The sequence below is a fragment of the Lutjanus erythropterus genome, chromosome 5, assembly GCF_056507025.1.
Source record: "Lutjanus erythropterus isolate fLutEry1 chromosome 5, fLutEry1.hap2, whole genome shotgun sequence".
Taxonomy (NCBI): Eukaryota; Metazoa; Chordata; class Actinopteri; order Lutjaniformes; family Lutjanidae; genus Lutjanus; species Lutjanus erythropterus.
The window spans coordinates 42,058,206-42,202,384 of NC_139321.1; the positions used below are offsets into that span (position 1 = coordinate 42,058,206).

Sequence of the window (144,179 nt, forward strand, 5' to 3'; positions counted from 1 at the left end):
GATATTTAAAATCGATCTGCCCACCACTAATGCACATGCCAGTCAACCGTTGCCTCTAAGATGTGATGCAGCTGCCCACCACTAGTCGGGGCTGCAGCCCCATCAGACAGCAGCCCATCTCGCTGTGCGCTGTAAGCACGTGTGCCCCGATCGCTCAGGCACGTGTTTATATCAGCAAAGTCAGACAGATGACAGCTCGTAAAAACCTGCATGGTTTGTGAATTTTTTAATCTAGAAAATGGAAATAATGTTGAATGTAGACTGATATAAAAACACTCAACTGGGGCATCATATGACCACGTTCAGCACAGACATGGACATTGACCTGCAGGCAGAGCAGCTGCTGCTGCTAGCATTGCTGGCGCTAGTCACAGTGTGAAGCAGGCTACTGTTTACCCGCAGACTCTGTTATCCTCTTTGGTCTGAAAAGTTGAAGCATTTAGTGAGTTGTCCTGTTTTGTAGGTTAATGTGTGATGTTTGTATTACACACAAGTGACACACATTTCAGCTGCATTTTAAGTATGATATGGTGTTTGTAGACTGTGATTAACAGCTTCAAATGGCTCTTAATACACAGTGTTTTTTGCTTTCTGAGTGTTTTCTTAGTGTTAGAGTAGTCTAAATTAAATTTTCATTTAATCAACAGGGAAATTAATTGCCAGGAACATCCCTAGTAATAAAAATAGTGACCAATAAAGATAACAAAACAAATATGTTAAGACTGAGAGAGAGAAAAAAATAAATAAATAAGTAATTTTTTTAAAAAGTCACTGAATAATATGCATATGTATATCAGGCCTTCATTTCTCCCTCCCACCTCGCTGTGTGAATGTACACGTGTATGTATGGGGTGTTGGAAGCGGAAGTGTTTCAGTTCTGATTGGTAGACAGGCAAGAAAAAAAAAACAACAGGATGGATGAGATCAAGTTTGTAAGAAATGAATGAGGGATGAGCAGATGGTTTGGGGTTCTGTTGAATTGTTTCTGACAGAGATGTCTGTTTGTAATCTGTGAGTAAGGTCTTCCTTTGTGCACTGTGTGTGGTGTTCCTTGATTTCCAGTTCATGGGGATGGTTTTCTTGGTGATTGTTAGGGCTATGAGGAGTAATCTACTGTTTGTTTTGTTCAGATGGATTGTTGAGATGTCACTTAGAAAGCAGACTGAGGGGATAGATGGGATGTGACAGCCCAGGGAGGGGGATAGTGATTTAGGGATTTCTTTCTTCCCAAAAGTGTTTAATGGGTATCCAGTGCCTGGTGGTGTGAATGTAGCTATACAGGCTATTTATAAGACATATTTCTGTCTGTATGTGTTGCCATCCTTTGGTGTATGGATGAGTTGACTGGCTGTCCCATTTCTGTGGTTTGTCTGCAGGTATTACGCTATCTGCTGCCAGCCTCTGGTGTACCGGAACAAAATGACACCCATGCGAGTGGCTCTGATGATTGGTGGCTGCTGGGTTATTCCCACATTCATCTCTTTCCTGCCCATCATGCAGGGTTGGAACAGCATCGGCATTGACCACCTGGTGAGTACTGTAGTGTGTGTGCATGTTTGTGTTTGTGAACAACAGGGGGAATTCATTGAGGAGCCTGGGTTAGTGTTTCATGCAGATGAAGCCAAATATATTTTACATCTCTACAGGATATGTATGTTCATGATGTTAATGCACTGCTGTTATGTGAGAAAGAAGTCGTCTGCAGCAGAGTAAAAGGAAGCGCACAAAAACAAGAAAAAATGTAGAACAAAACATCTTTTACATAAACATAAAAAAACAATTAGTGTCCACGTGCTGAGAAACAAATTGTAGTCCTGAGGAGCATTGTTTACAAGAACGAGGGATAGTTAATGTGTTGCTATGGTAACAACATCAACATGTCAGACACAGAGACAGGAGGACAAGGCCACTGACACCACAGACATGGAGTCAAGCTGTTCCTTTATTTCAGCCTGAAAATGTAAAGTATCTCATGGGCGAGTCGGGGGTTACAAGTGTCTTGTTTGTGCAGTGAGGTTTGTTTAAATAAGATGCAAATACACAAAGAGGGACGAGGAGAAAATATACTGCTGCTGAAACTGAGAAACAAAACACAAAATGATAGAATCTAAAGATGAGGGGACACCCAACTTGGGGTCAGGATAAATGTGAGGGGGAAACAAGTTGTTGAAGGTATAAGAAAGAAATAGTTAAAGGTTCATTCTTCACACAAGATCCTTGAATAGGTGTTTCTGAAGCTTTCAGCCACATCTGAAACGTCATATTTGCTGCTAGTCTTTGCCAACCCCAGTACTTGAGTCAAAGTATCGATACTCCTGGTCAAATGTTACTCAACTACAAGTGAAAGTTGATCAGTCAAAATTTTACTTGAGTTAAAGTACTAGAGTTCTTGCTTTTAAAAATACTTAAGTATTCAAAAGTACGTTTTTAAAAATACTTAAGTATACAAGTATTCATTCTAATATCAATACATGTTGTATTGTTTTCATGATGCATTTACAGAAGCTTGTAACTCTCTGAAACCATCTAATGATGCACTGACCTGCTTGTAGAACCACTCTGCTACACAAAGCCTATAGAAACACCTATAAAAACTTTAACATAGAAATACAATCAAAAACAAAAAGGACAGCTGTTGTCATTTTCTGATGTAACTGTATTAACATCACATCATAAAATTAGATTGAAGCTAACTGTAAGGAGTTCTCAAAGTCTGTTAAATAACTGAGATTTCTTTCTGTCTTCAGGGGCAGTATATACGTGAATTATGTGGTATTTTTCACCCTGATAAAAACAATCCAACTTTAAAAGCTACCTGGAAAAATTAATAATTATAATAACATCTTGAGATTTAATTTAGTCTTTCTCCTGCCATCACCATTACCGCTTTTTGTTTGAATGAAAGAGGGAGAGCTTGCTTGTGCTTGTTAGTGCGTCTGGACGTATTTCTGCTTTTACATCAGTCCCATTTGGGAGGAGCTACTGTGATTGGTTTCCTTCTGTGAGGAATACAGCATGTGACCAACTGCATTTTAGAAAAGAAAAAACAGTAACAGCTGACTTCAACAATGTGCTTAGTCAAAAAGTAACAACAACTAGAAATGTAGTGGAGTCAAAAGTACAATATGTCTTTGAAATGTAGTGGAGTGAAAGTAATAAGTTTCCAAAACAACAAATACTCATGTACATTTTTTGAGTATCTGTACTTTACTTAAGTACAGTACTCAATTAAATGTACTTCACTACTGTCCACCACTGTCAGTTACTGAAGACGAGATGAGCGTTATGAATAAAAATACAAAAATAATGAAGTGTAAAGAGGAGGAGAGAGACGGGCAGACAGACCAGTGTTCAGGCAAAGACAAAGAGGAGAGAGAGACTCCCCAGCTGCTCTTAACCTCGCTCACCCCTGTCTGCCTTTATATGAACGCCAGAGAAAGTTAATTCCAATCTGACTGTCAACAGGAGGACTGGCTGACTCATTTTTGGCAGCGTTTGCAGTGAAGTTTACAGCACATCAGCAGTCTAGAGTTAGTGCTGAGCACGGGCAGTGGCAGCGTCTCTCTTTAGGGTCTAATTAGAGCTGTTGAATATTCTGAGTAGCCAGTCAGTTCTGGCACAACATGCAGTCCCAAAACTCGACTGACCAACCAGAACTCAGGTGCTCCTGGAGACAAACAAGTCACTGTCTATTTTTATTGGCTCCTATTGTATTCATTTACACAAAATTGAGGTGATGACGATATACCATCAGAAGGTAAAAATTTGTCAACTGTCAGATTTTCACTGTTGCAAAGTAACTATCTTGATTTACTTAAGAACTGTATTTCCTACCAGTTTTGAGGGACCTCTGCTTCTTACTTCCACAAATATTAGGCAAATATTAAACTTTTCACTCCACTTCATTTATTTACTCGTCAAATGCATGAAATGAAAAATAAAAAATAGAACCAACAAACAAACTATGATCTAATATTATAGGTTAAGGTTAACTTTATTGATCCCTCAAGGAAAATTCACCACCTAATATAAATCAATTAAAATAAGCCTTAAACAGCCTCCCAGTCTTATCATCTTTACCTGCTGCTGCGTTAGCGTGATGAACATATTAATGCATCAGTAATTATAACACAATAATATAGTGTCATTCTGATATATTCTGATATGTATATTTTGATGCCAATTCTGTTGGACTCTTACTTACTACTTAAAGATCCAGCGTGTGAGATCTACAGAGATCTATTGGCAGAATATGGCAGGAATGCAGTATTATATTCATGAGTGTGTTTTCATTAGTGTATAATCATCAAAAGGCCTGAATGAACTGTCTGTTTAAATGAAATAACTGAGGACTTCTTCCACCAATGAAGATTATGCCAAACCCTCTCACTCTGCTTATAAGCAGATCTGACAGTGTCACAAATCACTAAGCATGAGATTTTTGCACCAGTGTGATGAAGAACTTTGATTTTTCAGGTATTTTGTCAGCTGGTTTAGTCAAAAGTCAGGATGTCCAGCCATTTATTCAATCTATTAATAGTCTCTATATTTAAATTAGAAATCACAATGTAAAATTACACATTTTAAGAAGATCATCAGATCAACAGATTATCACCCACTGCCCTTCTTTGTTCATTTGCATCATACTGTACCTATGGTTACATTTTTGAGATTATTTACCCTCACTTTGTCTGCTGCAAACATTTCTACCATTTCCTATTTCATTTCATTTATTTATTTGGCAGAAGATAAATTAAAAAGATTTTTTTTAATGTTAGTCAATGTCAGTATTTTCAGATGAAATATTTGTATTCAGCAGATGAATGTGCAGAGAATGACTTGACCTCTACCTTCTTTTGCAAAATGATGTTTTTTTTCTGACACACAATTAAATATCTGATGGACAAAGCAGACAAATTTGTTCTCACAGGCCTTGTGGATGTGTTCATGTAAAAGTTAGACTACCCTCCATAATTTGTTGAAAAAAATAAAATAACTAATCCTAAACATCTGTTGGCATAAAAAGTTACAAAAAGCATTCTCATTATAGGCAGGGAAGGTTTTTACATTTTTCATCACGTTAAAGTTTATACCCATAAATAGATCAGAGAATAACATCTTCAGTCATCAGTGCTTGCATGAAAAAGCCTTATTCCAGTTTTTATGTGTTTTAGCGTGCACAGTTAATTAGCTATCACTTGACATTAATAAGGTGTAAAGATGGTTGAATTTTCCACATGGATCATCTACAGATTGTGGAGCTTCAAAGAGGTTTGGAAAAACATCCATATTATAATTTTCCAGAGATAATTTGTAAAAAAAAAATATGGTATGGTGTATTCAGTGAAGGCATTTTATTCTGCAGCTCAAAAGATTAAAGGAGAATCAGTGGCAAGAACTGCCTCCAGTGTGCCCTTTGGCAAGACTTAAGTGGAATAAACCCTAATCTCACAGTAAAGAACTGTGATCACTCAGAAAGAGCTCTGCCAATTGTGGCACAGATACAAAATATTTATTTATTCTGTACTATTATTGTATACTTTTACTTTAATCTCATCATTGTGTACATTCAGGCAGCAGGGCAAGAAACCTATCACTCACACTGAACATATTACATGTTACAACATGTCAGCCCATTCATAAAAACAACCCTAGCGCTCCTCTCGAGGGAGCCTGGCCTTGCAGCGATGTGGATTGATCTCTGTATTATTCATCGCACAGCCCTGAGCCATAGTTTCCCACAGAGATGAGACGATAGCAGATAAAAAAAATAGAATGGGACTTCACTGTGATTAATGGTGACGTGTAAAGACTCCCTCTCCCCCCAGGGGCTGTGTTCCCCTTTTTCTGTGGAGTCTCTGCTGAGGAGAGTGTGGGATTTTAAGTGGGTTGTTGTGAAGTCTGGAGGCATTTCATGGCGGAGCACAGCAGAGCTGTCCAGCAGCTCCAAAGCATGTGCTTACTTGGGGACTTGTTTCCACAAACTGTGTGTTCTCCACCTTTTACTTAAATTGATGTGTGTGCCAGTATGTGTATGTGTGTTTGTGATTGAATTTGACTGTAATACTAATCTGTTTCAGGGCATTGCATTTTAATTTTAATTTTATCAAAGCATGACACATTTTCCCATCCATTCCTGTCAGCCAAGAAGAGGATAATGATGCTACAGACGGCAGTTTTTGAATACATTACAGTACTCTGATTACTTTCAGAGGCAGCTGATGCTTCGATGTACTGTGTGTTCACTTTTTAGAAGAGTTAGACTCTTCTCTGAAGCCAAGAAAGCAGTGTAGCTTAGCGATGGAAATAATGATCCATGTGCCTGTCTATCAGTCAAACAAGTCCTCATTCAAAATCTCATTCACAAAATTAAATTACATGAGAAAAAAAATCACCTTTGTGAGCTAGGGTTGGGCAATATATTCAATTTTTCCAACCAACCATCATCAGCCCATCCAACCTACCTGACTATATGCACACGCTTAATTTTGTTCAATAAAAGAATGTTGTACTACTTACTCACAGTACTTACACAGTAATCATAAGCTGTTTGAGTAGTTTCACATGTTGTTTAAACAACACTTTGGTACATAATAAAACTACAGCAACATACAAAAGGTGTTGGACTCTTTGCCATAAAAAAGAAAATACCAACACTTTGTCATTCCCAACTCATCAAACGTGCATAATTTTGCACACGGGTTATCAAATTTCAGAAACACTTTCTGATTGTGCTCCCCTCCCCCACAGTAGTGTTAGCAGGACAGAGAAGCAATGATGGGAGGCGGAGATGAGGTTGAGGAGAAGAAGGAAAAGATGAAGCATGGGTTTCTTTGAATCGGCACCTCAATCCAGCTTAGTTGGGTGTCCAGCCAGATTGAGGTCCAGCCTCGTTTGGGTTGGCCCGCCTCTCTCGACTGCATTATCTCTCTTTGCTGGCATTAACGTAAAATAAACTATTTACACATGAAACAGCTCTAAAGACCCTCTGCTGTCTGCATATATCATGTGCTCTTGTGCTTTCACTCCTTGGACCAGGAGATCTGTCTCCTCACTTGAAAATCTTTTCTCTTTGTTCCCTTCTGGTAAATCCGCCACCATGCTGCCACCATTGACTGTCTGATTGGTTTATTGCATGTTTGGCCTAAACTCAACAAACTCAACAACTTTGTGTACCATTTCTACAGAGCTCACAGACTTTCTCATGGTTTGGGCTGCCTTGTTAGTCTAGAAAAGGCAATAATTAAGACATTTGTTGAATAAGGACAGGGGGATGGAAGAGCAGCTTTTTTTAAATATTCTATTCATTGTCACTTCTTCAACAATTCATGTTTTGCATAACTAATTTGCTGTTAGAATTGTTTGAATAAAACTTAAACTGAGAAAAAGACATACGGTTTTAAAAATCTTATTAAAAAAGCACAAAATTTGCAACCCTACTTGATACAATAAAATGTCAGCAGCAAACTGTATTTGTCAGAATGTTCTCTTGTCTAACTGTCCTCTCTGATGTGACTTCTTTTATCAGATTGAGCAGAGGCGCCACAGTGAAGGCAGCAACTCTACATCCTGTGTCTTCATGGTCAATAAGCCATACGCCCTCACTTGCTCTGTGGTGGCCTTCTACATCCCTCTAGTCCTCATGGTGCTGGCCTACCAGAGGATCTACGTCACAGCCCGAGCGCACGCCCTGCAGATCAGCATGCTGCAGCGGGCAGGAGGAGCCGGCACCAGCGCACCTGGTACTTCTGGCACCAACGTCAGTGCCGGCACAACATCGGACTCTGCTGACCATCAACGCAACCATCGTATGCGAACAGAAACTAAAGCAGCAAAGACTCTGTGCATTATTATGGGGTGTTTCTGCCTCTGCTGGGCGCCGTTCTTTGTCACCAATGTGGTGGACCCCTTTATAGACTACACAGTGCCAGACAAGTTGTGGGCTGCCTGCCTGTGGCTGGGCTACATTAACTCCATGCTGAACCCCATCCTCTACGCCTTCCTTAACAAGTCCTTCCGCCGTGCCTTCCTCATCATCCTGTGTTGTGGGAGGAAGAGGTACCGCAGGCCGTCCATCCTCGGGTCCGGCGCTCCGTGCACAGCCACGCAGATCAACGGCTCCACACATGTACTCAAGTAAGTGCCTGAAATTATTTTAGTGTTTGGGTCTGGATCCACATGTCTTTGAAAGATTAAAGAGGAAACTATAATTAAATAGTGTAAGTATCCATATACCGTAGGTTGCGTGATGGTCTATAGCAGTTTCTCTTCATACCCAAGATAAATTTGCTCTTGCTGTTGTGTTAAAATTAAGAGTTTTTTCAGCACACACAATGTCATGTAAATTTGAAAATATTGTGGGAAAGCAGTCATTGATCAGAGTATAATAAGTGGGGTATTTTATTAGATAATGTTCTAATATTTTGAGAATAAAGTAAAAGTATTTATAAAGCAAGAACAAATGACATAATAAAATCAATAAATGTGTTTATAATGCTATTATAAGAAACTCATAAGGTTTTATTAACCTTCAGTTTATAAATTCTTACCAAGGTTTATTGTTCTATTATTAACATTTATATAATCTTATTAACACATATTAATATTAATACTCACTGTATCAGAGCTTTATTACCTATTAACTAATTCTTAATAATGGTACCTTAATATAAAGTGCTACCAATGACCCTACTTCTCACTTAATTTATTACCCCAGTAAGCATTTTCCTACAGAGTTTCTAGTCACTTGTTTCAAGTGTTCTTCAATACAGCAGATGTTCATTTAGTCAATTATGGATTATAACTCCTGTAATGCTTTGCTATCTTGTGTCATATTATGACAAATACAGGTTTGTCTAAAAATGTCACTCCTTTATTCTTGAAATTTGATTTTTTTAAACCTGAGCAGTGGCCAGAATCTTCCTAACACTTCTTTTAGTTAATAAATCCTCACAGTCACCCTTGTGGTTTTTGTTGTTTATCTAACTAAGCCATGACGTCCTCTTCAGTTTCTCTCGGTATCTTTACACATGGACATTGCAATAGTAATCTCACAGAATACAGAGAGAGCCATTCATCCATCATCTGCCCTGCACACAGTAATTACTGCAGACATTTACTGAATTAATGATCAGTGGGGTCAAATGGCAAGTAGCGACAGCTCATTGTGATAAAAAATGATTTGTTTTCAGGTGGGTTAGACATGACTTTATCTCTGTAAATACTGTCCCCAGGCCCTTCACTTTCGAATGCACACTCTCCAACCTATTACTGTTTCTAAACATAGAACACATGTTTCATGGTGATAAGAGTATGACATTTAGCATGTACGTCGTAGTGGCCTACTGTACATTTGATCTTCACTTTCCTCTCTGTGTATATCTGGATACAATGATCTTATCTGTATTCAATAATGATGAATGTAGCACAGCAGCTTATTTTTCATAAAATCCTCAGAGGGTTAAATAATTATACATGTATATGGCCACATATGCACTTATGTATGTGACATGTGTGAATGGATGAGTTTGTCGTCTCTTCTACATACCTCAGTCTCTCTTTCTTTGTTCTCTTTGCACTGCAATGGCCTGTAAAGGACACAATTTGTCACATTTTCAAATGAAAGACAAATGAATCAAGTAATTATTTAACAGACATGCTACATGACTAATGTAATAGATCTGCTTTAGCATTTACCTTTAGCATCACATTACAGTGACTAATGATGATGGTCACACCTATGTCCATTAACTGAGAGTTGAAACTGTGGTCTAAAACAGACTATGAACCAACTTTCTAACTGGATAAAACACATTAACATGAATCAGTCAGATTTTACGCCACTGAGGTTTTCACATACAAGCAATTTGTCATGGTGTTGTGGTGCATAACAATAACAATTGCAAGAAAAATAAATACTTGTTTGCGGCTGTATGTGGCCTGATCAAAACCAATGAGCCTGGACACAGAATGAAACTACCCAGCATTTGAGAGGCTTTATTTTGTTTGTTTGTTTTTTAAATTACAAACCGTAGTAATAACAAAACAGAAAAACACTTTTTTCCCTTTTGCTGTGCTTCTCCTGCATATTTCTTCACTTAATATCAACTTCAATCCAAGTACAACAATACTGCTAAGCAGTGGTGTAGGTGTAGGAACCACAGACAGACTCAACTCAATACCTCCTGTTAACAACGCTAATGAACTTCAGTTTTACAGTGTATACTAGACTCTACTAGACAACTCCAGACAGTAATAGACTGTACTAGACAGGACTAGACAACAGTAATGGCTTCTCAAAATAAAGAATACACAAAAAAAAAAAACAAATAAATATGTTTGTTAAACCACACAACTTATAAAATATCTTGCTTAGCTCACTGGAAATTTTACAGTACATTCTTGAGCAGAATATATATTTTAGAAACCTTTTTACATGAACTGCAAAATGATTTTTCTCATTTTAAAATAGTGAACTCACTAGCATACAGAATACACACAGTTTATTAAAACAGTGAGCTTTGACCAGTAAGATATGATTCTGTTCATAAGGGAATTTTATGACCACTTATGCAACTCGCTGTTCAGTCTTTCCTTCAACAAGAATCCAAAGTCATCAGTAATCATCTTCAGTCTGACATCTTCATTCTGCTCTCTTCTACTGGTGCTGTTGATTATTTCTGTGTTTTATCAACGTTTACGGGATATTTTCCTCAACATGCACCACAAAAAAAAAAAAAAAAAAAAAAAACACACCTCAGCAGTCACTCAGCACTCTGGAGCAATATGATCCTGTGCTGCTCTTTAAGTGACAGTGTCCTTCAGTAAAAGGTTAAGGAACACCTTTTACTGCAATAATTTCACAGTTGGGTCACAGAAACACACTCTTCTTCAAGAAATTAAAACCACTGGTATAATCCACAGAGAACAGATCTGTACTAATACTGTCTCTTGCAGCTGGCTGCTGTATGGCAGATATAGACTTTTAAAATCACATGAAGATTTCTCTGATTTAATCACCACTTAGAATAGCATATTCTTCTCCTGTAGTGTCATATACCCTGTAGTTAAACTGTGTCTTAGAATATTTGTTTCTGATATTGTCCTCATCTTGCCATTTCCAGCAGTTCTTCTCTTTGACTCTGAGAAAGACAAGATTATCTTCAACAGTTACGTCATTTCTGTAAATACAGACTGGAGACAGCCTTCCATCCCTGGAGACTGTTGAAGTGTAAAGACACCCATCAGATAATTTCATCGTTGTTCAAGAATTGCACTTGTGAGTGATTATTTGTAGAGAGTGTGGAACAGCTCTGAGATAGCTTTTATGAAGAGGATTATTTCAGTCCAGTTGTCAAGCTGTTGTACTTTGGCTTCCTCTGACCTTAAGGCTTCATGTTTGTGAAATTAGAGCTAGAGTTTCTTAACATAGCTAAAAAAAAGCAGCACAATTTATGTTAATATTTATAACAAAACCTAATAAATTTTACAAAGACACACATATTCATTATGGCCAGTAGCCTTTTCAGTGTGAATCAGTCACTTTCAGTTATTTCGCTGCAGTAGCACTTTTTTTTTATAAAGGTCCTTTTTCTTCATTTGTCATCCAGTGCTCCTGATAAAGGTCACAAATACTTCATCTCACTTCACTTCAGTTTGCAAAGAGTTCCTCCAAGAAGAATCTGTGCCTTAGAGACTTCAGGCAATAATGAGACTTTACACTAATGTGGGCCAGAAATGAGATTTGGTTCTTGTATTGCAAATTATGAAATGTTTTAGTTTGCTTAATTTTTTTTTAAATTTCTAAACATTCTCTGTGCCAGAAAACAGCCATGTTCCAGACAAAGATTCAAAACCTTAAATGATGTCAAAATAAAAAAAAGTTGTGTCCCAAATTTTCATCAACTCCGTCTGGATTTTTACATAAACATGATTTAATCAGGTATAAAAAGGGTTAGCTATACCCTAAGAACCCCTGTCTCACTTCCTTGTTTTAAAAAAGGCAGGAATACTATTCAAGCACTGGTAAACTTTCTATTTTTGGACAAATTGATGAAATAATATTTCTATCAGATGTGTCTCAACCATAACATGTCAACTGTGTAGCCCTTCTAAATCAAAGAAATAAGAAATTATCATTAAAAAATGTGTCTTTTGATTAGTCTTAACAGAACAGCATTTAATATAAAAAAAATCAATTACAAGGAGGTTAGCCCATTACAAAGTTAAACAGCGAAGTGTTTGATCTTTTATAACGTATTTTCCAGCATAATTGAAGAGGAAAAATCTAAACACCTCCAAAATATGGTTTTGTCCCAATTCTCAAGGACGAGTGATCTGTATTTCTGCTGAATGTGTCAGAAATGTCCAGAAACAGAGAGGCATATATAAAATGCTTGACGGGAGACTTTATCCATGTTCATGTTTTAGTTATTGTAACATGTAGTACATGCAGCATCTTCCTATTGCACACTGATGTTGCAAATCCTTTGAACTTTGAGCTCCAGAAATAATTTGCTTGAGTGATTTAAATCACCCATATGGGGTGATGTCTGCCTGCTGTTGTCATGTCGAAGCAGCAAATGTACCATTTTATTCAAAACGGTGTTGACATCCAGAGACATTATGGAGCTGGAGCTCAATGTAAGCAATCAATAAGTGTGTTTATACCTGCAGAGAGGCTGTGATCAATTAATGTCCACTCTGTCAACAGAACACAAAACATTTTCATTCCCTCTCTGACATTTCTGGAGCACATCCAGAGAGTTGTTACTGCGGAAAGAAAGTAAGCTACAAATGTAAGCCTGCCCATATGGAAGTCATCTATAAGCTCATTAGTCAGGAGTGAGTACTACTGAAATAAATTTAAAACAATTCACACAGTAGTAGTACTGGCAGGGCACCAGTGACTTGCAATATTCTCAGAGTGCCTGCGTTCTTAATCCCTAATTTCACTGCAGATTGTGCGACCACTTTACAATTAGACTACCCTTATAAATGAACAACAACAAATACAATATAAATCATTTATAAGGGTACATTTATATTGTAAAATGGCAGATGTGATCTAATAATGGTCACTAGTTATTCTGAATTTCAGGAATTTGGCTGCATTTTGTTGAACTAAATGCTGCATGTGTACAAATAAAAACAAAGAAGAAAGGATAAATCATGCATTTCCTTTCATCTGAAAAAAAAAACAATATAAAAAGTTATTTCAGATGAAAATTGCCACTCAGTTGTGAGCCAAAAGCTTGACTTGACAATGTTTTCCAGTTCTTGAATCCGTTTTCAAATGTGTTCCTCTTTAGTACAGCAGCCTTCAGAGCTAACAGGTTGTTACTGGTGTGGAATGACCAATCAGACACTGAGTAAGACAACAGAGTGGTGAATTCAGACAAAGACAGGTTACCGCATAAGAGCCAAAGTAGTGCATTGTTAGATTAATTTATTTTATCAGCAGTCAGATTAAAATCATTTTTAAAAATTCTGAATATTATCGCTGATAATTGGACAGGCAAAAAAATCAGTCAGTACTCTCCAGTTCTGATGTAACTGATGCTATCACAGTATCTATGCTAACATCTTCAGGTCTCCAGTGTTTTTTCATCTCCATGGCCGCTTCTCGATGTCTGGGAAAAAAATGTTTCCTTTGAAAGTAAAGGTTGCTGACCCCTGATACAACCTATAATAAAATGTTGTATTCAGAGATAAAAAACAAACTGCATGAAGACAGATACAGGTCTGGCATGTTTTGTTGTTGACTCATTATTTTAACTGCTGTGTCTGTCAGTGTTGTTGGCATCATAAATCCTGTCTATATAAATGTTTCAGAGTTGGAGTAGTTTGGAACAAAATAAAAAGAAATGTGTGCAGTGGTTCAGAGTTTAGCCTGCAGGACTGTGATGTCAGTGAATCTCTCTGCAGGACAATATGTTAATAAAAATAATTGTGGGAAAGCAGTCATTGATCAGAGTATAATAAGTGGGGTATTTTATTAGATAATGTTCTAATATTTTGAGAATAAAGTAAAAGTATTTATAAAGCAAGAACAAATGACATAATAAAATCAATAAATGTGTTTATAATGCTATTATAAGAAACTCATAAGGTTTTATTAACCTTCAGTTTATAAATTCTTACCAAGGTTTATTGTTCTATTATTAACATTTATATAATCTTATTAACACATATTAATATTAATACTCACTGTATCAGAGCTTTATTACCTATTAACTAATTCTTAATAATGGTACCTTAATATAAAGTGCTACCAATGACCCTACTTCTCACTTAATTTATTACCCCAGTAAGCATTTTCCTACAGAGTTTCTAGTCACTTGTTTCAAGTGTTCTTCAATACAGCAGATGTTCATTTAGTCAATTATGGATTATAACTCCTGTAATGCTTTGCTATCTTGTGTCATATTATGACAAATACAGGTTTGTCTAAAAATGTCACTCCTTTATTCTTGAAATTTGATTTTTTTAAACCTGAGCAGTGGCCAGAATCTTCCTAACACTTCTTTTAGTTAATAAATCCTCACAGTCACCCTTGTGGTTTTTGTTGTTTATCTAACTAAGCCATGACGTCCTCTTCAGTTTCTCTCGGTATCTTTACACATGGACATTGCAATAGTAATCTCACAGAATACAGAGAGAGCCATTCATCCATCATCTGCCCTGCACACAGTAATTACTGCAGACATTTACTGAATTAATGATCAGTGGGGTCAAATGGCAAGTAGCGACAGCTCATTGTGATAAAAAATGATTTGTTTTCAGGTGGGTTAGACATGACTTTATCTCTGTAAATACTGTCCCCAGGCCCTTCACTTTCGAATGCACACTCTCCAACCTATTACTGTTTCTAAACATAGAACACATGTTTCATGGTGATAAGAGTATGACATTTAGCATGTACGTCGTAGTGGCCTACTGTACATTTGATCTTCACTTTCCTCTCTGTGTATATCTGGATACAATGATCTTATCTGTATTCAATAATGATGAATGTAGCACAGCAGCTTATTTTTCATAAAATCCTCAGAGGGTTAAATAATTATACATGTATATGGCCACATATGCACTTATGTATGTGACATGTGTGAATGGATGAGTTTGTCGTCTCTTCTACATACCTCAGTCTCTCTTTCTTTGTTCTCTTTGCACTGCAATGGCCTGTAAAGGACACAATTTGTCACATTTTCAAATGAAAGACAAATGAATCAAGTAATTATTTAACAGACATGCTACATGACTAATGTAATAGATCTGCTTTAGCATTTACCTTTAGCATCACATTACAGTGACTAATGATGATGGTCACACCTATGTCCATTAACTGAGAGTTGAAACTGTGGTCTAAAACAGACTATGAACCAACTTTCTAACTGGATAAAACACATTAACATGAATCAGTCAGATTTTACGCCACTGAGGTTTTCACATACAAGCAATTTGTCATGGTGTTGTGGTGCATAACAATAACAATTGCAAGAAAAATAAATACTTGTTTGCGGCTGTATGTGGCCTGATCAAAACCAATGAGCCTGGACACAGAATGAAACTACCCAGCATTTGAGAGGCTTTATTTTGTTTGTTTGTTTTTTAAATTACAAACCGTAGTAATAACAAAACAGAAAAACACTTTTTTCCCTTTTGCTGTGCTTCTCCTGCATATTTCTTCACTTAATATCAACTTCAATCCAAGTACAACAATACTGCTAAGCAGTGGTGTAGGTGTAGGAACCACAGACAGACTCAACTCAATACCTCCTGTTAACAACGCTAATGAACTTCAGTTTTACAGTGTATACTAGACTCTACTAGACAACTCCAGACAGTAATAGACTGTACTAGACAGGACTAGACAACAGTAATGGCTTCTCAAAATAAAGAATACACAAAAAAAAAAAACAAATAAATATGTTTGTTAAACCACACAACTTATAAAATATCTTGCTTAGCTCACTGGAAATTTTACAGTACATTCTTGAGCAGAATATATATTTTAGAAACCTTTTTACATGAACTGCAAAATGATTTTTCTCATTTTAAAATAGTGAACTCACTAGCATACAGAATACACACAGTTTATTAAAACAGTGAGCTTTGACCAGTAAGATATGATTCTGTTCATAAGGGAATTTTATGACCACTTATGCAACTCGCTGTTCAGTCTTTCCTTCAACAAGAATCCAAAGTCATCAGTAATCATCTTCAGTCTGACATCTTCATTCTGCTCTCTTCTACTGGTGCTGTTGATTATTTCTGTGTTTTATCAACGTTTACGGGATATTTTCCTCAACATGCACCACAAAAAAAAAAAAAAAAAAAAAAAACACACCTCAGCAGTCACTCAGCACTCTGGAGCAATATGATCCTGTGCTGCTCTTTAAGTGACAGTGTCCTTCAGTAAAAGGTTAAGGAACACCTTTTACTGCAATAATTTCACAGTTGGGTCACAGAAACACACTCTTCTTCAAGAAATTAAAACCACTGGTATAATCCACAGAGAACAGATCTGTACTAATACTGTCTCTTGCAGCTGGCTGCTGTATGGCAGATATAGACTTTTAAAATCACATGAAGATTTCTCTGATTTAATCACCACTTAGAATAGCATATTCTTCTCCTGTAGTGTCATATACCCTGTAGTTAAACTGTGTCTTAGAATATTTGTTTCTGATATTGTCCTCATCTTGCCATTTCCAGCAGTTCTTCTCTTTGACTCTGAGAAAGACAAGATTATCTTCAACAGTTACGTCATTTCTGTAAATACAGACTGGAGACAGCCTTCCATCCCTGGAGACTGTTGAAGTGTAAAGACACCCATCAGATAATTTCATCGTTGTTCAAGAATTGCACTTGTGAGTGATTATTTGTAGAGAGTGTGGAACAGCTCTGAGATAGCTTTTATGAAGAGGATTATTTCAGTCCAGTTGTCAAGCTGTTGTACTTTGGCTTCCTCTGACCTTAAGGCTTCATGTTTGTGAAATTAGAGCCAGAGTTTCTTAACATAGCTAAAAAAAAAAAGCAGCACAATTTATGTTAATATTTATAACAAAACCTAATAAATTTTACAAAGACACACATATTCATTATGGCCAGTAGCCTTTTCAGTGTGAATCAGTCACTTTCAGTTATTTCGCTGCAGTAGCACTTTTTTTTTTATAAAGGTCCTTTTTCTTCATTTGTCATCCAGTGCTCCTGATAAAGGTCACAAATACTTCATCTCACTTCACTTCAGTTTGCAAAGAGTTCCTCCAAGAAGAATATGTGCCTTAGAGACTTCAGGCAATAATGAGACTTTACACTAATGTGGGCCAGAAATGAGATTTGGTTCTTGTATTGCAAATTATGAAATGTTTTAGTTTGCTTAATTTTTTTTTAAATTTCTAAACATTCTCTGTGCCAGAAAACAGCCATGTTCCAGACAAAGATTCAAAACCTTAAATGATGTCAAAATAAAAGCCTGCAAAATCTAAAACTAAAAGTTGTGTCCCAAATTTTCATCAACTCCGTCTGGATTTTTACATAAACATGATTTAATCAGGTATTAAAAGGGTTAGCTATACCCTAAGGGACCCCTGTCTCACTTCCTTGTTTTAAAAAGGCAGGAATACTATTCAAGCACTGGTAAACTTTCTATTTTTGGACAAATTGATGAAATAATATTTCTATCAGATGTGTCTCAACCATAACATGTCAACTGTGTAGCCCTTCTAAATCAAAGAAATAAGAAATTATCATTAAAAAATGTGTCTTTTGATTAGTCTTAACAGAACAGCATTTAATATAAAAAAAAATCAATTACAAGGAGGTTAGCCCATTACAAAGTTAAACAGCGAAGTGTTTGATCTTTTATAACGTATTTTCCAGCATAATTGAAGAGGAAAAATCTAAACACCTCCAAAATATGGTTTTGTCCCAATTCTCAAGGACGAGTGATCTGTATTTCTGCTGAATGTGTCAGAAATGTCCAGAAACAGAGAGGCATATATAAAATGCTTGACGGGAGACTTTATCCATGTTCATGTTTTAGTTATTGTAACATGTAGTACATGCAGCATCTTCCTATTGCACACTGATGTTGCAAATCCTTTGAACTTTGAGCTCCAGAAATAATTTGCTTGAGTGATTTAAATCACCCATATGGGGTGATGTCTGCCTGCTGTTGTCATGTCGAAGCAGCAAATGTACCATTTTATTCAAAACGGTGTTGACATCCAGAGACATTATGGAGCTGGAGCTCAATGTAAGCAATCAATAAGTGTGTTTATACCTGCAGAGAGGCTGTGATCAATTAATGTCCACTCTGTCAACAGAACACAAAACATTTTCATTCCCTCTCTGACATTTCTGGAGCACATCCAGAGAGTTGTTACTGCGGAAAGAAAGTAAGCTACAAATGTAAGCCTGCCCATATGGAAGTCATCTATAAGCTCATTAGTCAGGAGTGAGTACTACTGAAATAAATTTAAAACAATTCACACAGTAGTAGTACTGGCAGGGCACCAGTGACTTGCAATATTCTCAGAGTGCCTGCGTTCTTAATCCCTAATTTCACTGCAGATTGTGCGACCACTTTACAATTAGACTACCCTTATAAATGAACAACAACAAATACAATATAAATCATTTATAAGGGTACATTTATATTGTAAAATGGCAGATGTGATCTAATAATGGTCACTAGTTATTCTGAATTTCAGGAATTTGGCTGCATTTTGTTGAACTAAATGCTGCATGTGTACAAATAAAAACAAAGAAGAAAGGATAAATCATGCATTTCCTTTCATCTGAAAAAAAAAAACAATATAAAAAGTTATTTCAGATGAAAATTGCCACTCAGTTGTGAGCCAAAAGCTTGACTTGACAATGTTTTCCAGTTCTTGAATCCGTTTTCAAATGTGTTCCTCTTTAGTACAGCAGCCTTCAGAGCTAACAGGTTGTTACTGGTGTGGAATGACCAATCAGACATTGAGTAAGACAACAGAGTGGTGAATTCAGACAAAGACAGGTTACCGCATAAGAGCCAAAGTAGTGCATTGTTAGATTAATTTATTTTATCAGCAGTCAGATTAAAATCATTTTTAAAAATTCTGAATATTATCGCTGATAATTGGACAGGCAAAAAAATCAGTCAGTACTCTCCAGTTCTGATGTAACTGATGCTATCACAGTATCTATGCTAACATCTTCAGGTCTCCAGTGTTTTTTCATCTCCATGGCCGCTTCTCGATGTCTGGGAAAAAAATGTTTCCTTTGAAAGTAAAGGTTGCTGACCCCTGATACAACCTATAATAAAATGTTGTATTCAGAGATAAAAAACAAACTGCATGAAGACAGATACAGGTCTGGCATGTTTTGTTGTTGACTCATTATTTTAACTGCTGTGTCTGTCAGTGTTGTTGGCATCATAAATCCTGTCTATATAAATGTTTCAGAGTTGGAGTAGTTTGGAACAAAATAAAAAGAAATGTGTGCAGTGGTTCAGAGTTTAGCCTGCAGGACTGTGATGTCAGTGAATCTCTCTGCAGGACAATATGTTAGACAGTAATGGTGTCCCCCACTGACAGACATCGATTTCATGATCATTAACTACAGTGAATATTATGAGTTTTCAACAAAAGTACAATATAAAACCACACTTTACATGATGAATGTCATTGGAACTTCGATTTCTCACCAGGTGACATTTCTGAATGTTAATACCTAATATGTTAATAACGCAGGACGTTATTGTGTCATTGAGTCATACACTCCATGTTTCACTGCACAGTCTGTTATTATACCTCCTAGTGTGCTACTGATAGGAGCTCCACTGTGTGCAGAGACACCTCTGGAGTGTCTCTACACCAGAAGATATTCATTAGTCTGCTTTGGTCCCCCAGGACACCTTTAAACTGAGCATGCTGGCTGTTCACATCATCACATCTGTCGTGTTTATTCCCTATCATGGACATACACTTTACACTCATACATTCACACATGTGGTAGATTGGTGCCCCGCTGGGGCCGGAGGTTCAGGGTTCTGTACCTTTTGCAGCCTACCAGACTAAAAATAGTCAAGGCTTTTGACAAATGAACATGACACACACAGTTGTACACACATAACCAAAGATTCTACAGTACAAGGACATGAAGGCAGCCAAGCTGTGCACACACACACACACACACACACACACACACACACACACACACACACACACACACACACACACACACACATACACACACACAGCAACTGACAGTCAAAGTGATAAATGTGTCTGTCTAAATGTGATATATGATTTATGACTCATCTGTGCTTCTGTTCAGCCCTCATGTCTCAGTGATGTTAACAGCAAGACTTTTAGTTCAAAGAGAAAGATTTTTAGTGACTGCTGGGACAAAATAATCATCAGTGAGAGGCTGATAGGAAAGTCTAATGATCACCTGGACAGGTTATTATTTTCCAGCCTGGGCTCAGCAGGTCTTCTCAGTGCTCATTGGTGTGTCAAGCACTATGTGTAGGAGGAGAGGCAATCCACTTATTTTATTGTTGTTCCCACTGGCTACCAATTGACATTAATATTCAGTTGATCAGTGGTGGACAGAGTACTGAAAATCTGTTCTCAAATACAAGTACTGTTGCATCACTAAAATATTACTCAGTTACAAGTAAAAGTACTGATGTTAGAGAACTATTACAAAATATTTGTCTCAAAACCTACTTGGAGTATTAGTTATTTTTTAATAAATTAATAGTAGCAGCTATTCAATCAAAGGGGTTTCTGTTTTCCGGAAAATCTTCAGTCTAAATTACTCCTGAATGCTAACAATTAATTTATCATTAATAATTTAAATGATGCAAAACAAATTTTGTCTCATTTTCAATTTTTTTCTGTTTTCCTCATTTTACATTTCCTTATTTAACAAATGGCTCCACCAGTAAATGCAATATGAAATGAGATGCTGTTACTCCCATTTTTAGACTATTGATGATAAACATATATGAATTTTAATTGGTTTAATTCATAGTGGGATTAATGATTAATCATTAATCATTAGCATCCTTACTCCAGACCTGTGCTGCTGCATGGCTCCTCAAGCCTCCACAATACAATATTAAATATGCTTGATATCTCTGTGGTTGTCTGCAAGGCTCCAGTGTACTTGCACTGAGCTCTGGGTCGCATCTTTGAACAGTTCACACACAGTGATCCTCGCTCACAGGGATGACCATCGATTTACTGATATCTGGGCTTTTGCCTGCGATCTACAAAAGCTGTCAGTGAGTGGAAAATCTGTGCTAGGTTGTATGAAACAGCAGTGCTTTTAGTTAAATGCTAAGTTAAGTGCTAACATGTTTAGGCAAAGAAAAGTAGTTAATTTGTGAATGAATAAATAACTTAAAAAAAAACTTTGGCACCTGTTTTTCTTAAACTATAAATGTTAAGATTTTAAATAAAATGATGTTGGCTTTCAAAGACAGTAACATTTGTGTGACATAATTTTCTTAACTTTTTTTTGATCTCTGAAACCAGAGTAAACACATTAATTTATGCTTGATCACATATAAAAAAGTCCACATTTGTTTTTCTACACAGACAGAAGTGATGTGAGCTCAAAAAGACACTTGAGTGAACTGTCTCTAACACACAGCTAAATGAAGCTTGACAGTTAATCTGCCACAGAGCAGGTTAGTTCAGTGGTGTCAGTTACCATGGTTACTTAAACTATCCAGATTTATGAAAATAAGCCAGCATTTTCCTGTATTCACATTGATGGAACACCGTCTGGAAGTGTCAAATTAGTTTTGAAGATATTTAGCTATAAATCAAATTATAAAGTGAACATTTGACCTTATGATGATACTATGTGAAAAGTTGAGGTGACAAAAGTCATTACACTTCATCATGTGGGGAACATGAATATGTATACAAGATTTCATGGCAATCCATCTAATAGTTTTTCTTGAAACCACAAACATGAACCTCGTGGCAGCATTACAGGTAAAGGCATGGGATCACTGAAGTTGGCAGGATTGATAGAAAGCCCTGCTGTATTCAGTTTCATCAGAATGAAACAAAGCTGCACAAGACTTCTCCACTATACCTGTCTTTACGCACCAAAACTTTTAGATTATCTTCATCATGTTGATCTCTGAGGTCATGTCTCAGTTAATTGATCAATGAAAAATGTGACTTTACAAAATTAGATATAAAATACAAAAAATAGAATATTTTAAATAAATACTTTTAAGAGTTTTGCTGATGGGTAAAAATGTGTTGAATCTCCTTTTTTTTTTTTTTAGTTTTTTTTTTTGTTTGTTTTTAAATAACTTCATCTCATAACATTGAACTCTGTGGTGTGGTTGAATGTGGTCTTATCAAGTCAGCTGTGCTCCAAATAAAACTACACACTGATGAGTGATAATTAATGTTAGATGTTCCCTTAATGAAAAGGCATGCGTCACCAGGCATGTACACACTGATACAGCTCTAAAAATACAACAGGAATCCAGTCACCATAGCTGCCAGATTTCTCCTCTGAATTATTCACAGAGGCAGGCTGCCACATTTCTTTTAATAACTTCAAGTCTTACATGTGACTTCTTTGTGACTTTTATTTGCTGCTGGACTGACAGGAAACAGCAGATGCATAAAGTATTGTAATCAGGAAATTTGAATACTCATACACACCTACCCATTAAAGCAGAAGACGTGAAGACATTGTGATCTAGTTTAGCTGGAAATGAATGTGTCCACCAGCCCTATTCTCTGCCACTCTGAGTTCATTTAAACCCATTTTTTCTGTTTCCTCCTTTCAACTGATAGACTTTGACAGCTGAAAGAGGATTTAATGAGCTAATCAGATTGGGGTAATCAGCTGTCAGTTTGTTGTGTTTTTTGTCTCCATTAATGGGTGCAGAGATTCTTTGCTGCAGAGATGATTTGTCAGTCAAACAGTGTGGGAGGGACGATGGCATCCTCAGTTCATTTCTTTTGTTTTATAGTCTATTTTCCTCAGAGCAGTCGCTTGCAATTTTGAACAATCTTAACAGCTTTCATAACATGATAAAGGTCAAATCACTTTGGTCAACTTAACTTGGCACTTTAAAAACAACACAGTTCATCTTAAGTTCTTTACAAGTTAGGTTACAACCTTTTGGGCTACCTGCCAATGATAACAAGTTGCACATGTCTGTGAGTCCTGCAGATTGTTTCATTGTTTCCTTTAAATAGTTTGAAGTGGTATGGTGATAGCTAAGAGAGTTACAGTGGTGTGAAAGTGTTTGCCCCCTTCCTGATTTCTTATTTTTTTGCATGTCTGTCACACTTAAATGTTTCACATCATCAAACAAATTTAAATCTTAGTCAAAGACAACACAAGTAAACACAAAATGCAGTTTTTAAATGAAGGTTTTTATTATTAAGGGAGAAAAAAAAAACCTACATACCTTCATAAATGAGACAGAATAAGTGCATTTAGATGGAATTAACAGGCTCTTCTCTCTTCCTCTCAGTAAAATATACACATTTTGAATGCTTTATAAAAGTTGTACTGCAAGTATGAATTTTAAATCTGCAGAATTTCCTCCATAGTATTCTATGTATTTAAGTACCCAAATAAAATCTCCTGTGGGTCCCGAGGGTCTTTGGGAATGACTGGTGTAGTGCAGAATGATGCTCTGCCACTTATAGAAAGACAGAGAGCACTCATGTGAACTGACTGTTGCGTAATATTCTCAACATGATCAAACTATTCATAAAGTCTGCGGAATATTTGATTGTGTGGTTAGTTATAGTTGACTGACTTATTTATGTATTTATTTACATTGCCACTGTGCATCCCTTGTGTACTTGTCATTTATATTTTGTGCATTTTGTCTTTGTATTTATTGCATGCATTTTTGTTTCTATAACAATTGAATTTCCCTCCAGGGATTTTAAGTAATCTATCTATCTGTCTTTCTTAAATGGCATGAAACAAGCCACAGTTTAATCATGGATAATAGATGCACTCTAGTCACTGTAGAATCTATCATAGCAGAGACAAAAAAAACTCATATGTGGGGCCAGATAATCTGGACACTTCAAGCATCACCAAACTAATATCAGTCTGCTTTCTTTTACACAGTGCCACTTATCTGAAATTTACTTACTTGTAAATTTTCTGTCAGACAAAAGATGCTTTATGAACACAAGCGCAGCCGTGTTCCCTCTGAGCAAATACACGTCCGAAAGACATCTTTTAAACATCTTGTCTTATGTTGAAAAGACTTCTTTAAAGGAGATCAGAAAATGTGGAATTTTGTAGTAATGGAAATGGCAGTGGCCGTGGTAATGAAATCCATGTACAGTCATAGGTAGAAAGGTATTTTGACAAGAGAAATTTAGGAAGTAGAAAGGTCAGTAATTCTCAACTCTAGTTGATTTGCGTGTGTTACTAACTCAAAATCCCGAACTGAACTCCAAGGACGCTAATTAAGATCAGACAGACAGCTGCAATCTGAGATTAACACATCTGAGATACGTGGAGAAGTTGAAGCAGTCAGTGCAGACACAGAGCAGCTGGATTAATGTGTCTCTGGAATGACAGATGCTTTAATCCTAACACTGAATTTATCCTTGGCACTTATAGCACGACCCCCCCACCCCCACCCCATAATCAGTCTTTAACCCATCTGACCTTTATTTATGCAGGAGCTGGCCTTCCAGGATACAGGGGCTTATACAGACAGACAATATTTCACTGGGTTGTGTCTTTTATATTTGTGTATGGCAACTATGGTATGGTATGGTGAAATAACTTCTTTGTTTGTTTGTAACCCTAGGTCTGATGGGGGCTGATTGTGTTGGGATAAATGGGGTTGGTTAGGGTTCATGATTTGGATGGAGGGGTCAGCAACTTGATGGTCGAGACTCAGGGCGAGAGTACATCTGGATGAGCATCAGTGCATCATCATCCCCTGATAGAAGAAGAAAAGAATAATCACTTAGATTGAAGCATTAACCCTAACATGGATGTCTTTAATGGTGTGAGGAAACTGGAACACCTGGTGGAGACCCACACAAACAAGGGGAGAACGTACCAGTTCCCTGCAAAAGGCACCAGGCATGGCAGAGGTTGAAACCTGAGACCTTCTTGCTGAGCTGATGTGCTGCCTGCTGAGAAGGGAAGAATGAGAAAAACAGGTTTAGTTGATTTATGAAAGGACAGTGCACACTGATCATTTACAAGAAATGAAAACATGGTTGCACCAGATTAGCGAGACGCTAATTTCCATCTGTAGTCCTGCACATAACAAGTAGACACAATAAATAAAAAGTGCAATAGAGTCTACAGTAAATGCACAGTAAAAATGAAAATAAAATGAAAATACAAAATGAAATACAGAGTAGCTACCCTAGAAGTGAGAGCGTTATCAGTGCAGGTGTCTTACATAAGAAAAACAGTAGGTGCACAGTCCACAAAATACCATATAAAATGTACAATTACTACAGCAGTTGGTGGAGAGTTAGAAGGGTTAGACACACTTAGGTATGCACAGGTGGATGAATTAGCCAAGCAAAGGTGATTGGGTTTGTGAGTGAGAGCAGCGTGGTCTTGTTCCTGAACCTTTGAGTGTTTTCACACTTTCACTTCACTTTCATACCTTGTTTGTTCCAGACTCAGTTAGTGCAGTTTGTTTAATCTTGTGTACAAGCTGGGAATCAAACCCGTATGCAGACTAAACAACCAGACTGAGACTTCTTGAAAAGATGGGACTTTGTCACATTCAAAGTGGACTAGCAAATATGTGATTTTAGCGTGGTTCATCATTCATGTAAAACATCAGTATTAACACAAACCATACCAGATCTAAAATATATGAAAGTACCATTAGGGATAAAATCTTTATTTATTTAAACATGACCGTAGTGTTGAACCTGGTGTTTTTTTAAGGTTTTGCCATCATTTCTATTAGTTACAACTACATGTTTTTCACAAGCTGCACAGGTGGTAAGATTCTGCATTTTAAGCACTTTACATTTAAGCATTTGCCTGTGCACGTGTTCATCTGCATCATTTCTCAAGAGCACGGATTCCATGTAATTTATTCAAATTACTTATTTTTGGTGCACACAAGCCTTCAAAAAGAGCACCGGCCAATAGCCTCAATCATCAAAAATTGCAGACAGATTGCTTCTGCTTTTAAGAACACATTCACACAGCCTGGTGCTTTTAAAGTAGCCGTAATAACAGGATCGTTCTATTGTCTGATTTCATATTTCAGGACTGGCACTCTGTCTTTGTCCAGCTCACAGGCAGTGATGTACACAGCAGTAATGATAGCTGTCTTCTCGAATGCACAAAATGTGTCTGCATCAAGCATTTTCTGGAGTAATTTGTTCAGTAAATGCATGATCATAATGATGGATAATTACTTTATACTATGAAAGAACATGAAAAGTGCTTTTAGTTTGTTGTTCACTAGCAATACACCGTCAGTGGAAAGTTGCCTTCATGATTTTGTCACACAAAACTCCTGTCTATATCAAAAACTCACCACATTTCTCTTCATTTCAGTGCACAAAAAACTTCCCTGACAGAAAGAAATTGCATGTCTTACAATAGACTTATATTCATGGTAAATTAAATTAATTAAAACCATAACACTCAAAATGAAAGTGCTTCAGATGAACACATTGAGCAGCAAGCTCAAACACATTAAAAACCCATTAGTGTAGTCATTGTATTACAGAATAATCATGTGGGTGTAGTCTGATGCTGGTTAATAACACATTATCACACCTCTTTTTCAAAATGTACAGCACCTTATGTTTTTGATGATGTGTTCTTCATGTACATGTGCTGGTTGTGGATGCATATGGAAAAAAACTTTTTTTCTCCAGAGAAAAGTTTTTTTTTTCTGCTCTGCTTTTTACTTCAGTCTTTGTTTCAGTCCAGGACTTTACACAGTGGACCTTTAGAGGTCTACCTGTCTTTCTCCCATAGGAGAAAGATAAAATCAGTGCTTGAACCTCCTTTAAAACTGCTTTTCACTGAAAAACAGTGCATCTTTAATGGTGACCTTGTGCTACACAATAAAAAGCAAAACACTTTTTAGAACACACCACTGTACTGTTGTCTCTATACACAGAGACAATAGGTGTTGACTCTTTAGTATTTTATCACAGATTCTCCCCAGGTTGGCACATCACAGCTACTGTTCTTGTTTGTGTCTCACAGTTGTCCATGCTCTACTTGGCAGATGTGTGTCTCTGTTTGTGGTTTGAGTTGTATTGACCAATCACAATTGAGCGTGTTTGGATGCCTGAAGGTAAACAGTCTTCATGGAGAGTGGAACACATTTTCTGAAATGTAATTCTGAAATCCATCAGTTTTCACTTGAAGATAATTAAGCTTTTGTTAGTTTTTTTTATTTATTTATCCACATTCATATGAAACTGTATATGTAGTTGTGAAACAATCTGGTCATAGATGTCATCTTTCGAGTCCAACTCTATTCTCATGTCTCAAGTTGCTAATTGAACAGTAAACAAAGAGCTATGGCCGGATATCCATTATTGTTATCTGGATGCCCGCTGGCTACACTGGAAGCTCAGAAACATTGGATGTTACCCACAGAGGCTAAATCGTATGTGTCTGTGTTTCAAATGATAGATGATAGATTCCAAGATTGGGTGTGTGCTGTCTGTAGCTAAAAAGGCTGACCAACAAAGCCATCTGATCCTCTAATCATATTGTCAAATCAAATTGCCTTTGTCTTCAAACTATGAAGCTCATAGTTTTGGTTTACACTTGAAGAGATTCACATTTTTTCAAGAAAGTCTTAAAAACATCAATCAGGTGCCCACATGAACAGTGAAATAGTTTGTCCTTGTTTTTCTCTTGTGCATACTGGAAATTAAAATTCTGTCTAAATGTGCTTTCAAAGAAAACCATGGGGGACAAAATCCACTGTCCTCATGTGTAAACATGCGCTCTACAGTTTATCTGAACCTAATGATAGACTGTACTAACCCGTCCTAGACAAATTAAGTGAATAATTTGAATATAAAATTTAATACTTAAGTTTGCTTGTTGAGCTGCAGTGGAAGAATCTTAAAAACAGAGAGTTTTATACTGAGAACAATAATCAACAAGACCTGCAAGCAGGTTTTAATGTACTCCAGGCAGAAAATCACACAAGTTCACATTTTTAGAGCTGAAAGCCAGATGCAGATGACTCTGATGATTAAAATTATGAAAGAATTTCCATCCCAGGCCAAGTTGTTTATTTAAGATAATTGTGAAAGCTTGATGTCAGGGATACAATTCTGAAAAAAAAATAACATATCAACTGGCTTTTTGCAAAAGTATTTGTCAAATATTTTGGTGCAATTTGTTTAAAAATTCAATGACATATAAAATGTTGTGCATACAGTGTGATTTATTGAATATCACTGCAGACTCACAGTTTGACTGATCTGGACACCATTCAAAACACTTGATATCTACCATCTACAGAATGTCTGTGTTGATTTTTGTAGCATATGAATGGAAAGTTATGGAGATACAGATGTTAATTGACCATACTTCTGAATTGACTTCAGGTGGCTGTGAGGCAAACTTTTGTCACAATTCAGCGGATGTGCTGAAAAAAAGAAAATCAGTCATCTTTAATCAATCATTACCAAATATCATGCATCAACAGATTCAGGACCGTGATTGTGTGCAGTCACAAGTAATATTGCAAAATATTTGCAAATGTTTGAATAATAGTTATGTTGATAAAATTTGATTGGCTGGTAAAATCCAAACAGATTTATGAATCAAAATGTCTTTTAGAAGTTTAGATCAATCAAATCAACCAAATGGTAAAAATAAGATTGACAAAATTGAGAAAGTCATAAATGTTTACATCTAGAAGTCAATTTCTGTGTAATTATTTGCATGAGGACAACTTTGGTGAGTTTTTGCTGTATAACCACATGGAGTGGAGGAAAATCCGAAGAAAAAAGAATGATTGGAAGTCAAATAATAAGACGCCCCTTAAAAAACTATTCTTAGCTAATTTTAACAGCTTCAGATAAACTTTGAATTATCTTAGACGGAGGACTGTGGATTTGTCCCCTACATTGAAATCTCTTTAGGAAAGGATCTCTTAATGCCCAATATGAACATGAGGAATGAATAAAGACAGACTTAAAATTGTGAAGCTGTCCTTAAAGATAAATCCATCAGTGTCTGATGTCTTGCACAAACATGAGGTTTCAGTAGATCATGAATCAAAGTGAGGAAGTGATGACTTTATTTCATAGGGCCTTTTAACAGAGCAGCAGAGGTGGAGGTGCCTTGCTCAGGTTCATTCAAGCAGAAAAGAACCCTACAATTTTAGCATCTTTTCAGTTGCTAACAGGAAGCCCCACATCCCACTGGAGAACTTTATGGGTGCGACCCTGTTTTATATAACCTTTATCCCACAGCCCATTAAAGTGAGGACATTCAGCCTGACTGAAGCAGTGGAGGGGTTCAGCATTAGTGGAAAAATCACAGCACAGGTAATGGCTTTTAAAATGCCTGAGACTGCGTCTTTAACTGGTAAAGTGCTGGAAAAGCTCTGGAGTGAGACCCCAGGTGTGATTCATTCCCATCTGAGTCACAGAGAGTGCTGGATTCAGGTTCTCACTGTGCTCTATCATTATCCAAGTGAAGAGAGGGCTGATATTTCTCCTCATTCATCTTCTACATGTGCAACAGAACACTCTCACAGGTATGATGTCTCACCATGAGGGTCAGGCTGATCTCTAAAGTGATGCGTCTTTGTGTGGGCAAGCACGCAGGCACAGAAATAGATCTGCACATATTTCACTCAATTTAACACAACACACCCCTAACACAATGGCTGTACAAGGACATATAGTACCACAGCTCATGTCTCATTCTGGGAAACAGTCCAGTTATAGAACATTAACACTGCTCACTCAATTTACACAGATTGGAGTTTGTTTCCACTTGACCCTCAGTGGCCTCTGCTTCAGAGCTAATCATCAGCTGCAGGAGTGTTGAATATCCTTCCCCAAGGGAAAAGGTCATGACTTCCTTGTATCATCAACACACTTTCTACACATGGGGATGAGGCCTATTGTTGTTGCTCTTTGTACAGCTGTGAATGTGATGAAAACAGATGGAGACTCCAGAGAGTCTGCAACCTGTGGCTCTGGAGCCACATATGGCCCTTTTGCCCATCTCCAATGGCTCCCTGTGACTTGAGCAAAATTAATATTATTTTCTTAACTTTTTAATTTTCAGTTATCCTCGTTGTTTGATTAAAGTGATTCTTGCATTCTCCAGTTGTGAAAATATGAAGCCTACACAAAGTTCTAATATTTCATCAATTAAAATATGCATCATAGGCTACATCTGCAGCTTGGCGTCTTTGCTCTCTCTTACTCTTTAATTCTGACAATGGCCAGATAAAAGTCTACATAAGAAAACTATGGAAAACCTAAAAACTAAAAACTAAAAACTTGAGTCTCAGAGGAAAAGAGAGGATTTAATAAATGTAGTTCCATATAGATTTTATTTTCTTCTTTTTTTAGGCCAAAAATGTCTCTTTTGATGGAAACAAAAGGAGAGGGAAATGGAGATACCTGGCATCTAAAAGTAGAGTTGCACAGATAATTTCAATATTTAATTAATTTAAAGATATTTTGCATTTTCTCAATGTTTTCTTTTTAACAGTGCACTCACTTCTACCACAGATTACATATTAAATAGAGATTCAACCTATAACATACTGTCTGTGGCTACAAAACACTACTTGTTTTTGAAGACTAGGCTTAGGCTACATATTGCCCTTTTCACATACAAATAAATTACTGCATTCAAGTTCAACTTTATTAAGAATACAATTCTTAATCAATTTATGTGTTAAATGATTCATATATTCTTTTTAATGAAGAGAACAATATATGAAGAGGAAGATGTGTGAATGTCATATAAATCAAATTAATTTGCATAAACTAAAATAAAACAGAAAGTAAAACTTGAGGACTGTTTGGTGCAGTTTGAACAGTGCATCATTCTCTCCAGCTCTCCATTCTCTCTAACATGTACATTTACTTTTAACCCCCCCCCTCGCCCCAATCTCAGAACTTGCTCCTGCTTTTGTATTTCACACTCAATGAGTACAATAACTTTTGAATTTACATATTGTCACTTAATTTATCATGCATAGTTGCAGACTTCAGAATAAACAAAGATTAAACCGCTGTATATACATGTCACTCAGTGTTGGACATCTGGAGAGATCATTGCAGCTGTTCATAAATCCTCAGACACTGCTATCTGTCTGCCTGTCTCTGCCATTCTCATTCTGTTTCCATAACCATTTACAGCTGGCATTAACGTGCTCTGTATCTAATTTGTATAATTTGAAATGGTAATTCAAGGTGTAAATTAGCGTAGAAGGCATTGTGATTGATAAAAGAACCTGTCAGACCACCTGTGGATATGTCTGTACGTACAGAATATCTAACAGTGGGGGTATGAAAGAGAACCGGCTTTATCTAAACAGTTTTGGAGAAAAGAAGTTACTTTGTTTCGCCCAGCTTGTGATTTAAATTGACAGCCGCTCACTGCAGAGCCTATACAACTTAACTCCACGCTGAAACTTTCTGCCTTTTTTGTAGCTCATATTCAAATCAAATTGTATAGCTTCAAACTCAATGGTTTTTGAATTATGTAATACCAGTGTTGCTTGCACATGATGGGAACTGTTAGGTCTGTGTAAATAGAGTATACGGTCTAGACCTGCTCTATATGAAAAGATAACTAATGTTTTGATCTATTTAAATTAAATTGACTTGACTTTCGTTGACCTACCTGAGGATTCAATTCTTGTGTGAGAGCTCTGCTATCTTTGATCTTTGATATTATCATGTGGCTGAACACAGAGCTGCTGTCTACTTGTAAATCATTCCTTGCTGGGCCTTGTCTATGTACCTGGTGTTATTTAGTGCAGTGATTCTCAACCTTTTTTCCTTAGACCCTCCTACCTGTATCTAAGGAAATCTGAGCCCCCCCAAGAGTTTTTTATAAAGCCAGGTGTTCATACAGGTGCTGGAAATCCTTGAAAACATTTGAGTTTGAATGTCATGTTTTCAAGGTTTGCAAAGTGCTTGGATTTTGGATAAAGTGTTTGAAACTGCTTGAAATTGTAATCACGTTAGTTTTATAATAAATTGCTGCCTGACTTAGTTCTTTTTTAGATAAAGAGATAAAACAAGTTAGATATTTGCTGAGCCAGATTGTACAGGAAGTTAATGATTAGTCATTAATGGATTAATTGCCAAATAAGAATTTAACTGATTATACCAGTATTAATTGATAATTAATCAATAGTCTAGAAATGTGATTAATTGCGCCCCATTGTTTTGTCTGGCAGAGCCATTCATTGGATAAGGAAACTTAAAATAGACAGAAGGTGTATTTTATACCCTATTAATGATTAATCATCAGTTTATCAGCTATTAGCATTTTTAACTATTGATTGAGCCATGTCTACTTACAGACAGGTGACATATTTTGAAACATGAATCTTTCTATCACAAAAGATAATTTTGGTTGATAATAGCACAATGACATCTGATTTAATGCAATTAAATGCAAAATAATCATGCTGTATATAAATATGTTATTTACCACAGCAGTGAGGTGCTGGAAAAGCTTGAATTTGACTTTGCAAAAGTTGTATCGGGGGTCTGCAGCCTTTGACGATCAAAAGAGACATTTTTGTCCAAAAAAGAAAACAAATGTGTCTTGAGCTGCAACTTTTCCCTGAAAACTTTTTTAAATTAGGCCTCTATAGCTACGTGATGGACACTCAAGAACACAAACCAATGACAATTTTTTTTTGGTGTACATGCTACATTTTTTTTTACTGCTGGCAAATAATAGAAACATTTTACACTGCAAAAAAATCTAATCAAAATTTCAAGGCAACATTCTGCAATAGATATTTGAGTTTTGAGCCCAACTCAAGTTTTGAAATAAACTTTAAAAGTTTTGCCGATCTGTAATCTTTAGTTGGAATGATTTACTTTAACTTTAATTAATTGAAAATAATATTAAAATTTTAACCATTATTCACTTTCACTTGAATAAATTTACTCTCTAATTTTTTACATACAATATTTTGGGGTTTTTAAAAGTAACAGATTTCAGTTTCTCCAAAGAAGAAAAGTAAATCTCAACAAAAGATCAGTTGGTAAAACTTTTCAAAATATAAGAGTTTGAGTTGAGCTGTAAACTCAAAAATCTATGATAGCGCAAAATTAAAAAAATAAAAAATAAGACACAGGGAGCCACTGGAGAGGGGCCAAAGAGCCACAGGTTGCAGACTCCCAGATTGCACTTTTCAGACAGATTTCATGCAATTGTAACACTAAATATTACAGTATATATTTGACTGTGTTACACATAGTGATGCAAAAGGCAGGAATTCTGAGGTGCAGGAAGTCAGGCTTCACGACTACAGTAGGTTTAGCCATGAATACTTAAGGTGTAAGAATATCAGGGTAAGCCAATCTGAGGCAAAGTAGGGTCATGCCTTTGCCATAGTAGGATTTGTATGCAGGTACAGTACTGTATGTACCATACTGTACTGAATTACTTGTGATGGTAGAAGCTGAATAATACTCTTGAAGTTGTGCAACTTCTTTAACATTATATGTTACATACCCACCCCATAGATTCAGTCAGCAGTTCAACAGCAGTTCTAAATCACTGAGCAAGCTACAAACTGTAGGTAACCATAGAAACCAAACATTGACTTCACAGAAAATAACTCAATTTATGGCTGTGGGTGCGACCATCACATGAGCATCATTTAACACTCATATTTCACTGTGACTAAGGCACCGATAGTGAAATATTGCTCTTGACTTAAGCACATTTTGTAAGCAAGGGTCAAGGATGGACACACACTCACACACATTCTCATCCACAAGCCTTGACCTGTGTGTCAACAAGCATGTTGCACAATAGATGACATGCATCCTTATCAATAAAAACCGTCATGAACTTACAGAAGCGCTTGTACATAAAAACCCTATAAACAACAAATGCCTCCATGATACAGTACATGCATAAAACACAAGGACACTTTTACAGACTAGTACAGAAAAAATATATACCCATGGCTTAAATTCAAGTAGATAAATAGTAGTGACATTTTCCACAATAAAATAGATTGTTGTGGTAATTAAAGAGATAGTTCACCCAAAACTGAAAATTCAGTCATTATCTACTCACCCTTATGTCGGTTAAAAGTCAGGTTTGCTTTGTAGTCCACAAAACACTGCTGAAGTTTCACAAGAAAAGAGTGTTGCAGAATCTCCCAAACAATGGAAGTGAATGGTGACCAGTTTTCAAATGTAAAAAACAGGAAAAAAATTAAAACGCCTCCATACTGCTCGTCTGGTGTAATCCAAGTCTCCTAAAGTCAACACACACAACCAGTTCAGACAGTGTGCATTTGCATGTGAACATGGCTCCAAGCTAAGGATATACCTGAAGATTCAGGGTGGATTGAGGGTGAATAGATAATGACTGAATTTTAATTTTTGGGTGAACTATCCCTTTAAACTCTAAAAGAATAAGACAATAAAGAGACAACATCAACAGCAAAAAGATCCATCAGTCCCATCTGCACAGTTTGATTGACAGGTGATTTCTGATAAGTGCAGTGAAAATTACAGCACAGAACAGAGATGGAGTCGTGATAAAACAGAAGCATGGAAGTGTCGATGTGTTCTCTCTGGCTCTAGTTAAAGAGGTAAAACTGCTGTAAATCAGGCTGTTTTCTATGAGAACAAAGTGTGAAAGCAGCTGTTTGGTTAACACACAGGTTGAATATGATGTGTCAGCCAGTTAATAGTGGCCAAATAAAGCATGACATAATACTTCAATCCTCCAAGGGATATTAACACAGTCCAGTATAAACACACACACCATCCATAAGCCTGCTGAGTGTTTATGGTCTCATTGGAGTCATATATTTAAAGTCTGATGGTGCTGAGAGAACAACCTGTATTTAAAAAGCAATTCTTCACTGCCAGAGGAGAAGAGAAGCAGCAAGAGAAACAAGGAATAAAAGACAGAGAGGAGAGGAAAGGAAAGGAAGAAGGGAAGGAGATGAAGAGAGGAAAAAGAGAGGAGACAAGGGAAAAATGAGGGAATGAAGGGAGGGGAAAGGGGAAGAATTTAAGGGTTAAGATGAGACAAAAGCAACCAGTTATTTCTATATATGTTGAAATGCATCCACATGTGCATTGCACGTTTACAACCACCTGACACATTGACTATGGCATAAAGAATGGGATTAAGTCACATTAGTAGAAAAAGGAAATCCCTGCCAAGCCCAATGACGCCTGCTGCAAGGCTCTATGAGTTTTGAAAGGAGGCGTGGCTAAAGTATAAGGTGCACCAATGAAAATATAGGGGCATGGCTAAAACCCACAAGAGTCTGACAAACCCATCATGAGTTTGGTCATGTTGCGTTAATCCATTTAGAAGCTATGTGCCTCATGTGTCTGTGAATCCATTTTGGAAGTTGTACACCTTTTTGCAATAGGAACACACACACGTACGCACGCACGCACGCACGAACACACACACACACACACACCTCTGACCTCCAGGAGTGGTTAAAGAAGGGTTTTATCACTAGAATGATGAATGTGGATGAAGTGGTGATGGAGGCCAAGAGGAGCAGGCTGATGGCAAGGAAGCAACCAAGGTTGTAGGGTATGGCTGGCAGTGAGCGTGGCAGAGAGGCAAGCAGGCAGTGGTCCTACAGCACAAGAAAAACAAGGTGAGTATCATGAAAAAACACACATGGGCATACTGTTTGCTTGAATACACAATTCAAAATGCCCTGAAGCTTGACTGTACCACAATGACTGATACAAAAACCTGGTGAGCACCTGGAGAGTAGAGGCGGTGTTTTATACTGCTGAGTTGATTACTCGATGGTTCTCAGGTGTGCATCAGGGAACAGGTGAGATGAATGAACAGTATTCAGGAACCTGGGAGAGTGAGGGAGGTGCCACAGAGAGACAGACAGGAAGGAGATGCAAGGGAAACACGATGAGGACAAACTAGAGAAAGGACCATGGCTGCCACAGAGTGGGGAATGTTTGTGGAACAGACATCAAACCCTTATATGGCAAAAATGAGTTAGTTTTCAGTTCTACTATAACTCATGCATCATGTTGTAAACATTTGTCCAAATGTCCTGAATCATCTATTTTTCTAAATGTTAACATGTTTCATCCCAAACAGCAGCAAATCTAATCTAACATGATTACTGCCTAGTGTTAGATATACATTTTGTTATAATATATGGAATACTGCAGTTGACCAGCGTCACTCCTGACACACTGTACCCAGATCTCGCTTAAATACAGTCCATCTTCACCAGAAGAAAAAAAATATACATCAGAATCAATATTCCACTAGCCAATTTAAGTTGTACAGAATTCCATAACATGACTGTTTCAGAGCAACCGCAGCATCTATGGCTGTAAATTATTAAAGTGTTGACTGGATTTAGGGCACGATTAAAACTGCTCGTGTTTGTGGCACCCAGCTGTTGTGGTCTGCCATACTTCCATTGTCAAACTGTGTGCGCAGCTTTCTCATTGTTTACAAACCCTAAAAGCATCTATTCTGACTAATAAGCCCATTTATTGTTAGGTGGTGCCCCCTAGTGGACATAATAAGATTGACAGAAGAAGTATACAGAGCAAGAAAGTCTGCATTTGGAGGAGGTGGTGTAGATGGATGGGCCAAACAAGAACAGGACTTTCATCAAGGAGACCAGGGTTTGGATCTTGTGTGAAATGTAGAGTTTTTTTGAATGTGATTATTGTCACGTGCGTGCCCTCACTTCCGTCACATGACATACATAAATAACACTGGTTATCTAAACCCAAACTATGACCTTTTCCTAAACCTAATCAAGCAGTTTTTGTGCGTGAACCTAACCAAACTGCTGCAAGTGTTTTACAACGTAAACCACGTGTGTAATGTCATGTGACTTACATGACGTAGTAAAGGTCCAGTAAGCCTGTAGCTGCCGTTACTCTCCACCCATAATATAAATCATTTTGGGAGTGATTGGTTGTTTAGGTGTGAGGATGTGCTGCTTAAATACCAGTCACATCATGAAATCTACAGCAACACCGATGTATTGTTCTATTTCAGTAATTAATTAAAATTCTATCTAAAACAACATGTTACTGGCTAAGATCACCACGTGTATTAGATTATAATTTGCATGAAATAATAGAATTATATATAGCTTTACTTTATTATGATACTGGCATAACATATCCGCTGCCCTGCTCTCTGTGTATTGCCATCATTGAAAACAATATTGTTTGACCAGTATTTATGAGACAAGAGAGTAGAAGAGAGGAAGGGAGAGAAGAGAAATGGATGGAATAGAGGAAATGAGAGAAAACAAGGAAATGTGGAGGGGAAGAAGACAGAAGAGGCAAAAAAAGTATAAATGTAGACATGGAGGTGAAGGTAAGAAATTAGAGGGAAGGGGGAAGGGGAGACTTTAGGAGAAGACAATGGAAGAGCAAAGGGACTGAGACTGAAAAAAGAAAGAAGAATATGCATGAAAATAGAAGATATGGAAATGAAATGAGATGGAGAGGAGAAAGTGCTAAAATAAAAAGACAGCAGTGCTTCAGAGTTTAATATCAGAGCCTCCCAACTTTATATTTATTCTGGATCTTTCTATCTGTAGTCCCGTAAATGACAGCCTACTCTACATGATTTATGTCAGGGTGTTTTAAAGCCTTGACTTAATGGGCTGTTTCCATCATCTGTGACATGCTGCTGTACTGTATGAAGGTTGACACCACCTGCAGGGAGCAGAGAAAACACACTGAGTTCAAGTCTGCCACTGTGGACTCATGTAGATGGTATGCATGCTTAAGTTCTTGTTTCAGCTGATGTGCAATAAAACACAGAGGTGGTTAAAGACATAGCAGTGAAGTGATTTCAACTGTGCTGAACAGTGAGAAAAAATAATCACCTTTAAAACAGAGTTTAAAGAATGAAGTTAGACCTTTCCTCACTGTTGGTGTAAGGAAATATAAACCCCAATGAATTCATATACAGGATATGTACCATGTGTAAGTTACTCTGTTTAACTCTTAAAAACATTCAACATTTGGAAGGACCAATGGTGCTGTTAAGTTTGTGTTCCACTCAAGTGTAAACTTACAGCAAGATAGATTTAATTCCAGATAGATTTTATGCTGCATCATGTGCTCTTCAGATGGTCCCATTGTTCTTCTGACTTTTGTGTGTTCATGAGTTAAGCTGTCATATGGAACCGACATGGACAGAAGGGTAGGGTTGTTGTACTTCATGCAGTGTTGAGTGATGTTTGGCTGAGATTAGTGTCCGAGTGAAGATTTATGTTGGTATCCAAGTCTGCTCAAACTCTTAACAGTAAGGATTTTAATGATTGATCATTACTCAATTAAACGCCATTAACTCTTCATCTGCCAGCTTTTTTTAAAATAAAGTTGCCAGCCAGCACCAGCAAATGTCACTGATTTTTCAATACCCACAATATATTCAGTATATTAACAATATGTTAACATGGAATATATCACTTCCGGGAGAGCTTTGACCAGATCCCGAGGGAGGCCAGAGACATTGAGTCCGAATGGACCATTTTCTTCACCTCCATTGTTGACAAGGCCAATCAGAGCTGTGGCTGTAAGGTCTCTGGTGCCTGTTGCGGTGGCAATCCCCGAACCTGGTGGTGGACACCGGAGGTAAGGGATGCTGCTGAGTCTTATCGAGCTTGGTTGGCTTGTGGGACCCCTGAGGCAGCCGACAGGTACCAGCAGGCCAAGTGCGCTGTGGCCCAGGCAGTTGCAGAAACAAAAACTCAGATATGGGAAAAGTTTGGGGAGGCCATGGAGGAGGACTACCGGTCAGCCTCGAGGAGATTCTGGCAAACCGTAGTAGCAGTAGTACCCTGCCAACACTGTTTACAGTGGTGGTGGGGAGCTGTTGACTTCAATTGGGGATATTGTGGATGGTGGAAGGAATACTTCGAGGACCTCCTCAATCCCACTGACATGCCTTCCGTAGAGGAAGCAGAGGCTGGGGACCCAGAGGTTGACTCATTTGTCAACCAAGCTGAAGTCACTGAGGTAGTTTGGAAGTTCCTCAGTGGCAAGGCACTGGGGGTGAATGAGATCTGCCCTGAGTACCTCAAGTCTCTGGATGTTGTAGGGCTGTCCTGGTTGACACGCCTCTGCAACATCACGTGGCAGTTGGGGACTGGACTGGCAGACTGGGGTGGTGGCCCCTCTATTTAAGGGGGAACGAAAGGTGTGCTCCAACTATAGGGGAATCACACTCCTGAGCCTCCTGGGGAAAGTCTATTCCAGGGTACTGGAGAGGAGAATTCAGCCGATAGTCGAACCTCAGATCTAGGAGGAACAATGCGGTTTTTGTCCTGGTCGTGGAACACTGGACCAGCTCTATACCCAACCAGTCCACATGTGTTTTGTGGACTTGGAGAAGGCATTGGACTGTGTCCCTCATGGCATTCTGTGGGAGGTGCTTCGGGAGTATGGAGTTCAGGGACCTCTGGTAAGGGTTGTATGACTGGAGCAGGAGCTTGGTTCGCATTGCCGGCAGTAAGTCAGACCTGTTCCCGGCGCATGTTGGACTCTGGCAGGGCTGCCGTTTGTCACCAGTTCTGTTCATTATTTTTATGGACAGAATTTCTAAGCGCAGCCAGGGGCTAGAGAGAGTCCAGTTTGGGGACCACGGGATCTCATCTCTGCTTTTTGCGGATGATGTTGTTCTGTTGGCTCCTTTGAACCAGGACCCTCAGCTGTACTGGGGAGGTTTGCAGCCAAGTGCAAAGCGGCTGGGATGAGAATCAGCACCTCCAAGTCTGAGGCCATGGTTCTCGACTGGAAAAAGGTGGCTTGCTCCCTCCAGGTCGGAGGAGAGTTCCTGCCTCAAGTGGAGGAGTTCAAGTATCTTTGGGTCTTGTTTACGAATGAGGGGAGGATGGACCACGAGATTGACAGAAGGATCGGTGCGGCAACAGCAGTAATGTGGTTTTTGCACTGGTCTGTCATGGGAAAGAAGGAACTGAGCCGAAAGGTCAAGCTCTCGATTTTCTGGTCAATCTATGTTCCTACCCTCACCTATGGTCATGAACTTTGGGTCATGACCGAAAGAACAAGATCTCGGATACAAGCAGCTGAAATGAGTTTCCTCCGCAGGCTGGCAGGGCGCTCCCTTAGAGATAGCGTGAGGAGCTCTGTCACCCAGGAGGAGCTCGGAGTAGAGCCGCTGCTCCTCCACGTTGAGAGGAGTCAGCTGAGGTGGCTCGGGCATCTATATTGGATGCCTCCTGGACGCCTCCCTGGGGAGGTGTTCCAGGCATGCCCCACTGGGAGGAGGCCCCGGGGAAGACCCAGGACACGCTGGAGTGACTATGTCACTCGGCTGGCCTGGGAACGCCTTGGGATCCTCCCGGAAGACCTGGAAGAAGTGTCCAGGGACAGGGGAGTCTGGGCGTCCCTGCTCAGACTGCTGCCCCTACGACCTGGCCCCGGATAATTGGAAGACAATGGATGGATGGATGGATGGATGGATGGATGGATGGATGGATGGATATTGAGGGAGAGAACAGATTTTCTAGTTTCAGACACACACACAAAAAAACACTTTGTTCTATCATCATTCTTTTGTGAATGAGACAGAGAAAACTGTTTTTGTGAAAGAGACATTTTTAAGCAGAATATCAACTTCATGTTTTTATTTTTGGCTTTTAATCACTTCATATTACATCTGTGACATCACTGTCACCAGTGTGGTCAACATTATGTGTGTGTGTTCCCCACCCCCTGCCAGAAACACTGACCAGGAGGCCTGGGGGCTCATGCACAACTCTGGATATAACCTTCATGTATTTTCTCAATCAGTTCTATCAAGTTAAAATTTGATTTTGACCTACTAAGTATTAGAACTGTGCCTGAAAACTTGAGCAGGAAAAGTCCCAGGCCTGACAAAATTCTGTCTGAACCCCACCCAGTCCCATCCCTCATTAACATACTTCATCCTGAAACTGATTACAGCCTGACATTTTTCTTAACAAGTTTCCCTCTATGTACCAAACAGTAGGAGTTGACAGGGACAGGGACAATACATGGGGGAGGGATTTGAAGTGGCAACAGAAAAATTGGGGACAAAAAAAATTACAACTGCTACTACTACTGATAATAATAATAATAATAATAATAATAATAATAATAATAATAATAATAATAATGATATGACAGTACAGCCCAAACCCAATGTAAGCCTATGAAATATGTGAGAAATATGACCTGACCCAAACCCATCAGTCCAATAGGGTTCCATTGGGTTTGGCACATATCTCAAGCTCTACTATGCAAGTCAAACCAACATCAATAATAAAGTATATAAATTACTTTTATTGCAGTTGGACTTAAAGCCACACAAATCACCTTTTTACATATAAGCAATGAATCACATTTCTAAATCAAATTAGGGTTTTAAAATGTGTATTTTGGTTAGCAATAAGAGAACTCTAAGACACTTTAAAAAATAAAATGACTGCTCACTATGATTATACTGTGAAATGAAAAAATTTAAAATTTTGTCAACTCTATAAGACCTCAACTCAAATAGAAAATCTGTCTACATTTAATTTAAAAAAAAATCACTAGGGGGCTGGCCTGTTACAAGGTTTGATAGCCAAGAGTCTGATCTTTTGAAAAATATATTCCCAGAATAATTGAAGAGTATTTCAATTTGGCATCAGTTTTCCAGGATCAAACAGCCTGGACTCATTTCGTTTTGTTCCAAGGAAGCATTTACACAGGGACAAAATCTATCATTGAGAGGGCACAGACACCAATTGGCTGCACCCAGAGGAGTAGGCAATATACACAAAATCTTGAGTAAGGCTGCAAGTGTGCATTGTGGGAAATCACTAACTGAAGACTCAGTAGATGACACAGATTGATTTGAAGTGGTTTCACCAAAAAATAAATCATAATCTCCATCAAGAATCAAAAGTCCACCTCCAGAAATGCATTGAATGCCAGCAGTTGATGATCTTCTCTCTTTCTCTCAGTTTAAGCCCCTCAGATGGTCTGAGGTCTTTGGGAGAAAAAATGTTATCACACTCAGCAGGCTGCTTTTCTACCGGTGGAACGAACAGCAGCCTCTCTTTATTATTCACTGACTTCTCTCCAGCTGGGAATATTACCTTTGGCTTAAAATATACAGCTGCTGCTCAGACTCCTGCTGCTGTGTTTGTTCTGTGTGCAGGAGGCTGGAGGAGAGGCAAAATAAAGGCTCAGACACTTTTAATCACACAGATGTTATACACACAAATATAAATACAGTATACAGAGCATATGGACACACAGAACATATTGAATAATGCTGCTGTGTTATTCTATCTGAAAAATTCACAATGCCACAATATATTCACAGCTTCATGCATCACTTCCAAGGCTAATAAGAGAAGCACTGACTGTCAGCTACTGAATGAAAAATGATGAAAAGAAATGGATGTATGATTTGGAACATTAAAAAACAAGTGATCATAGTGCTTTTTAATATGATATGATAGTTGGCACTGTGCATGCCCCTTGTAGCATTGACCACACACAGTGCTGGTCCAAGGGGTGCAGGCTGTACAGACTGACCTACTGGGCCACATGTTAAATCAAGAAATTAATTAATTTGTTAAACAGAAATAAAAAAAATAACAAATATATTACTGCTGCCATAGTAGAGTTTTACAAAGAATCTGACCATGTACAGCTGAGCCACCAGGTTTCACCCTGCTGAGAACAGTCGCTTATGATTGGTGATCCTATTTTTTTCTTAAATGAACTACTACAAAAATGTCTACTAAATATAGATGCCCCAAATACACTGGTAGTATATTTCATGGAAGCAAATAGACTCTTGTTTTAAAATTACATGTATATTCATGCAGCCCGCTGTGAGTAACTTGATCCGGTGGCAGTAATGTTTTTCTATATGACAGGAATGTACAGTATCTGTTTGGAGTCAGAGGTCTGAGGTTAATCTAAATTGCAAAAAGAACTGATTGCCTGAACCTCTTCAGCTAATGGCATTTGTGGCTAGATCTGCTTTTGCTTGTTTAAAAGTATTGGTACCGATTAATATTATTTAATAAGTTAGCAGCTGTCAGCTAACCTTGGCAAGTCTTTAAAGTTGCCACTTCTTCTAACTGCTTCACTATAAAAGTCTTCAAATAAGTTACTGCTACAAAAATGCCAATTTTTAACACCTACAGGAAGTGATTATTATGCTAACCAAGTTAGATTTCCTATAGCATGAGGTTTTGCAGTGCTGTCACTCTCTTTGCACTCTGTAATGTAAATGATAACGTACAGTGAGCAGATCGTTATTGTGAAATAATTCCAGACAGGATGATACAAGACCCTGACACGGAGCATCTCAAAGATGTCACTGAAACTGTTGATTTTAGATGAAAGGCAAAAGGTGAAAATTCACATTCTGGATTGATTAATGAGGAGCAGGGGTAAAATTTTCTTTCAGTACAATATTGCTTCACCAGTTTTGACAAACTACTTCTCAAGACATTTGTTTTTCATCAGTTAGGAATTTATAATTTGCTTTCCATTGTTCTCTTTTCCTTGTTGCTGTCTCTCTTCCTGTCTTTTTCATTGAGTTGTCCTCCTTGTATTCTTTTTGTCTCTTTGCCCCCCTCTCTTCTGTTTTGTGTCTTTCTCTCCTCATTGACATCTCTTCTGCATTTGACTTCATCTCTATCTCACATTTCCACCAGCGCTCAGCCTGTGTGGCATCTCCTTGTTGACCTGAAGCAATACCACACACACTGTCCCTGACTTGTTAGTGTGTCAAGTGTCTTTGTCAGCTTGTGTATTTGTGTGTGTGAGCTCATGCGAGAGATAAAAAGAGAAGGAGATAACAGGTGTGTGTTTGTCTGAGAGGAAGAGAAGAGATGGAATGTGAGTATTTATTTGTGCTTTCATTCCAGTGTCTATATTTGTTTCTGCATCAGTGAGTATGCCTGCATATCTGTGTGTGTGTACGTGTGTGTGTATCTGGCCTTCATTGTCTTGCGGATATAAACAAAATCAAACAGAGAAAATCCTAACAGGAAGCATTACTCTGAGGCTGTCGGGTTAAATGCTGCTGTGATGGTGTCAGCTGTGTTCAGCCACAGGCGCTCAACAAACAACTGCTGCTAATTCTCCACACATGCCAACTATCTGGCTCTGCTTCCAAATATGTTATAGGAGATTATGATTGAAAACAGCAATATCTAGAAAAAATGTTTTATGGTACATAGAGGTGAATCATAGACCTAAAAGAAATAAACACAGATCCATACACGAGCAGATCCAACTTGAGCCCAAAGGATCTAGTTCCAAAAGTTAAACAAAGTTTTGCACTCTGCGTTTCCCGACCCCAACTCTAATTTGTCCTTTGTCTACAATTATAGCAAGTGGTTTTGGTTTCAATATTTGTTTTAAATTTACATATTTCCTTGAAAAATGTTCCATTGTTGTTGTCTGTTTAGGAACAAAGTGTGCAAAAGGAATATTCCCATCTACCACTGTTTGACTTTTGGGTCTACCAGTCTAACTTACCTTATGAGGCAGCTGGATTCGTGAGGTCATGCAAAAATCCATCTTGCCAGGCTTCGTGCTTGTCTCTGAACCACAGTGGCTTGGACTGATCAGCATCCTATGTGGAACTGCTTGTAGCTATGGGCGTGGTTTAGGGGAGACAACAGAGAGAAATGACTGCTCGTTTGAAAAACAGCAATGGCAGTTCCTGAAGAGATTCACTTCAATACGAAAAACTTTCTTTATCCCTAAGGAGCAGTTCATTCCCAGATGATATAATAAGAAGAGGAAGCCGAGGATAGTGTAGATGCTGCTCAGGTATTGACAAGAACATGAATCTATGCAATTCTGTGATACCACATCATTTATTCGCCCTGAAACAGGGCTCTGTTACTTCACAGCAGTGTCTTTTACACCTTTTACCGTTTTATATGGTCAGTTTAGGGGAGAAATGTCAGCTTTACCTCAGATCAAGTTGCAAAGTGTGCATTAATGTAATCAGCTAGTGGTTAGCAGGAGAAGAATCCAGTGGATTGCGTTAGACTTTGACTTAAGAGACAGTATCTAGACATATCATCTGCTTGTTAACTGAGAGTCCCTACAGAGACAAAGACAATATTTTTTTCCTTTCTGCTTAAGGGATTGGGGACTGTCGAGGAATGCTGGGGAGGCTTTCTTGTCGTTTTTATATTTAGTGGCTGATATCACAGCTTGTTTTTTTCCTCTGTGACAGTTTCTCTCTCAGATCACTGGTCACTAGTCTATAATTTGTCAGCCTGTGTCTTTCTCTGTCCACTGAAAGGTCTCTGTGCTCGTTATTTATGTCCACATGGCTGCTTCACATCCCCATCAAAAGCAGACAGATTTGGGTAGAGCTCATTAAATGTAAGATTTGTCCAAAATTTCAGTTACCACACAGCTGCTGACTGACAGTGTCTGTACGTGTGTGTGTGTGTGTGTGTGTGTGTGTGTGTGTGTGTGTGTGTGTGTGTGTGTGTGAGGGACTAAGATACTATTTTTTCTTTGCTGGCAGCATCTTACTAAATGTTTTGATGGATGGGTCAGTCCATCCAAAGCTCATGATTTCTTGATATGATTGTCATGAAACTGCAGTGAGATATTCATCATTTGCAGAGGCTGATTTTGATTGGTGATTGGATCTTATATTGATTATGTGAAGGCTATTTTGATTAGGTTACTATCAGAACTGAGATGTTATATTCTCCAGAATCTGCACCCTATTGTGCATTTAGAGATCTTTCTGGTGAGGTGGAACATCTGGCTGCTGAGCCCTGTTAATCAGCACAAGCAATGAGTAAATGCTAAATCAACCAAATCTTTTCCACTGATCTGACACCTTGTAACACCTTTCTCCATATGCCTTCTCTTCAAAACTTAGCTCTGCGATCTGCAAGAGTAGTTCTATAGATATGATCTATATAATTTTTCTATTTCACAGTTAATTCTATTCTTTTTTTTTTTCATTTCATTCATTGCATCCTCGTCATTTCAACGAGGAAATTATTGACAGCGCGCCATGTTGCACCACAAATCTTATATAACACACAAGTTTGGAATAAGTTTTTGTTTTATAGAATGATGAGAAATGCTGCTGTAAATCATTTATGTAAAACATGTTAGACTGCAGAATACAGAGTCATCAGTCTCCTGACCCTCAGAGATGTCACAGGGAGAGCAGGTAACACGGAGCATCACTGTTCCTCCACACCCCTCTTCTTCTGCATGGTCAAATTTAATCCAAACCACAGCACTCTTCATATAAAACAGAGCAGCACATCATCTTACTACAAAAATGCTTTTTAAACAGTTCGAAAGTTTGTTCACAGATTCTCATTTAGGCTACAGGATCTCATTTACACATGAGATTCATAATCACTGTCAACTCCACTGTAATGTCTCCTTTTTTCTATCTCTACCGTTATTGGATTTAGTAAAACTATTAGGAATTCTTCTTGCAACTAATAGTAACTTATACTTATAGCATTAATAGAGTCAAAATGTAAAGATTGATGCACTGCATTGTCTCATATTGCATTATGACAGGGCTCAGTCATATTGTACCGATTGCACTACTTGTATGTGCAATATAGCAAGTATGCTCCTGAAATAAAACTCAGAAAGACTGACTGACATGTGCTGTGTATCGTTTTCAGAAATATGACTCATGATATACAGTCTCTTGAAGTATAAAATTAAGCTTTTTCACATGGTCTTAAGTTCAAAAAGTTAACAAAAAATTCAGTCATTTGTAAAACTGAATTACAATACTTACCCTACAAAGGAGCTCACTTGATCTACCCTTAACCATGCCTGGTTTACAGTTTTTTCTTCTCGATTGCTAACGTGCATTTGGCAAAACTGAAGTCACACTGTCAAAACTCTTCACACAGTCAGCAAAACAGGTCTGTGTGACCCAAACTGTGCATCACTTTTCATTGTTTTCACACAAAATGCATTCAGTGACCACATTTTCCAAAATCTGCAAACTGTCCATGAACACATTCAAAGCAGAACGATGGCCAATTTTGTGAATTTCTGCAGAAATTATATTGAAATATAAAACAACTTACCAGAGTGCTTGAATTATGAATATTGATTACAATCAATTAAACACAGCTAACTGCAAATTCAGATGAAAGCCAACCCAGGTTTCTATTTTTAGTTGAATTATCATCATTATCAAACAGACAAGGGACAGCACACAGTACTGTGCAGTATGAGTGATTATACTGTACATCTTGTTGAGGGATTTTTGTCGAGGAATTTGTTTGTTTGATTTTTTCTTTTTCTTTTCCGTTTTATTTTCCAACATAAATTACTATATCCAAAGATATAGAAAAAATAAAGGATATTCAAACAAATTGCTACATTTAAGTAGTAAATAAGGTGAATTCCTTATTTATATTTATATATAACGAAATACTGATTCATGAGAAAAATCATTCAAATTTCAAAGATAAAGGTTTATAATTAATCTAATGTAATGCTTCCAGTTGTTAGTGAGCAGAATTATTGCCAGTTTTATGGTTGAACAAGATTATTTCAAGACATGTATGAAGTGTTTTGGTGGTTAAAATGAGTTTTGGAAGTGAGATTAACTGTTTAGCCCAGATGCCTGTTGGTAAACTGTATAATTGTTCTTGTTGCCATATCTTTTGTTTTGGTTGCATTTTTTAACAAAGGTGACAGTCATCAAACAACTTTATGGGTTCTGTAACATAAAGTATATGTTTAATGACTTTGGTAAGGAGCACCACTACACCCATGTGGTTTGTGTATTTAACTAAAGTATACTAATGTATATTGCACATATACATTGTGTATATTCATGGGAACACAATGATGTACTTTGCTGTGCAGCAGTATACTGGTAATGTCATATACACTGACAAGCTTTAGATTTACAAGAGGCATGTTCAGTCTGTGTGTGTGAACATTAGATAAATGTTACATCAAAGATGATCATGCTGTTTCTGTGCATGTACTGCATTGTTTTATAATGTAACCCACTTGACAAACATAATTGAATTTTGACTCGTGTTGATGCTCACAGTTTTTCTTCATAATTATAGTGCTTTAGCAAGCTGTCGCACACACACACACACACACACACACACACACACACACACACACACACACACACATACACACACACACACACACACACACACACACACACACACACACACAATCAGCAGTCTTTGTCTTGCCTGCTGTCTGATGGGTCGTCTGGGTGTAAACTAACCTTGTTTTTCCCTTTCTCTCTCCCTCCCTCCCTCTCCCTTTCTGTTTTACTTCTGTCTTTGCTTCCTGTTGGCTCTTCCTGTCTTTTTCCCCTCTCTACTTTCTTTTTCCTTTTGTCTTGCTTTTTATTATCTCTCCATCATTCCCTCCTTTCCATCTTAACTTTTTCTTTTCCTTCAATTTTCTTCACTTAACTTTATTTTCATCCTCCTTCTATTGCATGTGTTTACTCTTACATTAATTTTAATTCCTGACACTCTACCTCCCATATTTCCACCTCTTCCCTTTCTTATCATTCCGTTTCATTTCCATTATTGTCTTATCCTTTATTGTTCATTTTTCCCTCCCTCGTCACTTTATTTTATCCATTTTTTTGTCTCCTCTTTGCACTCATTTCCTTTTTCCTCTTTCTTCCATATTTCATTGCTGTACATTTTATTCATTTTCTTTCTTCTTTCCATTTACTTTGTCATTTATTTCATTTCTTCTCTTCACTGGCTACATCTGCCACATTTCCTCCTTCCTTTCTCCTCTCCCCTTGTTCCACCCTTTTGCTTAATTCTTTCCCCAAACATCTTATTTCCTCTTCCCCTATTCGTCTCCCTTTTTCCTTCTTTCTTCTATTTTCCTTCCATTAATTTTCTTATCTGTATCTTTTACCTCTGTTTCCACCCTTGTTCCTTCATTAATTCTTCATTTTTTCATTCTTCCTTTATTTTAACCTTTCATTTCCTCCTCCTCCTCTTCCTCCTCCTGCCTCTCCAGCGGCTGCTCCTCTGCCTCCAAGCTGCTGCTCTGGTTCTGCAACACCAGGCCAGTGCCTGTCTAGCTGCTGTGTGTGTAGGGCATCTCAAGGCTCTATCAAGTGAGTGTGCTGCCTCACACACTCACATCCACACAGTAAACACAAACACACCCACTGAAGTCAGATGTTTCAACTGCTAGCAGATACATTAAAAAATGTCTAATCTGCATAAATATAGAAAAATGACACCTCCGCAGCCTCCTACTCTATTGGTCAAGAGAAATGCCTTGATGATGCTAATGCAGTGATAAATGAACTCTTCTCTGTCTTCTAAAAGAAAGCACGTGTCAAGCAAACATTTAGTAATTTTTTCTTAGGGTTTTTGTGACTGCAGGATCTTTCATATTCTGATGGGTTTTTGTTGGTAAAAAATGAGAGAATCCCAGTGTCTATGTGGGCTGCAGCAGTGTGCATTGCATTCTACCAGAGTGACTTTTTGATATGAGCCATGAAGGGCTGCTGATGTCTACAATTAAAGTTTTAAATCTCTATTCTCATATGTCAAATCTTGACCTTTTTTACTTTTATACAGGGTGAATGTAAAGAACCAAACACAATAAAAACTGGAAAAAGGTGGGTTTGATTCAATAGTCAGTCCCTCCAGGAAGTTGTGATATTGCGATGGCAACAATTCACACAAATTCAACCAATGCCCTTGAATTCTGTGCCACTGTACAGTCTGCAACTTTCCCACAAATTTGATCAATCATCTTTGCTTCCATTCTGTTCCACTCCTCCAATCACAGCAGCCCCCCGTACTTACATCATACATATATGTCTTAATGAACCAAATCAGTGTTTTGTTTTATTATTTAATATTTATTTGAATTTATAATTTTGCAATTTTGTCACAGGTACTGAAAAGAACACAACATTTGTCATTGTTAGTATTTGTCAGTGTTCTGTGAACTTTTATTTTATAATATTGTGCTGTTTTGACTGAGCTTGAGCTCCTAAAAGATTTTGTTTCTTTGAGGAATACCCCTTGTGCACTTTTTCATTTGCAAATAAGGCAGATCTTTTTTAACTTTTGTGATTCTGAGCCTTTTTTTGAGAGGTTAGTTAGAACGCTCAGAACGGAGTGTTCTGCCTGGAACAAGTTGCAAATAATAAGGCATTTTAGGCTGCAACAATCCCACAAAAGGGCCTTCAAAATCCTGGAGAGACTGAATAGTTATACCAAGTCTCCAAGGAACACCAACCTGTCCAGTTTTTCCACAACATGCAACAAATGCAGATCCAGCATGAGTACTGTGCTCTTGCACTACTGCACAATAGTGAGTTGAGCCATAGACTGTATATTAAATAAGTTGAATCCTCTTTCTCACAACTCATAAAAAGACACTTGCTAATTCAGCATTATTAGATCTGTAATTAACTCGAGACAGACAAACTAAAACAGTTATGTCAGCCTGGATTACAAATTTCAAAGGAGGACACTGTGGTTGGAACATTGTTGTCAGATAGCTGCATATTTCAACTTGCTTAGTAAATATATTACAGATTCCTCCTGTTTACATACTTTTATATCTATACTTTAAAACTTATTAGCACATTTGCCAATGATTTATTAGTTCATCTTTATAAGCAATGATTATACATTCTATATAAGTCCTCCTGCAGCCCCAAGTAGGATAAGCAAGTAAAAAAAAATTAAAAAACCCTATGTAGTTTGTGCTTGAGTCACATTTCATTTTACTTTACTCTAGCTCAGTAATTTCCTAAAACAGCTGGACACTAGGTATTTTTGGCAAGAGGACAGTGTGTGTAGGATTTATATAAAGTAAACTGCAGTGGCTGTGTAAAGCACATACACAACAGTGTGTTAAAGGGGTTTGGTATGTAGCTATGGTGGGTTAGTTGGGGTTTAAGTTCTCACAGGTATGGAAACAGAGACATTTGTATGTGTTTGTGTGGTTTTGTGCCTTCTGTGAGTCTGAGAGATAAGTGGTGCTGTTAAAATGAATCCATCTTCTTTAGCTTTTTTCTATTACCTGTGTTTGTGTGTGTCCTGCATTGTTTTTGCCCCTTTCATTTCTTTCTTTCTCTTCTTTTCTTTCTTCTTCCCCTCTTGCAATGGTTCATACTCTCTTTCAAAGATTCTCTCCTTTCATTAACACTGTTGAAAGCTGTCAAGGTTTTCCCTGAAATGGTTCTGAATGACTCTCTTGATCATTACTCTACACTGTCACAAGAATGGAGAGTTGCAGAGGGTGTTTCTTCCAGCAGAGGGTTCTGACAGTAGATCTCTTCATGCAGAGAAAACAGTGGAGTTGACTGAAGAGTTCATTCATGGCATTGTGGCTTGCATTAGGACATTATAGGACATGATAGATTTTGAGTTTCAGCAGTCAAACAGAGAGAGGACAAACGCTGGAAAGGATAAGGGAAATCAAAGCATTTTGCATAACATACTGGAGAACATAAACATAAAAATGCTGAAGAAAAGAACTCCCCTCATCCCCATGTATTGCCTTGGGGCGAAAGCTGCAGAGTAGAATGCATTTGTTTTCTAATTGTCTTTACCGAACAGCAGAGCTAACATTCTCCAAAAAGTTTTAAAACAATTGACAATGAAATAATGGAGCATGAAACAGACTCACAGTTTTATATTGGTTAGATTTGTCTTAGAGCTTGTGTGTGTGTGTGTGTGTGTGTGTGTGTGTGTGTGTGTGTGTGTGTGTGTGTAAACCATTTAATGTAATGACTTTGTGGATCTACATTTACATGATATTACATTTACCCTTTGGTCATTTAATGTGCATTCTTAATCTCAGCAAATTACAACAAGGATCATTTAAGAAAGAGCCTGAAACTGCATAAAGTACATGTAGCAAGCAAGCTAGTAGTCAACTAATCACTGAATCCACAGTGCTGGTGTATCTTTCTATTAAAGTGGAGAGCAAACAGACAGCAAACAAAGGATTAAAGGCAAAGAGACAGTCAGTGTTGGTTTTCTTGAACCATGATCCTTCCCTGCCTAAACCAATACGTTTGAGGTGCCTTACACTTATTAAACCTTAAAAGTGCTATGTGGAATTTTAGAGAATCAAAATGACACTCGTGTCCTTTTAGTGAATTGTAGTCAGCATCCCCATTGCTCCCCCTTCCCACTGCTCGCACTCTGTAAGAGCAAGCAAGCATCCTGAGCACCGGTCTAAACAGTGAGGTGACATACACGAGACACAGCCTGATTGACCAGCATCATGTTGATTGATGAGGTAAGGTAAGTTAGGCTTGAGTTGTGGTGGGTGCTGGTCAGTTGTTGATTTCATTCCTAAGCTAAAAATTAGCTAGTGTTGCAGAAAAAAGGAACTGTATGGGAGCTGAGGAGAGGGAAGGAACTTGGGAGAGCACAGAAACATCACTTCATGGGGATTTCTTAGAAAAAACATCCCAAATCCTTCACACAGACACCAGTGTTACCAGCAACAGAGAAAGTCAGTGAAGGTCTCTTTTTTTTTTTTTTATTTGCATTATCTATTCGCACATTGGCAATACGAGAGAGAAGAGGTTAATACAAACTTGTCATACAAGCTGTATATCATATCATTGGAAAGCCTTTTCTGTTCCCTTTACAGTGATGTCCAATTTGTAAGGATCCTGCATTTGTGTGTGACTCCATTGTTTTGAGCTATTTGGGGGATTTGCTGATTGAACTCTCCATCAGTAACAAGGAACAAAAAAGACATATTGATAATCTTACACTTAATTCATTGAACAGACAGTCAGGAGCCTCAGTAGAGGGTGAAAGAACCACACACAGCCAACATGGTTGTGTTGGTCACTCTAGCACATACAGCAATAAGGAACTGATTAGATTTTGGTGGTCAAAGGATGAGGTCACGTGTCCTCATGTCTGTCCCATTGTCATGAAGGCAATATCTCTAGAACTGTATTTCCCAAACTTCCCAAACTATTATTATTATATAATCTTGAATCATGCATATACATGTTGAATACTTTCTAAATGAGAATTAAATGCATTTAGGCTGAATTAACATGTCATATCATTGTTTTTATTTCCTCTCATCAAGAAAACAAATGTTAAAAAAAACCCTCAAAATTTCAAGGTAACTTACTGCAACAGGTTTTTGAATTTTGAGCCCAGCTGAAACTCTTAAGCTTGGAAATAAACTTAAAAAAAACGTTTTGCTGACATAATTTGTGCTGATATAATTAACTTTTTCTTCTTTAGATAAACGTCTAATATTCTTTGAGGTTTAGAATCTAAAAAAAAATATATATTAAATAATTGTTTACAGTGAGCTGTGAACCTGCTGATTGTCCTTAACAAAATGATTTTAATTGGAAATAAAAAAAAATATTAACCATTGAAATACAATTAATCTAAAGAAGACAAGTAAATTATCACAATATTAGTTGGTCTTTTTTTTAACTAAAGAGTTTTAATTGGGCTCAAAACTCAAAAATCTATTTAAACAAATTGTCTTAAAATTTGGAGTTTCTATCAACTTTTTGATTTTACAATGTAGAATAGCAAACAAAAGTGCATTTAGGCAGAATTATCATCAGTAAAATGATGTACACATTTTAAATGCTTTATAAAAGGATAGTGCAGATAAAAATCTTCAGTTCATAGTTCATAGTCCATTCTATAGTCTTTTATTTATTTGGTGACCCAAATAAAATCTCCTATGGTCCACCTGTTGGTCACAACCTAGTGTCTGGGAAACACTGCTCTAGAACGCTTGGAGGAAATTTCTTCAAACTTGGTTTAAGCATCCACTTGCACTCAAGGATGAACTGATGAGATTTTGGTGATGAAAGGTCAAAGTCCCCTGTCCTCCCCTGTGAAATGAACTGAAGACAGCATGTTTCTCACTGAAAATTATTCACTAGAGTCAAACATGTATAGTGAGAACTTCCATTTTGCCAAAAAGACAGTCAGTACCCTTCATTGAAGTCCTTCAAAGTCTTCACTACAGCCATTATTTGAGTGTGGACAGACATGGATGTAAACTGTAACTTGACTGGTCGGTGGAGACAAACAACTGTGAGGCAGTAATTCTATTTTTTGACTGCTCTGTTTTATACAATTTCTAAATTCTCTTATATAACTTCTCAATCTCCTTAACCGGCCACTAGGGAACATAAGTGATCAACAACTGCTTCAGTTTGAAATCTTGTCTCTTGGGACAACATACACTACCGGTCAAAAGTTTTAGAACATTTTTCCAGTTTTTTATTGAGAATTATACAGTTTAATGTCTCATTGCACTCTGACATGAAAGCATAGAACAAATAAACAATTGAAGTTAAAAAAAAAATAAATCATAGAATCAATTTATAAACCAAATGTATTCTAAACTTTTGACTCATCAAAGTAGCCACCTAGCAGAGGTTCCCATAAATGTGTGGCACATGTAGGTTGCTTTGCTTTCACTCTTCTGTCCAGTTCATCCCAAACCAGCTTGATGGGGTTTAAGTCTGGAGACTGTGTTGGCCACTCTGTGTTTTCAAGCTTACCATCTTGTTCTTTTTTCCTAAGTTAATTCTGGCATAGCTTGGACTTATTTTTACGACCACTAGTAAACTGTTCTTGAAGCTGTTGTCCTGTGAGCCACCTATCACACAAGCTGTTGACTCTCAGAAACTTGTCTTGTGATTCTGTTTTGGCTTTGGGTCTGCCAGACCTCTTCCTGTCAGTTTCCACCAGTTTGGAGTTAAAGTGCCTTTTGATGGTGAAAGAAACTGTACTCACTGACACCTTGACTTTCTTCACTATTTCTCTGTAGGAAAGACCTACATTTTTAAGTGTTATGATGGTCTGTCTCTCTTCCATTGTTAATTGCCTTTTTCTCGCCATTTTTATAGCAATGCACTACTTTCTGCAGTACAGTACTGTTCAAATAATGCTCAGAAAAGTTGGGGCACCTGTAGGAATTGGTAGCACCAACTTTTAAGGCTTGATCAACCTCCATTGCTGCAGAACTCCTTTAAGTGTTAACCCATTTCTTGTTCCCTGTGAAAGGCCTTTTTTGTATAATTCTGAAATGTACATTTTTTTCTGGTTTTGGGTAGCCATACCTTTTTTTTTTTACCTCTGGCAGTTCACCACTTACCTTTGTACCATTTCAAGCTATTCATTGGACTTTAACTGCTTGAATTTCAATAAAAAATGGAAAAATTGAGGTGTCCTTCTGACCGGTAGTGTATGTTGGAGTCATATTAACATTGGCAGAAGTTTGCAAATTTCTGCTGGTTCTGCTGTATCTGGCAGTTGTGGTGACATTGCAGTAGGTGCTTCACCATCTGTTTCCTGGTGAGGATCTGCACTCTGCTGAATGTCCTCTTCTAGTCTGTGATGGTTTTGGAAGACACTGACAATGTTATCTTACTGATAAGGGCATTAGATCAGACAACACTCATGTGGATCATGTATGAAGACAATGCCAATTTGTTGTGTGGCGTGGGAGACAGGGGAGGAAATGGGACACAGTGATGCAAGGAGGATTAAAGGGTGGTCTTTATATTTTTCCTCCATCGTCCACTCGAGTCTCTCTACTCCTATCTGGTCCACTTGTTGCTGCTGACAGGCTGTTCAGGTCTAATTACATTGCTCCTCCACACTGTCTGTCTGTCTCGCTGGGGGGTTGTTAGACTGCCAGATCCCTGAATATACACGCATGCAAACACACAAACACACACACACTGCATATTCATAATCCAAAGCATACTTGTGTCAGTTCTGTACATATTACGAAATTTCTCTGACTTGTACACACACAAATTTGCTTGTTTATGAAAGATGTGAAATATAATTCCTTGAGCATTGATCAAACTAAAATCAAATAATCCACTCGCAGGACATAGGAAACAGTAACAAGGCCACGATTGCTTCAACAAAGAAAACTTGCAGAGAGCCGTTTCCCCTAACCTGACACACCAGATGGTTTATTACACAGAAACATCTGGACAGCAATCCACAGAAACTGTTTGGAGAAGGGTGAACACTTTCATAAAATACTTGGCAGGTGATTGGATGAACCATCTGTCATGTCTAACACAGGGTAACTTCAATCAATCAACTAACCAAACTGAAATCGAAGTCGGCCAGAAGAAAAGCAGGAACATCTTTTCCATCAATTAAAGCCTTCAGTCCTGTTCTTTTCGCTTCTTTCAATGAAGAAATACACTCCAATCCTGATAGTACTGATGCTATCACAGTATCTATGCTAACCTCAAGACAAGTCATTTCCATGGAGGCTTCTTGCTGTTGGCGTGTCTAAAACCACGCCCGTAGTTGCCAGTAGTCCCTCCAAGGATGCTGATTGGCTCGCACCACCTCTGGTGCAGACACAAATGGATAGCTTAGAGCCTGGCAAGATGGATTCTTGTGTGATCTTTTGATCTTATGATCTTGTGATATTGTGAATCCAGCTGCCTCGCAAGGTAATGTTTCCCCTGCCCACAGCTAAGTCCCCAGTGAATCAAACATTCATGACATTAAAACAAAAGAGGTTTTCAAATGAGTCAATCATATGCCAAATTTTTCATTTAGGCTTTATCTGAACAATAAATCTTCAGCAAGGAAGTGGGTTGATAGTAGGGCTGTCATATTTTGTCAGTGTCTCTGGTTCATGTATGAGATGAATGGCAAAGCAAAGAAAGAACAAGAAAAGATATTCCAACAGAAACATCTTTATACCTTTATGCAGTAGACAGGGTAACTAAACTGGATCTAAAATGTAGTATATTAAAAGTCCAGTGTGTAAGTATTGGCAGAATACAGAATAAATGCCGATTTTCACCTGAAACTAAGAATTGTTGTGTTTTTCTTGCCTTAGAATGAGCCCTTTATATTTACCGAGGGCGTGGCTCCACTTCTACAGAGACCGCCATATTAAAACACCATGTTTCTGCGGTATCTCAGAACAGACTCTAGATAGCGCCTTATGTAGCACAGTCCTGCACAAACCCACACCCACCTCCTACCGCAAAGCTGAGAACCAGCACCGACCTGTTGCCCGCAGTTATCTCTATATCAAATCCAGACCCGCCTGGAGTCCCACAACACAACCTGTGATTAAACACACATACACACGTGTTCTCAACTGGCACAACACTTGTGTTCCTGCTGTAGTCCATGTGTTTTCTCGGTGATGATGTGCCTCGCTTGCAGCTATTAAAAGCTAATACTTTTTGGTGCTTTTTACAAACAACAAAGCCACTCACAGCATTATTCTCACAGTCCATGATCACACCTAATTTTTCCCAAATGTCTGACTCAGCCTTTCAAACAGTGACATCCCATGGTTTGGCAGAATGTGGTGTCAAAGGTTGTGTGATCGGCTTTCACAAAAAAATTTCTGCCCTTTGATTATACATGTGTGTATGGAATTTAAATGTCAAAAATACTGCACAATCATTTTCATTTCTGATTTCTTCAGGGAAAAAAACATTGTATTGTATTGTACGTGTTATATTACTATTCTCAACCACTTTATGTAAGTACATTTTTTAATTTTTACCCAACTATTTTGTAGGTTACCTGGTAGGTACCCATTGGCGAGTTAACAGCCACCATAATTCCTCCTTCACATGCAGAAGGGGAGGGTGATGCAAGGTGTTTGTGCTAGAGGCTACTTAATCCTACACACTGGTCCTTTAAGATTTTATATGAATAAAAGATAGATGTCATGAAACAAATTATTTTAGGTGACTTACAAGAAACTACACTAATTCAAAATTCACACAATTAAAATATTTATGAAAACATGAAAAAACATGCAAAAATGTAAAAATTCACACTAAGTGCATGCGCACATACACTACCATACATGCACAAACATACACAACTGTACCCAAAATGTGGACTAAATATACACTATGCAGTATATTCTGGAAAATGTGCTCACAGGGGAGTAGAGAAAGGGATGCTGGGTATTTAGGCCAGACTAGAATGTCTGGTGAGTGTGTGTGTGTGTGTGTGTGTGTGTGTGTGTGTGTGTGTGTGTGTGTGTGTGTGTGTGTGTGTGTGTGTGTGTGTGTGTGTATGCACATGTTAAATGAATTAAGACGATGCACTATTTTTTTTCGCTTAATGTCACAAACACAGAGCATTTTTTCATTCCGCAGACTTTTTGCTGACATGCAGGACATGTCCAAATGTTTGCAAACCTGTCACTGGCTCTCCACGGCTCTGCCGTTGTTTTTCTTTCCGCTCTGATTTTCATTTTGTCTCGTCCTGTTAAGGATTCCAGACCTCCAGACAGAACAGAGAGACCTTACGGTACCATCTGACTGACACTAAACTGTGGTCACGGGCTGTCCCAGAAGCGTATACGTGTGTTTTTGACAGATGTCTGGGAGAGATCATAAGTAATAGGCATGAGTGTGTTGCAGCCAGCTCAGAGATGTCACCCTCTGTATTTGTTGCAGATGGTAGCGCCATTTTCAGAGCTATAAGTGTGAAAGTTGTCATAGCTCTTTAAATGGTACTGCTGTATGCACTCAACTAACCAGCCACCTGAAGTCCAGCTCTGTGGAGGACATCTTCATGAAGGATTGTACTCATCTCTCTTTCTTGTATTTTGGCTCAACCTCTCTGACAACAGTGGTTAAACCATTGGTATGTCCGGTCAAGCAGAGTTTCTCTGTTCTAAAATGAATCGGTGCAAACTGTTTTTATTCGGTTGGGGGGACACGCTGCCTGTCTATTGAGTGAGAGAGAGAGGGGCAGGGAGGCAAAGAGCTTTAGAATAAAAAATGCATTTCTGGAAACTAAATTAAATTTGATTACATCTGCTGAGTTAGGATGTTGGAATGAGAGAGAGAGAGAGAGAGAGAGAGAGAGAGAGAGAGAGAGAGAGAGAGAGAGAGAGAGAGACATATACTGCCCTTCGCCTGACTGCCTTCCATAGACGTCTCACAACCTGCAGTGATTGTTTTGGCATCTTTTCTATATTTTGTGCGCTCCACTCCATAAGTGAATCAGGCACACTGATAATCTCCTATAAATAATATAAAGGATACATCATATTCAAGGATTCAAGGACATTTATTATCATTATACAACACAGGATTATTAGATTTGTCATGCCATCCACAACAATATGCTTACAGTATAGGTTATGAGGTCTGTTGTGAATGGAATGAATGTAATTAGTGGAGATTAAATAGATCAAATAACAATTGGTCTGAAAAAACATGCAGTACAGAGTGGGTCATAGAAAAATGAGAGACATCTGCAGATAGAAATGAATGAAAAAGCAGGGGGGTTGATTGATAATTAGAATAGGTATCATTACTAGGGATATAACAATATATTGAATATGACAATATCGCAATAAAAAATGTCTTAATCAATGTCAATATTGTACTGGATGTTGTGATATTACATGTTTAATTTAATTATTTTATTTTATAGAAGGACTGAAAGCAATTGCTGCATTTTTTTATTGCAGTTTGTACATACTTAATTCAAGCATTCATTGCATTCATATCATTTTTTGCACATGTTTAGGTCACGGCTGGTTTATTTATGTTCTTTTATTAAAGAGGGAAGGCAGAAGAATTTTAAGTTAAAAATAGACTTGCAAATTTTCTTTTATTTCCTTAACATTCTCTTTTTTTTGCCTCTGCCAGACAAAATACTGTCAAATGAAGCACAATTACTGACATTTCCATAGTATTGATTAATAGTCGATTCATACATTTTTAATTGGCTGAACTCTGATGCAGATTAATGATTAATCACTAGCATCCTGAGTTAAAAGGAAAAACAAATTTTCAAATTGTTGCATGGGAGAGATATATTATTCAATCAGGAACATTTTTTCAACTGATGTTTTTTATTATCCTGACAAATATCATATCATGAACTTTTTATCGTATTATCATATCATGAGTTTTTGGTATTGTTACATCCCTAATAATTACAATTAAAATATATTTAATATATTCTCTTTCAAATCTTCTTACAAATATTACCACAGAAAATTGCCAAACAAGCATTTAATCCAGCAATTCACATTATAGACACTTACACTGACTTCTCCTGTAACAAACTGACCATGCACAGTCTGGACATATACCAAGTTTGACCTAGTCTTTAGGAGAATCAGTCAGGGTCAGTGGGGACACCTTTAAGGTAGCAGATGAAACAAACATGATGACTAACATACCTCTGGATGCAGGGATGCATATGCCAACTGCTGATGTCTTTGTTGCTGCTGTTGTGGATGAATAAATGATCATTAAGTATGTTTGAAGGATAGACATCACGAAAATCAAGACTTTTCGTGGCTTTTCTCCAGTGTTGGAGTGCACTGTGCCCGGGCTGCAGGGATTCTGTGCGTGCTGACAGTTTATAAATGAGGATGTGTGTGGGAGTGGTATGACTGAGCTTTGTTCCCCTCAAACTGTCAGACAGTAGGTCATGTGTCAGTCAGGAACTTCTTTTCAGACACTGGGCTTCTTTTTCTTCTTATGCTGAAAGAAAAGTGCTGAGTTCTTCAGATGCCTTTGTGCTAGAAATTTGAAACCTTCAGAACCTAAAAAAAAAGAAGAAGAAAACTGACATGGCAGGGGTTGCCAGGGCAGTCAGTGACACTTTCATACTGTCACAGGACCTGTCAGTGCTGGGATCACACATGATTCAGCCTATTTATGTTACAGAAGTCAACTTTCTCTGTAGAGTTCAGTGGACGGATGCTGAGGCATGACAGGTTTTATCAACTGCAGTCTGACAACGTAAACCTTTGTTTGATCATTTAGAGTTCATCACATAAATAAGAGCAAAACTACATATTATTTTATACAAGTTAAAAAGCTGCAAGACTTCAAGGTGTTAGTCCAAAGGAATACTTCACACATCAGAATCAGAAATACTTTATTGATTCCCAGGGGGAAATTGTTCACATTATAGATGTTCCTTCCAAGAATAGAAAAATATATTGCATAGTGCAACTAGAAGAAAAAATATAAATATATATATATATAACAAATTGAATAACAATATGTACAGTCTACCAAATATACACAGAGACAAAATGGCAATAATAGATAGAATAATAATAGCTTTGCTTTCCCAAATAGTAATATACTGTTATTATACATACATACTGTAATAGAATACAAGTAGAGATATGGAGTAAGAAATCATGAACATGTTTTTTAACTACAGTAAATATCGCTTGGCTAATTGTCATTTTGAAGACATAAGCATGGGGACACCAGCACGGAAGCTAAGCAATGTAGCTCTGTGGACAGGGTCAGCAACAACAGGTGTTTTTTACTTTCCCATCAGAAAGCCTTGTTTTGGCAGGAAATGGATGTTATGTAAGAAAATATCACTTTCTCCAAACCGACCAAACTATATAGACAAACATCTCCATTTATAAAAGAAACATCAGTTTAATTTTACAAATGTCCTATTTTTTAAAAGACGCCTTTATTTTTCAATTATGCAACAAAGTGTAAAAGTGACTAGTAGTAATTATACTGTTGCATATGACAGAACAGAAGCGCTGTGCCTGTGTGTGTGTTTGTGAGTAAACATTGGCATTTGCATTACTGAATGCATGTTTTTGCAGTAGCTCTTCTCATATTTGCATATTGGATGTATTTGTCATGTATGCATGTTTGCATGTGTGTATTTTGCTCATCTTCCTATTTGCACACTTGCATCTTTGAATGAAAATATGTGTGTTTATTTTGCGCGTGTTCTTTCCACTGTCAGTTGTCTCTAGCGTTCCTCTGTGTGTTTGGCTGCTGCTCAGAGTGCAGTGAACCCTGGAGGAGCTCTTCTTTTCTGAAGAGCCTTGTTTTTTTTTTACACAAAATGATTGTGGTGTGCTTTTCACTGGCCACGCATGCTAGCCTTTATAGCTGTGGGAGGCTATTGGCAAGAGAAATACAGGGGCTTTAATGTGTGCTGATGGCTATGGTAAAGTATCTGTATTGAGAATCCATTATTGTATCCATTTCACTTGGAAATAACATTACAGGAGAAGTGAAGGATTCAGCTCATTTGGTGACATAAGAACACGCTGAGAGAGACAGCTGGTCCCTAACTTTAGTAGAAGTGAAGGGCAATCAGAGACAAGATTATCACTTGTTGCATTTAAGAAATTTGATGAAATGAGAACACAGAGATCCTCCATGTTTTCTCTATAGATTATAACCAAGGGTGGCTTTAGGGATTTGGAGGCTCCAGACAAGAATCACAGCTAGTGAACACAAACTATATGGAGGCCACTCTTTTCATTTAACTTAGCCACAGAACTAAACTTTGAGCTGCTGTCTGATCTCACCTACTAAACTGTTAACTCTTTAGTGTTCAGCAGTGTTGTAACATAAATAAGTACATTAAACTAAAGTACTGTACTGAAAAATAACAATGAGGTACTTTCTTGACTATTTTCAGTTTCTGCTACTTTATATTTATACTCTACTTTGTAAAATGAGATTAACAATCCAAAACATGAACAAACAATACTGTAAATGATGGTGTATCATTAACTATACATAACTATGTATATATGTATATATATATATATATATATATATATATATATATACACACACGCTGTCAAAGCACGTTAAAGCTAATTCCTTTTAACACCACAATTTTTTTTTGACACACAATTAATGCACATTCTGTTATATTGGCCTGTCCCATAGTTTGAATCAGAAGTCACCCAACAATGTAAACAGGCTTGTCTGTTTACACAACTGGCTCAACACAAAGAAATAGAAGTACAGGAGGAGGGAGGTGAGAGTGCTGATTGAGCTGCAGCTGATCCGCAGCAGAGAGAGAGAGAGGATGTGAGTATGGACAGATGTGTCAATATAAAAACTTTATGATCATGAATCATAATGTTACCACACACACGATACGTGATTTTTTACTCCTAGTCCAATTTGTATACTTTTAAATACTTAATTACTTGATGCAGATTGATCTTAACAGTGAGGGAGGAGAGACAAGCTGCAGAGAGGAGGGAGAGAGGGGGAGTGTGTAAAGTGCCAACTGATATAAAAACTTTATTGATGAATGAATGTGGTTTAAACTATAGATTTAAATATCAGTCTCTGTAAAGACCAAACTGACAGACTCTCGTCTCTTCCACAAAACATTTGTCACTGCGCTGCATTATTATAAGTCATGATGAAGAGTCCAGACTGTCTCTCCTCTTCATCTCCTCGGTGTGTGTCTGTGTACAGTTTGCTGTCTTCTGTGGTCTAAAACATCCTCACTGTGACACTGATGTAAATTATCCTGCTGCATTAGTACAAAATCATGAATATCGTATTGTATTGTTTCGTCATTATATAGACTGAGGGTTTCTGGACATTATTGTCATGTCATTGTGTTTTATTTAATAAAGTTACATTTGAATTACATTTTAAACACTTGAAAAATATCCCTTTAAGGTGCATTTTGAACAAATAAAAATGTGCAATTAATTTGCAATTAATCGTGAATAACTACAGACAAACATGCGATTAATTACAATTAAATATTTTAATCAACTGACAGCACTAATATATATATGCATATATGTATATATATGCGTGTGTGTATACAGTTGCTGAGAAAGTTGTCATCATATAAGGGGTGCAATATTCATATATACTTATTAACAACAATTTGTCTCAAAAGAAATATGTGATGAATACTGACTTATCTCAAAATAATGATTTCATATTTCTAAATAATTATTTAATGTTTCAAAATAATAATTAGTGTCTTAATAATGTAGTATTTCAAAATATTGAATTGGTATCTCAAAATAATGACTTATATTAAGTCATTATTTTGAGAGATTCTGTATTTTGAAACACTAACACTATGTTGTTAGTTCAAGAAAAATTCACATTGCATTGACTTACAGGATCTTCTTTTTTCCCATCATATTAACAGAAATGGTCCTCTGTAGATACAGATGTGTGGAGATGAGAGTGTACAATGAATTAATGAATCTGTCTCTGTTTCAGACAGAGACAAAGACTCCTGCGATGTAGTTTATACACTGAACTGATACACCACAGAATTACAGGAAAACATCAGACTTTATGGTCAAAGAAAATTTAAACTTCTGTCCATATTCACACTCTTTCTCTTTCATTCGCCCTGAGCACTCTCTTTCTCTGTCCGCTGTGAGAAGTAAATTCCTGCATCCATGAGGCTGTTCTGATGTCTCCTCCGGCACTCAGTGCCATATGCGCAGTGCATGATGCATGTGTATGTAAGGACAAATTCACAAGGCCCTCCTGGTGGGTTAGACCCCAGGCAAATGTCTACCTTTGCCATATGGTAAAACCGCCTGTGATTATAACATCCATTGCACTGTAAATTTACAACTCTAAACTTAATCATTCACTTAACCGAAATGATCCACAGACTCATTCTCTACTGGCAAATGCTTTGTATGCTGAGCAATATAGGTGTGCCTCCCTCAGTCATAAAATTTTGCCACACGACATAATCCAGGTAGCAAAAACATTAATTGATGATTCCTAGGAGAGGTTCTACTCTGTAGTGGCTGAATCTGTGTACAGTTAAATATGCAAACAACTCAGGTTAAAAATATTATTAAAAACAAGAAGTCATGCATTTTTTCCCACTGCAAATTTAAATAGAGCAGCACCTCCCTTTAACTGGCTGTGCCTCTATGTAACAGTCATGTTTATTAATGGGATTCTCCCAAAAAGCTTTGTTGCTTTAAGGCACAAATATAGTGTAAATTCTCCAGTTTCCTTGTCTTTTAGTATCTGCATGGTGTATTCTCCAGGACCAAGTGAGCAGCTAGAGAGCTGTCCTCAGTCATAACCACATTAAACCGGTCAGGAAGGGTTTCCACTTCCTAATTGAATTGATCGTGCGACTATGTGTCTCTTTTCTGTCTCCTTATTACTCCTCAGTCAAAGACGCACAGAAATCTGTCAGCTCTGCAAAGATGAAAGATGACAATTACCACAAACAATATAAATGCATCTGTCTCACATCTGCATAGCTCACAGCTGCTGTTCTGTCACTACAGGCCTACTAGTCAAGTAAATGTCCACATATGCATCTGCTTTTTACAACACGTTCTTATACCTAAACAACAGAATGAGTTGATTGCAAGTGACTCCCAAGACAACATATATGACTGCTGTAGAGTACTGCATTGACTGCATTATGTAAGTCATGTGACGTTAAACACATGGTTATGCTGTGAAATGGTCACAGTTAGGTTTGGTTTAGGACAAGATCATGGTTTGGGTTAAAATAATGTTGACTGAGCCATCCAGAGATGCAGATTAAACAGCAGGATTATTGCACAGGTGTGTCTTGGACTGGTCACAATAAATAAAGGAAAATATTATGTTTTATCTTGAAAAAAAGCATTTATTAGCCACTGAACTATGGCTATTTTTTCCTCAGGAGGTCTTGTCTGCCTCAGACATTTTTATATTCTATATATTCAAAATGTTTAAGATCAAACTGCACGATTTAGAGGGGTTTTGTTGTGACCAGTCCAAGTCCCACCTGGGAAATAATCCTGCTGTTTAATCAGCATCTCCATATGTAACACCTGTCAGGTACATGGATTATCTTGGCAAAGTATCAGAGCTCACTCACACAGATGTTTATAAGTTTGTGAAAAAAATGTAATAAATAAACATTTTGTGTGCACAGAAGAAGTTTTAAACATTTTACTTCAACATGAATTCTCATGAAAAATTAAAGCACCTTTATTTGGAATATTTGCAGATTTCATAAACTTAGTCAAATGACCTTTCGCTCTTGTAAAAAGGTAATTTTCCTGCGCAGCACTTAAATCAAAGGGTGTTATTCATCTTGTGTAGCAGGACATCCATCTAAAACTGATGTTGCTTAGGAGAAGTGGGATTATGAGACCAATGGAAATCTTAAAACAGATGTTTGATGGTTTGCAAGTTTAAAAATGGATCCTGTAAATACAAAGTGTTGTATTTCTGTTTGTGTCATTTTATTGGTCTAAATTGCCATGAGTTCTATTTTGTTTATTCGCTCTTTAAACAAATTTTATGATTGTATTCCTCCAAATATTTGTAACCCTGATGATACAGAGCTCTGATTACACAAGTTTGCTTGAAGTGTGCACAAAGTTTCTCCTGAACCTCCTCTGCACGCTTGCAATCAGTGTTCTGTATACTTTCCTCATCACACAATAATTGGCAGATTGATGCATCATCATGACCACCTACACTCGTATGTTAGTGAGATAGTATTTTTGGTACTGAGAGACATAAAGAAGAGTTTCTTCCGACAGCACCTGCTGACATCAACCACAACGGCAGCGTCGGTGGTTGTGTGTTTGAAAGGTCAGCTGCAGCATGTTTAAAGTTAAAAATAATTTGAACTTTTCATCAAGATGTCTTAGTGGCAAAATTGAGTGTGTTGCCATGGGTAACGCTGCTGCCAATGTGGGTGGCTCCACTCTGTGACTGGAAATAAAGCAGCAGGAACCCAGCAGTTACACCTCAGGTCATGTGTAGGCACTGATTTATATTTTCTGATATTTTGTCTTCTTTCTTCTCTTGTACACATGCCGACTCTTTCTCTTCACTTTCTGTGACACACAAACAGACACAGAAACCCAAAACCAAAAAATCTGCACTCACACAAAGTCTCTGTGAGGTTTCATTCATGATTACCTCTCGTCTGTTTATTTCCTTCTGTCTGGGCATCATATAAATATGAAGATATTTCCCTTCATCTCATGGGACCTCTCGCTGGCGGAGTGTAATTTTCCCTCCCTTCCAGGTAGAAAGCTCCACTTGGCAGGAGATTTTCCATCCCTCTCCTCCTCCTCCTCCTCCTCCTCCTTGCTGCCACAGCATCTCACGCAGAGACCTGAAGTGGATGAAATATGCAGAGAAAAAAGAGACAGAGCTATGTAAAGATGTGACAAAATAGGCCAGGGCCTTCCAAATGGATAAATATGACTGCTTCATATCATCCACCCCAAACTCCTCTTTCAGGGTTTTTGTACAAGTACAACATCTTCAAAGTCCTTTCTGCTTTGCCTCATAGTGAGGACAGTCATTACTGGTACAACAACGAGTGGCCACTTGTCATGAAATGAATGTTTAAACAAATGTCATTGATAATAATCTCCCATTTTCATCTGTCATTTAGAAAGAAATATATCATGAAATTGCAATTAGATTTGGTTGACATTTTAAGGCCATATGGCTTTCAACTTAATGGATCAACTGATTTGTGGTGATATAGATATGAGGTATGGTTCGCTGCTGCCATACACGAAAATGGCAGCATCTGGGACTCCACAGTCTGCTGCTAAATGACCTGCATCTTATTTCAAAAAAGAAGCTGCAGGTTTTTGTTTGTTTTGAGTTTTAGGTGTTTTATGCTCACTTGAACCAATTTTCATTCAATTTCATGTATTATAAACGTGAGACACCGAGCATGATACTTAAAGTTCACCCAAAAATGAAATTTCACTCAATATCTACTCATCCCTGTGCTGATGTTAGGATGGGTGAAGATCTCCAGTTCACAAAACTCTCCTGGACCTTCAGCAGAAAACAGTGTTGCAGCCAAATCCAGTACAATTGAAGTGAATGGTGACCAGTTTTAAAATGTAAAACAAAAAAACACAAAATGTCTCCATACTGCTTGTGTGGCGTAATCCAAGTGTCTGTAAGCTGCAACATTAAAATTTGACCCAAGAAGACACCATTTACACCATGTTTTTAGCCCAAATGTCAACTGTAGCCTCTAAGACTAGATCCACGTGCACACGCCTGAAGCAGGTACATAGGGTCTCGCCCAAGCTGTACAACACCAGATATATGAGATCTCGCGATACCTTCATACCTGTGTTTACATGCTACCTGGAAGTGACTCAGAAAACAGAGAGAGATCTGCTCAGAAATACTGACTTGTTACACTGTTTTCCTCTGAAGCTCCAGGAGTGTTTTGTGAACTGGAGATCTTCACCCATCCTCACATCAGCACAGGGGTGAGTAGATATTGAGTGAAATTTCATTTTTGGGTGAACTAATGCTTTGAGTCAAAGGAAGCTTGAACTGCAATTCTGTGTGTCTTACACAGTCCACTGGATTCCTCTCCTGATAACCACTAGCTGATTACATTAATGCACACTTTGCAACTTGATCTGATGCCTTGATTTAAAATCAAATTGAGCATGATACTTAAAATCAAATTCAGTAACTAGGGGTGATCTAATCTTCTCTGCCAAAAACATTAACCTTCTGAAAAGCCACAACTTCTCTGACAGATTAAACACCTCACCTCCTGATGTGCAAATGTTCCAAAACAAGTCCCAAGTTGTATTTTGCAGCACCATTGCTGCATCCCGGGCTTAACACCACCCAAGAAGTTTGTGATTAGTTTAAAGAAATGCAAACAAGGCTGGACATTTTTTACCCACATAGCAGAATGTGTATGCCTGGAGCCAGACCTTAATCCAGCACTGAGTGCTGTGGAGAGAGGTCTGGCTATGTGAGACTATTAGATACAATACTCATTTTATTACCATAATACTTTCATACTTTGTTGAACTGCTGATCCAGTTAACCCAGACAGCTTTTGTTGTGAGCTATCAGCTGTGGTGGTAACAGCCTCTTAGTGATGCACAGACAACAACCATGGACATGGCAATTAATCCACAGATCAGGCCTGCCAGGTCATATAAATTAACATTCTGATCAATAAGGGCTGGGTCTTGGGTGGGGAAGAATTTGCCTCTGCTAAGAGAGAGAGGCTGTGTGTGGACTTACACACAACAGCAACAGAATTTCTTAGATTATTTAACTGTGTCCTGTGGAGAGTTTTCTCTATCTTGTCAAGTTTATAGTCACATTTTTAGAGTTTTGCTGCATGAATAACAAACTGCATGAATGGCAACAAAACTGAAAGCAGCTTCTCTAATCATTAAAGTAAACTGTCAAAGAAAACACTCAGACATCAATACAATGCACAATAAAAAAAAATCACCTGGAAAGCTCACATTGTTGCACATCATTGCTGTAGCCTACAGAGATGGGTAGAGCTATGGCTGTGGTTCTCTAAATTAGAGAAAATACTACATTCCAGTGGGTGGCGGGTAGATGATTTATTTATTACTGTGATGAGTTAGTGAGTAATGCATTACTGTCCAACACTAGTCATAATAGATGTTATTATAAATACCAGATTTACTAATGGCAGCCCAGCTTGTAGCTTATCTGGCTCCAGAGTTTGAAACAGATGGATGGATTGACCGACCAACAGGCTGACCAACCTACCAAACCACCAACTGACTGACATCACTGTCCTCAGGCAGTATCACCAACAGGTCAACAAGTTCAGTGTCAGATTAAACACTCCCATTCTAACAGCAGGGACAGTACAGTTGTGACAGCACATGTTCATGTACGTTAGACAGATGCTCCTGCTCTCAGTCACTGTGACAGTGTATTTTTACAGATACATGAACTGCAGTACACACAGACCAACAGCACTAATAAATGTTTTTTGGCATCAGTTCAGCTCTTCCCACACAGAACATGGCAGCACACTCCTCAGCATCTGTTGATGATAAAACCTTGGCACAGTCCACTGATAGATCCATATGTCAGATCTGACTTTACAGAGTTGGCTCTTTGCTGTCAGTTCTCAAACTGACACCACTGACCTAATGTTTCTGACAGTTGAGACAGGATTAACCTGTAACTGAATACATTTTTGTTAATATATTTTTGTTTTCAGAAAAAAGAGAGAGAAAAAAAGAGAAATAAATACTTTATTATTTATTATTATGGATCACAGTTTATATATTATTCATTTTGGTGTAAATTAGGCTGTTAAAGTGCTGATCAAGTGTATTTAATGCACTGTATATGAGTGGGCTTTAGTTTATTTATGTTTGGTTAATATATATTTATGTGAGGCTGTGTGTGTGTTTGAATCCAACTGTTATTTTCATTGGATTTTATACGAGAAGGCTGTCTTTATATGCTTAAATTTGCATGAGGCCAAAATGTGTTCTCTGTTTGTGTGCAGTACGATATGGGGGGTAATGTATTTCAGTGTTTTTCATTTGTTGCTGATTTAAATCTCTGAAGGATCACACATGCACATGTGTGAGGGAATTTTCCAAATTTAGGTATGATACACTGAATCCAGCTAAGGCCTTGAGGTCATTGGAAAGCCTGCACTAACTCTTAACAGACACACTGTCTCTCTTCTAGACAGTAGAAGCAGCTGTCTGTTCCTTTAGGGGAAAGAGGTAGTCTCTGAGAGTTTTGCTATGATGGCTAAGGTCAGAGATGTGTTTGCCATGTCTCTCTCAACAGAGCAGATGTTACTGCAATCATGGACTGGGTATCACTGACCCCGAGGAATGGGAGGAAAGAGTGCTTAGCCAAGGTCTCAGACCTTATACAATCATACTTGCTTTGTTTTGGATTTTCAGACCAATAGACTAAAGGCTAAAACACACCACCACTGGATGCTGCACATCAAAACAGCCGCCTCCAGTATTTTCTATGGGCAGGCCCAAACCCAGCGGTGGCAGGTACACGTCACTGTGCTGCCCCGTGGGACTTCACACCACTGCTCTATTCCCAGTGTTGCTGTGCCTAAAAAAAAAAAAAAAAAAAACACCCTTACACCCCAAGAAACAGTTTAGTGTGTCAATACAATAATGACTGGACAATAAACGTTATTTACTTGTGTGTTTGTTGTTTTTTTTCACTGTAGCTGTAACTGTTCCTCCTGTGTTCTAATTCTTCTCTCTGCTTGCAGCTTCCTGCTGCCTGTCTCTTCTCTCCCTCTGCTCTCCTCTCCCGGAGGAGAGTGATGCGCTGGGCTTCCCATTTCTGTACATGATGGCACATGACACACATCACATGATGCGCTGTGCTGGTGGTGTGTTTTAGTCTTAATTCTATGTGCTGTAGATGTGTTGGGTCTGACCATATTTTGGCATAGAATGTTTATGGCATTATCTGTGAAGGCTTAAAGACTATCCCTGGAGGACCAAAACTCCAGAACTGAAGGGAACATCAGGACAAAGCATGTTCTGATTATTCTTTCATTGTCTTTGGCCAAGTTTCAATGAACCAGTTTCAACATAAGACACATTTAACTCCTGTGCACTTTCTTATTTTGAAGCACAGGCTGCAGATTAATAATAATCTACAACACAATGTGCTTCACAGGAGCAAAATGGGTTTTGGTGCTCCTGTAACATCTGTGCATCTCTACTGAACATACAAAACTGACATGTGCTGTGAGCAACATAGTTATGGACACTGACACATTGATGAACTGGTAGTTAGATTGCGTTGTCCTAAGTGGCCGAAAAATCAGTAATTATTGCTTTAAGTTGATCTCCATTATAAATTTGGCCTTTATAAATGCTGACGTTTTGTCAGTAAGCCTGAGTGGAGAGCTGATGAAGTGAGGCTTGATGTTTTAACCAGGCGGGTTGACAGGACCAAACTCTGACAAGACATAAATGTTCAATGACTCTTCTGTTGGCAAGATGGGGAGGTAAACACCAGCTGCTGCTGTGTGTGTGTGTGTGTGTGTGTGTGTGTGTGTGTCTGTGTGTGTGCGTGTGTGTGTGTGTAATCTGATGTGTTGTTAGCATGATTTTATATTTGGAGCAGAGTATAAATGTGTGTTTTTTACTGTCTTTGTGTGCATGTAATAGCAGTATAAATAGTTGATTCATGTGTCTCCTCTGAAGTTTGACAGAGGAGCTGATGGCAGACTTTGTCCCCAGTCACACAGATGCAACAACAACATTGGTCTTTAAAACCCAGAGGAACATAGCAAATATGCAGATATGTAAGCTTTATTTATATAGCACTTACATTTACACTAACATGTCAAAACAAGTGTTTACTGTCAAATTATAGCTCCTTCATCCTGATGCTGACAAGTTCTTTCATAAAATACCCAGCACATTTTAAGATTGTACTGATAACTTGATGGTTGAGTTTGTCCCCAAACACTTACAAACATTGGTTTTAAAATCATCGGACTTTGCAGGCATATGTATTCTGTGTTTACAGGAAACTCTGATCAGTTTTTGATGCTAATACTCACAAGCTGCCTCATAAAATACACTCTTTCTCTTTCACTTTCTTATGGTCTGATGTGGTGTGCTAAAGATGTGTGACTTGAAGCAGCATGTTAAGTAAATTACAAATGCTTAGTTTGTGTCTCTGAGACCACTGATCCTCAGTGATTATGCTGACAACAAGAGGAAATCCTAGGACTTTGACAAAAGCTGGACAACCACAGCTATGACAGTCCGTTAAGTCAGCTCTTCGTTGCCTTGTAACAGTTTTATCTGATCTTTTGTCACAGCAGTTCAATATAATTTGGTGTAGATGCACTCAGATGAACTTGTGGCACATTTTGAGGCTTTAATTAAGAATACATGGCTGACTGTCCACAGTCTCTTAAAAAAGAGCTCAGAACAAACTAGTGAAAATGTTCCAGAGTACAAAAATATATCAGAGGATTATGGTTTTAGATGGATAGGGGATGGTGGATGGTAGTTTGAGGATCAGTTACTCATTATCTCTTAAACTTAGATCTTTCAAACTTTGATACATGGTACCCATATTTATCTACCACAACTAAAACTCACTTCAGAGCTGGGTGATATGTTAAAATTTTCCAAACACGACAATATCTTCGTCCCCCTCCCACCTCCTCCTGTCCTCTCCAGTCTCAGCTGGGAGATATGCGCAAGCGGCAAATTCACTATGTTACACATGCTGAGTATGTTCACTACATCCAATAGACAAAATAAACTCACAAAGTGAAGAACTTCAAGAAATGACATGTTCTCACACTTTTTCCATTTTAAAAGGAGAAATACAACCATTCACCTTCTGAATTCAAGTTTCTCTCTTTTACTGAACTAAGACGACCTTAATTGGCTCATTAACTCCTCAGAAAACACACTTAATTCAAACTCAACAGAAATACATGTAAAACTTACCAAAACCATTGTTGTTAGTCTGTCCACACTTCCAACAATCACCAACTCTAGTTTGGTCAGAATAAATTCAATATTCACCGTGTGAAAACAGTGTACAGAGTCTGACTCTGCAGGCTGTTTTCCTCTCACTCATCGTCCAACTCAGCTCACTCATTGTCAGCTGAGTGGGTTTGTACCAGACAATTGCACAAGTCCCTCCAATCCGAGTCCCAAGCAAGTATCAAGTTATTCGGTCCAAGTCTCAAGCAAGTCCCAAGTTTTTTTGTCATGGGCAAGTCAAGTCAAGTCAAGTCACAAGGTTATGTTGAGTCAAGTCAAGTCAAGTCACAAGGTTGTCGAGTCAAGTCAAGTCAAGTCACAAGGTTGTCGAGTCAAGTCAAGTCAAGTCAAGTCACAAGGTTATGTTGAGTCAAGTTGAGTCAAGTCACAAGGTTGTCGAGTCAAGTCTAGTCAAGTCACAAGGTTGTCGAGTCAAGTCAAGTCAAGTCTCTCACTATTGTTCCTCATCCAAAAAAGAGCATGCAGTCTAGTCTGCATGGATTAAAGCATAAAGCTGTTAATTTGATCTATTCTTACATTACATGTTTGATCATTTAGACCAAGGTAGATGGAGAAAGGTTACATTCCAATAAAGATGATAATTATTTAAAATATTTAAAAACAGGCCTATTTGTGGAAAAAAATCTAATATTTGAGTTATCATAATAGCTTTCCCCCGCCATGTTGTCTTTTTTTTGTTCAGTATGCTCTATGTGCGGTCAGTAGAAGTCCGATGCACAGAGAAGAAAATAAAAGAGAAGAAGAGAAGAAGAAAATAGAGGCTTTAGAGATTTATTAAATATTTTTAAAAAGGTGATGACCATAAAGCTGAGACCTTTACTGTCTATGGTTGGAGAGAAGGAGAGCAGAGCGCTGTGGTCAGGTGAAGGAGGGGCTCGTTGCACCGTGGCGAAGCGGGCGCGCGCGGGGGGAGGAGAGAGAGGACAGAGCAGCAGTCAGGTGAAAGAGTGATGTGGGAGGGGCTCGTTTGTCGTTTCCCCATTGCGGAGTGGGGGTTGGGGGCGGCAGTCATCTTGTCTCAAGGCGACTCGAGTCGACTCGAGTCCGAGTCCCTATGACTCGAGTCCAATTGTCTGGTGTGTACTGCACCACTGGATGAGAGCGCGGTGCAGAGCAGAGGCTGTCACTCTGTAGATTATTACATTAGGGAAATAAAATGACAAATATCCCCCTAAAAATCAGCAAATAATAATTTTCCTGGTTTCCCTGTGGTGGTATGGTGGTATGGTGGTGCAATGTTTTGACTTTTGAAAACTAGAACCAATCAAAATGTGGGACATTATCTCAGTGTATCCCACACATTGAGATAATGTCCCACATTGAGACAAGGTGAGACAAGAGATAAAAATGCTATGTAGTCCTATACAAAGTGAGACACCTCGTCACCCTACCCACTAGTAAGAGCTTGAGATCTGTGCATGAACCCAATGGGACCTGATGGGTTTTGGTCAGGTCAGGCCGTATTACTCACAAATTTCATGGGCTTATGTTGGGTTTGGGCTGTATTGTCATTGTTATTATTATTAATGTTATTATTATTATTATTATTATCAGTATTATTATTATCAGTAGTAGTAGTAGTAGTAGTATTAAGCAGTTTTTTTTCTCCCCAACTTTGTCATTGCCAATTTAATTTCCCCATGTAATGTCCCTGTCCGTATCAACTCCTACTGTTTGGTGCAGAGGGAAGCTTGTTAAGAAAAATGTCATTTTTTCAGGCTCAACCTTACAGGCCTGATTAAAGTTCTAGTGTGAGTTGTTATACTAGCTGGGACGTACACAATATAGTTTATGAAAGAACTTTAGTGAAGAACAAAGAATAAACAAGTCAGAATAATGTGAATAGTTAAAGGGAGTGATATGTAGTAATGGTGCATGCAAAACTGAGTACTGCAGTCCAAATGGTGAGTTGAAACCATGGACTGTTTATTAAGTTTAAAACATATTTAATATATGATCTATGATTGAAGCAAGTTGATTCCCTTTGCCCCCTCCTGCAGTGCAGGACGTTCATTTTCATAATTAACATGAAACAGGCAAACAAACACAGTTATTCCAGCTAGAAACAAAGTATTTCTACTCACCATTTCCTTGATCTCTAATGACCATTTTTTGATTTATTGCAGTAAATATGTAACAGATTTCTCCTTTACTGTGACAGAAACACTGAAGGTTCATTAACTGTTACAGCTGTGCAAATGGCTGCCTCTGGGATGCAGACATGTGAAAAGTCACACAGTGTTCCATGCACACACACACATGCAGAAATTCTCATTATTTTACTGAATTGTTGCAACTGTCTCCACCACAAACAGCCATGACATAGCAAACTGTTTTTAGCATGTGGCTTTAAGGCAGCATTGATGCAAACATCATCATTGAAATTAAACTAAAGAAACTGCTGCTTTAAGTCAAGTAAGTCAAATTAATGTATATGAATGCAAGACAAAAATGTTTTTTAAAAAAAATAATTACTGTATTACCTGAAAATGCAAATCCTCAAAAAAGACGTGAGAGTGTATCATATTAATGACATCATGGCAGCACTTTTCTAACTGGTCAAACTGACAATGTTACATGTAACCAGTTGTTACAACACTCCCCAGTCTCCCCTTCTTGTCATGAAGTGTTGTGGTATTTTACTTAAATTAACAGACCCATAAAAGTTCAAGTAAAAGTTAAAGGACAATATTTATCTCTGAGATATAAATCTCAGAAATATGGTAGAAATATAAACTGGCACAATTTTATTTCATACTTTCAACCACTGCAATGACCTGCAGATGAATGATAAATGCAGTCTAAGGAGAGAATATCTTGTACAGTTGAACTGTGTTGCACACAGAGCAGCTCTTGGCTCTGCTTGAATCTTGACCCGGTTAGTTCTTCATGCTATCTGGAGTTGCTCCGATGCCTCCGGCCTTCTGCTTGCAGTCTGTGTAATCTAATGTGCAATCATCTTGTGGGTGGTGTGGACAATAGAGTGCCAATGTGAATGTTCTCCCACCAGATAAAGGGCAGGAAAACCTCTTTTGTCAGTGGAGCAGGATCTTATTTGGCCAGACAAGCAAACCAATTGGTTAGCCAACAAGAAATAATAAACATCGAACGCAGAGATATGACAGTCAAAAAGTTTCATTCCAGAGAGGAACGTTTCCATTGGGGGGGGGGGGGTAATGTTATCATGTGTTTGCAGTGGACTCTTTGTAAAACATGTTGAACTGTGTTAGTGTTTTGGTCAGGGTCCTCAAATTGGAAAATAAATGGAAAATAAATCATGTCCTTCCAAAAAAAAGTTTCAAAATTAATACCAACACTGGAACCACATTTTTTTTTTTTTGTGAAAATGTATTCTTTTAGAATTTATATATATGAAAGATATGTCATTCATGAAATGTTTTGGTCTGCTTTCATTTTTTTTTTTATTTCTAAACCTGCTCTGTGCCAGAAACAGCCCTGTCCCAGGCAGGAATTCACAATTTCAAACAACTTAAAAGTGTATTAAAAGCCCCCTAAATCTAAACATAATAATACTGATGACATACTGTAGGAAAATGTGCCATTATAATCATCTTTGTTTTAAAATCATTTTTTAATGAAAATGTTGGACATTTAAAGTTGTGTCCCAGATTTCCATCAACTCCATTAGATTTTTAGTTATGTTTATTAAAACGGCAGGCAGGAATCCTTCTCAAGCACAGGTAAACTTAATATTTTTAGACAGATCAATTAAATAATATTGCTTGCAGACGTGTCTCAACCATAACATGTCAACTCTGTAGTCCTTGTAAATAAGAATTATAGTTACAAAATGTGTACATTGATTAGCATTAAGAGAACTTTAAAATCAGAATGACTGCTCACTGTGAAATGAAAAAAAAAAAACATTTTGTCAAGTCTGTAAGACCTCAACTCAATCAGATTTTCCATCTGACAGAGTTGGCGTCTACATTTAATAAACAAAATCATGACTTGGAGGCTGGACATTACAAAGTACAAGAGTCTGATTTATATATATATATATATATATATATATATATATATATATTTTTTTTTTTTTTTTTTTTTTTTTTTTCAGATTAACTGAAGAGTTTTGTCCCCATTCTCAAGAAAATGTTGATTTTGGACTTGCAGAATTTATAGATCCTACACCTCTCTTCCAAACACACCTGAACTCTCAGCATAGTCCAGTTAACCTATGTGCAGGTACAGCACAAACTACAGTATGTGCAGTCACACACACACACACACACACACACACACACACACACACACACACACACACACACTCACACACACACACACACACACATTCCTCACAGTCCTCATTCCAGTCATGTAAGCAATTAGTTGAGGAAGGGTGCATTGCAGGCACCAGTCATCCAGAAATAATCAAACCTCTGATCTACTGAGAGCCAGCAATACACTAATGTTACCCCTAACACACACACACACAAAAAAAAGCACCTTTGGCCCTTTTACCTTGAAACTTACTCTACATGTGTTTTTTGGTACAGCATCTTCTCGAGGAAGACTGCTGCTTGCTTAATGGTTTAGCTCCCATACTCCATTTCTGGAGAGTGTGTATGATAGTATGCAAATGCTCACAGACTGAAGTTGTGCTCGTGCATGGTGTTGTGTTTATTTTCCCAGAGGCCTGCCTGCCCGCCTGCCTGCGTACTTCACCCTCATGCCTCAGTGCTTGTGTCCAGGCTAAAGCCTTGTCTTAATATTCTGAGACAAACAGAGCAGGAGGTTCAGTGTTTTCAGCCTCAGTGCTGCTCAGCTCAACACTGCAGGTCAGCTCAGTACGCCTACAACCATCTGAGAATTCACTCTCAAGAAAATATCCACATAAACAGTTCTTTGGGCTGTTACCTGAGCCGCTGCGAAGAGAAAAGGTTTGAGAATGCAGATTCATGAGTGACGGGGAGAAGCTGTAATTTGGAAAAATATCTAATAACAATCTGAAGGAGTTTAACTTTCAAAATTATCACAGAGGACAGCTGCCATTATGTGTTATTTGCTCATCTACTTTACTATCTACTATATAATTAAGATGTTGTGCAAAGCTAAAACATTTACAAAAAAAAATATGCCACTGAAATAAGAGTACTGTCTAGACCTGGACTATAAGTGCCCCAACATAACTTCTGTTAATAAAGAATGAGATGAAGAAATAATATTTAAAATATTTTGTTCCAAACTTGATGATGTTTTATGTTTAAAACAACACTTTATGCTCATTCATAACTATGTTTTTATTAGTGTATAATGAAAAGTAAGTATGGTAGTGTTTTTGTTACCTTACAATGAGCCTTTTATATCTATATGTGATGTGGGTCCTCTGAGACTCCTTAAAACCTTGATATTTCCCTGGATGGGTGTGCGAGACACAAAATAATACTTGATTGACTGATTGGCAAAGTGTGGGCTAGTTTTATTGCTAAAGCTTGAAAAATTAGACTGAATAATACACATACAAAATCAGATAAGGCAATATTTGTAAGCCTTGTATACTCATTCTGGCAAGATACTACACTGATATCACAATACAGACTCCACTCCTTCCTCTATTGCTTGTTGTTGGATATAATTTAGACCTTTTTCATCAGTGTATTTAAGCACAATTTGATTCAGGGGCATAGGGGTTTAAACTCTACTTCAGTTTATCCACCTCTTTGAAATGAGGCTGAGAGATTATCAAATCAACCACACTGATCAATGAGAGGGAAAAAAGAGGCTGGTAAACTACAGTTTTCTGTAGTTACCACTACACCCTTGATTTAGTTATAATATCCAGTATAACTTTATGATGGTCAATTTATGAATTTATCTACAGTCAGGTAAAAGTCCTTTGAAAATCGACTGGGAAGTCTAGTCATGGTTGCAGCCATACCAGCAAAATACAGGGAACAAAAAAAAAAATCGAAAAAAAATCATTATAATAATCATCATCTTCATTTGAAGGTACAATCAGGCGTGAGATCTCTTCTAGGTTTAATCTTGGATTTAAAAGGATAGTTCACCCAAAAATGAAAATTCAGTCATTATGCTGATACATGCTACCCTCATGCTGACTGAAGGTCAGGTTTAGTGTTTTCAGTCCACAAAAGACTGCTGGAGTTTCACAGGAAAACAGCATTGCAGAATCAAACAGAATAAAAACATAAAATCCCTTCATACTGCTCATGTGCTGTAATCCAAGTCTCCTAAAGCCCCAGCATGACAAGTTGACTAAAAATGTTATTTACACCATGTTTTTAGCCTGAATCTTCACTATGAATCCTTCACTTGGAGCCATGTTCACATGCACACTGTATGAACTTGGTGTGTGTGGTGTGACAGTGTGCTAACAGCATGTCGGGACTTTAGGAGACTTGGATTACACCAGACAAACAGTATGGAGGCATTTTATGTTTTTTTCCAGTTTTCCAGTTTTTTTATGTTTGAAAACTGGTCACCATTCCCTTCCACTATTTGGGAGATTCTGCAGCACTGTTTTCCTGTGAAACTCCAGCAGTGTTCTGTGGACTAACAAAAGTAGAGTAGATAACAACTGAATTTTCATTTTTGGGTGAACTATCCCTTTAAGGCAAAAATTACATTTCTAATCAACTGTTTAAGTTACTGTCATGTTTGTTTAGCCACCAAGTGACAAGACAATCCAAGCAAGCTGACAAGAACATGCTTTAGGCACACAACACTCTGATGCAGGACATACAAGGCACTGCCCAGGGACAAAAAAGAAGCTTTTCAGGAGTCGCTATCCTCTTCCACAGAGACCTCCATGTTGCACCGCCATGTTTCTACAGTAGCCCAAAAATGACAAACCAAACACTGACTCTAGATAGGGCCTTCCGCATTTTTCCCAAGTTTCATGGCAATTGTGTGCCAAACAGGTTGTAATCTGAAACTTTACCACTGGACTACTAATCTATTAACAGCTATGAATTAAAGTTAATGTTCTTGTAAAGACCACAGGTGTGGAGCATACAGAAAGCAGAAAGCTGAACAGGAAAGAAATCAGTCAGAGATAAAAGATATGTTTATGTGTACTAAGAACTGAATAGAGTGCCACCAGTCCTCATATAAAACATGTCTTTCCTTTGTGCCAACCATGTTAGCTGTGTAGCTTCCTTGTTATCAGTCAGAGGTCCATTTTCGATTAAACTGTTTTCTCACTGAGATAGCACAGGTCCATCACCTATGCTGCACAAGAATTGCTCAGTCAAGGACTTGAGCCTGATTGAGCCCCATGGGCTCATGGGCTTAAAAGCTCTTATCGAGGAAGAGAATGAAAAGGAGGTAAAAAACAAAATACCTGGCTGAATCAAAGCGTCCATCTCAGTACCTCTGCACTCTGATTCAGTGCCCTGGTACAAACCCAGAGAGGGTTATGATGGACACCCTCCCTCCCCCGTTCTCTGTCTCTGAAACTAAGCTTGAAATTACAGATGGTATCATTGTGGTAAAAAAGGGAAGGAAGTTTTTGTTTGCAGTGAGTGACACTTTGCAAAGTGAGCTCTGCTCTGCCATCTAATCCCTCACAGCTCAGTGGGGGTGCTGGCTGCCATTAGATCCTAGCAAAGGATGTTGGGAAGAGAGGGAACAGTGTGTCTAATATGCTGATTAGCAGAAGAGCTGCTGTTGTTATATGCTACTCAGGTTTAGAGGAGTTGTCCTCTCAGCTCTGTGTTAGAGACTGGACTCCTCCAAATTCTTACCTGGATTTGTTCTATGTTTTAAGCACACTGCTGGGCAAAACATGTCATATTCATTTTGATGGTCCAGAAGGAGTTGACTAAACTCAAAAATTCTTTCACATCTTTTCTCTTTTCATGCTTGTGTTACTTTTAAGCTGAACTAGAGTTTTATAAAGACAGCCTGATCTTGTTTGCCCTGAATCTCCAGAGCTGTGCATGGACTAAATGGTGTTGCTTATATAAACGTGAGTTTTTCAAATCATAAAAATGCATACAATTTCCAAGATAATACACGTAACTGTCTTAGATGCAAAACTGAAGAAGGAACATTCATGCATATGGTTTGGCACAGTCATCTGCTGAAAACTCTGAAATTCAGTTTATTCAGTCCTGAAAATAGATTTTCAATAAGAGCATAAAAAACTGCAGAATATTAAATATTGTAACACACTTTGCAAAGAAGTGTATACTTTTATTTGGGAAAAACATTTCCCCTCCTACTTTACAGCTGTTCCTGGACCAGTTATCACAATTCCTACCATTAGAGAGGCTGACCTCTGAAAAACAAATAATCAGGGAAAAATCTTCAAGAATTTTGTGATCCCTAGGGTTTTTTATACTTTTCATGACTTTTTGAACCTGGACTTTTAGGGCCTATCATGTACACATCATAAATAATGGACTGTTAAGCTATTGTTGCCATTAATTTTGTCACTGTTTTGTTCTTTTTTTGTTTGTTTGTTTGTTTGTGATTTGTTTTTTGTTTAGTGCAGTTCTAAGAATTCTCAGTATTTTTTTGTTGTTGTTTTTACTTTCCTTTATGTGCTCTTTTGCTTTCTTGTCTGTTTGTTTTGTTTACTTGGGTGTATGGGGGTGGGGGGAGAGGATGAGAGACAAACTCGATCTTCTCTATTATGTTTACATATTGGTGCTGGTTTATGGCACACTTGGAAATAAAAAAGATGCTAAAAGGGGAAGAAAATGAAGAGACACAGGTGTGCTCATAATGCAGAAATTGAGGAAACTAGTGTTGCAACAGCTCACAATTGTCTCTTGTTCTGTACAGATCGCACCCCCACACCGTTCAGCACACATGTGCTCCATGAACTACATGCAGCTCATCTCTGTGAGGCAGCAGAGTCTAAAAAAAAGGAAGACAAACTAAAAGAAAGAGTAGGCTGACAGTGGCTTCTCTCATACACTTAGGTTCCAGAAATCACCACCCACCACTGAAGTGACTGATCATAAGATCATAAGATTGGGATATTTATCGAAACTTTAGCGATACCTGCTGTCTTAACTTCTACACACGCACAGCTCCTCTCAGCTCAGCGGAGCAGCTCTGTCTCTCCCTGTCTGTGACACAGTGTGTCTGTATTGATTGGCTATTACTCGTGACTTCTAACCACAGAGTGTAGTAACATTTGTAGTAGTGCATTTTTAAAACAATTTAACCCTAATCCTACCGTTTTTTTCTTTTTTGCTGATCCAAAAAAAGATCAGATTACCATCTTGTAATCATGACACAATTCGAACCATGAATTTTGTGATATGTTGCAGCCCTACAAGTCACATGGGAAAACCTGTGACAATACAACTGAGCTGTAATTCTTGTCACTATTAGCAAACTGACATTGCAAGATGATATTCTATTTAATATTTACTGTATAAGAGATATGAATTAATTTTATTCTTTCAAGAGTTATGCAGAAAGTTACAGATTTCAACTTTAAATGTAGTATGAGTAAACTTGTCAGCTGCTGTGGGGGTTTGATGCTGTTCGCTTTTGCTGACAGGCCTGCTTCAATAGCCTTTGTGGAAAGTTTTCAGAAAACTAACAAAACATTGTCCACTTCACACAAGTTAGTCATTAACCTCTCATGCCCATTCCTCTGACCCTAAATGAAATGTTCACGGTGCTCCATCACTGTGGAAGCAACACAGATCTGTGCAGCTACGTTACATTATTCTGTTTGTCCGGTGCAGATTGGGTTTTTTGGCCCCAGCTAAAAGTCTCTCAGTTCTCTCTAATACTTTCTGACATGTTTTCAGACCAGCCTTGTTGAGCAGGAGAGGAGGGAAACTAGCTGGCAAGATTAAATCCTATGAAAGGCCAACTTTCTGATTCCTTCAGTAGACCTAGTGTCAGCAGTGTTACTTCAGCACTGAGCGGCTGTGAACTTTAAGTTGTTTTGAATTTTTTTGAACTCCTGAGTTCCAATCAACATTTTGCCCTTGTGCAGACATTTCATTTTGGATTTTCTGCTTGACAAATTTATTTTACTTTGGAAATGCCAGTGAACGAACTGCCTTTTTCTGTCCTCTTCGCCTCTCTTCTTTTTGCCCTCTCTGCTTTTCTCTTCCCAACCACCACATTAAAAAACATCACTCAGTGTCACTGTAATTGAGGTGAAGTCAACTTTAACTTTCTTACCTGTTATGATTCATTTAACAGCAAAGACTCATGATGCTTTCACTTACCTGTGCACATTTTTGGATCTTTGGGTTGCAACCAAATCTGCCTCAAGGTCAGAGGAGCCTAAATATCAAGGCATTTATGTATAATAAATATTTCTTTTTGGAAAGTCTTAAAAAGTCACCCTGCTCTTGCCACCATGCACATTTTTCTATTTTGTTGCTGAGCTAGGGAGCAAACTTTCCTTGTGGGTGTAAACTTTGAATAATTTCTGCATAATTTTCTTCCTCCTCTCAGTCTAACTCAATGCTGCGTAATCTCTTTTCTATTCAAATTCTGCTCTATTGTATTCATCTCATGTTTATCATCTTTCTTCTTCCCCTCCTTTTCAGTCAGGTGCTTTTTCCCTCAAGTGTCATGTGGCTGAAACAGGCCACTTGTTGTCATGGTAGGTGGTGACCTGGACAGAAACAGTCCCCTGTCACAGAACAGGAGAAAAGAAAGACAGAGAGGTGGGCTTCATGGTTGTGTTTATCAATTATGGTACTTCAGACAGGAAATCATCAAGAGAAGTGGAGAGTGAGAGAGAGGCTGAGTGTGTGATTAGTGGAAGTGGAGACACGGTGAGAGACCAAGAGTGGTCATCAAGAGAGATTAGGTTGGGGGGTTGGCAGCCCACAGGCAATAGAACGGGAAGATTGGACTACATGTGGAGAAACTGGGTGGAAAAAATATGCGGTCACATTTTCTCCAACCACAGCCAACATATACATTTCTCCTGTCGTTCAGGAGGGCAAATTCAGGACTTTGTTTGATGAGAGTGTTAACAGTTTGTACTAAAGGACCAGTATGAAAGATTCAGGTGGATGTACTGGAAGAACTGGAATATAATATTCATAAGTATATTTTCATTAGTGTATAATAATCACCTGGAAATAAGAATATTGTGTTTTTGTCACCTAAAAATGAGCCCTTCACATCTGCAGAGGGAGCAGGTCCAATCTATGAATGCCACCATGTTGTATTAGACCTTGAGATCTGTGACTGAACCCGATGGAACCCAACACGTTTGGGTCGGGTCAGGCCATGTCAGGTTATTATTATTTATCATTATTAATAGTAGTAGTAGTAAGTTTTTTTTTCTTTCCAGTTTTGTTGTTGCCTACTTGAATTAAAGGTTATTACTGCAACCTCACTGCTAGGTGTCACTAAATCCTAACTACTGTTCTTCTAATGCTTGTTCAGTGCCTGCAAACCATTAACCTTGGCCATCAGAAGAGGTGAAAATATGTTTTTGGTACAATTTACATCTATTTCAATTATGATAAGGCATTTACTGTCAAGTAGTTGTACTCTTAACCCCAAGCAGCCTGACTCTTAGTAACATATGACACAGAAAAAAATCCTTTATCCCCCCGAAAGAAATCATCATTTGCCCTGCCCAATATTTTCTGTTATTTATGTACATTGGTTCGGGGCAGATCATATTTTCCAACCCATCTTCATCAGAAAAGCATGTGTGTTAGTGACATGAGCAAGCAGCTTATTCTGACTCATATTTACATTTATTGTCAATTGGTGACCTTTAGCGGCTGTAGTAAGTATAACAGGAGCAGTATAAAGTGCAAAAGAAAGTCTGCATATGGAGGAACAATATTGTGGGAACAAAAAGGCTTAAATGTAAATATAAATGTACAATCATATAATTTCCCTCATGTCACAGTGTTTATCTTCATATCACCATCTTTTCCAGTCACTACTGGTTTAGGTTCCCTCAAGCTTGTCAGAACAAGAAGAACATGCTGCTGCATCAGTTGTGTATCTGAAAGGAGTTTGTTTTAATGAAAATACAAAATGCCTGATAAACTGGCGTTCAGAAAAGGGTGAATAAGAGGACAATATTACATTATGACAAGACTGTAAAAATCCACATTTGTGCTGTGGGTAGTAATTATAATATCACAATTACTGCTGAAATATAATTAGGCTCCATGTTTCTTTATGTCCTGGAGTAAAAAAAGGGGCTGATAAAATCATGAAGAAGCCAGCCAGGTGGATATTTATGACTGTAATCTTTATGCTTAATGAGTTACATAATTGTGCTGGAGAGAAAGAAGAAACTTTCCCTTTTACAGCTCTCTCAGTTTTTATCTAAGGGCTCATAAAAACAGCAGAAACATGCACATCAACATGCAAAAGCAAAAAGTTGAAAAAAGCTGTGTGCCAAAAGTTCCACAAGAACACATTGAATTTAAATCTCATCAAGAATGCTGATTTTCATATATTAACTTCAAAAATTACACATTTCTTTTTGAGTTTAAAGAATTGACTGTTAGGCTCTTGAAACTTTTTCAAAGACCTTAATAAAAAATGCATGATGTTCTGAGTAAAAAATAAGGTCAATATACTTGAAAATGTGAAGGCTATTTCATACACAGAAATGAAAATTTATCTATTTAGTCCTTTTATTTCTATTCACCTTTGAAGAACTGGCTTTCCTCTGTATGTCTAGACATGCTGGACGGTGTGTGGTGTAGATCTACTCAATTAGTTGGGTAAAACTTTATGTCCCAGTCCACCAAGTTAACCTGTTAGTGAACTTTTGTAAAGCTTTTGTAAGGTCTTATGTTGTTCACACTTTGCGATCACACTTTGCACAAAAGAAACAAAGCAGCAACAAGTTCTCTGCTGCATTAAAACACTTATTTGCAGAGGTTCATTCTCAGATTAATGATTTATAAGAGCACAGTCACGTTTCATCCTTAGTACTGATGAATCTTAAGAAATGCATTAACTTAAACTTGCAGCAGTTTATTATATCAGTCACTGCAGTAGGTGAATATATGAAAGATCTGCAATCTGAGATTGGTTTGTGGCTTTTAATCTTAAACAGTGAGTGACTGAAGGTTTTGAATCAATTCCTTGTTAATTCCATGTGTTTTTAGCTTCTTCATCATATAATTTGACAGGACTGATCAGGTGTCCTACTTTATGTGGAACCACAAAGCATTTTTATCCCTTGTCCCACGTCCCACATACTGAGACAATGTCCCACATTCTTATTGGCTCTAGTTTTCAAAAGTCAACCCACTGACTGAGTGTTACCAGTTTTTATAAAGCAGGCCTACCCAAGAAACAAAATAAGCTCTTGGTTGATTGACACCATGGCCACTTTGGACAACAGTGGACACTGTAATCAGTAGAAGTATTTACTTCTACACTTAATCCAGGTCCCAAACTCTTACTCTGATCACCTGAGTTCAAAATGCAGGGAATTTTCTGCCTACTTCAGAGATAAGATTACAGCCATCAGAACAAATTACTCAGAAAAGGCTGGACAATGTAGGACTAAGAATTGCCCAGAAATTTGAATGCACCATGCCCTTTTTTACACAAGTGGACTTGGAAATGATAAAGAATGTTGTCTGTGAGTTAAATCCTCTACCTGTGCTCTAGATCCTGTTATCACCACCTTTTTAGAATAGCTTTTTAAGAGTTTTGCAGAGGAATTTTTAAAATGAGCATGAGCCCTTTATATCTACAGAGGGTGTGGGTCCTCCTCCATGGAGGTCACCACATTGAACCACCACATTTCTACAGTAGCTCAGAATGGATATACAAACACTGACTCTATATATGACCGTGTTCATGTTTCTCAAATGTTTTTCACCTACACTCTTGTAACGAGTGGCATTCAGTTGGTTACAATCTACAACTTCACCACTAGATGCAACTAAATCCTACCTGTTTCTTGAAAAATTCAAACCCAGATGGCAAACAACAAGCAAATGTCTACTGTAATTTATCACCTTTTGAGTGTGACAATCTTTTTTCTCTGCAAATTAGATTCCAGGTTATAAAACACATATTTCAGTGTAATTTGGACTTAACAACGTATGAATCTTCATTGAGAAACTTCCTCTTCAGGTATCAGGGTCTGCTATACAGCACATTCAAAATCTGGCTAAAGGGCACTTCATCAAGAAGACTGTTCACCACATTGCTGCCCAGAATATGTAGAAATGTTTAGTCTGCTTGTAATCCGGGCCTTCTGTCTCTCTCTCCTCTGGCCTCATTAAACAAATCTCCATCCTGTCTGCTGCTCTGCCAGTTGGCCTGGTGGCTCAGTTGTGTACAAACAAAACCACAAATAAATACAGAATGGATGCAGCCACATGTCCTGCTCCAAATTTTCATTTGATCCCAATACAAAAATGAAAAAATACTCTAGATGAACACAGTTTTTGAACAGTTTGCAGTATTTTACTGTACATATTTCTGTATGCTCCATTGCTCATACATACATTAGTGATTCTTGAAGCTTTCATTGTGTTCTTTGTTTCTTTTCCTTAAGTTCTAGCTTTCTTTTTAAAAAAAATTGGGCTTTTTAATGAGACTTTAGTGTAACCTGTTAGCGTTTTTGCAAATTATTATGGGTGGAAATCAGAGCTTTCAGCTTCCAACTGGTTGACTTTACATTGCTTATTATTTATATTAATGTGTAAATATAAAGATACAGAGTGGTTACACATTTTGGTTTCCCCAGACTTAAAAAATGTTCCATTTCTACATAATTTTCTCAGAATTTCATGTTTATTCTAAACTTTCACAAGTTTGTCTGCAATGATGTTAATGACGTAGACCTATATATTTGACTTTTTTTTCATATGGTCACTAATTTCTGTTTTAATGGCTTTTGTGGATGCTTGATGCTCAAGTTGCAGTTTATAGTAACTATCATACCAATATCCAGATCAGAGTTGCTTTATTATTTTAATATTCATATTTCATGACAGAATAAGGACTCAGAAAATTCATATCTTTGTTGCTTCAAACCTCATTTACTTCTGTTGAAGCTGCTGATGAACATGAACAAATGGTAGCACATTAGATATGAAAAAATACTACAGTTTTCCAGAAGAAAGTGCTGCAATTTATATTCAAAAAACAGACTATTTGTTCATGTATTTTTACATGATGCCTCTGCCACAAAGATTATCAAGGATATAATGATAAAACAAATATTGTCACTTTCTTTTGTCAAAAGAATGTCAACTGGCCAAAATGTCAACTTTCAAGGATGTTTACGACACAGCAGAAGTGACTGAACCCACAAAATATAGCCTTTAAACCCTTCAGTTTATATGAAAGTTGATTCAGTTGCTGAGAGTTTTGCATATTTAAGAGTTCCTTTTTTCGCAACACAGCTCCCAAACACCATTTTGTATGTTTTCACATCACGTCACAGATGGCAGCATCATTTATAGCATCATTTGGACTCATTTCAGTGTTGTGAAGCATAAAGCACCTGAGCATGAAAGTGCTGCTTTCAAGCCATGAAGATTAATGCAACAAAGCACCACAAGTGTTTAATCTTCTACTCAATATACTTGAAGCATATGTGTTACAGCTTTACTAAGAGAGAAATCAATCAAAAGTTTTCAGTAATTTCCCTCAGCTGTCCTCACACAAGACTCTCCACCATCTTTGTTTCCACTAAAGATCGTAAGCAGCAACACCATCACACCAACAGAACCACAGTGAGACCAGCTGAGCATTTAACGCCACAATGTGGCAGCAATTTTGGGTTCCGCTCTGGTGAGAATCTGTTTCCTTTTGAAAAGCCCTAAATGTTGGAGGCTGTCGGGAAGGTAAATTTCACGGCCAGTTTGGCAGCAGGAAGTGTCTTTGGTCAGGGTGTTTGTGTAAACAGCTCGTAATGGTTTTAGCTCCACTGTGAGGCCTCTGTGGTTCACACACATACATCTGTATATATGTCTGCACAAAATGTGCAGTCATACACACATGGATTTGTATTGAGTGTATACCACAGACATTCATTCTTCTCATTCAAATGCAGTGAAGCCTTTAGATTGTATACAAATGAGACCCATTAAGGCTGCCAAATGAGTGCACTGACCGTTGTTGAAAAGAGCTGTGTTGGCTGTTGTTGTGCACTAGTGTCACATTTAAATTTGTGTGTGCAGGACCGTTTGTATGAACTAATTACATATTGTACATGTAGCATCCATTTCACTTTGTGCTGCTAAATGGTTCTTTTGTCGGAATAGAAATACATGCTTGAACAAATTAGTGTAACGCACAGCAGAAAATTAAGCTTATTATCATCATGGTCACAGGGTTAATTTCATTCATAGCAGAAAAAAATGTATAAATATGTTTGTCAGCTTCAAATTGGCATCAATTAGATTAACATAAAAATTGTTTCTCCTTCTTGTTAACCATAACCTTTTAATTTAAGTGTTCATCAAACTGCTTTTAACAAGGTCTGTGAATTATCTTGAGTAACCGGGTAGTGATTTTTGAAAAGGGACACTGGTTTTGAATTTATTTTTTTGATACTTTGAGCACCACAAGCTGAGTCCCTAAATAAACTGAAGAAAATACAAATATCTCTACAGCCAGAATTTCCAAAACACTGCAAAAATATGCATTTTTAGTTTTTGTAATTTGGGGGTGAATTGTCCCTTTAAAACCTGACCTTCAATCACCATGAAGGTGAGTAGATAATAACTGAATTTTCATTTTTGGGTGACTTATCCCTTTTAAAGGTACAGTAAACAATTCTGGAGAAAGATAGCTAATTGTTGACTTTCAGGTCATCAAATTACACACAGTTTGGATTGGTGGCTCAAAGTTGATCGTTGTCTCATTAAAATTCTCCCACTGAAACTCAACAATCAGCCATCTCACGGACCTTTGATTGGCCTAAGTCTGGGCTTGACTTTCTAAAACCTGAGAGCAGAGCCAAGAGGAGAAGCAGAAGTCTATTTATCTACTTGAATTAAACTATTATTATTATTATTATTATTATTATTATTATTATTATTATTATTATTAATAATAAATAAATTACTGTATGGCTCTTTTACACAATCACGGCAAAAATAAACTGACTATCTCACCACTAAGTGCTAAGTCTGTTGCTTAAAGCTAACTACAGATACAGATCGGAATCCCAACTCTTGTTTCAAGATCCTGCACTTTGTAGACCTACCATCCACCACAGGTCACCTCCCTGCATCAACTGTGTGCTTCATAAATGCACTTCATAACAGCACTTAAGTCACTCATAGGCACATTAACCCTGAACATAATCCAGCCTCTCATCACAACGTAATTGGAAAAACAATTTTGTAATACATAAATGTATCAGGTAACAAGTGGCTGTGTATACAAGAGGGAGATCACTTACTGTGGGGTCACATGATGATATCCAAGCAAGCTCCCATCCCTTTAATTGCTCAATGCAGCTCTTCTCTGAATTTAAACTTATTTTACTGTTGTACTCAAATATATTACTCTGTCGATATGGTTTAGTCATTTAATGAAGGTAAAACCATAAAATGACATTAATTTGATATGCACTCCTCTGGACTTTGAACAGGTTGTAAAAAAGTCAAATAGATCACAATTCAAGACAGGATCAGTTCAGAAAACATCTGAATTTCTACTCAGCTTATATTTTTCCTTAGAACACATTAAGTGACCATGGATCCGGCCATAGTGTGTGAACCACTGAAGCAGAACATATCAAAAGTCTTTTACAAATTCAGGTTACCATCTCTGCCTCCTCGGTCTGGGTTTTACTGTCTCTCCTTCCAGTGCCACTAATGTCTCATAACAAACTGAACCTGCACTCAGCTTTGACAACTTCTCTCTATCACCCTTCTGTAACCCCAGCTGTGTGATCACTTTTCCAGTAAACAGGGATCAGACAATGTTGAGAAATGACTCACTTTCCATCAGGGGAATGTTATGAGGCTTTAACTAATTGTATTATCCATTTATAAAAGCCTATCAAGTCTAAACTGTCTGGCAGTGAATAGACTACAGCAGGTCTGATACTGATGTTAATGTTGGTCATTATGGACAATAAGCTTATCCTGCTGTTGCCATTCAGTCTGTGTAACAGTGGTAAATGTCTGCTCCAGACTGTGTGGTTTGGCAGATTGTTGGCTTTGTAAGATGGAGATTAAGCAGTTGGAAGTTCTACTTTTCTGCTGTTGCACCATTCCTACATCCCTCAAGACTCATTCAAACTGGAACTACTACATCAACTTGCCACATATTTTTGTTCTGCACATCTGCTGGAGGCTGCCCAGAACAGGAGCAGCAGCAGAGGTGGTGGATAGGTGGTAATGCTCAGAATTTTCACTTTTCTGCCCCTTCAGTTTGACCAAGTCAGTTCAACTCCGTTGAAAAGAAAACATATTTTGAATATAGCCAGAAGATTTACAAGCTAAATATAGTCACATCTTAAGTTAACTAATGATAATTAAACATTGGCCAACTAGCTAATCTTCATCAATCATTACCTAACATTTTGCAAATTTTAGCTAACTCAGTAAATCACTATATCAGGTCCTCCAAAACATTGTCTAACTATCTTTGATTTGTTGTCTTTTTCATAGGGACAGCACATTGTATATCTCAGTGCGCATATCTATCTATAAGTACAGAAAACAGAAAAGGAGAAAGTTTGCTCTGTCAGGTACCAGGTTTGTTCAACTGTTATTACAGCACAGAGCAAAAAGGAGCGAGACTTTAGAAGGATCAAGTGATCTGTGTCAGTATTCATATAAATTATCCCTTTAGATATGTAATTATTACATTATTATTGCATAGTTGGCTGCTTTAAAATAAATAAATAAGTTGTGAAAAATGCTCTGCTGAATTTCCCAGAGTCCAAGATGAAATCATCAGATTGCTTGACTGACCAATAGACCATAATCCAAGGGTATTCATTTTACAACAATATAAACACAGACGTACCCTGTCAGTGTCTGCCACTCATATTATTACACTATACACTATATATGACTCAAACAGAATATTTGCAGTTAACTTGAAGATCCATTCATCACAAAGTGCAAGAGATGCTTTTTCCTTTGAACATGAAGACAGATGTAACTGTTCAGTACTGTGGTTTATCAGTGAAGTGTAAATAAACTGCACTGCAGACTATGTCTCCTCTATGAAACATGTGTATCCTCACTGTGCTGCATTATTAAAAACTATGATCAACTGGTTGTTGCCTCGTAGATACTGTCTCTTCACCTCCTTGCAGTACTCATGTTGACTGTGTAGTTTTTGTGGCTACTATGAAATATAATTGTTTGGAGTCTGCTGTATGTAAATTGTTAACTAGAAGTTACCCTGACCATTCAAATCAATACAAAAATATATTGCTCACCATTTAGTATGACATCATCATATGGACAGACCTTTATCAGCATCCCCAGTTGTGACTGACTTCCAGCACCGCTGGCAGGATGTTTGGCTGACTGCTGCATAATATTGTCCGCACAATGAAACTCTGCAAAAACCCAGTCAAATATTTGATCATGTGGTCAGTTATAGTTCTTTATTCTTTATTTGGATCCCCATAGCTTCCAAAATGTGGTTGATCGCATTCAATCGATCGGTCGATCACACAGTAACAAAGAGACAATAACATTCAATATAAAGCCAAAATTAAGTCCAGAAAATAAGTGAAATGACTGTACACATGAGACAATTAATAACAGTAACAAAACTCTGCTAACTAAATGAATAAATAAAATTAATACAGAGCTTCTATGACTACCATAACAAGATTTACATGTGATTCATCAATTTTAGTTATAGTGACTTATTCCAGTGACTTATTAGCTTAATCCATGCTGAAGAACCTCTGTAGAGAACAGCTGTCATCATACAATTTGTTTGTGGACTTGGTGCTACCAGAAGACCAGTACTCACTTGATGTGTCACATAGCCATGACAAAAACCACTATATACTAGTTTATTACCAAAGAACTGGGGTGTATTTTTCAAAATAACAGATGTTGACTGATGTATATAAACTTGCCACCATAGGAGCAGTTGTGATGTAATTTAAAATGCCCCATAAAGTGGACATGCACGTGTGTCATCAGTGCACTTCAACACTTAAACAAATAGCACTACACCTCTGGCTATAGAACAGAGAAGAGCAGCATTTCACAATCAGGAACCATCGAAAAAAAAAAAGACATTTTTACATGATAAATGACTAAACTCCCCTCCCTCTGCTTTCTCAGGTATTCTGTCCTTCACAATGGGAACCACATGGAGCAGGAGAAGAAGTGTCTGCACACCGGCACAGAGTCCCGCGAGTCCTGCTTGTGACCAACAATGACTCCTCAGTCACATCTCCAATGACCATGGCTCTCACACCGTCATCACAGAGTTGATGGAAACACACCACAGCCTCCACACATCTGGAGTTGAATCCACCTGCAGAGCTCCAGAAAACCAGAGCCCTGATGGGACTTTAGGAACCCAGGCCAGGAATGTGACATTACAAAGGGTGCATCTGGTTTTAAAAGTTCAGCCGGAACTCATCCTGTGGTCTTTAAAAGTGGAAAAGGAGTTCTCTTGTCTTTCTGATGCTGTTTCTGTCATGCTGGTTCTCCTGTCTGCAGGCCCACGTAGACTGAGCTGTCCCAGTCAAACTGAATTAAACCCAGAACACGACTGTGGTCCCATCAGTTGGCCCGCTGGTAGTGAAGTTGAACTTGTCTTGTGGAGAACCAGCAGCATCGATGGAATGTGTAGGAGAATTTCACAGTATGAGATGTGATTAATGACTGGGAGTCATTCAAGTAAATTATGTTGCCAAAGCTCTTTGATATTACACACAGAGGATCTATTTCTGATCATTATATGATGCTCCCTGTTTTCCAGTACAAAATTAGGAAGATTGACGATAGATTTTAGAAGGTTGTTCCTTGTAAAACAAGCATAATAAGATGGCAAAAATTAGCCTTTAAAATGTTATTCATGAAAAGAGGCAAAGTTGAGAACAATATTTCTTTTGCTGAACATCACATGCTAAACATCACGTGTCTTATCCTTAGACACGGAGCTGAAGAACCTGTGTGTCTCCCAGGTCGAAGCTTTCCAGCTTTGCTAAATCCTCACTAAGCTGAAATGAAAATGTGGTTGCAAGGCTGTGTTAAATCCTTGACCTAAACTGTTGAAGTGCATTATTATAGAGGCTGCTAGCTCACACTCTGTGTTCATCTCTCCACGAGGCTCCGTCTGAACCATTTGTTTTTCCACACAATGAGAAGTTAGAGGACCACAAAGCATAAAAGATACTCATGAATGATTCAGCAGGCATTGTGGTGATGTTGGATCAATGTGTGCATGTGAGTGTGTTTGTGTGACTATATTTGCAGGTTTTTGCCATCTTTGTGTGTGTTTCCATGGTGATGCATATTTTTATATAAGTGTGCTTCTGAGTGTGTCCTGATGTGTGATGTTAGTATGTATGAAACACTCCTTTCCAATCATTCCACGCATTGTTGCCCCTGCCACATTTCTGCACACCATTTATTCCATCTGTCCCTGCTCGCCTTGGAGGCCATGTTAAAGAATGTACCGGAAATGTTTACATTTATTTATATTCTTAGAAACAGAGAACACTAAAGACAACTGTTTACCTGTTCCCAAACTGCAACCTTGTCCTTCTTTTAAACTCTGCTATAGTTCATATCCCGTCTTTCCCCTGGAAACTGTCCCCTCTCAGTGTCTTCCAGTACTTGTGGCTTACAACATAAATTTTATTTGAAAGTCACTCAGTGCTGTCTGAATTTAGTAATTAGTCCCCAAACAAACTCTAATAATCCAACTTTAAACAGCAAAGTAGAACATCTAGAGACAGAAAATGTTCTTGTAAGGTGGTGGAGACCAGACCTAAAGGGACAGTGAATATCAGCTCCTTCAGGTGCAGAGAAACATCCCTTCAGTGGCTAGATAATAATGCAAACAGGCTACCAACTGCTCAAAATTTAGCCATAACATTTTTAAACTTGTTTACAGCCTGGTACAAAAAACAGTTTTAAAGTTATAGCTTAATTTCCCTGTCCATGACAAGTATACTGAGGGTGATTTTTTATGTAACTCATCCATTTAAATTATATTAATGCTTCAAGTTATACATAATTATCATCTTTGTCACTGTGTGTGACAGGTGGATGACATCATCTCAGATCCACCCATGCTTCAACTCTTGTCCATTTTTTGGATTAGGCACTGCAAACATCCACTTTTTGTAGTTTCTATGTTCTGTCAGTATATTGTGGAGCTTTCCCGCCCCTGACTGGTCAAAAATAATCAATGCAGCTTAAAAGATCAGTTTATCAAAAGCATTATTCAAAGACTGGTCTAGAAAAGATGGAACTGGTTTGGTTGTAAATGTTACAAAGTGAGACAGACTCCAGATATCCATTTTCTCCTTTAGGTTTATGATTTGGTGTTGCTGATTGTCCTCTGAAGACCAATGATACGCCTCATCTTAAATATGAAATGATGCTACCCAATACAGTTGGGCAATGTCTACCAAATATGACGATATCCACAGTGAAACATTGATGGATGATGATAGCGTTACTGGGCCTAAAATGGCTTTTATCTCGGGTCCGACTTAGTTGTGTTTAAAGAAAAAAACCCCAAAAAAACTGCATATCAAAAAGAGAACTTGAACAACGACTTGATAGCAACTCTGAGGGAATACACTTCCTCAAACACAGAGGGCTTTTAGTCAGGTTGGTCCAAACCTATTTCCCAACTTTCTAGAGCACTGGTTCCCAACCTGGGGTCCAGGCCTCCCTTAGGACGGTGTCAGAAATAACAAGGGGTCCCCAAGACTTTGTCTGTTCTGAGGTCCTCAAAGTTGGATTTGCACATCAACAATTTCAGGGTTTCGCCACCTTTTCCAAAACCAAATTCAAGCACTTTTCAAACATTTTCAAGCTTTTACAGACATATTTCTATACAAAGTGATTATTTCACCTCTTCATCACATTAAATCAGATGTTACTATCAAGCAAAGTGAGGTTTTGTGTCACACATTTTTTTTCTCATTTTCCTTTTTATTGTTTTTTTCTTTTTTTTTTTTTTTTTAAAGTTTGACTTTAATTTTAAGTTTCCTTATCCAATGACAGACAAAACAATGTCAAATGGGGCACAATAATTATCAGTTAATACATGGTTGATCAGTTAAAATCTTATTTGGTAATCAGTCATTAATCATTAAGTTCCTGTACAATCTCTCTCAGCAAATATCTGACTTATTTTATTTCTTTATCTAAAAAGTTAACTTACTCAATCAGGTAGCAATTTATTATGAGAGTAAAGTGATTGCAATTTCAAGCAGTTTCAAGCACTTTATCCAAAATCAAAGCACTTTTCAAACCTTTAAAACAGAACCTTAAAATTCAAGTGTTCTCAAGGATTTCCAGAACCTGTACAAACTTGCAATTTATACCTTTCCTTAGATACAAGTGAGGGGGCTCCAAGGAAAAAAAAGTTGGGAATCACTGTTCTAGAGGACCTGAATTTTCTGTGGATGTAAATGAAAACACAAAATATCATATTTTAGGCGATTATACCAAAATGAAAACATTAATAATAAATATAATTAATATCCAAAATTAATATCCAATTTTTCCATCTTTTGCCAATAAATCTTATTAAAACTTACACACTGGATCTTTAATGAGAAATTAACATTTAGAAGAAAAAAAAACATCAGATGATGGCTGTAAAATACAGACATACAGTGAACATCATGTCTTCCAGAGTCAAAACAGGCACATAAACAGAGGTGAACCTTCTAAAAATGGTTGAATAGGAACAAACACAGCCCTCTCAAATCAGTTAATCAGATGAAAACACTGTTGAGCACTGATTCACTGGCACAAAGAAAAGCCAAAAAGCTCTTGACTGAAATCACTGGGCAGGCAAGGTAATTACAAATCCCTGTGGAGACAAGCCCATTGACCCAGTTTAGTCATGGTTCAGAGGACGTATCCAGTCGACACTTCATAAATGACACCATCCCTCATGTTACTCCAGATACATAAATATGAGCTGCTCACACATTACAGATTCAATTCACTTCACTTCTTTACCATCCTGTTTAAATAATTGATTAATTTTACATTTTATTATGCAAACAGTAAAATCAGCTTTTTTGGCAATCAGCAATCTGAAACAGCAGCTTTTAGTCACTATTTTTTTTCAATGTGACGCTGCAACCTTTACAGCAGAGCTTTAACCAGGCCTGAAAAGTTGAGCCCACAAAAGCCCAAGCCTGACAAATTTCTGTCTGAACCCGACCCGAACCCATCCCTCATTAGCATAATTCAGCCTTAACCCTATTACAGCCCAACAGTTTTCCTAACAAGCTTCCCTCTATGTACAGTAGGAGTTGGCAGTGACAGAGACAATACCTGGGGAGAAAAGTGAAAAATAAAATTAAAACTAGTACTACAACAACTGATAATAATACAGCCCAAACCCAACATAAACTCATAAAATGTGTGAGAAATATAGCCCAACCTGACCCAAACCTGTTGGGATCTCAAGCTCTACTCTACAGCCTTTGTTTTCACCTAAAACGGGGTGTGGTCATTCTCAAGACAAGGATATGACATATTACTGCTGTCATTCATTAAAAGACCCACAATCTTCCACCTCTCTCTCCGCTGTATGTTAAATATATTCATTTATAAAGAAGTACATACATTTATTTTCAAACTGTGACCTCTTTCACAATTGAAGCACAAGCACTTTTTGTGATTCAAGGAAGGATTAATTTTACAGTGTCATCACATTAAGGCTGATATATTATATGAAGTCATCGGGACTATACAGAATTATTCCTTAAACTGGAAATGCCTCTCCGAAACAACCTGTGGATGCTTTCTGATGTGTTTTTGATTCTTATTTATTTTGCAATATGTATATAATGTTCTTAAGATAATTACAATTTGGATTTCTTGTTTAAATATTAAATTACATTCTGCAAAAATATCCATCCCTTTTCCCTCGTTCATTTTTATTTCTTTACACTTACATAGGGAAAGTTTTCCAGTATGTGATGAAAAAGTAAGACTGAAGATTGTAAAATGAAATTAATCCTTTTTGATAATAAATTGATCAAAAGTTGTATATATATATATATATATATATATATATATATATATATATATATATATATATATATATATATATATATATATATATACATATATATATTGCCTTTATTGAGATAAGACAGCTGAAGATGAGACAGGAAAAGGGGTAGAGAGAGAGGGAATGACATGCAGCAAACAGGCCACAGGTGGGAATCTAACCAGCAGCTGCTGCAGAGGACTGACAGCCTCAATACATGGTGCACACACCCTACCAACTGAGCTATAGGGGTGCCCCTATTTAAATCTATTTTTTATTTTTTATTATATCAGTTAACTGTGAAAAATATTGATTATTACAATCAAAAATAGAGATTGGTCAGCTTGGATTTAACGGCTGTTTGCCTGATCAGTTTCACTATTTATGACTGAAAATGTTGTTACATGTTTAATTTTTCTTCTTTGACAATTGTCACCAGGGTCCCTTTTTTACTTTGCAACTTAAAACAAACTCAGATTGTCAGCTTGTATTCTATAGTGTTACTGTATTTAATATTGGTGCAGTTTTCTGAAAAAACATCCCTGGGATCAACTGTAGGAATCCCTTGTGTCTCCACTGATCATTCAGACACTCATTCATTAACATGACCTCTCACTGCAGAGCGAGACCACAAAAGGCTGAGAACTGACTGCACATTACAAACTCAATAATATGCAGCTCCCCAGAGACATTTTCCAATCACATTCCTGTTTTCAGCATGTTTAAACCCACAATTTTCTTTTCAAACAAACATCTGTTTGTTGACAGACTTTGTGGCATGAATTTATTTTTGCTTTTTCTATATTCTGCCTATTTTTCTTTACTTCATTGTTCAATAACCGCCCACTTCCACGGCTGCAGTTTCCATGACATCTTTGCAAGCTTTGTGTGTGTGTGTGTGTGTGTGCGTGCGTGTGTGTGTATGTGTGTATGCAGCGTGGGATGCTCCTCAACAGTCTAAAATTAGGGAACTCAAGCTTGCCTACCTTCATGAAAGTTAATGAGCCAAAAAGTGAAAGGAAGGCCATTTTTGGAGATGTACCAAACACATCATGAGATACAAAAAAATCAATCTGAGCACGCTCCAATTGGAAAGCATCTGAGGGATTTGAGGGCTGATGTTGTTATTTCAGGTAGAATGAGAGCGAGGAGAAGTGAGAAGGAACCCCTGCAGCAGTGTGTAGACATCTTTCAAGTTAGAAACCCTTTTTTTTCCACTTCAAAGAAACGGTCAGAACATCAGTCCACCTGTGAAGGAATTTAGATTCATGTTTTCGCCAGTATGAAACACCTTGGTTCATTAGTGGTATTTGAGCCTGATGTTTCCATGTGATCATCACTGGAATTCAATCATTAGCGCTCAAAACTCAGAGTGTTGCAGGGCAGAGTGAGCTCAGAATGCTGGAGGTGAACTGTGGTCAACTGAAATGGATTGCTCAGTTCTTTACCAGTGTTCATTAGAGAGATAAAGACTCACACACAGGTTTCCAAAACCATCTTAGCTATCGAAGTCTTACTAAATTGTAGTTTTCATACCAGAAAAAAAAAATCTACTTAAGATTTATGTTTTGGTGTCAATGCCACAGAGTGTAAGAGAATAGTTTCTTATAAGAGAAACATGTCTGGTTTTTGAATCAGTACAATACGAGAAAGATGCATTGTTTCGCCATTCCAGCATCTCGGTTCACATTAACAAAGACACCACTCAGAAGGCAATGTCACACATGCATGTGTCAACTGTCTCTTGTGGCAATTGTATGTCGATGTCACCACCATGTTTCCAAGGTCAAGACTGGCCTGTGATCAAATACATATGAACAGAGGAGCTGTGTTTTTTCTGGTTAAAAAGAACTGTAACGTTTATTTCTCAGCCTATCTCAATGTTATATTCAAAGATTTATGATCTACATGGTATCGCACAGTCGGACCTCTCTTCACAGCACTCAGCACTGGAGAAGGTCTGGTGCTGTAAGGTAAAAAACACCCTGCCTTGTTTTTGCATTTTGCATTTCTTTAAACCAATCACAAACTACCTGGGCGGCACTAAGCCCAGGATGCAGCGACAGTTGGCAGGTGAGCTCTGGCGTTAAAATGGCTACATCACTGCAAAAGAAAAGCTAACAGCCTGTTAGATTACTTTTGTCCATTTTCAGCATATAGGTTGCAACTAGGATGCTGTTGTTGTTTCCCAGGGATTTGAAAATACAGATAGCAGATGCCACAATGTCACTTGAAGCAAGCAACCAATGGTAGGATTATGCCTGTAGTGTGCATCCAGTGAGTCAGACTATGATCTACATAACTTACTCCATGTGCATCTTAAAGCCTTGAACACCACTCAATAAACTGGTTGAGAAATAAACAATATAGTGCTTTTTAACTAGAAATTTTGCAGCTTTCCTGTTCATATGTAGGAAGCAGACCTTCAGGTGTGAACCTGCCCTAAAAATGAAAGAGGTACAGAGGCCAATTTCTGTCTGCAAGAGCTTGAAAAGCAAGATTGTGATGTAGCCTCAGGACTTGTTGGGCCTTAAGCACCACAGACACACTGCAGGGTCATGAAGTGTCCAAACACCCACGGACTGAAATCAACCTTTCTCTGGAGGTTGGTGAAAATTATTTTGGGACATGTTGAAAGATCACAAACTTTTGCTCATAAAGCAGTACAGATTGCAGCAAATCAAGACAACAAAGATATTATATTACTTTGCAAAAACTGAGACAGAATATTACTATCAGAGTACTAAGGTGACTTTGGGAATGTCTAATATACCATCAAAACCTCTGGGTGGTTTGAGCCAAAAAGCAGCACTGTCACTAATGAAGACCAACTAAATACAGTACAAGAGTCCTATTTAACTTTGTACATCCCTGCAGAACTGAGGTTAATCAGCATGAAGCTGATTGGTGAGGGTTGCATAGCTGGAGGCTGGAGGATAATTAAGGCATTTAATTCTATTAAGAATCCATTCTTTTCCTCTTTACCTTAAGCAGAATCTGTAGCCTTTAAAAGCCTTTTTGCCTCCTAAATTCCCAGCCTGTATGTTGAATTCACTTCCAGAATAACATTTGTTTGTTTGTTTGTTTGTTTAGAGAGGAAATTGTTCCTGTTGTTGATGGTTCAATATTTCATCAAATACAGAAAGCAAGAGTTTATCCAGAATAATCACCAACTTTCTGGTTTCATTCATTTTTGCACATATTGCTATGACTTTTTTTTTTCAAATGCTGGATTCTATACTTCATGTAACCTCACAGGTAATATAGCTGGTACTGAAGTTCTCAAACAGCCTCTTTGCCTTCTTTATTTGCAAATTGAAAATGTCCCTTGGACATATTTTTAGCATCTTACCTGCCTTCTTAAATATCAGTTGCAGAATTTCTCAGATGCAGCCACTGTCTGAGTCTGACTTTGTAGCACATTGTTTGGAGAAAAGTGCAGACAAAGATTTTCAGCTGTCAGAGGCTTCATGGAGTCTGGTTATAATTGAGTGAAAATGTAAAAAGTTTCCCTCCAGCCACTGTCACTGCATTACATCTGCTACATGTGTTGTGTTTGCTACGTACAATAAACAGCTTAACCTCCAAATATGTCAAGACAGGAAATAATCTCACAACAATTTTCCTTATTAATCAGAAAAAATAACCATACCAACATGTTTTCATACCAGCATGTCGCATACCAACAAGGTTCCTTTTAGCTGCTGTGTGAGACGCATCCAGAAAGCACAAAAAACAGAACTTGGGCAGGTTTAAGATGAGCCACATGCAGCTCTTTGTCCCCTCTGCCTGTGACCTTAGCAAAAATTATACAGAAACGAATGACTGCTCTTTTTTAACAGTTTTATTTGTATGTTTCATTGTTGTAGATCTAAAATGATTCTTACATTCTCCCACTGGAAATATGTGTAGCCTATACAACAAATGTTATATATATATATATATATATATATATATATATATATATATATATATATATATATATATATATGTATATATATTTCATGAACTTATATGTTGGTCAGCGTAATGGAGCTATGGCTCCATAAGATAGCCATGGATGTTAAATCCCAAAAACGTCTCTGGGGAAAAGAGAGATATCAGAAGTTGCAGCTCCAGATTTTTTCTCTCTCTTTAGACCCCTGGTTTAAGATGAGACCATGTTCAGGGTTACAGTACATTATATAACAGTGTTATATAAGACCAAACTGGTCTTCTGGGGATCCACTTTTTACAAATGACAAACCATTGCGACCCAATTTAGGCCCTAACAATAAATCTGTCTTATTATTTTTATTTCCTCTCATCAAGAAAATAGATAGAACATTTTAGCCTGCTTCATAAATGAGACAGAATAAATAAGTGCATTTTGGCAGAATAAACAGACTATCATTTTTTCATCTCATCAGTAAAACAATATACACATTTTAAATCTTGAATTTGTGAATTTCCTCCATGGTCTTTTATTCATTTGGTGACCCAAATAAAATCTCCTGTGAACCATCTGTGGGTCCTGACCCAGTCTCTGGACTGGGCTTATCTTTAGGGCTGGGAATTGTTTATACTGATACCAATGGAGTACTTCATTCAACAGTCCTTCTTTGAGAAACACAGCGACAGGGATATTCCAATCAGTATCTTACAGGTAGTGATTTGTATTCTGTGTCATTCCTGCTCTGTGTCTCTTCCATCTCTTTTTTTAATTTATTCATTTATGTTTGCAGCTTACAGCATGAATGTGTATATAACGAAAAAAAAAACTCCCACAAACTGTCCAAAGGAGACAAAAAAACAACTTTTATAAAAACTCTTCAGTATTTATTTTGACAGAACAAAATGGGTATTTTCATGTATTAAAATAAGATAAAAGGCTTCTCTTTCAGGGAGCTGAAATGTGTATGACTTTTTTCTGTTGCTATGTGACAGTTCAGATAAAGGCTAATTAAAGACTAAAGAGATGTTGATAATCCTGGTGTTGACTTTCTTTGTGACTTCAATATCAGCGCCCGCGTCAGCTAACCCGCTGATTAAAACGTCATTAAAGTGCTCGCTTCATTCAAAGGATTCCTGTTTCCTCTCTGAGCTAATCCAAGCCCTCTCTCTTTCTCTCTGTTTGCTCTTTTGTAAGTGAAACATTGACGACTCAGAGGCTCTCAGGAGGATTAATTCTGCAGTTTAGAAAGAAAAACTCAGAAAGATAAAGCACATAAAGGGTTTCCTCTGAGCAGAGATACTCAATAGTGATGAATGGAAGGAGCATGACACACCATCTCAGCTTTGTCAGGGTGAGAAGTCACTCTTTGTTTATCACTTCCGGGCCAAATGAATTCTGAAACTTTCATACTGAACTCTGGATCTAATGAGAAGAAACTTGTTTTGCTCATGTTTATGACTCAAAACTCATGGATTCCTTTGTATTAATTTTGATTGATTGTTTTGTTATTAATTTTCTAGTTGATTAATAGTTTTAAATATATTAAACTTACATTTTTTAAGTTATAGAAAAGCAGCAGCATTCAAGAAGGAACAAGTGAACTCTTGGCATTTTCAATGAAAAAATACCTTTTGCATTTCTGCTGATTTTATTTTTACTTTGTTGATAAATTAGTTATCATTTATCAAATTGGCTGTTAATTATTTTTCTGTCAAGTGAGTAGAAGTGCTTATATTGCTGAGTCAAATCTGGGCACAGATTCATCAGATATTCACTTATTACCTCAAGTGTGCTGCTCACTTTACCTTGTGAGCCAAAGTCAAAGCTAACAAACTGTCTAAACTGGAGAGCAACATGAAAACAACTTCTGTGAGCGCAGGGGCGCAACTACCTACTTTCTGAGGGGTATGCAGACACATTACAGGCGCAACCCGCCTTTTTTTCCTTCTCTTCAATGTTTACGTGTATAAATCTGATTTATTCATGGACTTATAAAATATAAGACTTTTATTACAGACTTTTATTTTAAGTAACATATTAATTAGTTTTTTGTGGACTCACTAGTTTAATTATTCCTACCTGATGTCATCACTGGTCTTCTCTATAGCAGATGCCATCACTGACCTCATATTTGTCTCCTTCACCCCTTGCGTGTGTTTTTCTCCGCTAATTCATATGGTCAAACAAGCATTGTTTAATAGCTTTGAATAAATTACACATCTTGCTAATGCAATTTTTCAATATAAATAATATAGTAATAATTAATAATTAATTAATAATTCTAATAATTTAGAAATGAATCACTTGATATCAAGTGACTGTTCCTACACTTCCACCTAATATTAGACCAACCTGTCATCTTCCCCTGTCTCTCCTGATTCTCTCTCTCTCTTCTTTCTCTCCATTCTCACACCTGAATCACATGAACTTTGTGTTAAGGAGGTTTAAAAAATACAGCAGTCAAACCACATATAAAAAACATGAAATTTTAATTTTAAATTATATTCGAATTGGATCAGTTTGGAAATCCTTTGGAGAAATCATTTTTTAAATAAACTCAATAATATCTCATTGGAAACAAATCTAAAACGTCACTAAATGAAATCATATTCCTGACATCTAAATACTAAGTGACGTTTTGAAAGAATGAAGAACATATTTCAGTATCAGATCCTGCCTCCCACAGTTGCAAGACCTGTCGTTTTACTAGTAGTTGCTTTAGCTAACCTGAATATTTACAAGCCTCATCACTGACGTAACTTACCCACTGTCTTTCAACCACTTTGAAAAGCTTTTTTTCATCCCTTCGAAAGATTTCTCCTTCTCACTCTTCCGTTTTCTATTTTGTGCCCCCGAGAGCTTTCTTTTCTGCCTCTCCATCTTTAGCTCCCTGTCGTTTGATGTGACAACACGAAGCAAATGAAAAAAAAAAAACCCGCTCCAGCGCTTGCTCGAGGGGGTGCGCACTGGAACGCCTATAGTGTGTGCAGAGGGGTGCTTAATTAGTGACCAACCTCTCTGTTATTGATCATATCATTTACACATGCATAAACAGCTGTTAAATACAGAAAATGCTGACTCAAAATAATTTTTCCCCCATCGCTTTGGTGCCCCCTCTAACCAGAGGGGTGTACTACGAAACGAGATTAATGGGTTAGCGAGCTATGTTGAGTCTAAAGCCAGGGTTTTCAGTGTCATGAAGGTGGCTCTCTTTTAACCTGCTAGATCACCATGGTAACTTATACTAAACTCATAACCTGGTCAGGAGCAGGTTATGTTCAGAGTTTCAGATTAAATCGTCTGTAAAACGCGCTGTTCTTTAACTAATTATTGTCCTAACGAGGTTGTTTATGAGCGATATAGCTTTTAAACTGAGGAAAGACATTAAAAATTAAAAATTACTGAGCTGTATGTTCGTAATATCACCGAACGAATCCATATAATGTAAAAATTTAACAGCTGCACAAACTGTATATATTGTGCTGTCATGGTAACCTCTGTTTGGTGATGCAGAGTCATTTTTCCCGTTTGCTCCAGATCATATTAACACTTTAAATTGACATGGTATATAATCCACACACTAAAATAATGATGAAGCAACTACAGATACTTTGAATACTTTTTACTGTTATCTGTTTTGTCTTGGTGATATTGCAGCTCAGATCACTGATTAGAAAATTCATCATCATTTATCACAGACAGTCTTAAATTAGTTACACTCATTTTACGTTGGTTTGGTCAAAAACTTCAGTGATGTCCACGTCTCTGTCATCATAGGACAGTGTCAGCCAATCAGTGTTGAATTTGTGAAAGGGTCAGGTAACGTTAGTTAGCATTAGCTGTTAGTAGCTGGTGGGCTTCAGTGTTTTTACAGCTGTGGAGCTAACTTTATCAGTTAACTGGCAGCTAATGAAGGGAAGCTCAGCTCTGCTCTATTTGTAAATATGGCTCGGTGTAACATTTTCTCATAGTTCAGTACTGGTTATGGACTATTGTTGGTGTGTTTGTACTGTAAGTGAAGTTAATATCCACTTCACGTAGGTGTGTCTGAGTTTAGTGCAGCGTCTCTGGAAAACACAACAGACTCCAGTTGTTTCTGTCATGTCCCTCCAGTCACCCCCCCTCCGCCTCTCCTGTAGAGCTGGCCGGAGTTCAGCAGCTATCCGTGGTCAAGCCGGGGCTGTCAGACCGCACCGCAAAATAATACACACAAACTTTTTGTGGTTCATATTTTCAAGTCTCTTTTCAAGTTCTGCTGGTGCTTCATACAGTGTTGCCTGTGACACTGTATTAAGCATGGGTTATTTGGAGGTCTTGTTGTGGTGCTTTTTAACACATTTAATAGCTAATAGGCCGCGGTGTGCAGATTTTGTCTGGAGAGCATTTTTGACCAAATGCCGATGTCTCTGCGACATCTTCCCAATGAGCAAACACTCTCCATACGACGTCGTGGCGATGCAACTTTATTCATCGTGCCAACGTTCGCAAGACATGCGTGTGCTATCTGAGTGATATTCAAAACCAAATACCGGTTTGAGTATGAGAGGATCTTATGTCAACCAAGATGAAGTACTGTGGCTGCAAGATCATGTGCCTCATCTGAAACCCTTACCGGATGTGGTTATAGGACACCGAGTGCAAACATCAGCTGTCTAGATAAATTGTATGATATATTGGACTGAGTGTGTGATCATGACAATGAAATATTCTTCCTTGGGGACCTGAAAATTGAAAATTGGAACTCATTAGATTGTCCACTTAAGAACAAGCTTCTCACTGTAGTCATTGCATGTGGTCTAACACAAGTAGAAACTAAACCAACTCAAGTGTGTATAAAAAGTGATGATCTAGAACATCTACTTGTATAGATCATATCTTTACTAGCTCATCATACAAACACTTCCAGGAAAATTGTTTTACTGATGATGTTAGAAATTTATGCTGGGACAGTGTGTTAATAAAAGAGGATCCAGACGAAGCACTCAAAGCTTTTAATGACCTATTTGTGACATTAATTGATAAACATGCACCTGTGAAAAAGAGAACTGTTAGAAATGTTAGATCCCCTGTATCCCCTTTTATGACACAGAGAGAACAAGCAAAGGAAGTGGCAAACAAGTCTAGCTACATTTCAGATTTCAGATTTCAAATTAAGAAATTATGTAACTAGGTTACATAAAAGGAAGAAAATGATGTATTATGCAAATTTGATTAATAATACAAAACATGATAATAAGAAATTGTGGAATACTGTTAGTGATATCATGGGTAGAGGATCCAAATCCACTCCAACATTTCTCAAATCTGGGGGAAAATTTATGACAAAACCAGTTGATACTGCTAATTATTTTAATAATAATTTTAATTCCAAAGTACATAAATTAAGTTTTAGTTTTATCACATCTAGACTACTTCTCTGCGGTTTGGTCACACACACAATGCATAATTATTTATTTGGCAAACGGTAGATGGCAGATTTACCAGGTCTTTGCTTAACTTTATAAGACATTTTTTTTTGCCCAAAATTAAGACTAGTGTGTTGAAGAACTGTGTAATGTATAGAGCTATGGTTACATGGAATTCTCTGCCAGAGCATATCATCCAGGAAAACAGTTAAGATCACTTTAAAATATTGCCAAGACAACATCTTCTGACTAAACATCTTTCCTCATCTACTGATTTATAGCTGACAAATAGACATGTTAAAGGGTATTTCGGTTGTGTCGCTATAATGAAAGGATGATGGAAGCGCATTAAAACTTTTTTATAGATACTTTGAGCACCTGGAGGCTTTAAGCCCATTTTATTTTTGTTGTTGACTTTGATTATAATCAGTCAAAGTCTGTATATGAACTGAGAAGAGTAGAAAACTTTTGTTTCTTGATTTTGATGGTGAGAGCTGGTCCTGGTTTGTGTTGTTTTTGTTGTTGTAGTTGTTTGTTTTTGTTTTTATGAGTATGTACTGTAATGTATGTTTTATTATGTGTGGGGTGGACCCCAGGAAAAATAGCTGTTGTGATGACTGCAGTTAATGGGGATCCTAATAAATGAAATGAAATAGTCATAATTTTAAAAGAAAATAACAGGTTCATCTGAATCTTTTTGTGCGCATAAATCCTCCACCTGCCTCTACCTGAACCGTTTCAGATTTAAGAGCAGAGCCTTCAGGAGATTTCTTTACTGTGTGTTGTATTTAAGTCTGAGTGTTTTCTTTAATGATTTGCTTTAATGATGGGAGAAGCTGCCACAGATGTTTCTCTGCATGCAGCTCCTGATCCAAATGTGCAGTTGCACACCGTTTTCTCTTGAAGGAGAGACAGTTCCACCTGTGATCCATCCACTAATCATAAACTTCATTTTTAAAAAGTGGCCACCACACATCTACAGATAAACTGAAACCTGAGCATCATAGACGTGCAATCAACAGATTTTTTTAACTGAATAGTGAATCAGAAAACAAATAAAATATGACATTTGGGAGTGATACACTTTAGTTTATTCTGTTATTTGTCTTCACTCTGCTATGAAACTTCTGTCATGTTGTGAACTATCAGATCAGTCTGATTAGCTGCAGTGTCCAATCAGTAAATAAAGGTGTGTGTCAGCCAGTTAAAAAATTCCATGAAGGCTTCTCTCATGTATCTTTGCTCCTGGCTTCACTGAGCTACAATAAGAGACTTGGGATGGACCATCAAGATGGCAGACCAGAAGAACTTCCAGTTTGTGCAAGGATCAAGGAGAAAGGCAATGACAAATAAGAGACCTAGGATGTACCCATAGATTCCAAGCCGGCTACTTCGAGCTAGAGGTCTTCACAGGTCTTGACTGGGACCTTCAGGGGTTCAGATCCACATTTTATATGGTCAGTAGGGTCCAGGTCAGGTCATGTTCTATTACTAAGTCCTGGTTTAACATCATGTGTTACACCTCAGTGGATCTGAGCAGGTCCAGACGTTCTGTGCGTGGATATATTTTATCATCTTTCTTGGTACAGAGGATGGATTATATGTGTCATGGCCAGGCACAGGGGAGAAAACTACTAATGCTACATGAGGTAAAACACAAAGTTTTGTTTTGACAGCAGATTGGTGGCCATTGTGTCTGTGTCTGCCCGCCAGGTTCAGGTCCAATGTTTCTCGGTTCTGCATGGGTCCAGGTCCCAGCTTTCAGAGACTGGTCCAGTACGGCTTTTGTTAGAACATTTCTCTACCTGGAACCCTGTCACCTGTTCCTGCTGTATTATTTGGATTTTGGTTCTTTGGATTAATTTCCCTGTTTTGGACTGCCTCTGTGGATTTGATCTGCTTTATGATCCTGTAAGTCGATAACATCATTTTGGAATAAATCATTGAGTTGCATTAACTTTGCCTCTGTCACATGCATGTGGCTTCCATGGTGTAGCAGCTATTTATCATACAGTCTATGTAGCAACGTCAGTTGATCATTATGCCCCCTGTAGGCTATGGATGCAAGCAGCCCAACTGGGTTCTTTGCTCTATTTTGACTGGTGGTCAATACAAATTCTAAGATCTTTGCCAGTTTAAAAATGTAATAAGAAAATCGTATGACTTTTGAGCTATTAGTAGCCCAAATCCTCTGCTATGTCTAATCAATGATCAATGTTGTTACATAGAAAAAAATAAAGAAACAGGGGCTGAGTGAGTGTCCTTTCAGTCTGCCTTCTTCATCATTGATGGAGTGGCTAGATGTGTTCAAGTCCCTGGTTGAATCTCCTGGTAATGTATTTCTCATGTCTGCCACTTTTTAAGATGTGCCAACACTTTAACAGTCCCTATTTTCAACCAAAAAAGGCTGTGGTTGAGGAAAGTGACATATGGCTGTTCTGATCTATTTCTGCGGAGGAGAGGGCGAAAAGAGGGAGAGGAGGGGGCATCTGTAGGCAACATTTTCAAGGAGGGGTCAAGTTGAGTTTGTGTTCTAAACTATAATGCTCTGAGCAATGAGGCTGGAATTTCACTCAAAATTTTAAAAATAGTGCAACGACAGGTGAGTTAACAATCACAAAAAGACAAGTACCATTATTTTATGTTTAAAAATGTACGTTAATGGTGTTGACGTGCCTTTATCCCCAAATACAGCCTTGGCCAGCTATGACAGTGAGTCTTTCACTTGTACTTATGGCGACTGCACATTTAGGCTCTTTTTTAATATATGTTGGGTAATTTTTTAATTAGGAGACAGTAAAGCATTGGAAATGAGGGGGTTGAGATGAAGGACAACAAAATATCGCTGGCTGGATTCAAACAAGGGGCATTTACATTTACACGATCAGCATTAAAATTTTGGTCACCCAGAGGCCACCCAGCTCTTTTTTAAATTTTTAATAAAAAGTTCTCACAGCTTCAACCAGATACCCTGTTTATATCTGCTATTAAAACGTGATCTGCATCTGAATATGTTATCCACATTGTTGTATGGTTTCCATTTACACCTACCTTAGAGCCAAACACAATGCAAACCAAACATGTCCAGATGTGGTCAGGCAGATCAGATCACAGACCAATCACACAGTTTTACACCTTTCATTAACATGTGTTTTTCTTTATCTGGGTTACATATCCAAATGCAGATCAAATGTTAAAAATTTGGTTAGCATGTCCTTAAGGTGAGCAGTTGTTTGACGGAGAAATTATTCTACATTATACATACATTATTCTAGGTCTATGAAAAAGTTGAAACAATTCAAAATTTCAAGGCAACGTACTGCAACTGAGCTCAACTCAAATGCTTAAGTTCTGAAAAAGTTTTACCAACTACTGATCTTTTGTTGAGATAATTTACTTTTCTTCTTTAGATAAACTTAAATCTCTGAGTTTTAGAAACCCCCAAAACTTGTATTTAAAAAAAATTATAGACTAAATTCCTTCAAGTGAAAGTGAAGGCCTGATTTCATTTTCAGGCACCAAACTAATGACAAATCAGACTCACAGCTCATTTTAACCAAAATTTGAAAATTAATAGATTTTTATCTGAAGTTTATCTGAAGACAAAATGTAAAGACAACTAAACTAAAGATTATAGGTCAGCAAAACTTTTCAAAGTTTATTTCAAAACAGAGTTTGAGTTGGGCTCAGTACTCAAAAATCTATATCACTGTGTTGCCATGAACTTTTGTGTCTCAAACAATTTTTTCACAATGTAAAGCGATTGTTACATTTGTCAACAGTAAATATATGAAGCCTATACACCAAATTTTAAAAAGAATTTTAATATTTTATCGACTTAAATGTTTGTCATACCCTGCATCTATGTCTCTGTGCCTTTTCCTCTAAAATGACGGTAAGTAGTCTTCTTTAGTCTCCATAAGCTGCTATGGATGCCAAAAAAAGTCTTCATGGAAAAGAGTTTAATTGTTGCAGCTCCACAGACAGACAGACAGACAGATTTTTTTTTCTCTTTCTTTTGGCCAAAACTGGCTCTTTTGATCCTAAAGGTTGCAGACTGCTGTACTAGCCATAATAATAATGATAATAATAATAATAATAATAATAAATAAATAAATAAATAAATAAAAATAATAATATATATGTTGAATGATTTGGTTGTGAAATGCTTGTGTTGAGGTAGTGAAGTTCTTTTTCCTGCTGTTTTTATGGAATATTCACATTAGTAAATGGAAAGAAAGCACAGCCACAAATGCATGCTTGAATTCATAGTTACAGCACATAAATCTGAGCTGTTGACACGGCTGGTCTAGACATCTGCATTAAAAAATGAAAGCCTTTATCTTCTTTAGATGGATAACTGAAATATGCTGCTGAGTGTGTCCAATGTAAATAACTTGTTAATCTCTAAGCCCCCCTAGTGGCACATACAGGCAGAAATGTTCATTACACATCTATCAAAGACACAACAAAGCACTAAGGGTTTTTTTTTTCTCAGAGCTTCAGCAGCAGCTAAAATGTTACAAACCAGGGGAAGGGTTCATCCATTTGGGAGTGGGTAGAAGATATAGAAAAAGGATGCTCCTCATTTAGTGGCACTGAGAATCCAAAACCCTTTGATAAGAGGATGGTTCTGTATACAGGGAGTTAAAGTTGTGTAATATGTCATTTCTTAGACATTTATTCATTAAAGAGTTATATTAAATTTTTAAAATTGTTTTAACATTCATTCTGGCATCAATAAAAATAAAAGCGACAGTATCTCCTGAGTTTTTAAATATGTAAATGTTCATCGTGCCAATTCTGCATTCAGTTTAGTCTCCAGTCATGTAAAAAGATCAGAGCAGATCAGGCTGTACTTCTATAATATGTAAATTCACTTTAGATGCTATAGTCCCTATTTGCATTTACATCCTCCCTGACTCGCACTGTGACACTTTAGACACTTTCCAAACTGCAGAAGTAAGCACTTCTCCTCCCTGTGGAACTCATCAAGACAAAAAAATGATTAAAATGCTATGGGCTGCTTTTTCCACCAAGAGAAACTATGTTTTTTCTTACAATGTGAGAAAAAGCTGTTTGGCTAATTATCTCGAGATTTGACATAGAAGATGTCATCTCCATTTAGACAATTACAATAAAGTAAATGAATGTTGTTGTTTTTTTTGTTGTTGTTTTTAAGCGGTAAAACCTGGTCATGATTATTTGTGTTAAGTAATAAATGATACTGTCTCAGCTGATAAATGAAAAGTCCCTGACAGTGTGTCACTTTGAATAAAATGAATAAGGCCTTCAAAGTGAAGAAAACAATATCATTCATTTTACGAAAATATAGATTACACACTCATTGCTATGCCTCAAATCCTTTCTTTCAATGTGCGACCATAAATCTTAAGGAACACTCTAATGAGATTTGCAGGTTTAAAGGAAAAAAAATCTCACGAAGAATTCATGACAGGACCAAGTGTGAAATCTCTGTGATTTTCACACAAAGTGGTTTTGAGTACAGCACAGTGGTTGAATATGTACTCACTGGTCTTTTACTTCAGCAAAAGTATCAATACCACCAAACAGACATACTGTTACAAATAAAAGCAATGTATTCAATTATACTCAAAGTACCAAAAGTAAAAGAACTTATTACACAGATTGGCAAGATAGATAGTTAGTACAGTAGTAGTAATAGTAGTAATAGTAGTAGTAGTAGTTAGTAAATACTCAAGTACCTCAACATTGTACTTGAAGTATTACCATAAATTAAGTAAAAGTAAATGCACTTGTCATTTCATTTTGCAGAACTTCCCTGAGCTTCAAGAGGATACTGTTAACTATACTCTGTTTGCATTATTTTTTACCACATTTAAAGGAGAAGTGTGTGATTTCCAGTGGCATATAGTGTTCAAACCTTAGATTGCAACTAAGAGGATTTACCCCGACACTGCCCCTCTCTCACCAAGAGTACGGTGGCCGTCAGCGGACAAAATGGTGAGCGAAAGCTATCTCACAACAAACTACAATTATGTGTGTAGGATGAATTACCTGTCCAGCAGAAAACAGGCAACCTCGGCGTCACTGTGAAAATGTTTGTCCTCCATCAGCGATTTCCAACGTGTAAACGCTATGCCGATGTTGATTCGTGTTTTTGCCGTTTCCTGTCATGCTTGCGTTTACTTTCTTCGCGTCTCCGCTTCTTGGATGACGGGGATTCACTGTCCGCTGCTTTTTGTTCTGATACAGTGTATGTATCATCCTCCATTTGTCAAAACTGTGCCAGTCAACGTTCACAACGCTAAATGGTCTGCCAGCAATCACCCACGTCTATCCTCCCCATCTACTTCCGTCTTTACGCTGCGGCGTCTACGTAAGGTCGCCATGGGCTTCCCAAGACTCACTGTTAGTGCAGTTTGTCCGCTCTGCGCTGCCGTAGACGGCGCAGGATGATGATCTCCGTAAGTCAACCCGACAGTATGTAACTATAAATGGCTATTTCTAAAGTAACAGGAAGATATAGATTATCAGTTTACGTTGATTGATAATAATAAATAACATACTTATATATAATATATCTCATTTATGTACATAAATTCCTGTAATTATTACACACTGGTCTTTTAAGTTTTTATTTTGTATGCTGTAAATGAAGTCTCAGTAAAACCTTTAAAGAACAGGGTTTTATTGAAACATCCATGAAGTACTGTACAGTATATCCTTGGGCAAATACACAAAGCATGATCTTGTATAGGATCAAAACACACCATCATTATTTATTACCTCTGATTCTTGGATTTTGGACACAGTTGTGTAAATGCAAGCTTACCATGGCCTAAATCAACAACTGTCACTGATGTTAGTCATGTCAAAATTCCTAATGTCATTGTTTGGACATCTATGAACACAACCACATTTGGGAAATAAATTTAGCTGGACTTCTTCCTGTTTTTCTGTTTTTTATTGACAGTCACCGTGAAGCTGTAATCTGTAGACCAGCAGGGAAGCAGCAGCACAGCAGAGCAAGAAACTGAGAAATAGAAATAAAAAGTATTGGTTACTGTGTTCAAAATACCTCACAAACAAATCAACAGGAGCTCAGTGCAGGGAGCTGAGAGACTCACACACACACACACACAGACACACGTTAAACCGTATAAACATACATATTCTCATAGGATTCATTCACAAGCATAGGGTGTTTGCACAGCTACCCTCATATAGTCCTGTAAACACATGCAGTCTGTACAAACAGGCTATCATGAATAATGAAGCACACTAAAATAGTAATGAATAAAAACACATATATATTCCTTATCCTTTTACTCATATTGATTGAACTTTTGCCGTCGTTGTACAGACTGAACTTAAGTTTTAGTGACATGGCTTTGGGTTCAGCTTCACTTTGATTTGGCAGCATGTTTTGGCCTGGACTCTATTCATCTTCACAGACCGTAATTTCTGCAGAGGGTCAATAGAGACGGTCAAACCTGGAGGATAAACATCCTGAGAGAAACACACATCATCCTGGGAAGCACTTTTTACAAAGCACAGAGATGTACTGTGCTGTAGTGCTGTAGTTCCCACAGATGTGCTGACAAATGTGAAGTTTCTCTTAATGCTGTACATGCATGTTTGAAGATTTGTAAGTTCATCATGGATTTTGCTGCACAGTGGATTCAAATTGTGTTTATTTCTAATGTGTTGTATCAGTGGTAATCCAGGATTATTATTCGATCAGTGTGCAGCTGCTGATTCATCTACACACTGTGATTGAAACATTAAAAATCAAAAATCAAAAATATGACCATTTTCTTTACCATGTTTTATGCAATTACTGTAATGAATCCATAAGTAATAGTCATAAGTAATTCATTGTTTGAAATGGTTTGAGATGAACATTTTTTGCATTTTGAAAAATGTATTCTTTGCCTTTCAGTTTCAGGATACAACTTGAAACCATTCACACCTGGACTTGGACTTGACAGGTTACTGAAATCCATCTGATCTGGTGAATTTGCTGCATTTGACCTGGACAGTCTGCTATCTGTTGTTAGCTATTTGCTAGTTGCTATAATTCTGGGAAAATATGAGCTATGCTGATGTCATAATGTGACAAAATGTAACATAAATAGAACTTTAATATTTCTTCATTCATGAACATGATGTATGTCTGGGGCACATCAGATTTTTATCTGCAACAGTGGTGGTTTAAAAGTGAAGACAACAACTCCCATGATCCCACACCACTTCATGACATTGTTATTATTTTAATGTGAGAGCCCCCCTAGTAACAGAATTTAGATGTTATGTGTTTCATAATAATTAACAATAACTAGCTCAGTATTGAGTTCACTAACTATTGAAAGTGAATGGTGGTATGAAATGGCAATAAAACATTTCAGAATTATTTTGTTGAAAAATACACAGATGTCATGATGTGCCTATTCTTTGCCAATATTGTAACTGTTAAAATTTTATTAAGTAAAATTCAATTAAATGAAGATTATCCTCTTTCTCCTGCAGGCTGTTTCCATTTTTTAGTCATTGTGCCAGTTTGCGTTAGAATTATCCCATTCATAGTTTCTTAAATAAGAACACTGGACACACAAAAATGTAAGAATATTTCAGCATATTGTGGATATCAAATGGTCAGCTAAGTTGTTATTTATCCCTTTGGTTGTTATGGAGCAAAATCATCACTGTCCGAAATGTCCTAATTAGATAAACAAATATAGCAGCCTTTTTCTTTTAATTATAATGCCAATGGATTCAGCTTTCAGCTGTACACTGCAAAATACCTGATCAACAACCTCAAAAGATGACTTGAAGATGTAAGAATTGGCTGCTGAGAAGCAGCAACATGGATGTTGTAAAAAAGGATAATGTGCTAAAATCTCTGATGGTGTACTAATAGAGTACAGAACAGAAAAGACATAAAGACTTACAGACAAGATGGGCAGACAGAGATGATGAAGTTGGTGAAGCAGGCTACCCACACATTGAGTCAATTCAATTAAGTGGAGTAAATCCTTCCTGATGAGAGTTTAATGTGGTTACAGATTGAAGACAGCTCTCTGACTGCTCCTCATCTGTGTTAAACCGAAGCGTGTATCCTTTTAACACAAATTGAAAGATCGTACATGTGGGATTTTAATCCTTAAAATGGTCTTTATCAATTGTTAAATCTGGAATAATTTCAGTACAAAATGATCTGGCAATGACAGAATACTTACAGGTGTGACCTTTGTTTGTCTTTCAGTGTGAAGCCATAAAACATTCAGATTTCCCCACGCAATCCAGTTTGCAGCAGTTTCAAGGTTTAAAAAATCCTTTAACACATCCATCACCGGTCTATCTGGAATAAAAATTTCAGTAACTGACATGGACCTTGGACAGATTAGGATGTTTTCTGCTCAGTGATACCTTCCTATCTGCACAAGTCAAAAATACATTATACTTTTGAAAGGGATTTAAAGGGATAGTGCACCCAAAAATGAAAATTCAATCATTATCTCCTCACCCCCATGCCAATTGAGGGTTGGGTTTATTTTGTTAGTCCACAAAACAGGCTAAAAACATGGTGTAAATAACATTTTTTAGTCAGCTAGGTATGTTAGGTGACTTGGATTACACCAGAAGGGTGTACTACGAAGCGAGATTAATGTGTTAGCGAGCTATGTTGAGTCTAAAGCCAGGATTTTCAGTGTTATGAAGACGGCTCTCTTTTAACCTGCTAGATCACCATGGTAAGTAATACTAAACTCATAACCTGGTCAGGAGCAGGTTATGTTCAGAGTTTCAGATTAAATCGTCTGTAAAACGTGCTGTTCTTTAAGTAATTATTCTTCTAACAAGGTTGTTTATGAGCGATATAGTTTTTAAACTGAGGAAAGACATTAAAAATGAAAAGTTGTTGAGCTGTATGTTTGTAATATCACCGAACGAATCCATATAATGTAAAAATGTAACAGCAGCACAAACGGTATACATCGCGCTGTCATGATGGTAACCTCCATTTGGTGATGCAGAGTCATTTTTCTCGTTTGCTTCAGATCATATTAACACTTTAAATTAACATGGTATATCATCCACACACTAAAATAATGATGAAGCAACTACAGACACTTTGAATACTTTTTACTGTTATCTGTTTTGTCTTGGTGATATTGCAGCTCAGATCACTGATTAGAAAATTCATCATCATTTATCACAGATAATCTTAAATCAGTTACACTCATTTTACGTTGGTTTGGTCAGAAACTTCTGTGATCTCCACGTCTCTGTCATCATAGGACAGTGTCAGACAGATTTCATCATGTTTAAATCTGCTGTATGGAGTTTTATTGTTTAATGTGCAGTTTTCATGTTAGAATAAACCGCAGCATTAAGACCACATTAAGTCCATCAGTCATTTTCTAACAGCATACTTCTTCTACTGCTTTATTTGCAGTGTTGCTTTTTGCCGTAATGTATTTTGTATATTTTCCACAGCTCATAATTATAACAACTTGATGATTTTGACTTAAGTAAGTGGCTCGCAATCGCTTAATTTCATGCAGAAGAAGAGTCAAATAACGCAACAAACGCCCCTTTTATGTGAGCACGCACAGAGTCTGAAGATGAAAGCCTGGATTAACAAAGTGAGTTGATAACCACCATCATGATACCCGTTATCTCTGATTGCAGGTTTAGGCTTTGTCGATCCAGATCATGCAAAGAAAGCAGATGAGCAGTATGGAGGCAGTTTATGTTTTTAATCTGTTGTCTCCCCCCCACCATTTGAAAGCTGGTCACCATTCACTTCCATTGTTTGGGAGATTCTGCAACACTGTTTTAATTTAAAAAAAAAAAAAAAAACTGAGAAAGATGGCAAGAAGGTGAAAGAAAGTCAACCAACAAATCCAAAAGGAAAGACATAAAATCGAAGTCTAGAATCCAGAACAGTCCACATTCAAAAGCACACAGGAAAACACTGAGATTTCAGACAAACTGATGAGGATGAACTAACAACTAAGGAGGTAAAGACACAGGACTGAATACACGGGGAGGGGAGGATAACAAGACACAGGTGAGAGAAACCAAGAACAGATGAAAATAATAAGTCATCAAAAAGAGCAGAAAAACAGACAAAGACAGGAAGTAAAAACAACCAAGACACATAAAGGAAAACATACCAAAATAAAACAGGAAGTGACAAAGAAAAACATAAACCACAACATCTTTAAACATTTATGAAAGTGTACACCTGGGGATGTGCTTGTTGTGAGTAGTTGTAGGATTTTTTTTTAGACTTTGTCCAAATACTCCAAATTAGTTCAATTTGTTCCATTGTTTAGGAGCCAGAGTCTGTATTGCAGGTTGAATTTCATTAATAAGAATCTTTCCAAACTGTGGGCCGATTGTACTACAGTCATCCATGGCAGCTCTGAACCCCGTCTACATCACAGCTGGGAAACATCTTTGTTAATATCAAGTGTCCACTGCAAGCACAGAAAACAAGCTTGGGTGAGCAGCATGCCCTAAGCAGCACCTTAAAAGGAGGCAGAGTTTTCATTTGAGGGAAATGCACCTTTGAGAGGATAGTACAGACTTTCTCTAAATGTGTTGTGAGCCTTTCCTGTCGAGGTGTGTTTTTACACTAGAATATTTACTGTGTGTTCATACTGTGATGGACGGTAATACGACAGACTAAATGATTCAGACACCCACATTATTCTTTGTGTGTGTTGTCTTATCTGGACTGCATGAGATTCACAGAACACTGAAAATGAATCCTTACACTTTTTTTTTACTTATTCTACATTGATCTGATAGAGTCCTGCAGGGCTGACATATTTTTGGACAACTTGGTAGTTAGTATCACTCTGGGTTCCTCCACAGAAAGCCAGTGGGATTTTTCCTTTGGATCAAGTCAGAAAATAAGCTTTGTGGTGAACAAAAGTTTATGATACTGACACATTGATCAGATTATCTGGACAAATATATACCACTTCCCCACAATCGCTAAAAGTAAAAATGTTAAGCTATAAACAAAATATACCATGGTTGGACCAAAAGAGAAAAACCTTGTTGCATTTTAGTCCTGGTGCGGTTCGTTTTCACATTGACTTTTTACAAACAAACCGAAGGAAACATGCAGTTTAACAGACTGACAGGTAACTGGACAGTTTTAGTGTTCATCATCCTGCATCATCGGTGCATCATCAGGACCCACGCTGGAAAATCACATTCCTGTGACTGACAGAGGTTTACACAGCACTTTAATGCTTCAGATGTGTATATTTAGGCTATATTTAAACAAAGAAATAACCAATTCTAAGCATTATTTATTCGCAGCTTGTTATGTATGATGACTGACAGGATGAAAAGGAGGCGTCTTGTAGCTGACAGGACACTGAGCACCTGTGTGCACCTCACCGACCTGCTGTGGCTCGTATGTATGTAATGTCCACACAGAAACAGCACACTACAGTAGACTGTAGATCTTTAGATACTGAGTTTACAAAAGTGTTGGGAGAAGAAGAAAAGATTATGAAGAAAGCAACAAGACTTTTATTTTCCCTTGTTCAGAGAGAGAAAGAGAGCGAGGGAGGGACAAGAGAGCACATCTGCATTTCACTTAACTTTTCCGTGTGTGCTGCTGTAACTGTGGAATGACTGTCACACACTTTTTAATCTGACAAAGCAGACAGAGTAGGATACAGCAGTTTTAACAGCTTCTGACCTGTTAATAAGCTATAATACCTGTGCTGAAGTGAATTTCAGAAATATAGGCTATAAATACCTTATCAATTATACAGTCGCCTCCTGAACAGATTTCACAATCAGTATTGGATGGATTTATTAGCAGTTTAGCTTTTGAAATCTTGCATATCTTCTATCATGAAATCCTGTGTTTGGTTTATTTGCTTCATTTCAACCCATACTGAGACCCTGGTTCTTTGATGCACACCAGGGTCCAAACGACAGCTTTCACATCATCCCAAATGAACACGAGCAAACAGACTACAGCCCGTTTAAACAGGACCAAATGAGGCAGGTCTATAACCCCCCTGAGTTACTAGGACAAAACATGAAAATGTCATGGTTTGGGATTTTGTTTATTTCCTGTTTTATTTTGGTAGTTTCTGGTCCTCCCTCGTGTGTCCTGTTTTTATTTCCTGTCTTTGTCTGTTTCCCGCCCTTTGTGATTGTCATGTGTGTCACCTGTTGCCCACCTGTGTCTCGTTAGTTCTCCCTATTTAGTCCCTGTGTTTCTCTGTGTCTTTGTCAGTTCATGCTGCTTGTTTTTCGTGTCGGTCAGCCTGCTTCCCGTTTTTTCCATGGACTGTGTTTTGAGTTTGCCTTTTGTGGATTCTGTTTTTCCTTGGACTCGGACCTCCCCTGCATTCCATGTAAGCCTTTTTTTTTGTTGTTTTATTTTATTAAACCCTTTCTGAACTGGTACTCTTCCTGGTGTCTGCATTTGGGTTCTCCTTTAGTTGAATTGTTACAGTACAAACTGTACTGGAGCTGAGAATGGTGTGCGGGGAACTGGATCGGCTGCATTCAGCCATTCAGGGTTGCATGGACCTTAAGCGCAGGATTTTTGTTTATTCCTTAATGGAGAAGACTCTCTTGTCAAAGCCCAAAATTTTAGTTTTGCCCCTTATAACTCAAAACCTGGCTCTGATTGCTAACATGAAGAAGGACTTGCAGGCTGATATTGACTCATGTGATTCTGAGCTGATCATGGACTCTTTTAACCACCAGCTACCTGCTCAGCCTGCTAGCCTTCTCCCCTCTCCAGCACCTGAGTTGGCTAGCCGTCAACCTACAGGCCTCAAGCCTGTTAGTTTGAAGCCTGCATCTCTGCCAGCTAGTTCCATGACTGATCCAGCCCCAGAGTCATTATCTGAGAGGCCTCCAAGACACAGGCGTGGTTCCCACCGACGTCATGCCTCTCAGCTACCCAGCGTTCCAGAGCCTCAGCTGCCCAGTGCCACGGTGGTTCCCTTGCCCAGTGCCACAGTGGTTCCCTTGCCCAGTGCCACGGTGGTTCCCTTGCCCAGCGCCACGGAGGTTCCCTTGCCCAGCAACCCAGCCTTCATCTCCCCTGTTCCGGCTGGGTTGCCGCTGCTGTCCCCTCCTGTCCCAGTGGGGCCTCCACAGCCATCTCCTGTTCCGGCTGGGTCGCCTGCACCATTGCTTCCTGTCCCGGCTGGGCCACAGCCAACTCCTGTTCGGGCTGGGCCGCAGCCACTTCCAGTCCCGGCGGGGCCACCGCAGCCATCTCCTGTTCCGGCTGGGTCGCCGCCACTTCCTGTCCCGGCTGGGCCGCAGCCACTTCCTGTCCTGGTGGGGCCACCGCAGCCATCTCCTGTTCCAGCTGGGTCGCCGCCACCATCACCTCCTGTCCCAGTGGGGCCACCGCAGCCATCTCCTGTCCTGGCTGGGTCGCCACCCCTTCCTGTCCCGGCTGGGTCGCCGCCACTTCCTGTCCCGGCTGGGCCGCAGCCACTTCCTGTCCCGGTGGGGCCACCGCAGCCATCTCCTGTTCCGGCTGGGTCGCCGCCACTTCCTGTCCCGGCTGGGCCGCAGCCACTTCCTGTCCTGGTGGGGCCACCGCAGCCATCTCCTGTTCCAGCTGGGTCGCCGCCACCATCACCTCCTGTCCCAGTGGGGCCACCGCAGCTATCTCCTGTTCCTGCTGGGTCACCGCCACTTCCTGTCCCAGTGGGGCCACCACAGCCATCTCCAAAACCCAAACAAAAAACCCACTGACTTTGAGATGAGGAAACCAGAAGTGCTAATAAGTTAACTAATTTCCATATTTTAGGACTTATTCTTGCTATTGATACACATCTTGCTTTACTGACTTGAAAATGATCTAACAAAAAAAAAACCATGATGATAGAAAAGGATGTAGAAAACTGAGTTGGTATTGTAGAGAGAACACTATGGACTAGAGGGCAACACAAATGGATTTTTCCTGTTGTCCCATCCCACTCCCATCTCAGAGGAATAAAAATCCCATCTGTTACGACCCCCAAGTTTGGGCTAGGGGATGAGGGGCGTAACAAATAAATTTAACCAGGAGAAAAAGGAAAAAGGGAAAACTGAGACAAAAATGTATACAAAGGTCCCATCACAGTCACATGAATAGTAAAATTGACTCCCATCTCACATGAATCCTCCAGGAGTCCATTGACCCACAGGATTCCTAAAAAAAACTTAATGCTCTGGTGTGGACAGAAGCTTTACCACTCAAAACTCAAAAAACAGCCTCAGGTGTGACAAAAACAGCCTTAGGGCCCTATCTTATGCCTGGCGCAAAGCCATTGCGCTGCCAGCGCAAGTGATTTTGTTATCTTACACCAGTGCCATCTTTGCCATGTCTGTAAGATAGCAAACGCACTTGCGTTGGGTCTGTGCTGCTGTGGGAAGGAGGTCTAAACATGACGGCAAAACCTTTTAAGAGGCAGATGCGCAAGCAGTGTCAGCATGACGGTGGATTTACCAGGAGGAAACAAAGAGAAAAGATTTACAAAGCAAGGAGACAGACCTGGTTCAAGAAGAGAATGAGCAAGAGCACGCAATATATGGAGACAGCAGGACGTCTCCAAAACAGCTTCACGCCGAAATAGTTTACTTTACAGTAGGGCTGCGCGGTATACACAGTATGACAGTATGAGTCCTGTGGTCAAATATAGTGTCTTGTATATTTTGTATATTATAGATCATAATTGTTCAATCATTGTTTTTCTGGATCATAACAAACATGCAGACACACCCTACAGCTGCTCCAGCTGTCATGCTGACTCATCTGATAAACAGGATCTGACAGCTGTGATCGCGGCCGTGCTCACTTCGCAGGTCTGTTTAGATGTATTAGGCTTTATAATTATAATTCTTTTCCTCATTACTGAGTTCATCTTTAAAGATGCATGCGCGCACAGCTGTTTAATATTGATAAAAAGTGTTCTGTGATTGTGGAGACGTGTGTGCGCACACGAACGCTTTTAACTTCAATATTTACATTTTATTGCTGATAGAAAATATGTTCGAATAACACTTAACTAATCAACACTCCTGTGTGAGGAAGAGAATGACCATAAATGAAGGTGTTTTGTGATTGTGAAGACGTGTGTTTCTGCCAAGCCCGCCGGGTGCTATCTTGTGCTGAAAGACCACAGACTTTGCGTTTCAACCAGGTTTTGGCTGGTCTAAAGCGCAAGCGCGTTTTACTCCAATGCGCTGAGCACAAGATAGCAAACGTGCCGGGCCACGCCTTGGTTTTGCCTTCATGTTTAGGCCTCCCGTCCACAGTGGCACAGACCCAGTGTAAGTGCGTTTGCTATCTTACACACATTGCAAAAATGTTGTTGTTTCGCAGTGGGACAGAGGAACAGGATGGGAGGAGGAAATGATGATTAGGTGGGAGAGGAGAAGAAGAAGGAGCACAGACAGCCACGTATCTGCTCCTCCACCTGGCTCAGGTGGGCCAGTGGAACCAGGAAGCTTCGTGGCTGGACTGGATCTGTTCGCCTCCCCTCTCTATTCCACCATCTCTCTCCCTGCTCCTCAGCCAGCAGAGTTAATAATGATGATGATAATAATTAATTATAAAATACAACATACTTTCAACATGCTTCAGGTTAAAATATAAGCAGTTACATATCTGCATGACATTTGCGGTTCATTTATTGTATTGGTTTTTACAGGTGTTAATGTAAAATAAATTATTTACACATGAGGCTGTTTTGGAGACGTCCTGCTGTCTCCATATTTCGCATTTTCACTACTAGGAGATTTGTCTTCTCGCTTTGAAAATCCTTTCTCTTTGTTTCCTCCTGGTAAATCCGCTATCATGCTGCCTCCGCTTGCGCTGCTGGCGCACCTGCCTCTTAAAGGTGATGAGAGCTGACTTTCTGATTGGTTTATTGCATGTTCGGCCTAAACTCACCTGTGAATTAATGAGGGCACATGGACACACCTGATAGGTGTATCCTGCTTTGCACTGGTGGCGCTTTAGTTGCTTTAGATCAGCGTAAAATAGGGCCCTTAATGTCCTGTCTTTGACAGCAGTGGCCTCATTTATAAAATTTATACTTAACATAATTTCTTAAAGTGTGGTTACACTGGATTCATAAATGATACTGAGCAACAACTGTGCACTTACTTGCACAGATTCTAAGAAGCCCACTTGTGATTTACACACCTGTGATCTAAATCAAATTTTAATCTCGAAGATCTCAAGAGGGCATAGGAGGAAGATATACAGGGCAAGATAACTATGGAGAATTGGGAGGAAATTATCGGGTCCTGGTGTAAGATATAAAGAGAAACAGAGACCTGCTTAATTACATATAAAATCATACATAGGATTTATTGGACTCCTTGTAAAATGGCATGACTAAAGCTCTGCTAATCTGAGTTATGCTGGAGATGTGAATGAAGTAGTGGAACACTTTTACACATGCTGTATGAGTGTGAAATGACACCTATGGGAAAATGTAATATTATCTATCAACAAAGTATTCAGGACAGATTTATTTCAGAGCCCTGCTCTCTGTATTTTGGGTGTAATAACAGAGGGAGTGGAATTATCATCCCAGCAAACTCTATAGTGTAGGTTGGCCCTTACTATGGTGTAGGGTCGTTCTCAGACACAAAAATTAAAAACTATCATCCCATTTAACAAATGGTTGGGAGAAATTACCAAAATAGCCAGCTATGAACAGTTGATTTTTAGGCTGAACAACAGGGAGGGGGTATTTATGAAATTATGGGGTCCCTACATGATTGTCATACTTGATAGTTGATTGGAGAAGCAATGTTGATGGATTTTCCTGTAAACTATAAGTCATGTTTTGATTGTGATAAAGGTCTGATAACAAAACGATGTGAGGTGGTGACTGTGAGAGTGAAGGAGATGAGAGAGACTCTGGAAATGTTAATCTTGTGCATGTAGACATATGTGTAGTTATTTTTATTTTCAGATTAGTTTATGTAATTATTGTTTGTGTTTGTGGTTTTTTTTTAATTTTATGTCAGGAATTTTGTTGTTTTGGTCTTGTTATTGTTCATGTTCATGTTGGTCCTTTTGTTGTGCTGTTAAAAAACAATAAAAAGTGAATTACGAAAAAATATTTTAATCAAGTTTAATCAGGTATAGAACATATTACTTGTTGGACTAAATTAGTGAATTGACAAACAAAACCAAAGTTCACCACAGGGTTGGGCACATATTAGCCTGACTCACTGGATGCAGACTGTGGGTATAAGTCCTGCCATTGGTCGCTTCTTTCAAGCTACAAATTCAATTATACTATTTACATTTCACAGTGTTTTAGTGTCTTTTGCTTGTGTCTTGGTTTTACTTTAGTTTTAGCTTAATTTTTCTCTTGCTCCTGTTTGGCCTCATTGTTTTTGGCCCTCTATTATTATTACCTCTCTTATAACTACCAAATCATGCCAAATTTGATCGTCTGGAGCTCTGTGGCTGCAAACAGACACTCAGTCTGTACTCCAGATTTTGACCTTTGCTTTATTTTTACCTTCTGTTTGAGTGTAAGAGAGACACAGTAGAAATGTTCTCTCCTCCTTGTCATTGCTCCCTCAGGTCATGCTCAACAAGCTGATGCCCTCTCATCTCTGTTATTTCCACAGGGAGTCTATTGACCTTTAACACTGAGTTGTGGAGAGGGTCCAGTGCAACAGTGGAGACAATTTTCTTCTCAATGGAAAAAGGAAGTGGAGGCTGGAAAGGAAAGAGAAGAGATTTGGCTAGAACAAAAAAAATGAATTTGCTTGAATTTGTTTGCATGCGATTAGAAAAAAAAGATTTGGTCCGGTCATGGAGTGCAGTGGTTTAGGTTATTTTTTTATGGAATTAGTGAGTTTGGATTTTATTTTATTGTTTTCCCCTAAACCTAGGTATTAGGGCCAAAATATGTGTGCCCAAAACCAAACTGTTTTGTAGTTTTTATATTCAACTGGCCATCACACAAACCCCACAATTTCATTTTGTTCATTTTCCTTTCTCCATCTCACTGTAATATCATGGTCAACTGGAGAATACAGAAACAGGGCTATTACTGTGTATTATATTATATTTGTTATAATTAATTTTATAAGAAGTTATTAGCAATGAAGCAAGCAGCTTATGTACTCAAATTAAAATTCATACTGAGCATAGTAAATTATGTACATATATAGTATATTTTCACGATGGGCCACAGGCCTCTCTAATATTAGATGGAGTGATGTGGTGAGGAGTAGTGATCTAGTAGTCGAACCTGGAAATGAAGAAGCTCACTATCCTGGCAGTGTTTTTTAGGTTTAATTTTGTCTATACTATCAAAACACATTGTTCGTAGCCTATTTCAGGCAAATATTTGACAAGGAGAATTGTGGGTTCAAAACCTGACCACTTCGGTCTATAATCTGGTGGTATTAAAAATTATTGAGGCATAAGAACACCATTTCAACATGAATTAACTTTAAAATGAACTGAATAATACATGTTGTCTGGCTTTGATCTAACTGTGATTTTTGTCATCAACAGTTCACTTTTCTCTTTTGGTCCATGACTATCCACCATTTAAAAAAAAAGAAGAAAGAAAGTAAGTTGAGAAAAATCATAATTTCAAGGCAACTGTCTTCACAAAATTTCTGAGTTTTAAATCAGGCTGAAACTCTTTAAATTTTGAAGTTTTGCCCTCCTATAATCTTTTATGAATTTAATAATTAAATTTTCTTCTTCAAATAAACTTTTTTAGAGACACAAATAATTCTGCATCTCAAAGATTGTTCATCCTATTGGTCATTGTTTGGGTACTTGAAAATGAAATGGTTGTGATTGAAAAAATTAAATTATGAACCGTTATTGACTTTCACTTCAATGAGTTTACTCAGCAGTTTTTGAAACAGAATGTGTTGTTTCAAGGCAACAGTCCTGGACCAGCAAAATAAATCTTGACGGGGAAAGTCAAATAGCAAATTAACAGTGTTTATCCCCACTCCACCCCCCACAGTTTGTGAAAGGATTATCATCTGTCTGGGTTTATTCACAACAGAGGAAGACAACTGCACAGTGCACAGTTTCATTTATTATATTGGAATCATGCACAGACAGACAGACCATGGAGCAGGAGAGCAACCTGTGTGGATTGATTAAACTGCAAAAGATTTGCGTGAGGAGATTTCAGCTGCATGGGCTGAGAAACAAAATAAAAAAATAACTTGTATTAATTATGAGTGCTAAAATGAGCAAATGAAACATGTTAGACTGAGTGGTAGTCTTAGGCTTTATTCAGACTGCAGGAAAATCAGTTTTGTTTGCCAAATCTTTCAGACACTGTCAACACATTTATTTGTGAGTGATCAGAGCAGATTTGTGTCACCAGTCTATCCGCATGGTTTCCTGAGGAAATGTCATAGGTAACTTCAAAACAATTGTGCTGTCAAGTCATGTGCCAGCAAACATTTTATTTCAGTGTCTGGCTGATTGTTGTGTGTTTTCCTTCATACTGCTCTGCTAGTAGCAGTTACTTAGCTGCTCTGATGCACTTATAATGCTCTGGATTTGATGTTGTCATTGTGTGTTGTATTGATGCAAGACACTTAAAAATCTGATTGAGTGGCCGTAGCAACTAGACTGAGATGCATCTGTAAAAATCAGACTGGAATCACATTTTAAACCACCCACAAATGTGGCTTGGATCTGATGGTTTTTTTTCTGTCCTTTCTGGCAGTCTGAACAAGACCATTGTCTGCTATTTAGGGCCCAAGCATCAAACTCTATTGGATTTGCTCAGATTCTTTTTTTTTCTTTTTCTTCTTTTTCTTTGTCCTCTTCAGTCATAGTTTTGAGGGGCTAAATGTGGTCAACAGCACATGACATTTCGGCTGATATGGTTTTTGGTGATGGTTGTGGCCAGATGGCTAGGCCCCCAACCCCCATGGCACTTTTCACAGACATGCAGGCAAACCAGTACACATATATTATGCCCAGACGCACAAAATGTGTTTAGGGACCCATATGCTAAACCCAACAGTCAACCATTTTGAATTTTGTGGTTAATTTTGGTGTTTTTCATGCATTGTATTTTAATGAACTCCTCCCACATTATGTCTTCCTTCTTCCTTCTTTTGGCCAACATGACATTTTTAACTTGGATTTTTTTTTTGCAGGTTACATGTCTCTCCCCAAGTGAGCTCCCCTCATCCATTGCAGTCCTCTCCAAACAGTATGCACTTCTCTCTCTCCAGTCCCCAGCTGCTCAACTGAGAGACCTCACCACTGCCTTTATCCCATCCTTGTAGTAAACCAGTGGTACACACAAACCCCTCATTTAAATCCTGCTGTCTTCACAGTGTTTGCATCTGCTGTCATTTACGCAATAATTTTTAGCTGATCACTCGCAAAATGCACACCAACCAAACATGCAATATGTTAGAATGCAGGCACAATTTAGCACTCTTTATTTGGGATCTTAGTAAATCAGGCTGTAAATGTAACTGTCCTGTCTTTTTAGACCCACACTCCACCACCTGTCCAGCAGCTGTCATTAGAGAGCTTTCCCACCTCAACTATCACCTGAAAACCCTCAGTCCTCATGGCTCCCTGCAGCTTCCACTTTCCGTTAGTCCCTTTTCAGTTCATCTGGGTTCCTGTCATTTTTCTGTCCAGTCTGCCTGAGTCTCTTTATACTGTTGCCCTGGGTCCCATTTTTTGCCACTTAAAGATTTTATTTTTTTTTGTCATCTGCCTCTGTGTCTGCATTTGTGTTCAGCTTCTGAGCTCAGCTCCTACAGTCACTGCATCAGAGGCAAGGACTCTCAAAAGTACATTAGGCCAATCAATACATGATCTCTGGTTTATTGTGACACAGAAAGCCTCTATATTGGATTGTCCCTTAATACACCTGGTGAAACAACCACTCCTTCATGTCTGACTTCAAACTGATGGCAGTGAGATCCTCATTTGACCTTAAGAGTGTTTAGCTTGTACAGTTTAGTTTGAAGGGGAGGAACAGGATCATCAAAATTTGTCTAAAACAAAAAACATGGTAATTGATTTTAGGAAGTCACCATCAAGCCCTCTGCTAACTGTTGTAAAAGGCATTTGATGTAGTTGAGACATATAAATACGTGGGTGTTGTTCTTGATAACAAATTGACTTTTGAATAGCATGCTGATTTTACCTCAAAAAAAGGTCCAACAGAGAATTAATTTCTTGAGGAAAATGAACTCCTTTAATATTTCCACTGAGATGAGACTGATGAGGCTCTTTTACAGTTTTTAACTTTCTGTACTATTGCCTGGTTTGGAAACCAGCCAGATCAAGCTATTGGCCATTCATACCAGGCAAATACTTAGGAGAGCTAATGCTATTCTGGTCTGTCAGGACCACCCACTTGAGAAGGAGTTAAAGCTGCTGCCCTCAGGACACAGTTTCAGGGCTCTTGTTTGGAGGACTAGAAGATTTCATACCTCTGTCATTCCAAGTGTGCTCAATAGCAGCTAGCACCTTATCTGCAGTCCTGCACCATCATGGCACATTTTGCAAACCTGCACTGAGGCATTCTTGCATTTTTGTACTTGATATGGAATTTCCATTCCCTTGAACTAGTATGTGTTTCTTTTTTTATTTCATGGTTTGTATTTATTGTTGTTCCAGTTGTTGATGATGGGCCCCTTTTGTATCATGCTTTCATGTAAACACAACAATTTCCTGCACAACAAATTTCCCTGAGGGGACAATAAAAAAACCTAACCTAAATCAAAGATTCATTAAGGCACGTTTATATATAGACGCACCAATCAGACACCAGGAGATGAAATACAATAAAAGCACCACACTCTTAGAAATAAGGGCTCCAGAAGGGTTCTACCTGAAGAACCATTAGCTTCTGAAGGACCCTTTTTTGAAGAAAGAGATTGTTAAGAAATCTTTGTAAGACTAAGGGTGCAGAAGCCCAGTGAATAAATAAAGACTGAAATAAAGTTGAATAAATAGGTTTTATGTCATGGAAACAAACAAGAGACTGCTCATGTTATCATGCTGACATTATTGACTAAAAATCCTTTTATTATCAGGTGGGGTCTCATGAACTTTTGCTTCTGAAGGGGGGGGAGTGGGGGCTGCCAGAAAAAGTTTGCAAACTGCTGTGTCTGCTTGCATTTGAATTTGACTGAAATATAAAAGTGTAATGTGACCAAAAAGCCAACTGGATACCTAATAGGCATAGACATGTAAATGCCTTTGAATGAGATCTAAATATCTTTTGAGACACAGTTTCATCCCTCGTAATAAAACATCCCATGGAAACTGCCCCTGTGGCTTCACATGAGAGCTAAAAGTGGATGTGATCTTTTTTCTTGTCTCCACATTGTCTGCTAATCCATCAGACAGACTGACAGTGGGCCATTATTCCTTCATCCACACAAAGTCTTTTCATTCCCAGTCCAACATGTTAAATGGATTTTCACTCAAAATGTCCATTTGCAGCCCTATATGTAATGTTCTGGTTTGAGAAGGCAGTGGAAAATGAATATTGGATATTAAAGAGAAAAGAGGACAATGACATTTAAGGTCTGGTGACTGTGATTGGCAGATGAGGAAAACAAAGGTATGAAGCATCTTGTTATGCTGACTAGCAGAAACAATGTTAAAGAAATGGAGGAATAAAGTCATGTACTGACTGCTGATATTTCCTGTGTGGTTACAGTGTGAGGTGTGTAAAGGTTACTGCAAAGCTTCCCATCAAGTTTAAAGGCTACGGGTCTGAAAATGCAATTGATCACCAATTAATTTCTTAAGTTAAAGGCATGGTGGTTGTGGATCAATTTTACTGGAGTCCAGGCAAGAGCCAATAGTTTAATTAAGGGCACACACATGTGGGCAGTAAATAGTACATTCCATTTGAACTGGGAAGTCACAATGTCTGACATCACAACTGGAAATTTCAAATGGAAGTCACCCGAAAGTCGGATTTTCGACTGGGAAAGTCAGAGGAACCTCACCAACCACAACCTCAAAATCCAATATGGCTGCTCCACACGTCAACTATAGTAAAGCTGTTTATTAGCACTTGTGACTCTGTGTTGCTACACTGTTTCATGCACAAAATACAGCAGAATGCATTATCAAGCTCAAAAGTTTTCTTCCTTGTACTGGTATGTGTTGGGATGTGACATCATTCTCAGCTTCGACTTCTGACCTCCAAGATAAATGAAGCACACCAACAGTGTGTGTAGTAACAGTGTACAAAAAAACAAAAAAAACACAATGATTGGTATTTCTTTCAGTTTACTCACAGTTTCTGTTATTTGTTCCAGGACATCTGCTCCAGGAGCCACTTGACCTCTCACATCATTTCATGGTAAACCTGTATTGATTAATTATGTCAGCATCCAGATAACATTTTGTTTTGGTTGACCTAAAAGAACTGGTTCCCCTTACTTTATCTTACAGAATAACTGTAATAACTCGTTAACAGCGTTTCCTCGAGGCCGCAGCCACATAGACCTCTACACTACAGCCCCATACAACACTACACATTATGACAAAGGAAAACTTTTAAACAGTGATGATCTGCTGGCAGAAGTGGCAAGAATGCTCCAAGCAAGTACAGAGAGCATCAGATAAGTGAGATGACATTCACACTACCAGTCCAAAAGATCTGTGTTGCTGTGAATGGCATGGTTCTATGTTGAATACAGTTTAGTGTGGCGTCCTCCATTTCCATTAGTTTAGGCTGAATATTTACTGTGGCCTGCCTGAAATGTAACTATTGGCCTGTGCTGCGTTTAGGCATTGTCATGTAAATAGTAGTATGCCAAGTATGCCAAACCTGAGCCAAACCCCACCATGATTTCTGATTTGTTATCCGAACCAGGAGTGACCCGTTGGGCTCGGGTTGGGTATCCACACTCCAGAACACAACACACACACACCCTGACAGTAACCAGTTAAATTAAAAACCAGCAGGGGTACAACACCGGTGTTGTATCCCTTCAAATCTGTTGCACAGTTGACAGTTCATATTTAATTTTGAATATAAATGTCATCTTTGTTGGTCCAGGAGTTGGTTCAAGTTATTATTGCATTTTCTAACTATTCATTTTCTGTAACTGCTTATTCCCGAAGGGTCGAAGGGGGCTGGAGCCTATCCCAGCTGACATTGGGTGAGAGGTGGGGTTCACCCTGGACAAGTCGCCAGTTCATCACAGGGCTGACACAGAGACACACAACCACACACACTCACACTTACAGGCAATTTAGAGTCACCACTTAACCTAGCATGCATGTCTTTGGACTGTGGGAGGAAGCCCGAGAACCTGGAGAGAACCCACGCAGACACGAGGAGAACATGCAAACTCCACACAGAAAGGTCCGACCCCAGCCAGCTGGGGGATTCAAACTCAGGATCTTCATGCTGTTGTCACGGTTCTGCAGGCCTAGTTTCCCTCCTCTCACTCTCCCTTGGTAAATTTCCACTCTCCCTGCCTCTGCTCCACTCTACCTGCCAGCCACTCCCACCTCATCAGCCCAACTCTACCCACCTGCAAGCTCAGCTGCAGCTCATCCACAATCAGCCCAGTATAAAGCCTCTCCAGCACTCACACTCCTTGCCAGACCATTCTTCTGTATTCCCTGCAAGACTCTCCAGCCTTTTTTCCTGGATTATTTCCCTGATTACTTACCCTGCCCGTCTGACTCTCCTGCCTTGCCTGGTTCCTGGATATTTACCTGAGCCTTCTGTCCCTGACTGTGAGATCTGTCTCTATGTTCCTTGTTTCTGCCTGCCTGTCCCTGTGGCTGCTTGGTGTGTCCTTGTGTCATCGCAGTTTCTTCTGGTCCCGACTACCATGTGCTCATCCCTCGTCGGTTTTCCTGCTTTTTAGCCTGCCTTCCTGGTTCTGGATTCCACTATTCATCAACCTTGTCTCCCACCAGCTCCTCTCAGGTACCGACGCCTGTTTATGTATTAAACTGTCCAGTTCTGAGGACTCACGATCCTGTCTTTGTTCCTGCTTCCAGGTGTGGCTCAACATTCCCTGAGCCTTCCCTCGAGACTGTATGGGGGCTCTGAGCCTGAAGAATTAATGGTTCCCTGTGTTTCTGCGGCTGCATAAGTTCCTGCTTTTCCTGTTTAAAGGTCATTACCAACTGTCACAGATTTTCAGTGTGCTGCTTTGGGGTCCTAAGAACACCCATTACAGCTGTGAGGCATTTTTTTTTCTAAGTAAGATATCATTTTAGTTTACAGTAAATTTTTTTTATTAAGGCATTGGGATATTATCTGTCTTTAATTAAAAAGTGCTGTTTCATGTAAGCTTAATGTAATTTTCTGAGGAGCAATGCAAATTCTTTGTCAGTAAACTCCTTGATTGCCACGGCACAGCTGAGATGCAGCGCAGCCACGCCTGGTGGAAATGGGGGTTACATCACCTGTAGGCTAAAGTCTGCAGACATGTTCATATCTGAAGAAATGAAGTGCGTTCTTGATCGCTGATTGAGGCTGAAATGGAAGCGATGCCCCTGCTGATGCATGATCCTCTGTTTTGTTTGCCTTGTAAACGTTCATTGCACATAAGACTAATTATCAATCATTGAATATTACAATTACAAATTTGTATTAAAATTGTTATTTTATATAACGCATGGTGGTGTTGTGTTTTTGTCTAAATGAAGAGCCAAGTGGAGCCAGTCAGCTTATCGATTAGATTACTGCTGGGCGCTTGCAGGCGGTGGAGAGCCACCCCAATCTCATGAGGTTATCATTGTCTACATGTGCATGACATCAGAGCAGGTCAGGATCAAGTCAGACACAAATCAGCACAAACCGGCTTGCATTGTGCAGCACTTGCTGGTGGTTGGTTCTGTGCAGGCCTGACTTATCTTGAATGCACATAATGACTCAGCTATGTTAGTTAGCACAGCATGTTAAATATTCAACAAGGAAGCACTATTTTTTTTTCTCTCTCTCTAATGTACCACCAGTGCTGTCTGCTGACCCAAAATGGCTATTGCAGATGAAAAAAATATCCTGATTACGGTTAATTTGAAGTTAGACTAATATATAAATTGGTGGGGACAAAAAGTAGGATTCTTGCTGTTACTACTGACTTGGCAGTTTTCAAGAGTTTCTGTATAGCAGGTGCACTGCTGTGAAAAGCCATGTCCAATTTGCAGAGCTTACAGAGCACCATATTGTTCAGACTCTGTCTAAAATACACCCACACTTAAGATGATTGTGGTCAAGGTTTTTCAGCTGCAGCTTGTTCTCTGGAGGAATCCTGCTTTGACTGGGCGCAAACACTGAAACACGCTGATGCATATTATGTTAATAATAGATGTATTTTGTGTAACTGATATTGCCTATGTCAGTGAGTCGCCCTAGTGTATAATCACCTGAAAATAAGAATTGTTTTCCAGCTCAGAACAGACAAAAATCGACTCCAGAAAGGGCCTTTCACCTATTTTGTGAGTTTTACAGCCTCTGTAGGTTCTCTCGGAAGGGGAGGGTTTAGCAAGTTTGTTGCAATCTGCAAGCTCATTGCTAGACACCACTAAATCCTACACACTGGTTGTTTAAGCCAGAACTGTAACTACCATAGAAATCCTATGCTGTAAACTTGATATTGGTTATGTTTATGCAAGTATTTCCTCACCTGAGGACGGAAAGAAAAAGGAATTCAGAAAAATTACTTCATCAATTTTGAATATATTATTATATTTTCCAAAATGAAGGCATTTCTGTCTCTGTTTTGTTTCCCTCCTCTGTGGGTTTATTCCATACCTTCCTGAAAATAAAGTGAAATTAAGAAATCAATTTGATTCAGACTCTCAGTCATCAGTTTCCTTTCAGATTGACTTCATCCTGCCACCTCTCCACCTCACCTTTCATTTCCCACCAGAAATAGATTCCTGTCCAACAATGCCATTTTTCATTTTCTCAATAAGAGAACTCCCATCGTGTGAAACTAGATCTGTTTTTGTTTTGTGGCTCTTTTCTCAAGCGCAACAGTTGTCACATGTTTGTAACCCACCTGCAAACAAGAGAACACAGATAGTGCTGTGTTTGTGGAGGCCAGCTGATGCCTGCACTTCATATGTCTCCTGCTGCATGTCCAGAGGGCAAAAAACAAACATCATGGAGATTTTTTTTTTTTCTTTGTCTCTTCTGCATCTTCTTATACTCTTTCATCCTGAACAATATAAGGATCTTCTCATCTGGATACTAGAGTCTCCTTATTTTCTGTTTTAGCAAATAATTTCTCATTTTTTAAAGCACCAATTTGTCTTTTTTTTTTCTCTATAGCCCACATAATTGTGGGCTCATAATTTGGTCTCCTTTTAAGCTACGGTGTGTCCATGTGTCTCTTGCCCAGTGGGAAGGATATATGGAGCCCCTGAGATCTTAAAACACCTGTCCTTGTGAGCAATAGTTATTAAGTGGGTTAAAAATTTGACTTTAAAGCCTTTACTGGGCTCTGAAAGGATATGATTTGTAGGTGTAATGTGGGGTACAGGGGTCAGTGGGGCCTCAGTGGAGAGAGTGGAGAGATCATTAAAGACCTCAATCACCCCAACAGCAGACTCCTCTCTCTGCTGCGGTCAGGGAGGCTTTACTGCTGCCTGAAGGCCAACACAGAGAGGATGTGGAGTTTTTGCCTTCAGGTCAATCTGGTCCTCAACACACACACATATATCCACCTGCTATACAACACTTTTGTACTGATGTCACCCTACTGTCAATATTTTTAGGCACAGATTTTATTGTTTCCTTTTTATCAAACTCATGAACGGGTAATATTGTCTGGTGCTGTTTCACTGTTTGACACCTTTTTTCTGATTCACCATTGATAGTCATTACTGATCATTGTTCCACTGTTCATTTTTAAATCTATTTATATTAAATTAACTTGAATTCATTTAAATTAAATTACTATTGTATATATTTTATGCACAGGTTATATTGTTTCAATGTTTCATTTTTAGGAAACTCAGTGCTAGTTATATTGTTACATATTGTTTCACTGTCTGACTGTTTATCTTTCTGAAAAGCAAATTCAACATTGAAATTCATAACTGATTGTTATGGTCACTGTTCCACAATTATTTTTTTTTAAATCTATTTACATAAAATAAGTTAAATTAGATACAGTTAAATTGTATATTTATTTGTTTTTTTTCTATTTGCATGGTTATTTTAGTGTGTCATCTTTCATTTATCTATTTGTCTGTTTGTTGTTCTGGAGCTAATTTCAAGGTAATTAATGTAATATAATGTTTGTTTCTTTGTTCCTTTCCTTTCCAGCAGATGCCCCCAAGGACTCCAGAATCAGCCTATCATGTCGCAACTCATCCAAAGTAGAGGACAACAGACGTCCTGCCCAAACGCAGTCTGATTGGATGAGTGCAGACCAATGGCCTGACCCGTCATACCAGCTGCAGTTCAATCAGGTATCCAAAGAAGCAACAGGGATTATTTCCCAGCAGGTGGCAGGATATCCGGTAAGAAAGTTTGGTGCTTAAAATGTGATTCATGTGAACGTGTTTCATGATGTGGACGTGACAGAAGACTGGGGACCTGTTTTTGATGGTAGCTGTAGAAGGTTAGCTTAAAAATGCTATAGTGTGTTAGCTTAAAAAACAAAAACTATTCACCCAGAGTGTTACTAAAAACATCAAGCTCTGTAACCGTCACCAAAATATGCACAGACACAGTTATTAATTAAGCTAATGTTAGCTTAAAACTTAAGAATGTTAGCTTAATTAATATTTTTTCATTCTGTAGAAAATACAACTCATTCTTTGTCAGAAAGTCAAACTATCTGCAGTCTGATAGTCTGACTAACAGTAATAACCCAATGAGGCTTTTCACAGCAGCTACTTTGACTTGTCATAGCATGAAAAACACAGGTGAAGCATATTTTAAGATGACCCAGTTGTACTTGGATGCACAACATGGATCTAAAATGACCCGTATTCATTTCCTAAATTAATTCAGTCATGTCTGAATGTTTCTTAATTAGGCCTATATCTTTAGAAATTAGTTATTTAATCATTAAATATTAAGTATTCATTGAATAACTTGCTTTTGATTACCACAAATCATTGTTATTTTTTCAATAGTTTTCATATTAGTGTATTAAGTTTACACACAGGGTTGGGAGGGTTTACTTTAAAAATGTAATCCAGTACAGTTTCAAGTTACCTGTTGAAAAATGTAATCAGTAACTTACTCTAAGTATCACAAAATTTTGTATGTCCAACATTAATAAAAAAAAAAATGTTGGTCAACTTTCAACTATATTTTATCTATTGTTTAAAGCTAAAACATGGACACTGAGCTTGGACATCAAATTGCTGTACAACAAATACAATTTAAAAAACAAACACAAAGCTATTTTATTGAACAGCATGCCATTTTACAGTTCCTATGAACAGACACATTTTCAATAGCCTATTGCTTACCTTCAAGTTACAGATTTTGTATGATTTATTTGTGTATTTTTCAAAAAAGTGAAGCACTTGATATTAAAAATGTATCATGTGGGAGGAAAACTGCCTCGTTCGAGTTAAGATGCAAACCCTGTTTATTGACACTCCTGCAGAACACTCGTGTGTGTGTGTGTGTGTGTGTGTGTGTGTGGTAGGTTTATTTGTTGACGACACCACCACACGTGTGATACGGGCAAGTTGCTAACGTTAGCACATAGCGTTAGCAACTTGCTACTAGCCCGCAACCATGCTAGCATGTCGTTACGTTAGCAACACGCCCGTAATGTTGGCTAAAACTATGTTTTACACATTTTTAAATCCCTCCTGCCACATGAAATAACATTGCTTACTTAATGCACTTACTTCGATGTGTTTTTTGAGGTTGGACAGTGAGTTCCTGAAGGCCTTTATTTCGTGGCACTTTGGAAGGCATAAGATGCACTTCATTCGATAGGAATTTCCCTCCATCCCGAGGTACCTGAACATACTTTCCAAGTAAGACCAGGGGTGACCGTCACCGTCGGCTTCTGTTGAATGCTGTGCGCCGTCTTCTGTGTCTCCCTCATCCACATGCTCTGTGGCCATGTTTGTAGTGATCTCTCTGCCGCCCCTGCGTGCATTCCGCATTTATAGCGCGAGAGTACCGTAGCCTACGTGGTTCTTCTCGTCCTCTCGGAATCTCATGCAGAGATTATTTTAATTTGTAACGAGTAACGAGGTGGCAAATGTCAAAGTAAAGAAGTAAAAGTATCTTTTTAAACTTTTAAATGTAGTGAAGTAAAAGTAAAAGTCCTGATAAAAAAAACAACTCAAGTAAAGTACAAATTCTCAAAAAAAATACTTAAGTAGTGTAACGAAGTACATCTACTTCGTTACTATACACCTCTGCAAATGATGCAGGGGGGTTAACTGTGCTCTAATAGATTGTATTATCTATGAAAAAGGTAAGAAACTTCACAGTCTGCAGCAGATGAGGCAGTTGCAGCTGGTTGCTGGGGATTGACAAGGTTATTAATCATGCTAAATAGAGTATGAGGATTATGCTGATTAACAGAAATTAGCTGTGAAAAATAATGGCCTCGAGCCTCTTTCACCTTGTTATTATAATGTTGCAATAGATCTTTTAATGTTTGATAATGCACTTGTAATTTACTTGATTTCCACTGTCTTTCCGCTTTTCTACATGTTCTTTTGAGGGACTGGATGTCTTCATTTATCCAAGGGGTTGCTTTTATTGTTGATTTCAGTTGAGATTTTAGGGGTGCCACGAGGTCCAAGGCTGAAAAGTATTTGTAAGGTAATTTGTATCTGAGTGATATGTCAGAGAGTGCGCTGCCTTGTTAAAAAGGGTAATGAATGCTTCTGCTGTGTGCTCATTAATGACACGAAAAGACACCTTCCTTTTGGGATTTGTCTCCACAGTCTGGACCACAGTGTCAAACAAGATGCACATATGATCAGATACAGAAAGGTCTATGATGGAAAAATCATTTACAGTCAACCCCAAAGTAAACACTATGTCCAATGTGTGGCCTTGGTTGTGAGTTGGGCCTTTAACATGTTGAACCAGATTGTAAGATTCTGTGATATTTAGAAACGCTTTAGAGCTGTGATTTGAAACATCATCAATACAGAAGTTAAAATCACCAACAATAATTAATTTGTCATAACTGACAACAATTGATGCTAGGAGTTCTGAGAATTAAGTTAAAAATGAAGGATTCATTTTGGGTGGGCGATATACAAGAAGGCAGAGCACAGGAGAGGCACAGTTTATTTTAAACATTAGAGCCTCAAAACTGGATAAATCACCCACAGAAATAGGGCTACACATAAATTTACTGTTAAAAATTGCAGCCAGACCTCCGCCATGACCACTCACCCTAGGAGAAGTAAATGATTTAAAATTTGGAGGGCACACCTCAATCAGCTGGCTATATTCACCAGGCCAACGCCAGGTTTCTGTTAGAAATAGAAAATCTAAGCCACTGGAGGTGATGTAGGCATTTAATATGAAAGTTTTGCCTGATAGTGACCGTGCATTAAACAAAGCACATTTAGCAGGTTCTACATGACTGGCTGTTTTGATGTATCTTAGATTTTGTAAATTTGCATTGTTGGTATTTAGCTGCTTAGGTCTGTGTCTGATTAGTGCTGATATTTTGAAAGAGCTAGGACTTAAGGGTATAGTGCTTTGTGAGGCATAAGAGGTGAAAGGAAATAGATGATTCATTGGAGATACTGGGGTGGCAGGGGGGTCATGTTTCACTACAAGTCATTTGTGAGTATGGTTTAAAATAGTGTGGGATATGTTCTCTGTCAGGATGTGGGCACCCAGTCTACTGGGATGGAACCCATTACAACCATAAAAGGAGGGATTCAACTTATATATGTATGTATGTGTGTGTGTGTGTGTGTGTATATACATACATACAGAGATACATATATATAAGTTGAATATTATCTACTGAGGAATAGTATTTTTTGTGATGGTATGGGTCCTATTTGACTTTAAGACAAATCCTTTCTCTTGTTGAAAATAAATGGTTTCTATCTGATGACTGCACATCCAAAGAGAAATATGCAACACAAATGGTCCCCTCTGGGAAATGAATGGTATGTTTTAACAGATTTACTTTGGAAATACAGAAAAGAAGACAGCAACTCACTAGATTAGAAAAGAGAGGTGTTTACTGTGTTTAGTGTCAAATGAGATCACGACTGAGTCAGCTTGCTTTTAGAGTTGAGCAACATGATACAGTGTGATTTGTGAAGCAAACAAGGTGGGGATGTTTTTGAAACATTTTTATTCAGTGTATTTATAACTACGGATTATGACTTAAACACTGCATTTACAGGGATGTTTTTAATACATTGAAAAAAAAGAGTCATGAAGTAGTGTGATATTTTCACTTGCATGGCTTCTACTGTCCTGCACAGACATGATGTTATAATGCGATTATACACACAACAGAACAAAAGGTTAAATGATAATCATTCAATAATCAACATGCCAGGTTTAAATCCCCTTTCTCAGAACTTATTTTTTAGCTGGATCCTGCCAGAACAGGATCAAGGAGCTCCCAAACTGGGATCAGCACATATTTAATTAGATCCAGTGTCCCCTTTGCCACACTCACAATCTTTAAATAAACTTTGTGTAATATTTAATGGAATCTGATGATTATTGCAAGCCCCATATCAAGATGTGCTGTACAATTAGTGAAATAACTGGCTAAATTCAGAGCTTTAGGGCTGTTTTTAATTACCAGAGTGCACTATGACACATGTATGCAGGCAGAAGCTTTTAATGTGACTGGTTTCAGATCATTTAACCACTGGTCACAAGTTTACGTCGGCTGTATTAGTCAACTGTAACTGAACAATCAAATGTTGGATTGATTTCTTGAAGAGTTGCATCAAGTTGAACCTCAGAATATTCTTCAGCTGTCAGTCCACATGAGCGCTCCGTCTCTCTGTTTGACTGTCTGTCTGCTGCACTCACAGACGCTTCACACTGCAACAACTGCTCTGTGGGGCTTTAGTTTTAGTGATTATTCCTAAAAACTTAAAAGAATGGATTTTGTCTCCTGTAAAATACCAGTATTTTCTCATGGAGTGGCGTACCATTGTTCCTGTGTGTCCTGCAACTTAACACCTTAGGCTTACTTGGGGGGTGCTAGTATTGGTGCAGTGCTATCCGTAGTATTGACAGCAGAGGCGACCCATAGACAGGCTGAAAGTGTTCAGTTTTTCAGGTTATAAAAAGTCTAAAGAGCAAAGAGTACAGAGGGGGGATAGAAAAATAGTGCAGCGGAGGCAGAGGGATACAGAGCAGGGGGAGGGAATTCCCCCCAGCAATTATCACCTGACTGTATGATTAAATGAGGATTTGACAACATGTGGCCAAATCATGACCTTACATTGTGCAAACAGTGATGAAAAAAATCAGAAATCACTGTCAAATCTATCAATGCCTTGAGCTTTGTTTACAAATCTAAGTCCATGTGTGGATGTTGGGGCATGCATGTATGTGTACAAGAGTATACAACTACACATTCTTACGTATGCATGTGTGTAGCGAAATCAGAGTTCATACTTGACCAGTGGTCCAGTAAACAGCAGCGTAAGCACATATAATAATCAATAAAACCACAAAGTGGAACCTAAAGGTGACACTAAATTAACACAGTGTAAGGAAAGCATCTGTTGTGATCAATACACACCGGGTTCAGTCAGCTGTTCTGACATGAAGGCATATGTACAGAAAATACATTAACTCTCTAAATCATACAACTGCTTTTACTACCAGTTAAAGGTGTAGTTCACCCAAAAATGAAAATTCAGTCATTATATACTCTCCGTCATGCTGATTGAAGGTCGGGTTTATTTTGTTAGTCCACAAAACTCTGCTGGAGTTTCACAAAAACAACAGTGTTGCAGAGTCTGCTAAACAATGGAAGTGAATGGTGACCAGTTTTCATGCGTGAAACAAAGAACCACAAAAAAAGAAAAAAAAGTGTAATTTTTTTCTGTGTATCAACACCGATCCATGGTGTTAGGTGATGTCGCCAGGCTACTCAAAGGCCAAGACTAGAAATCCAAGCTGAAATGGCCAGTAATTCTTCCTGCATCCAGTGATGTCTGTGATGGAACTACAGTTTTGCAGCAGGAGAGCTAGCCATCTCTGTGTTGACTACATTCACCATCGCACTGACTTGACATCCATGTGTGTCTTTAACACTTTGGGTCACAGTGCTGATATGTGTTGGAATTCAAAGTTATCTTTTTAATGTTGTGAAGAATGTCTCAACTTTGTGCTTCAATAAGGAACAAGGTGCTTCTCATGTGCACATCATGTTACAATTAGGTGGCTCTAATCTTGACAGAAATACTAATACTGACTTTTACATCAGCTGCTTGAAAGGATTCATGTGGACAGCGCCCTTAATCATAATTTGGGATAAATGTGTGTTATTTTCCAGACATTTAAATCTCGACAGAAACTAAATTTTCAACTATTTTTTAATACTGATTGAATACTGATTTCTTTTTAATATGTGCTCATTCTGCTTCAGTAATTATGATAAATAATGATTGTGGGAATAGGTTTTCATAATGTGTGTGTGTGTGTGTGTGTGTGTGTGTGTGTGTGTGTGTGTGTGTGTGTGTGCAGAAGTGCATGTGTATTTTTTGTGTCTGTTTGGGTGCATGATGTATGAATTTGTGTGTGTGTGTATGTACATTTTATGTCAAACTCCACCCACAGCATGCCCTGAAACACAGCGTCAGCATGTGTAATAAATGACTGTCTTTCCCCATCTGCAAAAGAGAATTGAAAGTGTAAAAAACAATCTTGATCAAATCTCTTTTATTTATTACAAAGGAGTCTGTCCTTGTGTTTCATTTGAACAAGCAGTATTCAAATTTTAGCCACTTTCACTCACAAAAGGCATATTAGTAGAATAAGAGAATGTCCTGTATTATTAACAGAATAATGAGGAGTCAAGAACTTTGAGGTTAAATGTTTGTTCATTTTCAACAGAAATAAAACAGGCTTATGGAAGAGAACTGTCAGGGTGTTTAGCTCTGCTGGGAGCAGCTGTTTGAAAAGGGACATGTAGATGTACTGATATGTTGCTGAAGATTTTTATTAGCCCAGTTGGACTGAGATTTAGTTCAAGACACGGTCGCCTATGAATTCTGTTGAATGGTTTTAGCAGTTCCATGTCTCTCAGGCCTCGTGTCTAATTTTAACCATTTTAATCTATCATTTGAGTACAGTTAATTTACTTGTTGAACATGTTGCTACCCTCACTAGTCGACACCAGAAATACTAGCCATGTAAACTATTATTAACT

General features: G+C 38.1%; 1 protein-coding gene across 1 annotated transcript; it reads left to right on the forward strand.

Moving 5' to 3' along the window:
* The first annotated feature begins 1,379 nt into the window (after positions 1-1,379).
* Positions 1,380-98,440, forward strand: LOC146327302 (5-hydroxytryptamine receptor 4-like). The gene is made up of 3 exons (XM_084719822.1): positions 1,380-1,530; positions 7,529-8,136; positions 93,563-98,440. The coding sequence occupies exons 1-3, from the start codon at positions 1,420-1,422 to the stop codon at positions 93,648-93,650; spliced, it is 807 nt and encodes a 268-aa protein (XP_084575948.1). The 5' UTR covers positions 1,380-1,419; the 3' UTR covers positions 93,651-98,440.
* The last annotated feature ends 45,739 nt before the right edge of the window (positions 98,441-144,179 follow it).

Bases quoted from the DNA above. Each gene is read 5' to 3' on its own strand.
- LOC146327302 (XM_084719822.1), top strand. From the start codon at position 1,420: ATGACACCCATGCGAGTGGCTCTGATGATTGGTGGCTGCTGGGTTATT. The intron at 1,531-7,528 runs GTGAGTACTGTA...TTCTTTTATCAG, and splicing joins GCATCGGCATTGACCACCTG to ATTGAGCAGAGGCGCCACAG. The intron at 8,137-93,562 runs GTAAGTGCCTGA...CTGCTTTCTCAG, and splicing joins GGCTCCACACATGTACTCAA to GTATTCTGTCCTTCACAATG.